This window comes from Vulpes lagopus, chromosome 8 (assembly GCF_018345385.1).
Source record: "Vulpes lagopus strain Blue_001 chromosome 8, ASM1834538v1, whole genome shotgun sequence".
Taxonomy (NCBI): domain Eukaryota; kingdom Metazoa; phylum Chordata; class Mammalia; order Carnivora; family Canidae; genus Vulpes; species Vulpes lagopus.
The window spans coordinates 108,319,954-108,441,830 of NC_054831.1; the positions used below are offsets into that span (position 1 = coordinate 108,319,954).

A 121,877-nucleotide genomic window follows, 5' to 3' on the forward strand; every position below is an offset into this window, starting at 1 on the left:
GTGGCTCTGGGTTTGAATCCCAGCCCCTCTAGTTATTGCCTGGGTGAGATCAGTCATTCCTCTGGTGAGATCACTCAATCCTCTGGGCCTCAGTAAAATGGAAGGATAGATTTAGTATCTGCTTCTTGAATGCATGTGGGAATTCAGTGAGACTGTCATGTGGTTAGAACAGTACCCAGTGTGCCTAGACACCACGACTATTTTTAAGTTCTAGAGTTGTGGTCACTGTAATGTAGGGATGCACCATTGTAGGGTGAGGACACCCAGGCACCCCCTGCCTTTCCAGTCAGCCCCAGACACCTCTATCAGCCCCAATCTTGCACTGAAATACTTGTGTCAGGGTTGGGACCACAGGCCCAGCCCAGGAAACTGGATGCTTCTGTCCTAGGCACTCAACCTGGGGACCCTGGTTGGCCTTTGTTCTCTAGTGAAAGCTCCTTTTCTGTCACCTCCTCAGGGCAAAGGTCACTTTCTGGGCAGCCAGGGCAGGGCTGGAGTTTGTGTGGGATGAGCAACGAGGTATAGCTTCCAAGGGCCAAGGCCAGGGAGGACTCCAGTTCTGGAGGCTGGGAGACACATGGGGGTAGGAGTGATGTACTTCACCAGGGTGACTGCTGGGGCAGGAGGAAGACCAGCTGTTTCCAGAACTTCCTGAAACCAGCCTTCAGAGGATCCTTGCAAAACAGCCACTGCAAGGTCTTTTCCGGGAAGCTCGAGATGTGTCCAGAGGGTGTGTCCAGCTCTGGCTAGGGCCACCACCCTCTGGCCTGGCCTTGGTCATGTAGGGGGGTTGGGGGCAGAAGCAGGTCTAGTTAGAATGCACAGCCCTACAGACTTGATTGGGGGAGGGGGTGTCTTTCTATGAGGAACACACAGACCTGCAGCCCAGGACCACCTCAACTTCCTTCTTGCTCCACAATTGGAACTGAAGCTCCACTGACTACTTGCTGTGTGACCTTGGCAAGTCTTATTCCTCTCGGGGCCCCTGTTTTCTCCTTTGTAAAACAGAGTAGATTGTTGCTGAGATTATAGCTATGGGTCTACAGGAGGTCATGGATAGTGCAAGCCCTCCAGAACAATAACCAGGCAAGGCAGGTGACAGAGGATTCAGAACCCTCCCTGGAGGGAGAATTAACCAGAAGGTCACTTTTGCAGCGCTGGTGAAAGTGAATTCTTGTACCTTGTCTCACTTTGCTCATCCCCTCACTATACAGATGAGAAAACTGGGTCTTCTCCTAGGGGACTGAGTCACAAAATTTGAAAGTGGTTAGGAGAGTAGATCCTAAGAGCTTTCATCTCAAAGAAAAACACATTTTTTTCTTTCTGTTTTTTTTTTTTTTTGTAACTCTAGGAGATCCTGGCTGTTAACATATTGTGGGCATCATTTCATGATATATGCTAGTCAACTCCTTAGCCTGTATGCTTGAACTCATACAGTGCCTATGTCAGTTATATCTCACCGAAACTGGAGAAAAAAATGAGCGAAAATATAAAGTCATGAAACACAGGCTTGATTCCTGGTACTACGCCTTATTAGCTATGTGCCTTTGGACAAGTCAGGAAAAATCTCTGGATTTCATTGTCCTCCTCTGGAAAGAGACAGTCATTAGGATCCAGGGGGCAAAAGAAGGTGTATGGGGCAGAGCCTTGGCTGGGCTTTCCCAGAGCCTTCATGCTGCACACCCTTGAGTCTCCACTGGTGGCTACATATTTGCATTGCCTGGGGAGCTTTCTAAATACTGTTTTTAAAAAAAGGCATTTTAAAAAGCTCCCCCAGGTGATTCTAATTGCAGTCAGGGGGAGCCCTATTTATTGGTGGACAGCCTCGGTTAGCTAAGTGTGGTCCAACAGGATAGACATCACTTGGGGGCAGGGAGGGCAGATGCTTCTTAGAAATGCAGAATCCTAGGCCCTGCCCAACACCTGCTGAACCAGATCTGCATGTTAACAAGATGCCCAGATGATTCAGTGCATATGCCAGTTTCCATAACTGTGATTTTATAGTTGGAGAACAAAGTATTGCCCTGCAGTGGATTTCAGATATGTGTTTGGAGACAAGACAGAAGGGGCAATTTGGGAGGATCTGAGGGCTGTGGGGACAGGAAGGAAGACGGTGACTGCCATCAGAAAAGTGGAGATATTCAATCTGTAAAACCATAGGACAGAGGCCAAGTGACAAAGTAGCTAAATGAGCTTCTGGCAGCCTTGCAGGCACTTCCTGGCCCGAGGAGGAATGTGATCAGGTCAGTCAGGCTGTGGCCAAGTAAGCGGTGTAATGAGAATGGCGCTCCCAGGTGCAGAACACCGCTTACTTGGCCACAGCCTGACTTTCTCTGAACTGTGTTTGTTTTATGTATATATTTAAACAGCTTGCTTTTCAGAGGAAGGGGGCGGGGAGACTGGACCTCCTCAGTGTGGGTGGAAACATAGTCCAGGCCTCCAAGCACACCGCAGGTGGCAGAAGAGGATGATTAATAAATTGAACGAGGTAAGCGTACCCCAGCCTGTAGTGGACCCAGCCTGCTCGGCGGTGCTGAAGCCACAGTTCATCTCAGGGCAGCTGCTGAAAGTTTCTGGGGTTTAGAACTCGGGCAGGGCTCAAGGGGAAAGAAGAAGAAGGAAAATGAATAAACAGCAATGAAGAATGTCCCTGAGCTCTGGGCTCTGCCGGTGTGCATTTCACCCGACCTACAGCTTCTGGGTGGTGCTCTGTTCCTGCCTCCTCCATGACTTCCCTGGGCAAGTCATCTTCAGGCTTTGGGGGACTCTGACTCCAGTTTTGCGTAAAGACAGAGACAGCACAAGGCCCCCTTGGTATGAAGGTGGACCCTGAGGGTCCACAGTCACCGCAGCATCATTTCCTGGGAACGTGAGATAGAATCCAGGATTCCGGTTTTCCGGGCAAACCTGCTGCAACCTCTGCCTGCCCAGCCCCTCCCCCATGACCAGGCTGATGGCACCACTCGGTGCCAGGTGTGCCCTGACCCTGGGCAGGGTACACCTGCCATAAGAGTGTCCTCCTGCGGGGTGTGGGTGCTTGGCACTTGGCCGGAGGACTTTCTCCTTACGCTCGGCAGACGACCAGGGACAACACGGAGGGCGCCAAAGGTCAGGGTTGAGCCATCCAGGTGAGCCTCCGGCAGGCAGAACATCCCAGGCTCCTAGGCCAGGTGGGAGCAGCTCCCAGCATCACCTCTTAACCCATTCTGGGTGGAATGGCAAAGGAAGTAATCTCAGGAATCCCCAGTGGGCCAACCTGCCCTCCAGTGGCGCTAGGCCGCAACTGCACCCTGCCTGCCGCCTTCTCACAGTGGGGTGCGGTTCTGGAGGAAAGCTCTCCAGCCATCAACTTGTTCAGCCCACAGGCAGGTGACAGAGTGGGTGCTATTCTCCTGTCATTTCAAGTATCTCTGCACCTCATATGATATTCAACTCTAAAGGGGGAAGGGAAGTAGCATGTCACCAGTACCTGCTGCCTACTAGGGACTTTGTATACCATGCTTCCTGGACGCCCCCAAAGGTCCTGGAGGCCAGGGGGTGTTACTAACTCAAGTCCAGAAATAGTTTCTGTCTCCGAAGACCAGCAACAAGCAGTCAAGTCACAGTCCATTCCACACCCATCTGACTTCCAAAGCCATGTTTTTTTATGTCCCACCCACCAGGGAACCCTTCCAGGACAGGAGATTCTAGGCCTTCACAAGGACCAGGCAAACAGCGAAAGGGAGGGGCAATATTGGGGAGTGGTGGGGACTGTGGCAAAGAGAGATGTGTGCTATATGTAAAGGGCATGGTCAAAAGACTCCACTGATTACTCTTGAGTGGGGACGTGGGGCCAAACACCCTAATGAAAGCTGAAGATCTGGATTTTCATGTAAAAGTTCTCAATTTTAAATACTGATGATTGATTCAGAAACGAGTTTAAATTTAATGCAAGTCAAACAAAGAATGTTTCTAACACCTTGAGCTTGTATAATACCCTCTTGATGCCGCTGACTTGAGTCTGGAGTGGGGAGGCAACTTGCCCACAAGCCCATGACCATACGGAGACAGGGTCTGCACTTGGCCCCACGTCTCCTGACTCCTAAGCCTGTGCTCCTGTCTGTTCACCTCTCTGTGGTCTGTCCTTCTCTCCAGTCCCTGGGGCAGGGGGTAAACCACTCCTGACCTTGGGTATTAGCAGGACACATCAGACTCAGGGTAGAGGCTAAGACACCATCCACATTTATTGGTCTAATTTGGCTTAAAGTGTGGAAGGGCCATCCTTGGGCCTTCTTGAAAGTAACAAATACATCACATAGCACGTGCAGCCCCTGGGAGCTCACCCGGATCCTGCTGAGGTAGTGGCTGGACCCAGTGGCCTTGCCTGATCATCTTGGTAGTTCCTGCCCCCACACCCTTAGACTTGGCCTTTTCCATTACACAGGTCAGACCTGGCCTGTCCATTCCCAAGCCCTGTATCTAGATCTGGGCTCAAAGTCTTTGGAATCCAGCATTTAAGAGGAGAGTCATCCCATTTAAAAGTGGGGACACAGAGGCTTGAGGCAAGAGGGGACTCATCCAAAAGCCTCATGGCCAAGTCCCTGGCTTGGCCCTCAGGCCACTGGGCTAGTCAGTGCTTGGACACTCTCCTCATCCCATTTCTGGGTGGAGAACATTCCCTGGCTTAGCTAGCTACTCTGAAAATGCAATGTATAAATATATACTTGTCTTTTAAAAAGTCATAAATTAGATTTTATACCTGGCCAGCCATGTAATATGATGTGAACATTCGTCACATGTCATATATGAACCACAGACCACATGTCCTGCCATGTATGGTGCCAGGACCAATGCCACTGGCCCACGGGCCATACTGCAAGTCCCAGGTAACCTTGCATAGGATTCGGCCTCATGTGGTCTTCTGTGTCACATACCACATCGTGACACTTTCACGTAGTGTGACTGTTCCTGACTGGTCATGTGTGTTCCATGCAATACAGGGTAGTTTCCTGGTCATACTAGGCCCCTGGTCCCTTGCTGAAGATTCTAGCCTGACAAATATTGCCCTCCCTCCCGGGACAGCACACAGAGGCACCCAGCTGAGGCTCTTTTCCTGAGCCCTCTGTCCTGGTGAGTGGAAGTTGGCTTCACTTGGCTGGACTTGAAGGATCTTGAGGAGGCCATCAAGTACCCCGAAGGGCTTGTGGCTGCTTGTCGAAGAAAGCGAAGTCCAGCCTGGGCTCCTGGCTCTGTAGATGCTGGGCCATGGTGGGGGAGATGGGATTGTTCCAGAGGCTGTAGGGCACAAGGGCAGGCACTCAGCTATAGGAGCTGTTGGCTCCTCCTTCGTCTCCATCTGCTGTCCTATCTACAGATGGGAAAGCCCAAGAGGACGAAGAGCCATGCCCCGACAGAGGTGGGTTAGACCAGCATGGCTACTCTAGGGAAACGGTGTCCTCCACACCCACCTCCTGGCTTTTCCCACTCAGTCTTTATCCCTAGGAGCTCGTGATCCCAGGCAGGATCATGCTCATATGATACATATGTGCAAAGAAGGAAAAAGCTCCCATTTCTTCAAGACTATACTTCCATCATTTGACATTGTCATGAGATACCGATTTCTATAGGACAAGACACTTCACTCCCATTTACTAGAAATCCAGCATATCAACTATATGAATGGTATCCCTTAGAGGCAGTGCCCGTGTACAGTACACAGCCTATACAGCTGTATGTCGTGGCTGTGATGATACCATTTTCAGTGCTTACTATGTGCTAGGCATTGTGCTCAGTGCTTTATATAATTGTTTGGTCCTCACAGCAACTGTCAGAGGTAGATATTATCATTGAGCCCATTTTACAGATGAGGAAATTGAGGTCAAGAGAGGTTGAGTCACTGACACAAAGTTACATAATTGGCATGGCAGAGCTGGGATTTGATCTAGGTCTGCTCGCTGCCGAATTCTTGGTGGAGAGATCCAAGTCTCCTCTGATAATCCCCAACCTGGGTTTTGCCTCCTTCTACAGGGAGTTCCCCTTACATTGTAGAGGTTGGCGAGGCCTCCCACCCACCATCTCTGCCCCTGTGAGCCCTTTTTACCGAATGACTTGGATGCCAGACCCTTGTGCCAGCCCTTCAGCCAGGAGCCAGGCTCCACAAGCTGTGATCCGATTCTTCTCCAGGCTTCGCAACAGAGAGCAGAGAAAGGGGAAAGGGAGAAACTGGCATGGGTGTGGGGGATGGGTTCCCCTATGCCCCCCTGACCCCAGGCCAAGATGCTTATGGAACCCAACAACAGTGCAGCAGGAAGGCTGAAGGCTGCGACCCAGGGAGAGCTAAGGTCGGCAGGGACTTGGACTAGAACATGTAACTCAGGGAGGGCTTCCTGGCAGGCAGGGGCCTGACCCAGCAGCCTCTTGGCTTTCCCCAGGATGGAGGTTCCCCTTCGCATCCTCCCCCAGTTCCGGTTTCCCAGGATGTGCCCCTCATACTCCATTCTCTTCAGCCGGCCCATCTGCGGCAGGACCCGGGCCAACTCGGCAGCCGCCTCGTCCCCGAGCAGATTCCAGGACAGCCTGCATGGGAGGGGTCCTGAGGTCAGTGCAGGAGATCCTTGAGGCCCAGGGGTAGAGACAAGGAGGCAGGTGGGGAGGGCTGGGGGCCAGCAGTGGAGGCTGCCATGCAGGTGCAAGAAAGGCCACTTGATGGTGTGCTTGTGGGCTCTCCCCGAAGACTTTTCAGGGCATAGGTGGTCCCTTCCTCCCCCCCATTCCCATTTTGAGCTGGTCATCATTCCTCAGGAACCCAGACGGCCTGGGATCTGGCTGTTGAGAGAATTCAGAGCACATGGTCTGCAGCAACCATGTCCTGATGCAAACTTCCACCCTAATATTCCGTCATAATATTTGCCCTATTCATGCACCCCATTTTTCTTTAAAGTAGTCTTCCCCACCCTGCTTTTTTTTTTTCACTTTAAGAAATTAATCTCAGGGAACACTTATCACTACTATCAATGGGAAACCTTCACTGACAACCCTAAACAGAAGGTAGTTATAAGGATAAATACGGTGCAGACAACATTATTGACTTCTAGCGGGATCCTGTGTCCTTCCTCAGGTGCTGAGCCTGTGGCCTGCCCCCTGCTGGTTACAAAGGGACACCCATGAAGAAAAACTGAAGCAGAACAAATTCAAGCATTGAGACGCTTAACTCTCTGGCATGGTGGTATTTCAGGACCATGGCAATTAGGTTGCACTGGCTAATCTCGAATTTATCTTTGATATAAAGTAATGATCTGCTCTATGGTACACAATATTTTTTGGCTGATCAAAATAAATAAGGAAAATCACCAGCATTAGGTGTTAAAGATACCTTAGCATGGATGTGAGACTTTGTCTTCGGTGTCATGTAATGAATGAGAAGGATGAGAACCTTTAAGATGCAAACCTAGTAGCCTCTTAGAATCCCCTGTGTCCTGTACCTTAGGAAACAGCATTTTCTTCCATCGTGCAGTCAGGGTCCCAGCCCAGTCCTGGTAGTGCATCTCCCCCTGTGGCAGAGCTGCCCAAGGTCAGAGTGCCTCTGATTGCCAAGAGGGAGGTGGGCATGGCCAGCAGGCAGGGCGGGGTCATGCTGGTTTCAAGCATTCTTCACTACCAACGGGTGGTTTGTAAATTGAAGCTCCGTAAGCCAGGAGACGTGATCTATCCAGCCGCCTCCCAAAGGAAGGTCAGGGGCAAAGTGCTTTTGGACACCAGCTAGCCTACCTCCCTCGGCTACTCCACAGTGAAGAAAAAAGCAGCAGAGCCTGAACGGACTTGCCCAACATTACTCACAGCCAAAATGTTAAAACTTCCTAGAGAGGGAGTTTAAGTAGGAATGACCCTCCCCGTTTACAGATGGGGCACCGGTCAGGGAGGGAGGGGACCAGCTATAGGCAGACCATGGCTGGCAGGCAGGCCGGGACCCCAGGTGCCCCGCTTCTCCCAGCACTCACAGGATTTCTTCCAGGGCCGGGCAGAGCACCAGGCTGGCAGCCAGGGGCTTGGCGGTGTGGTTGTCAATCTCACACGAAACCAGGCTGGAGACAAAGAAGAGGGCGGGAAGGAGGGTGTCTTGAGTCAGGGGCATCTCCAGCCAGCCTGCCCTCTGCTAACGGTGCAATCAGAGCAGGAAGGAGAGGAGTGGCCAGGGTTGGGGGGCAGGAGGAAGCCTTAGGAAGCTCCCCTATACCTGAGGCCTCTGTCACTTCACAGGCCTTCCCAGGTGCCAGAGACAAGGGCTGCCCCTACCGACCCCAGCTCCCCAGGTAGTCTCAAGAGGCTACTTACTCTATCTGCCTCAGCAGGGGGAGCCCCTGACAGAAATGCAGGACCCCTGTGGCCAGACTGTTCTCTGCCAAGCTGTAGGGCAGTGAGACACCTGTGAGAGGAGCCCCCAGACCCTCCCTGGCTGCCCCTGTGCCCATGCTCCAGGCCCCTGCTCACCTGATCTCTTCCACATATGGGCATCCATCCAGGGCTTGGCTCAGGCTCAGCGCCCCCTTTGGGCCCAGACGGCTAGATGGCAGGCTGGGGGAAGGGGAGTGGGTGAGGGGAGCCTGGGGGACCAGGTGTGGGGGTTGGGAGCCTTCCCAGAACCCCCACACTCAGCGGTTTCAGGCCACACCATCAGACCATCCAGATAACTGCCACCCCAAGCCCCCTCCCCATCCACACAGGACCCAGTGGGTATTAAGCACCCTGGCTTTTGGGTGTGAAATCCTAAGTTCAAGGCCTGGCTGTTTCATGAGTAAGTAAAGTAAGCTCTCCATGCGTCTCCTGGCTTTAGTCTCCTTGCCTGGAAAATAGAGGGAATAGAAACCCGGGCCTGGGGCTGCTGGGGGGGGCTCCAGTGAGATCCTGGCATAAACCAGTGTTTTTTCTCCTGCCCACCCTTTGCTGACACTGCCTTACTCGCCCTCAGCCCTCAGACTGGCTCAGGGACACGCCGAGCCGAGCAGAGACCATTGTGCTTCTTTTGTAGACAAGGAAACAGACTCAGAAGGGGTAGTGGCTTGGCCGACAGCCCAGAAGGGGCTGGTGGCAACCCAGGACAAGGCCGGGTCTCCCGCCTGCCCTGCCCCAGCCTTCAGAGGCAGGGGAGGAATGGGCAGGGTGGGGGCAGCTGGCCCCGGTACATCCCCCGCTCTGACCTAAGGCAGGGCCACTCAGCCAGGGGGGCCTTGATCCCCCAGTGGCCCCAGGGCACACCTGCCTGGGGGGGTGGGGAGGACACTCACTGCAGGACCCTCAGGCGGCAGGGCAGTCCCTGAGCCAGCCCCAGGGCTGTGGTATCCCCCAGGACGTTGTAGCCAAGCCTGGAAGAGGAGAGGGATGAGGTGAGCACCGGGCTGGCTGGCTCCCCACCCCTGCACTGCCCTGTGCCCACCAGGGGACACGAGGGCCAGGAGGAGTGGGGGACACTCAGGGCGGAGGGCAGCCAGCAGGCACACTCACATCAGCTCCTCCAAGTGCCTGCAGAGCGTGAGGGACTCTGCCAGCCGCGTCCCTCCAGCTGGACCAATGCCATTCCCTGAGAGGCTGAGGGGGATGGACGTTAGACCCTGGGACCCTCACGTCCACCCCCACGCACCACATCTGCTAGGGCCCCAAGAGACCACACCCCCGCCACACACCTTCTCAGCCTGATGGGGCAGAAAGGGCCAGAGAGGAGCCCGGCCTGGGCTGGCTGAAGGTCCTGAAGTCGGTGGGGCCAGGAGCCAGCCCAGCCCCACCATTTGGACCGTGACGTTGGGGGAAGGAATGTCACCGTGAGCTGGGGCCAGTGTGTCCCCAGATCACGACGTGGCTACTGAGGGCCCCTATCAGTAGGACTGACCACTCACTCTATCTTCCTGAGCTCCGGCAGTCCTGGTAGGACGGCAGCTAAGTGCTGGGCACCGGTGTCTCTGATCTGGTTGTGGCTCAAGCTTGGGGAGAGAACAGTAGAGAATTGGCGCTATCCGCCTGCCACACAGGTCATATTGTCCACGTCTCCCCTCCCAGAACAGAAGAGGAGGCTGCTGTCTGGAGGGAGTCCCCTCCTGCTGTGTCAGCTGAGCCCTTCACCCTCTTGTCTTCTGTTTAGGATGTTCTCCCCAGTGTCTGACCTGAGTCCCTCTTGCTGCCATCCACACTCTCACATCCTATCCTGGGGTCTCTTGACGATCTAGGCCTGAGGTCAGGCAGTGGGAAGTGGCTGAAAGCAATGGGACTAAGCCGGGCAGGGCGTACTCAATCAAGGAGCCCTTTGCGGGATCCCTGGGTGGCGCAGCGGTTTGGCGCCTGCCTTTGGCCCAGGGCGCGATCCTGGAGACCCGGGATCGAATCCCACATCGGGCTCCCGGTGCATGGAGCCTGCTTCTCCCTCCGCCTATGTCTCTGCCTCTCTCTCTCTCTCTGTGACTATCATAAATAAAAAAAAAAAAAAAAAAAAAAAAAAAAAAGGAGCCCTTTGCTTTCATCATCTGACCCTGCCAAAATTGTCTTTGGTTGGGGGAGGGATGAGGAACTCACCCCAGCTCCTTCAAGCTCATGGCAGCTCTGAGGGCCTTGGAAAGTTGGTGGCAGCCGACATCACAAATACCGTTCCTGCTCAGCCTGGAGAAGCAGAGGCTGTGGTCAGGACCAGAGGCCTTTGCAGGTGCTTTGCAAAGCTTTTACACAACTGGGAACCCAGATGCCAATCGATCAGCTTCAAGGGTTGGAGAGGGGGACAGGCAAGGTGGCTGTAGCCAAAGTCCAGATGAAAAAACTGAGCCCAGGAAGGAGCCATGACTGGCCAAGGACCGCTCATGACTCCCAGGCAAAGTAGACATGAAAGCCCAGAGCTCCCCACTCCCCCGCCCCGAGGGCAAGTGGACACATTATTTTGGTCTGGCCAGGCTTTGCCTCAGCCTCTGTGGCAGGAGCTCCAGGCCACCCCAGCTCAATGCCAATTACACACGGCCTCCGCAATTCAGGCAATTCATGTCTCCACGGCATAGGTGTCCCAATCTGGGCAAATGCTGGGCTTCTCCAGAAAGCCAGTTTATTGTCTTTTCTGCACCCTGACCTTGCTCTGCCTCCACGAGTGTGGAAAAAAACAGAACAAATCAAACCAGTGGAGGTAAACTCGGCCCCATGTCGAGTGTTTAAAGATTGCTTTGTGTTCTTTCACTTCACAAACTGAACTTCAGCGAAGTGCCTTTCTAACACTTAATTTGGGATGAAATGACCTCGTCCCAGAACTCTCTGACCTCGTTGGCCGCGCATTCCTCTGGCCAGCCTGGGGCGGGGACTGGGGGAGAAGCAAAGCCACGCTTTGTGTTGTTGCTTGGGTTTCTTCTTAGTTGCCACATTTTGTTTTGAAAAATCCCAAGAAAAGAACGTGTTTTATCTATTCATCAGGGTGGCCAGGGGCCCAAGTGGAGAATGTCGAGGTCACCAAATCGGAGTCTAGACCCTCATTGCCTGGAGTGTGGTTGGTTCCTCCAGAATTGGTATCATGTGGGAGCTTGTTGGAAATGCAGAATCTAGGCAACCCAGGCGTGTGGCATCAGAAATGTGAGCAAGAACACAGGGTGAATTTGTGCATGTCAAGGGCTGTTCCAGGACTGGGCTCCAAACCCATCAGGTCCCTTCTGTCATCAGGAGGGAGTTGGTGGCATTGAAAGGCAAGAGCGGTGGGCATCAGCCCAGGATGGCAGAACGTCCCTGGGGTAGGAGTCACGGGGGGCCTTATGGAAGGGCCCCTAGTGTTTCCCTGGGCTGATGGTCCCAAAAGAGCTGGGGAACATGTCCCCCCCCCCCACTCATTCCTATGGGGTTACTTGGCCACTTACCGGAGGCTCTGTAGGAGGGTCATGTGGCTTAGTCCTTGAGTGAACACGGCCAGGGTGGAGCTGCCTAGTGGGAGATGGCTGAGGCTGCAAAAGAGGAGGTCAGAGGAGGACTTGGTATCGCTGGGGCTGGGTCCCAGGTACAGAGACCAAGACCCCATCCAGTCTGGAGGCTCTGGCATTTAGCAATACCCAAGGACCTCCAAGATAGCCACTTACATTCACACAGAGCAGACTCATTCTCATTGTATAAAACAAAACCGCATGAGACATCCAAAGGCCATTTCTCTGCACAAATTAAGACTCCCCGGGCAGCAGTTTTATGTTCCGAATCACACCAGACCCAGACTGCTGACCAGGAATCCTAGCAACCACACAGTGAACATAAACTATAGGCCCAGCACTGAGCTCAGGGCCGTTCTGAGGAGTGGAACTCTCTTGTCCCCATTTTACAGATGAGGCACACTGAGGCTCAGAGCATTATGGAAAGGAGAAGCATTGGGAACAGGACCCAAGTCCATAGACTCCCATTCCTGGACCCCACCTATGCATCACTCATGGGATCACACTCCTGTAGGCCCCAGGCTGGGCAGGAAAGATTAATAATAATAATAATAATAATAATAATAATAACAACAACAACAATAAATAGCAGCCAGTACTTGCAGAGTGTGAACTCTGTGCCAGGCTCTGTTCTGAGGTCCTAATATATATTATCTCATTTAATCCTTGCCACAAGCCTAGGAGGTAAGTAGATATTGCTATCATCTCCAAAGTTAAGATGGGAAGAAAAGCACAGAGAAGCTAAGTAACTCGCCCAAGCTCACACATTCATAGGTGCCCTGGTCTGCCTAGAATTGAGGGGGGCTCCAGGATGCAGGACTCTCAGCCTCGGGGAAACTGGGACAGATGGACACCCTACCAAGAATTAAACCTGGGTGGTGTGGCCCCTAACCATGGTCCTTGCCTCTATTTGGCCACAGATGGACAGGTGGAAGAAGTCAGCCAGAGGTTCAAGGAAAGCTGCCTGGCAGGGAGGAGACATTCAGAAATGACAGCTCTGAAACCAGAGGAGGTGTCTGGGCAGTGCAGATCCATCCCCTTCCTTCATTATGCCCATTTTATAGTTGAGGCGGCTGAGGAGGTGAGAGGCAAGGAGGAGCACTGGGTGCCTGGGACACCAGAGAAGGGTCCCACATCTGTCCTGTTCTCTGCAGTACCTCCAGCTCCGAGTCCTGGGCCCCTGGGTAAATACCTGTCAAATGCGTGCATGAGCCAATCAATGACCTCATTGGGCCTCCAACAACCCCCTTCCTCTGCCAGAACAAAAGCTTCCAGAAGGAAGGGAGGCTGAGCAGAGGTGAAGGCACATGGGGGGAGGTCAAAGAAACAGCTCAGGAGAAAGACATGTGGGGTCCTCTGGTTAAAGGTCTCTTCAATACCATCCATGCCCTGGTCCCCAGCAAAAAGGGACAAAAGTGGGAGAATTTTATTGTTAATGAGCAAAAAGTCAGAAGGCTACTTTTCAATTATATTCAAAACACATGTTGAAACAAATCCAGAGGGAAATTCACAAACTGCTCATTCACAGCAGTTTTCCCAGGAGGATGTCGCCACTGGAGGATGTCATGTCCTTTGTTACTTATTTCTGTAACTATGAAACTTTTTATAACCAGTGTATATTTTTGGTCACCAGGTGAACTTTGAGATTAAAAGTAGATGCCCCATAAAAGGGTCTCTCTAGATGCTGTTATGTCTGGGCATGGTGGCGGGGAGACACTCACTGACCCTTCATACTGAGACTGTTTCTTGTCTTTCTGGAACTTGGTGACTCCAAATTATAGTTGAGAGTAAAGAAGTTGCCAGTTACTAAGGAAATTATTGTAAGCAAGTAGCAGTGGACGTCTATGGGTCTAATTTGCCCACAGTTTGTGTTCCCTTCTTCTGACATTAGCACCCTGAAACACCACCAGCCCCTCAAGACCAGATAGTTGGGTGAGTGTGTGACCCAGATCTGGCCACTCAAAATACCGTGTGATTGGCTTAGCGGTGAGCTTGTGACCTGAGCTAGACCAGTGAGAATCATCTAGAGCCTTGTGTTATAACTACACAGAGAAAGGTGCTCCCTTTCTGCAAAGTTGGTAGGAAGTGAACCTGCAACTGCAGGGATGTCCTGCCTGGCAATGAAGTCAAGATGGGGGTAAGGAGGGAGCAGAGAGAGAGAACAAATACAGAACCCCTGGATATAGCTATGCCTGAAGTTAGATTCCTTGTAATTTTCTGTGACACGAGCCACTACATTTCTGACTTGGGTCAGTTTGAGTATCTGTTTCCAGTGATCAAGCATTTTCATGGCACTCAGAGCCCAGGTAAGGGAGTAAAAGGGAGGGCTTTTGGCTCACCTCTATCCATTCAGGGATGTCATGGTTTGTTTTCACAAGAGCTGCAAAAGTTCCTAGCCTTACTTCCAGCTCATCCCCCCCTTCCCTCCTTCCCCCCCATCACTTACTCGAGCTTCTTCAGCCAGCACTTGCCCTCAAGGACCGTCATCAGCACTTCAGTGTCCTCCTCACCAAACTGATTGTTGGACAAGCTGGAGGGGACCAAGTACGAGGTGAGTGTTAGACAAGCCTGTTCGGCTCCAGCTCCGGAGATGAGCTCTCTCACTAGAAGAGGGACTAGCTAGGCTTCACAAGGATGCCCACTCCCACCCACCACCCCCCTGCCCCAGTCTCTTAGTGCCTTCAGGAGGGCAGCTCGGGGTCTGCAGATCCTGGACCATCAGGGCACTGCTAGCTCCAAGGGCCAGGTTTTGGGGTCCCTGAGGAGGGGGGCATGGCCATCACAAGCTGACCCAGCTGAGAAAGGATGCCCTGGATGAGGGTTGCAAAATGAAGAAGCCAGGGACAAGGGACACACACACACACACACACACACACACACAGACACACACGCAGTGATTCCTTCGGCCCCTTAACCCTCTCTGTACTCTGACACCTATAGCCACCCCCGGCAGAGAAGGGTGATGATCCTCATTTTACATTTTATGTGAGATAGCCCAAGACCAGACAGGCACAGTTATTCTTATGACTGATAAGTTGAGACCAAGAAGATGGTGCTTAGCTTTCCCAGGCTACACCCAGGGTTGCAGGATTGCTGGGCTTCATCAGGGAGCAAAGTGATAGGCTGAAGTCCCACCACCCACCTTGCCAAAGGCCCAACTGTCCTCTCCACCCCTGCCCTCAGCTGGGCCGTCCCTTCCTGGATCCCCCCACTGTGACTTACTCCAGCTCCTCCAGGTGGTGGCAGTTTCTCAGGCCAAATGTCAGGTGGGCCAGGCCCTTGGAACTCATACAGCTGGAGGTCAGTCTGGTGGGGGTCAAAGGGCAATGGGTCAGGCAGGGGCTCTTGGTCTTGAGAGCCCTGGATGGGGTAGTAGAGGGCAAGGAAGAGGGGAGGGATAGGAGGAAAGGGCCTCTTTCCCCTCATAAATCTCCCCCACTGTGGAATGATTAAACTTAGCTTGGACTAGTTGAATATTTCCCTAACCCATTTATAGGCAGCAACTTTACCACGTGTGCCATAGTTGGGCATCCCTGTGAGGTCTAGCTAGCTATGATCTTTTACCACAAGCTCTGCATCTTCATTTAAATGACAAAAAAGTGAGCAGCAAGTATTAGAGAAGTGTTAAAGATACACTGGCACCAAAAAGACACCTTCTCCTTGATGCATTCCATTGGATTAAAACAGAATTAAACGTTAGGAAAGCTCCATGTTGCAACCATCATACTGACATTTGGTTCAGGCAAGAATTATCAATGGAGGTTGAAATCAGTAAATGATAGTATGAGCAAGGACAGGGTATCTACATAGTCTTAAAGTATCTTCCTACAAGATATGGAATAATTAGAAAGGGAAAACAGTAGCTTTGCAGGGGAAGAAACCTGGCTGACACCACCTTCACCAGGTGATCACAGTTACCATCACCAGTCAGGGCACAAAGAGACAACATGTGCCTCCCAAGAAGAGCACATTGCCTCTGGGAGATTTCTGCCCCATGTGCAGAACCTAAATCTAAACCTGAAGAAACATGGAAGCCAAACTGAAGGACTTTTTACAAAATCCCTGACATGTAAATGTCATGACAATATCATGTAAGATAAAGAGGGGCTAAGGACCATTCCAAGCTGGAGACCAAAGGCAAATGACAACTAAGTGCAGCCTGTGATCCTAGGTGGAATCCAGGACTGGAAAAAAAAAATGCAACAAACAACTTGACAAAAGCATTTGGTAAAATTGGAATATGAACAGTAGGTTTTTTGTTTGTTTTTAAAAGATTTTATGTACTTATTTGACAGAGAGAGAGATTGAGAGCACAAGCAGGGGCAGCATCAGAGGGAAAGGGAGAAGCAGCTCTTTGCTGAGCAGGGAGCCTGATGCAGGGCTTGATCCCAGGACCCAGGGATCATGACCTGAGCCAAAGGCAGATGCTTAACTGACTGAGCCACCGAGGCACTCCATGAATGGTAATTTTGATAATGACAGTGTACCAATGTTAAATTTCCTGCATTTTATACTTTTACTGGATTATGGGAAAGAATGTCCTAGTTCTTAGGAGGAAATTCACAGAAATTGTAAGGGGTGAAGGGGCATGTTCATGCAACTACTTTCAGATGGCTCTGAGGGAAAGAGGAGAACAGAAGGGAGGGGTGAGGAAGGAGGGAGGACAGGAGAAAGAGGATGTAAAAAAATACTGACAAGGGGGTGAATTTGGGAAAATGGTATATGGAACCGCTTCTAGGCCTTCTGTTTGTTTACAGTTATTTCAAATGTTAAAAAAAGAGAGAGAGAAAGATAAAGCATTGAAAAGGAAACCACCCTTGCCATGTGGCCATGTGATTGACCACATGCCCTGATATCATTTCCAGGGCTGCAGGAGTCCCAGCCCCTGGGGTGGGGACACAGAATATCTCTGAGCCCAGGGCAGGAAGAAGGGGGCAGGGCCAGGGGACTGAGTGAGCATCTCAGCTGCATACCTGAATGTCTTCAGCTCAGAGAGAGACAGCAGGAGGTTTTTTAGCAGCAGGGAGCTGGAGTCGCAGAGGTTCACCTGGGACAAGCTGAAAAGGTCCGAGCATATTCCAGAGGATTTCAGGTTGGATGCACCTCAGGATCATCCATCACACAGAGATGGGGAGCCCAAGAGAGGGGAAAGAACCACCCAAAAGCTCCTGGTGGGGGCATCTATACCACCCTGGGGCCCTCCCCCACTGGCCAAGAGTAATTTTCTCCTGCTAAGGGAAGCAAGAAGGCCAGAGAAACTAATGCTGCCCTAGGTTCTGCTTGTTCCCATTCTGGACTGGCCAGCCTCTCCCACGTGGCCTGTAGTGGGCACTGGGGGTGACCAGAGGAGCCAGGGCCCTAGATGGTGTTTCGGGCTTCTGACCTGAGCTGCTGCAGCCTGGCACATGTCTCCATCAGCTGCCCAGCAAGAAGGCTGTGGTGGGTCTCAAGGTCACAGTGAGCCAACCTGGAGGTAGACAGGTTGGCAGGAGTTACTGAACATCTAGGTCACTACTGGGGACTCAGTCTCTTCTTACAAGGAGCTTACCTTTTAGGGGCAAATAAATACTAATGAGATAAAGTCCCACAATTTTCTATTCAATTATAGAAAGTGCTATGAAAGAGAGATCTAGATGGGGCAGCTGGTATGGCTGCCCAGGCTGTTCACTGCACAAGGGGACCCAGCCAAGGAGGTGAGTTGGGGCTGAGATCCACTATGGTCTGTTCCCAACATGTACATGTGCAGGGCTGCATTCACTCAAAAGGGGTGACATTTTAATTTCCAAAATGTGCTGTATGGATTAGGGGTGCTGTGAACCCAGGCATGAGTGGATCATGGGAGAACTTGACTATATCTGGAGGCTCAGAGAGGGTCTTCCTCAGGTGGTAGCGTTAATGCTAAGATCTGAAGGACAGGGGGAGTTAGCCAGGGAAAGGAGGACAAGGGTAGTAGGAGAGAACATTCTGGTCCAGGAGTAGCCTGTGCAAAAACTCTGAGGTCAAAGACCTCTGAGGTGGTGTTGGAGGACTGAAAGGTGGTGGGGATGACTGGAGCCGAGACGGGGGTTTGGGATGGGGACGGACAACATGGAGAGGCAGGTTGGGCCAGACCTCATTGGCCATGCAGACACTTTGGACGTCGGAGGGCTCTGAGCAAGGCACGAGAACTACTGATCAGAAGCAGCAATACCTCTACCCCCACACCATCACCAGCTACTCCCTTGGGGGCCCAGGTACTAGGTCCCACCTGAGCACCACGGCTTCTGGGTTCTCCTGAGGGGGGAACTCCAGCTGGAGACAGAGCTGCTGCTGGGTCTCCGAAATGCTGAGGAGAGAAGGGGTAGCCAGTGTGAGGTCTGAAGCAGCCTTGCCATGGAGGTTGAGCTCCGCCTGGGGCTGCTGGTCCACTGACTCTGAACTCCCAGACCCAGTAGGGATCGGGACATACGTCAGTAGGACTCCAAAGCCTTTGTGCTTAGCTACTCCATTTCACTACTCTAGTCATAGAGCCATAATGTGTGTTTACGATAATCCAGGGGCCACTTCCAGGCAACCAGGCAATCCAGGGTGGACTCCCAGCTGGGATCCATCAGTTGTCTTTTTTTTTTTTTAATTTTATTTATTTATTCATGAGAGACACAGAGAGATGCAGAGACACCTGAGAAAAGAAGCAGCTTTCCTGAGGGGACCCTGATGTGGGACTCGATCCCAGGACCTGGGATCACACCCTGAGCCAAAGGCAGACGCTCAACCCCTGAGCCACCCAGGTGCCCCCATCAGTTTTGCCTTAATTCTGTGGCTGCCTTCCTCTCTCTGGTATTGTGGCTTGATTACTGCACAAGTCCCAACACGTATGTGTAGCCTCTGCCATCTTAGCAATCCAGAGAATTTGCTAGTGACACAGCTATTACCCTACAGGGCAAGAGACTGATGTCTAGCTAAGGGATGGTCCCAAAAGTCATGAAAAGATGAAGAATTCTGAGGGGCCTCCTCCCTCCACTCACCTTATTTCAGTGATGTTGCCTGAGGTCTGGGTGCAGACTCTTAGCAGGGCGAGCACCCCGGCTTTGCCTACCCACGGCTCCTCCACCCTGTCACAGAAGCAGAACTGGATGAAGCTCCCCAGGGTAGGCCGGGAGGGGATGGGGGTGCCAAGTGGGTCTCAGATGCTTTTTGGTTTTGCTTATTTAAAAACTATAAAATTAGGCAACTAGGCACCAGCATAAAACAGGAAATTAACCTCTTCCTTGTTCCGACGGTCACTGCAACAACCCAACAGAACATATTCTTTTTTTAAGCAATAGTTTTAGATTTAAGGAAAGGTATGTATAGCATTGCATGGCAAGGATAAGGAAATAAAACCATATACAAAACATCCCCATTTGCATTAAAAAAAGGAAAAATACGTATGGAGAGGGGAAGAAAACAATATTAAAAGTTAACGATGGCTGTTTAGATGATAGAATTCTCACAAACGGTTTCTTCCTTTCTTCCTTCGTTTCCAATATTTTTCCGGACTTTCTACAATGTGCTTGCAATTAATTTAGAAGCAGGAAAAAAGAGAGTTGTTTAAGATATTTCTGCTTCTGAAGTTATGTTGAGGTCTTTTTTTTCCCCCTCCAAAGTACTATTTTCTTATGTTCATCTGGATTTTTCACAAATCTCTACAACGAGTATGCATTATTTTTAGAGTTAGGAAAAGTTTTATTTCAAAGCGTTATTTCGGGTGATCCAGCAATTCTGGGTATATACCCAAAAGAACTGAAAGCAGAGATGATACAAAGAGGTACGTGGACACATGTGTTTGCAGGCAGGCACTTTAGCCAAAAGGCTGGATAACCCAAGTGTTCACGGACGGATGGATGCATACACGAAACGGGATATCCACCTACAAGGCACCATCAGTCAGTCTTAAAAGGAAGGAAACTCTGACAGGTGCTACACCATGCATGAACCCTGAGGACATGATGCTCAGTGAAACAAGCCAGTCACAAAAAAGATAAATCCTGAACAATCCCACTTCCATGAGGTCCCTAGAGCAGTCAAACCCCCAGATTCAGAAGGTAGGATGGTGGCTGCCAGGGGCTGGGGAAGGGGCGACTGCGGATCTGTGTAATGGGGACGAAGTGTCAGTTTCCCATGAAAAGAGTTGCAGCTGTAGACCAACATGAATGTACTTAACGTACCTGAGCCAGACCCGTAAAGATGGGTAAGATGGGAACTTTTAATTATGTGCATTGCAGCACAAGTAAGCAAGACTGTGGCATTTTGGAGAATGACCAGACCTCGTGGGCCTCATCATTGGCTGTGTGGAGAAGTGCATAGCACTGGCCGTGAGGTCAGTTTTCTGGGCACAAATATGTAACTGAATCTCATTTATGATCTAATTTCCATTCCGGAAAAGTCAGGGGTTTAGAGGAACAAATGCAATTTGACATCAGAAGGAAGCAACTAGACAGAGCCGGCAAGTGTAGAGACACCACAGTCAGTGACATAAAAGAGGAAAGTGAGGAGTTGGTGGGGGGTGACACATGGATTGAGAATCCTAAGAGCCATTGCTACCCCCATGCCAATGTGGATCTTGACTGGATCACAGGTCCGACCAGCCAGCTGTCCCACTTGGGGACAGTGGGACCTTTGAGATCTGACTGGGTCATCACAACACTCAGAATTGCTTCCGATTCTCCTGGGTGTCCTCATCCAACTGTGGTTGTATAGAAAATGTGCTTATTTTTAAAAAATTGTGGTGAAATGTTTAGGAGGAATGTTCTACGAGATCTATAACTTGAGAACAATGTAGCAAAAAAAAAAAAAAATTAAAAGATGAAGCAAATACAGTGAACCCTGAACAGCTCTTAAGCCCAGCTGATAAGAACATGAGTCTTAAACATTAGTTTCTCTACGTGTTGATAATTTTTCTGCTTTTCTGAAAGGTTTAAAATGATCTTCGTAAAAAAATAAAAATAAAAATAAATCAAATGATCTTCGTGAACATACACACATGGTATCTGTTATATGTCACTGCTGACCTCAGCTGGGTGTCCTTTGGGGTTTCCTTTTTTTTTTTTTCTTAAGTGCCCAAGCAGAGGTCCTACGGCAAGGAGGGCAGCTTCTCTGTGTACCTGAGGGGAGTTTCTGGGGCTACAGGCAGGATCTTAGTGGCAGGGTTTGGGTGTAAGATTTGGCTGGGGCCACGGTCCTGGGGAGACCTATTCTCCAGTGCTCACCCCCAGCCCCTCCTAGGGGCACCAAGGAAGACAGTACCTGAGAGTGAACAGGCCCACTGGACACCTCAGCAGACTCAGGAGAACTATCAGCTGCTCCAGGCCCAGGCCGCACTGGGTCAGCCTGGGGACAGAGGTCGGTTACCGGGTAGCTCTCCTGGGAGCCCCTGCCCCTCCCTTGCGCCTGTGGGTGGACCCCATCACTCACGTGAGCGCTGTCAGCTTCAGGGCCTGGTTCAGGTCGGTGGCCAGTCTGGGCACATGCTCTGGCATGAGGTTGCACTGGCTCAGCCTGAGGGCAGAGGGGAAGGGGCAGAGTTGGGATGAAGCCTGTTAGAGTCCCGTCTCCCCCCAGGGCCTATGGGGTACCCCACACTGAGCCAACAGCCTGGAATCAGGGCCTGGGCACAAACCAAAGATGAAGCTCATGTTTTGGGAGCTTCCTATCTCCTGAGAGAGATCCCCCTGCCCCCTGCCAGGAAAGGGTTGAGAGTATCACTCATCAAGCCCTGACTATTAGCCAGGCCCTGTGCCAGCATCCAGGTAGGGTTGCCTGACACACAGCATCTTGTGGGATTCCAGGCACATCATTTATAGGCAGAGAAGCTGACTAACCCAAGGACACACAGCAGGTGAGAAGTAAGGGTGGAATTGAGTTTCTATCCAAGTCAGTCTGACTCCAGACTCTAAACCCACTCCCTACTCCCCAGTAAAGCTTTATTCCTGCTCTCTTGGAGGCAGGAGGCCTACGGGTCTTGCTGGGACCCCACCCTCCTGGCACTTTGGCCCTGGATGGCCAGCAGACAGGCCCCACATGGCAGTTGACTCTCATTGGACAGGGATCCCTGGAGACGTCCATGAGAGGCTGACATTGCAGCTGGGTATTAAAGGCTTAGGAGAATTTTATCTTGGAAAACATGGGGAAGAGAGTGTCAGACTGAGTGCCCGGTGGGAAGGAAGCTTTAACTGGGCAGTGGGTGTTCAGTGAGCAAGAAGTGAAAGCCATTTGGGCTGAATATGGGTGTGCATGTGTGTTATGGGCATGTTTGTGTGGTATGTGTGCATCTGTGTGTGTGTTCTGTAGGTGTATACGGGTGATGTGTATGAGTGTGCTTGTGTGGTATGTGTGCATCTGGATGTGTGTTATATATATGGATGCATATGTATGTAGACTATGCACATCTGTGTGTGGTGTGAGCATGGTGTGGTGTGTGGTATGGTGTGTGTACGTATGTGTGGTTTGAGTGTGGTGTGGTGTATTTGTGTACAGTGAGGGGGAGCACGATGGGAAGTGGCAGCTAGATCAGAAGAGGGAGAAGAAGCTAAGGAATTGAACCTTATCCTGGGGGCAATGGGGAGCCACGAACAGGCTTAGTGCAGTGGGGAGCACAGTCTGATGTGTGCCGAGAGGATCCCTCTGGGGGTTGTGAAGTGAATGGACTGGAGGAGGCCTGGCCAGAGGTGGCGGCCCAGTTCAGAGGCCATGATCACAGCTGAAGAAACGACATACGGAGGAAGTGACCCTCTTCCTTGGTGGTGAGGCTGAGAGAGAGCGTCCCAGGCTACCAGCCGGTAATAATAACAGCAATGATAGAGCACTCAAGTGAGCCAGGTCCTTGCCAGGCACTTTATACATGTCAACTCCTTTAATCCTCATAATAACCCTAAAGGGTAGTTCTTACTATTATTCCCATCTTACAGATGAGGAACTGAAACACAGAGAGGTTAAATCACTTGTTTGAGGTCATGCAACTGGTAAACGGTAGAGCTGGGATTTACCCTCAGGTGGCTCCAGAGTCTGAGCCTCTTAACCATGGTACTCAGAAGCCTCCAGACTTATAGTTAAGGCCGGGCCTAAGGACTGGAGGTGTGTGTGTGGGGGTCGGGGGCAGATCTGGGGGAGGCAAACCCAGACAGTGGGTAGGAAGCAGGGTAGCTAAAGGGAGAAAGGGCCCAGTGAAGATAAAGAAGGCGTGGAGGCTGCCACAGGACCAGGCTCCGCTTCCCCAATCCCACCCTAGACCAGACATTACCTTAGTGTCTTCCCAGCCTCCTCCTGTCGAGAGAAGTAGATCCAGAAGCTCTGCTCAGAGCCCAGGCTGCAGAGACAAGGGTGTGGGGAGGTTGGAGGCCCAGCTTCCTGAGCCCTAGACACCAGGGGTGCAGGAGGCAAGGGCGCTGGGCCCGTAGGGACAGGGAAAGGGAGATGCCACACAAGGAGAGACCACACGAGACCCCCAACTCATCCTGCGAGGACACGGAACCCTGGCCTTCCCCACCCCGTGACCTCCCTGGTCCCCAGGTCACACAGGCCTCAAGAGGATGGAAACCGGGTCGTCCGTTCAGGGAATCCTGAGACTCAGAGAGGGGTGCACATTGCCTCAGGTCACAGAGGGTTGCTGAGGGTGGGAACTTTGCTTCTCCCCACCGTCAGCAAGTGGCACCCATGGCTTACTTCACAGAAGCCTCCCGGATGTGCGGGCAGGAGGGGAGTGTCTTCACCAGGCCCAGGGCACTCTCTAGGGAGATGCTGTTGTGACTCAGGCTGGAGGAGAAACAAGGCTCAGGATGGGGAGTGAGGGCAGGACCTCGGTGCAGCCCTGCCCAGCCCCCACCACTTGTGTCCTCTCCTCTAGCTGTCATCTCCAGGAGGACAGTCTTCAATGTCCAAGGGTCCATTCTCCAGGTCAGACACTGAGGGCCAGGGAGAAGCCAGAGGGGCACTCTCCCTCCATGGGCAGGACAGGCACCTGGCCCTGCGTCGTCCTGCAGGAGCTGCAGCTACTGGGGCTGAGACAGAGTCGAGGAGGCCAGGCTGGCAACTCCAGCCCCAGGGGCTCAGGACACCCAGAGCCCAAAGCTCAGTTACCCAGCAACCCACTGTATCTGGGCTCTGGTCACCAGTCTCCCAGATCCCTGGGGAGATTGGCTGAGAGCGTGACTTCCTAGGGACACTCCCTGCTGAGGGGACATCTCTAAATCTGTGTCCTGTAGATTTAGTAAGAGGGACAGGATGGACTAGGAGCTGGGACAGCTGAGGTCCTGTGTCCACTGGTTAGGGATAAACTGTCACCTCCTTGTCCCAAAGTCAGCTTGGGTCACCATGCTTTAGTCCCAGCCTCTCCTGGATGTCTGGTGGGACCTCTGCCTAGGTGTGCATGTGGGGGGGGGGCTTCCTCCTCCCTGCTGTCCCCCAGGCTGCTCACCACTTACTCAAGCGAACCAGATATGGGCAATTGAGGCAGACATTCCAGGAGGCATCTGAGCCCGTCATCACCCAGCATGTTTGCTGAGAGGCTGCAAGAGGTAGGAAGAGTTGGTTGTTGGTGGTCAGACATGCCCCTCAGCCGGAGCCCGCTCTCCACAGTCACCATCACTGCTGCTTGACACGCACAGGACTACTTCTGTGCCAATATCACCACCACTGTCCCTGTGACTGGACAGCACATGCCCACCCCCATCCCTGCACTGTCATCTCCGGCACCCCCAGGGTGATCGCCCGGCACACAACAGCTCCTGCACTGGCCCCCGTGCCTCCAGCAGGCTTCCTGGAGTCAGAAAAATCCATTTACTTTTTTACTATGCCCTATGGCTCACGTCAGGTGAGAACCACAACTTCCGAACGAGAGTACATGCAGGAAAAAAGGAAGATGTTTGGAGGCTGCATTTACGCCGGAGATTTCTTCTTTTAATTTGGGAACATAATCTCAGACGGAAATTGTACTTGAATACTTTATTTCGCTTCCTTGTCGCTTCTTTGGGTGTTTATGCTTTTGGGAATAGTATAACCAGTGTGCCCTGTAACATCTGATTTTTGTCCTGCATCTTCGAACTCTGTTTGTCCTTGATGATGACACTTTTGAGGCTATTTTGTCTTTTCAGGAGAGGCTTTAAAAATTAAAAATTGGTCTCCTAAAGCCACTTGATAAAGTGATCTTTACAATTAGAAAAATTTCCCTCTATAATTGAAAACAGAAAAATCCAAAGACGTACTGCTTATTTATCTTTCTAATATGTGATTTCCACCGGCCCCATTTCTCTTCTTGGCCACGTAACAGCAGGAATTTAAATTTCGTGGGTGCACATGCACTTGTGTGTGTGTGTGTGTGTGTGTTGTGGACTGCTGTCTTTATGTCCCACTGGTCCTAAGCTGGACACCTAGCAGTTGTGAGCACAGACTGCATCATCCTAGCTGTGTGACCTTGGGCAAGTTCCTAAATCCTCTCTGTACCTCAGTAGTCTCATCTATAAAATGGCAACAACAGGGAGCCTGGGTGGCTCAGTCAGTTAAGCATCTGCTTTTGGCTCAGGTTGTGATCTCAGGGCCCTGGGATCGAGTCTCCCATTGGGCTCCCTGCTCAGTGGGGAACCTGCTTCTCCCTCTGTCTTGGCCTCTCTGTGTGTCTCTCATGAATAAGTAAATAAAATCTTAAAAAAATAATAAAACGGGGACAGCAGTACCTAGAGTTTTGGAAGGATAAAAAGAGTATGTAAAGCACTTAGCACAGCAGTGAAGGTGCTCAGAAGGTGTCACCTATTTTTATTTTTCTACCTATGAGGGGGTGGCACTATTTGGGGACCCAAGACAGGCCACGCAGATACCACCTCTCCACAACACAAGAGCCCATGAGGCCCCACCCCAGCTGGCTCCATGACTCTCCTCAGGCTGAGCTACTGGGTGCTTTTAACCACCTGCCAGGCAGACTGAGGGATTCATTTTGGTTCTTATCTGCTGACAGAGCTCCAATATCTTGATCTTCATGAAGCCCAGGGGCTCCTGTAGCCTCTTCTTGAAGGGCTTCCCAAATTAGATCAAGGGGTACCCCCTAAACTATCAGCTCCATCACAGCAAGAGTGGGGAGTGGAAGGGATGAAATGCGTACAGAGAAATCTAATGGATATGACCCTCCATGTGTCCCAGGCATCCCTGTTAGCTGGCCTGAGAGGTGTTCAGTGGATGTACATGCACGTGGCACACACATGCACACATGCCCACCCCTCCAGTGCCACCCAGGCACAGCTCCTGTGCTCCTCCCCCTCTTCTCTCGCCCCCAACTTACTCCAACTGGTTGAGGTCTTCGCATTTGCTCAGCAACCAGCAGAGCGGCTCCACATGCTCCTGACTAAGGCCACAGCCCGTGAACCTGCTGGAGGAGGGGAAACAATCCCAAGGATGGGGTGCTGAGCCACGCTGATGTGCGCTGCCCTGGCTTGTCCTGGGTGTGGCCTCCAGTTCCCATGGGCCTCACCCAAGGTTGGATTCTCTGGAACTACCCATCATCCACCCCTTCCACCTCCCGCACAGCAGATCCCACCTGGCACTCCCAGACTCCTTCTGGGAAGGTGGTTCCCAGGGTATGATCTCTGACCAGCCACACCTGCATCACTTGGGAACATGTTCACATGCAATTTCTCAGAACTCAGCCCAGACCCACTGAATCAGAGACCATAGGGGCAAAGGTTTCTAGGCGGCTCTCATTCAAGCTCGAGTTGGAAACTTGAGACCCCAACCTCTTGGGGTCACACTGCTGACGAGATATGCAGGGTGGGGAGGGAGAGAAGGGTGATGCCTGTTCTTGCCTTTGATACTGGAATTGAGGTGAAGGTGATTCAGAGGTACAACCTCCCAGCTATAAAATAAGCCAAGGGGATGAAAAGTACAGCATAGGGATTAGAGTCAATAATATTGTAATAACATTGTACGGTGACAGATGGAGACTGTACTTCTCACGGTGAGTGCAGCCTAATGTACGGAGTTGTCCAATCACTAGGTTGCACACCTGCAACTAATACAACACTGTAGGTCAACTGTACTTTAATCAAAATGAATAAATAAGTAAATAGCCACACACAAAGTAACAGTAAGCCTGCCTTTGAAAGGTCTAAATTAATACTACCCAATAAAGTAAATGAGGGACCTATAACCAGCCAACAACTAAAAAGAAAAAAAAGGGAAGAAGAAGAATCTTAAAATCAGAAAGTACCTAAAATCAATAGCTCAGATTTTTATCACTGGTCCTCTCCTTCCTGATTTTTTTCCCTGTTCCTAAGTTCTTTATTATACTATTGTTTACTTCCTATTTTTAAATCAGCTCATTCTTTTCACTAGATGCATTTATTGTAAAAGGAAACCTTGTATTAGTCACTCAAATGGAAAAGTGGCACACATGCCACAAACAGACCATAAGCAGAAGGACACATGAAACGAGAGCCAAATATCATCATTAAATTCCAGCCAGAGTTTCCTTGCTGAAGGCTCTCTCCCTTTACTAAAAAGGGGGGGCTCAGTAAATATTACAGCTGTGCTAAAATCATGCCAACACCCAACCCTGACTTCCTCTTGGCCTTAATCAGACGGAGAATCGAAAAGGGAATAATGATCTCACTATGGGACTCAGTGACATTGAACTACTGTACTTGTGCCTTAAAAATCATCTAATCCTGGTCTCGGTCCTACAGTTTGGAAACCTCTGAAATTAAAAACAATTGAGGCATTCTAGAAGTCAGGGGTAGCATTGAGCTAGGACAGGAGGTGGGAAACTCCTGCCCAGGACCCCCTGGTTTTTGCAAACTAAGAATAATTTCTTCACTTTCAAATGGTGGAGAAAAAAAAATCAAAAGAAGAATGCTTTGCGACACGTACACAATATTTGAAATGCAAGTCTCAGAGTCCATAAATGAGAGAGTTCTGCTGGCCCGCGGGCATGCGCATTTGCTATAAAGCAAATATCATCCCTCCTGCATTCAAGCTACATTGGGGGGTTGGGTGGCTGTCATAGAGATCGTGTGGCCTGCAAAACCCTAATTCCTTCCAATCTAACCTTTCCAGGCAAAGTCTGTTGGCCCTGGGACAGGGAAAACTGGAGAACTGCCTGGCTGCCCCCAGTTACTGCCACGTGACCACAGCTGTGAGGCTTATAGGACGTGGTGCGCAGAGAAGGCTCTATAATGATGCCCTGCAGATATTCAACATATTTTGATACTATTTATTGTTACTTCACAGTGGAGGAGGCTGATGCAGACAGGAGAAGGGTCTGGTCCAAGGTCTCTTGGTGAGCCAGTGGCATCAGACAGTTACCAGAAACATCATCTTTGCATTTGAAGGTTGTCCTCCACCCCATTATCCTGCCTCTGATGCAGCACCTCCTCCCCCTCACCGAGGCAGCCATGGAGCACCAGTCCAGGAGCCAGCAGGGTCAGGACACTTGCATCTGTGTGTGCCTCACGCTTTACACATTGCCTCCATTAATCCTGGCAAACATCCTGCAACATGGTGGCTCCCTTTTCAGCTGTGGAAGCTGAGGGTCACAGGGGTTAAGGAGCTTGTGCAAGGCACCAAGCCCTGTGGAGCTGGCATTTAAAGCCTGGTGGGCAGGTTAAGAAGTCCTTTTCCTTGGATCAGGCCCCAGAGCTCTGGTCTAGTCTGACAGGTACTCTTTATGTGCCTGTGCCAAAGCCTGGCCCTCTCTGGACCTTGCTTCTTGATGTTGGAGGAAACAAGTCTCCTTGCTGGGTCCTTTCAAGGAAATGCCCTGCATTGGTGGCACTCTGCTCTAGGCATTCGAGAGGCAGGTCTACTTGTCCCCAATACCTATCAGCAGCCAGGGCGCAGTTTCAGGGACTTACCCACAGCACTCGCCTTCATGCTCCTCACCAGACCTGAAGTGCAGTGTCATGTGATACAGGGACCTGGGGAAGACAGCACCTGAGTTAGCCACCCTTGGCCACAGCCTCAGGATGATCCTGGGGGCAGGCACCCCTTCCTCCAGAAGCCAAGCCCCTGACTGGGGTCCTACTGCCTCCATCCCACCCCCTTACACCACCAGGACCTAGGCACAACCCTCTAGGACTAGACCCAGTTGTCCAAGGGTAATGCTCACCTGATATCCACCTTCTGAACCCGGGGGCATAAGCTGAAGAGGTCGGCCAGCAGGAGGAGGCTCTTTGGGGAAAGCCTCGTCTGGCTTAGCCTGAGAAGGAAAGGAGCGGGGCCTTATGTAGGCAAGTTGGAGCCAAGCAAGAGTGGGCAAGTAGCCTGGATGGTCTGGAGGCAAAGGAGAAAGAGGAGAAGGAGGGCTGGCAGGTCAGCAAGGTAATCAAAGGGGAAGGCAGGGACCCAGGATGGACAAATAATGACTTCGAGTCAAGCAGACTTGGGTTTGAGCCCCACATCTGCTTATTGGCAGACCGTGTCCTTGGACCGGTCACTTAATTTCTGGAAAACTAGGCCTGCTCATAGTATACCTTCCTCGCACGTGTAGTGAGGACCTCATTATATCAAGCTGGTGCACTGCCTGGTGAGATGCCCATGCCTGTTTTATTATTATATTGTTTCTGTCCTCAAGCACAGACTTAACAGGTGAGTCCTGCTGAAAGGGAGTGGGAAGCTTTAGGCCCTTGGAGTTGTATCTCAGTGATTTGGGACTAGATCACTCGTTGTTGTTGGGGGCTGTCCAGTCGGATGTTTAGCATCATGCCATACCTCTACCCACTAAACACCATTTGTAGCCTCCCTCTCTCCATCTACTGCCCTCTGCCATGACAATGGAAAGTATCTCCATTGCCACATGTCCCCGAGGGGCAAAATCCCCTGGTGGCTGTGAACCACTGCCTTAGAGAAAGTGAGATGGCTCCATCTTGCCTTTGGAGGCATCCTTGGCACCTCCACATCCCTCGCCCCATAACCCCTCCATCAGCTTGTCTTGCCTGTTCCACTCTCAAGATCCACCCAGAATCCACCTGCTTCTGCTCCAGCCCCACAAGTTTCTGGCCCATACCATCTCTGACCCCACACAGCCTCTTCCCTGCTCTCATTTCCACTCTTGTCCCTCAACCCTTTTTCTTCCCAGCAGCCAGACTGAGCTTTTGAAAACACGTATCACAGGGGTGCCTGGGTGGCTCAGTCTGCCTTCAGCTCAGCAGGGAGCCTGCTTCTCCCTCTTGCTCTGCCTGCCACTCCCCCTGCTTATGCTCGGTCTCTCTCAAATAGATAAAATCTTAAAAAAGAAAAAAAAAGAAAGAAAACAAGCCTAATGCCTCTGCCTTTCAAGTCCCCTTGAACAAAACCCTCAGGCCCCTCCCCATGGCTCCCAGGTCCCTCTCTCCACCTCCCCTCCTGCCAGTGAGCTGGCCACATCACCCTTCTGACTGTTCCTTGCCTCAGAACCTCATACATGCTCTTCCCTCTGTTTGGAATGCAGTTCCCTGTTCTTCACAAGGCTGGGTCCCTTTGGTCCTTCAGGTTGAACTTTAGTATCTGTCCTCAGAGGCATCCCCTGACTACCCTCACCTTTGCAGGCACTCTATCACATTATCTAGAAAAATACCTTCTCACTGTCTGAATTCGTCTTCCTTGCTCATTGTCCGGCTCCCTCTACTACAAGGTTAGCTCTAAGAAGACAAGGACCTCGTCTCTTTTCCTCCTCCCTCTCTGCTGTGTCTCCAGCCCTCCAAAGTGTATGGACTGAGTAGTACAAAGTGTGAGCCCTGGCGAGGGGCAGGCTGGCTGCCTCATTCCAAAGACAGAGGAGAGCTGGGGGCTGGTGCTGTGTGACGTGGGCACAGAGAAGTCCCCTGGTCCAGGGTTTCCCACCTGCTCATCTTAGCCTTCCACTTTATGTGTCCAAAGGCGCATCTGCCCACCTCTGGAGTGGCCCACAGCTCCTGCTTTCCTTTCTGGTGGGACTCGGGGAGAGGCAAGATCCGGCTGTGAAGTGAGCTGCCTCGGGCGTCCCAGAGAGCCTTAGCATTAGGACTTATGTTGCTGTTATTAATGGTATGATTTAATTTCCCGTTGTATCTTTCCATCCCAGCTGCAGCTGCTTTCTCCCCTGCTGGAAGGGTATTTAAAGAAAATCCTTTTTAAATTCTAACCAGTCTGAGCTGAAATTAGAAAGTAGAGTTTTTAAATACTTTTGAGGACGCTGCTTAAGTTCCCCTTTTGCGGAGTGAGACGGTGACCTTTAAAAACTGGTGTGTGACATATACACCACCTATATCTGTGAAGTCCCTTTCTAGGAGCTGGTGACCTTTCCACAGGTGAGGAGAAGTATAGCAGCCCATTTACCATAGACCTTCCAGTCTTCAAGGTGTCTGGAGAGCCACTATCTTGCTTGAATCCCTACCCTGGGGGAGTGGTTGGGGAATAGGAGTCCCATTTTTCAGATGAGGAAACTGATCACATAGCACCCCCCAACCCCCCGAGGTTAGTGAGGTATTAGGGAAGAGCTCTCAGCAATGCCAGATACAATGAATGATATAACAGCCCAAGAGAAAGGAGTGGCGGGGAAGGAGGGACGGCTTTGCCAAGCTGAGAGCCTCAGCCCAGCCCAGCCCAGGGAAATGGGAAAACTTGATCTTACTGCAGCAGGCTTAGCTGGGGCAGCCGGGGTAAGTGCTGCAGCAGGGTCTCCAGGCTCTGGTCGCTCAGGACCTCAAAGGACAATCTGTGAAACAGAGCATCTGAATGAGGTGAGGGAGCCTTGGGGAAAGCCAGGAGTGCACCCTCCCAGCCAGGGCCCTCAACACATTCCCTCCAAACTCTGGGCCCTTGAATTATCATTGAGGCTGGAGGGAAGGAAAGGTCATATAAGTTTGGAAAGTGCTGGTTAAGCCAAATCAAATAGTTGGGTTTGCAGCAGGACTTCTCAGGCGTTGAGTACACTGCTGTGCACTGTGACTGCTGGTTGAGAGGGACAGTGGGAAGGGCCACATGATTCCAGAGCTGGAAGCCTCCTGGAGGAACCTCTGCACCCTCTGTCCCAGGACTGGGCCTGGGTCTCCGAGCACTGGCAGCACAGGGGGCCTTCACTGAGGGGTGGTCCGCCCACAACACCTCCCCACACAGTTTCCCACCAGGCTCTAGATGATACATCATGCTACGGCCTCTGGTTGGGTCACTGTGGGATTTACACACTTTTTTTAGGCAATAGAAACTTTGCCCATGACAACATCTCACATGGAATGCCAAGATGTACCCAGGCAAAGTAGATAGATCTGCAGTGATAAAATTTGGGGACCAGAACCCCATCACTTTCCCTGGCATCCAATTACTGGAGTTCAGCATTAAGTACATTGATAACAATATTCCCGTATGTGGTCCCAACACTCTACAGTTGGCCAAGTGCTTTCATGCGACTATCTCACTTTTTTCAGCCACAACTGAGCGAGGGGGGCCCTCAGATCCCCATGTGCACAGACCACCCAGCACTGCCTGAGGCACTCTATGCTGCAGAAGGTGAGTCATGGTAGGTAGTGATGTCCAGCTATCCTTGTGCCCCCTCCAGGGCCTGGCCCAGGACCTGGTGTACAGGTGGTGCTTAGCAATTTCATGATGGAAGAGGGCTTTTTCGCAGCACTTTTTGCAGCCATGCTACCAGAAGCAGCCTGAGTGTCCATCTAGACTCTAGAGAGGGGTGGTTGAAGAGCCTGTGGCACATCTAAACTGCAGAGGGTTAAAGCTAAAAGGCACAAATATAAAAAAATTAAAAATAAAAGGCACAAATATACACATGTTGTGTAAAAACACATTAGAGACAGTCAGGGACAATTAATAATTCATAGGCTCCTTGATGACTTTTGTATGTCTCCTAAAAACATTAATATTTTAGGTCTGATAATGGTTTTGAGGTTATACTAAAAAAATAAATAGAGACTCCTGGGTGGCTCAGTCAGTTAAGTGGCCAACTCTCAGTTTCAGTTCAGATCATGATCTCAGGGTTGTGAGATTGTGCCCTGCATCTTAGTTCTGCGCTGGCCACAAAGTCTGCTTCAGATTCTCTCTCCCTCTCCTCTATCTCGCTCCCTCTCAAATAAATAAATAAATAAAATCTTTTTAAAGAAAGGGTACTTACCTTTTAGCTACATATACTTAAAATAACTACAATGAAGTTGTGAGGTGACTGGGATTGCTTTAAAATAATGTGTGTGCATGTGTGTGTGTTGGGGCCAGGGCATGATAATTATTGAGGAAAGTAGACAGGAACTGAGAGCCTATACCACTACTCACTCTGCTTTTATATATGCTCAAAAGTCTCTATAATAGAAGTATTTTTTTTTTTAATTAAAAAGTAACTTCACAGTGGGGGAAATCTGACAAACACTAGCTTGGCCAGGCGGTCAAGGTCAGGATCAACATGAGCCTGTGAGATGGGATGAGAAGGGTACTTCACCTCTGTGGTCATCTTCCCCCAAACCCTGGATCCCAGCTGCTCCATGAGAGAAACATCAGACACCCTCACACTGAGGGACATTTCACAAAATGTCTATCGAGTACTCCTCAAACTGTCCAAGTCATGACAAAAAACACTAAGAAACTGTCACAGACCCGAAAGGCTGAGAGCATGATGCCTAAATGCAATGTGGGATCCTGGATGGGATTCTGGGTCAGAGAAAGGGTCCCAGGTGAAGAACTGGGGACATTTGAATAAAGCCTGGAGTGTGGTTAACAGAGCAAGGTTGCTGTCTCTGTTGCGACAAATGTACCATGACAGGTGATACTAACAACTGAGTAGGGGCAGGGGCAATGGGTGGAGGAAATCTCTGGACTAGGTTGGAAACTCTTCCATAAGTCAGGCCTTAAAACTATTCTAAAATAAACATTTTATGGAAAAAGTTCATTGACTCCATGTTTCAGGAAAGCCACGATGTACTGTCATGAGACAAAAGCTCGCCGCAAAGATCTCACACGGTCAAGTCCCATGTCTGTTAACAATGTCAAAAACCCCTTGGTCTGTGTCCACGTGTGTGTGCACATGGAGGAGGGTGTGGAAGGACACCAGGTGGCTGTGGATGAGGTGTCTCAAGGGTCATGGGGCATCAGAGATGGGAGCAGGAAAGCAAGAACAAAGGCTGTAGTTGGGAAAACCGTGTCAAGTGAAGCTGTAGAATGCAGCGGGTCTGTGCCTGTGAACAGGTCAAACCTGAGTATGCACAAGGATAAGGAGTAGGGGGTCACAGGGACAAATGCCACCATGGACTGCATGAGAAGTATATATTTAGGTGAGGCAGGCTGCTCTTGGATTTCTTTATGTTAAGGTAATTTTTTAAAGAGATTTATTTATTTATTTATTCATGAGAGACACAAAGAGAGAGAGAGAGGCAGAGACACAGGCAGAGGGAGAAGCAGGCTCCCTGCGGGGAGCCTGATGCAGGACTTGATCCCCAGACCTCAGGATCACGACCTGATCTGAAGGCAGACACTCAACTTAAGCCATCCAGGCGCCCCTGTTAAGGTAATTATTGTAATAAAATTTTAACAGTGAGGACGAAGGCTGCCCATCTGTGGAGATGAAAAAGCTGAGGCATAAAGTATTAGAGCTATTTGCCCAAAGTCACCCAGCCTGCAGGAGACTGAGCCAGGACTCCTGGTTCCAGCTCCTGGCTCTGGTCACAGACCCCGGGGTTCTGGGGCTGAGTCAGCGGGTAACCAGGAGAGGGAGGCTCTGAGGAGGGGCCTTCAGAAATGATATGCTCTGGCCATGGAGGCAGGCACAAGGGGTGACAGGGTGGGGCTCCAGGGGCCAAGAGAACACACTGGGGCTCCCTGGTGCCTCGAGTTGAGTGGATGAGGAAGGGGAAGCCTGGGGCCCAGAGCAGCCTCTCCTAGTAGGGGGGTAAGTTGCCCTCTGGGGATGCAAGGAGACTTCTACCAATAGGTGAGGCTTGGGGTAAGTCTGCAGGGTGTGAGGGGAAGGGACCAGGAAAGACACCTGGCTTCTAACCAGGATACCCCCACCCCTACCCCAGGGCACCCGGCTGATGTCCACATTGTGCCTTCTAGGGCTGGGCCCTCCTTACTTACTCGACTTCCAGAGGCCCGGGGCACTTCTCCAGAGTCTCGCAGAGGCGGGTGAGGTTCAGGGGCTCCAGCTGACATTGCCTGAGGCTGAGAGGGGGCCATGGGCCAAGCAGGGGGTCCAAGAGGGCCCAGGGTCCTTGTGCAGCCCCATGGGCTCTCCCCTTCTCCCTGTACCTCTCCTCCTCAACCTCCAGGTAGGAGTCTCCCCTTGCAGGACACCCTCTGCACCCTAAGTTTCCCCTACAGCCCAATCCCCACCACTCAGTGATAGTAAAACCTACCCCCCACCAGTGCCTAGCTGCCCTCACTCAGTTCCAAGACTTCTCCACTACCACTACCCCCGCCTTGAGTCCGGACCACCGTTGTACTGGCCTGGGCCACTTTAACACCCTCCAACTCCCCTCCTGCCTCCCTGCCATCCGTTTCCACTTGCCAGTGTCTGATCTTTTAACAGATCTAACCTGACCAGGCCTCTCAGGTGATGACGCCCCCTGTAGCTCCCTATTACTCTCAGCCTAAAAGTGAAAAGCTTTTTCTATGGCCTCACTCGCCTCCGCTGGCCCTGTATCGGCCCTTGCCACACTGACATGCTTCTCAAGAGCTAAGCCTTCCTCCCCCACGGCCTTTGCCCAAGCTGACCCAGGTGCCCAGGACACTCTTCCTCCTCCTCCTCCTCCTCTGGATAACCCTATTTGGGCCCCAGCTCAGGTGTCTCTCTTCAGAGGTGAGGAGGTCAAGGCCCAGAGAGGGCAGGGGCCCAGCCAAGGTCACACAGTCAAGGCAGAAGTAGAAATCTTCTGAGAAAACACCATGAAATCTTCTCCCCAGGGAGAACGCTGGGCCCCCAGCCCCTCACCAGCCCTCACACTGGCCCTCCTTCTTTTCCTTCTCTCAAACTCCTTTTCCCCCAGCCCAAGCCCCAGGCTCTCCTCCCTCCTGGACCTTTCACTCCTCTGGTGTTGACCCCCCAAAAGAAGTGGGTGAGAGTACCAGAAGCTCTTGGGGACGCAGCACTGATCAAAGGCCAAGAATGGGACTCCAGCTAGGAACTCTGGCGGACATCCACCAGCCAATCGATCCCTTGGAGTGAGGAGACCATTTTGAGAAGAAAGTTCACATCACGTACGTGCAAAGACAAGACTCAGAGGTCAGGGCTGCGGGGGCCTAGGGACAATCAAGTCCCTCCCCGACGGGTCCATAGAAGGGCAGCCAGAGTGAAAAAAGCCAGCAGCTTACACCTGTCCAGGTGGCAGCCCCTGGCTAGGTCAGGGGGAGCCAGGGCGGAGCCCCTCCTCTCTCTGATCACCAGTGAGGCAGGCGCGGACTTGGCCTTCCTGGGCCTCCACTCTCTAGGTTTCGAGAACCCAGAAAGGTCCCAGAAACGGAGACCCTGTCCCAGGAGGCAAGACCACCCTGGCCTCGGGCCCCTCCAGCTTCAGACAGCTCAGCTGGTCTGGCAATGCCCCTCTGTCCAGCTGCCCAGCTCCACAGGAGGCCGCCCCCCTGAGAGGCTTGCCAATCTCCTGTGAGAGACCAGCATGCCCAGCCCCACTAGGGGGCAGCTGGGAACATCCGTGCACAACCAACCACTACTAACTACTCATTGTTGACTGCAAAGGTGTGGAAACTTTTGCAGAGCACCAACGGTTCTTGGTTTCTCAAACACCATCCCCAGAGTGGAAAAGGCGGTGACTCATTGAAGTCGGAGGAAGCTGCAGAGGTCTGCAAAAGTCCCGAGGGGCAGAAGGCCAGCTGCTCTCCCTCCCCGCAGCAGCAGGCAGTGGCCCCGTTCTGCTGGGGCCCAGCATGGTCTCCCCCGCAAGGGCACTGCCTCCGTTCAAGAGTGAGCTCAGCGGGCTCACTACTGCAAACCGACCGACACGGGCCACGTGCGCAAGGGGTGCCAGGCCTGGGTGGTTACTGGAGGAAATGGAGACCAGGGCGAGAGGGGAGCCCAGCCCATCCCCCTCAGAGCTCTCCCTCCTCACCTGCCTCTTCTGTCACCTCTCAGGACGACGCGCTGGCTCTCGAAGCTGCAGAGGCAGAGGAGAGAGACCAGACAGCCCGGTCAAGGAAGGTCTGGAGGGCAGCTCACCCTCTCAGCAAATGCCACGATATACACACAAGCCTAACTACGCTGACTGAGGTACATACAAAGCACACCACCGACGGGCCGTCCTTTTATGCTCACAACAGCCCCGCGAGGTAAGGAAGTATTCTTACCCCTCCTCGACAGATGAGGAAATGGGTACAGAGAGGCTCAGTGACCTGCCCAAAGTTGCACAGCAGATTCGTGGTGAGCCTGGATTTGAACTGGGTCTGTCTGTGCTCACACCTCCCAGTCTTGAAAGGGGAGGGATGGGGAGACCTTATGGAAACCGTGGCTCATCTGCATGGCCTGGCTCCAGGCTGCCTGGCCTGGTGACTTCCCTTTTATAAGTCTCATAGGCTCCAGAGACCCCATGACTGAGACCTGTCCTGAGCACTTAATGGCCACCAGGGAGCTTCCAGTTTCTGTAAAAGTCTCCCAGGACAGTCCAGAGGGTGAGCAAGGGAGAGTTTCTGGATTGTGTCCCGTGGCAAATTTGGAGAGATGGGAGTGTCCTGGGGCTACTTTCATTCATCTGTCCATTCAATCATTCAGCAGACACCTATGACATGCTCATTGGACCTGGTGCTATGCAGGGCCCCGAGGAGGTGACACTGTGAACGGGACAGACAAGGAGGTATGGTGGGAGCCGATGGCCTGTGCAGTCAGGGGGCAGGGCGGGGGTCCAGAGGCACACTCACCTGATATCCAAGTGAAGAAGCCACTGCAGAGTCGAGAAGCACTGGATCAAAATAAACACTGTATCCAGGGACAATCCATTCTCACTGAGGCTGGAGAATCACAGGGGTGACGTTGGCGGAACCCAGGGCTCTTTGTGGTCAGAGCCCAGGGTGGGGGAGGGCTGTCCCTCAGTCTGAATGACAGAGCTCATGGAACCCCATATGGCCAGAGGGCACCTCTGTACAGATGGGGAAACCGAGGCCCAGAAAGCAGCAAGGTCTTGCCCAAGGTTATGAGACATGTTGGTGACAGAGCTGAGATTAGAATTCTGGCTCTCTGGGTCTACCATGAATCTGGGGAGGGCTTTCAGGCCGGAATTGTGCCTCAGTTTCCCCACCTGATAAAAGAAGGGCAGTGCCCAGTGCAAAATGAAAATGCAAGGGCTCCCATTCAAAAGTCAGGAACAAAGCTTTCCCTTGCTTTCGGGTCTGTCAATCTGTCATGGTGTTTTGTATTTGCCATTTAATGTTGCACTCCTCTGGCATGGGCACTGGTGGGTGAGCTCAGATCTCACAGGCCAGGGGGGTCACAGTACTGAGAAGGTCATGTGGGGATTTGCCCCCCAAACTACATATAATTTGCCTGCAATGGTGAGGCCTTCCTCCCCACTCACAAGCAGGCCCAGAATAGGAGAAGTAACAGCTTCTTCCCAGATCCCACAGAAAGACTGAGCAGGAAGGGCCCTCAGGCCACAGCACTCATTCTAAAGTTGTAGACAAAACCAAAGCCACCCCCTCTACACTTCACCTGTTAACTGGGAATCAGGGAACCAGAGAGGTGATACAACTTGCCTGGGCTTGCCTGGGGTCACACAGAGAAGCTAACAGTTGTGAGCTCTCTCCAGGGCTCCTCTCATGTTAGCCCTGAAGAGCTCAGGAGGAAGAGAGGGATACATACAAGCCCAAAGCACAGGGCCTTCTAGCATCCCGAAGCTCTGGTCTGTTGCAGGCAGGTCTGGGGTTGCTGGCCTCCTTCCTGGGCCTCCCTCCCACACTCAACATCTTGCCTCACTCTGGTCTCCAGCTGCCCTGGGCATCCTGCTCACGTGTTCCATCTGGTACACATCCTCCCTGTCTATCCTGCACCCTGGCAACAGCCCCTCCCTGCAACCCAGGGCCAGAGGGCTGCCAGTCATTAGGATAACTAGCCATTAGCTAACACTTCCCACCCAGGCTTGCACTGCCCTACGTGGCCTGGGCCTCCCAGAGAGCCTGTGTGGAGCCACAAGTCGGGTTCAAGAAGTAAAACCTTAAGTCAGGGGCTAGACCACTGAGTCTGAGGCCAGTCTCTCTTAATGAGACTCACAGCAACGAACTACCCTTTTGGAGCACTTACCATTTGCCAGGGACTGGACCAGGCGATTAACATGCATTTTCTGATTTAAGTCTTTATAATAACCCCAGGAGGGAATGAGAGGACAGAGAACACCCCCTATACACACACACACACACACACACACACACACACACACACACACCCCTCCTCCCAATGAGGACAAGCCTCAGAGGCCTTACTCACTTCAAGGACTGCAGAGCACCCAGCCCTGGGAGCAGCTGAGCCAGCTGGGCCATGCCTTCGTCCCCCAGAGCATTGCCTGAGAGGCTGGGAGGGGCAAGGGGGCCAATAGGTTAGTGGAGGACAGGGATGGGGCCCATGGGAGCTCTCTCTCCACCCCTGGGCTCAGTCACTCAGCTTCTTCTAAAACTGGGACATGGCCCTGGGCTGCCAGGCCAGATCTCAGCAGATCTCACATGGATTGGCTGGTGTTTCCCCCATGGTTTCCATCCTGAGATTTGTGACCCTTGTGAGTCAACGGTAGGCTTTAGAGGGGGTCATATGTGGGGGACCTGCATTTTAGGGGGAAGGGACACACCCCTTGCCAGACTCTCTAAGGGGTTCCTGACTGCTTGTGCAGGGAAGGACCGCTGACCTCAATCTCAAAAAATCAAAAGAAACCCCCCCCCCCACTAACATCCACTGGCTGATGGGCGCCACCCACCCACCCTCCAACAGCCAGCACTCACTCCAGGTGACTGTGGTGGCAGCTTCCTCCCAGGGCCCTGCAGAGCTGCTCTAGGTGCTTGGCTTGCAAGCCACAGTGTGTCAGCCTACGGAGGAGGAAACACAGCTCCTCAGAACAGAGGTAAGAGTGGCCACCACACCCAGGCACACAGGCAGACAGTCTTGCAGAAGAGGGACAGGAATGTGTCTTTCACCCAGACAGAGACTGCGAGCATCAGCACACAACACACACATAGGACCTCCCACACAGGTAATCAAGAGCCAGAGATAGAGACACAGGGAGGCAAGGAGACAGAGATGGAGCGACACGGAGATGAGACACAGAAGAGACAGATGCAGAGACACACGTGCATATGTAGGCATACACACACACCTACACACACATGCACGAACACAGCTATGCACACACACATACATGCATATGTGCACATATACCTACACACAAATGCACTTGCAGGGCATTCACACACAGGCATGCATGCACGCTTACACATATGCTTGCATGCACATGCACCTATGCACACACATGCACACACACCCCTATGCACACACACATGCATGCATGCACGTGCACCTACACACACATGCACTTGCAGGGGTGTGCACACACAAAGGCATGTGTGCACACCTAGGCACACATACCTATGCACACACACATACATAAACATACACATGCACTTGCAGGGGTGTACACACATGCACAGGCATGCTTGTGCACCTATACACACACACAGACACATGCACACTCACCTATGCACACACACAAACACATGCATGTGCACATACACACAGTGCCTGAGGAGGACAATAACAAAGGGTAGCAAAACCCAAGAAACAGAAAATACGAGAGAAACAAGATAGAGACAGACAGGGAGATTCAGACAGACACAGAATAAAAGAGAAAGCCAGAAGAATACGGATGGGCGCCCTGTGAGGGCTGAGCTAAGCTCCAGGATGAGGAAAGAAGGGGCCACATGTCCCCATTCTCCCTATCCAGAGTCCCCACAGCCTGTCAGCTGCTGGAGGTCAGGTGAGTTGTGAGGAGTGGGGGCCCCTCAGGTGTGGAAGGTCACTTAGGGGGCTGCCCTGTGAGCCCCATCTGCTGCAGGCTGAACAGGGGAGGAGGGAGGCAGGGAAGCCATGCCACACTCCTGAATAGAGCAGGCCGTGTCCTCCAGGGAGCACCTGGGGGTAGTCTTTGAGCAGAAGGGAAGAGGGGGGAGCCACCAGGGCCTGTAGGCCATTACCGTACCTGATCCTCGTGGAGCGCAGGGGCAGCTCAAAGGGCACCTGGTGCGTGAGGCTGTCCCGAAGCGCAGTCCTGGAGGGACACACACCAGGCCAGGCTGAGCAAACTCCTCAGCCACTAAGTCCACCCTCAGCCTCACCTCCTACTGTTCAGTCTCCGCACAAGGCCTGGAGATGGCCAGACTGTGGTTCCACTTGGGCCCCTTGGCTTCCTGGCTGTGTGACCTGGGACCAATCACGTAGCCTCTCACCGGGACAATGTATGTGAATCGCTTCAGGACAGGGCATGCCAAAGGGAGCCAGAAGGGTCTAACCCCAATCAGAACTACAGGCCAAGCGATCCACAGATCCTTGCGATTTAAGCCAAAGGACATAAATTTATGCGTGGCTCTCTGGCTACCCCATCCCAATCCCAGGATGCCATTCTGCCTCACGAGGAAATGGGGAGGCAGTCTGTCCTCTGACACTCGCCCTCCCGGCTGCATTCCCTGCCAAGCCTGTTGTCTGCCTGCTTCTTTCTGAATTTGTCAAGGTCCCGAGAGTTGAGTGATACTGTCCAGCTGGGGAGGTCATGGAGGGTCTGGCCCAGGCTCATGACAGGGCCAGGATGATGCTGTGTCCTACCTCTTCCAGATCCCCTCTTGCTCCTCCTGCTCTGGGGCAAATGTGAAGACCACAGTTTTATGCAGCAGGCTGCAGAGAGAGAAGAGAAGAAGAAGGAGACAAGAGGCTTATGGGGGTCCCTGTGTCATTTTCTAACCTCGCCTGGAAGGACCTCAAATAAGTCATCCTCTGCCTCGAGCTGCAGCCACTTCTGACTTTGCTATGACTTCCTGTGTGTCTGGGCACCTGAAAACCTTCTACCACAGAGATTTTGCAAACTTACCAACTTTAGTTTCCTGTCAAGTCTTTGAAAGAAAACTTCAGTTCTGCTTTATGTCTGCCTCCGGCTGAGACCCTCCTCCCTCTGTTCTGTGCTCACCCAGGGCATCCCCAGCTGAGGGCACTCATCCCAGCACAGCGAGGTCCTTGCCAGGTCTGGGACGGGTCCTGACAGCCCACACGAAGCTGTAACTTAGAGCAGGAGCATCCCTAACCTCACCTGTGTAAACTGAATGTAAAATACACATTTCTTTTTTTTAAAAAAAAAGATTGTTTAAAAAGATAATTTATTTGACAGAGAGAGAGTGAGAGAGAGAGAGAAAGCACGAGCAGAGGAGGGGCAGAGGGAGAAGCAGACTTCCTGCTGAGCAGGGTGTCCTACTGGGGGCTCCATCTCAGGACCCTGAGATCATGACCTGAGCAGAAGGCAGATACTTAACCCACTGAGCCACCCAGGTGCCCCTAAATACACATTTCTCATTGCAGAGGTCATATTTCTTCCATGTGGAGAACTTATAGTAAAGTAAGAAGAAAATAAAGAAAAATCACCCACCACCTCTTCCACCTGTCAGTAACTGCTGATAACATTTGGGAGTGGGTTTTTCAAGTCTTTTGTTTTTAAAATGCAATTAATGTTCTTTTTTAATTTTCTTAAAAAATGGGATTAAAGGACAGATTCTCATTGAAAAATTAGTTTTTCAAGGGATAGGTGAAACAAGGGGGACAAAATGTTGAAAAATTATTGGTGGGAACTGGGGTGTTTACCACACCATTCTCCCTACCTTTTGAGCGTGTTTGAAAAGCTTTATTATAAAAATGGTGGATTAAAATTTGTATGTTTATTTACTATATCACAGCCATCCCTCTATACTAAAATTGTACCTATATCATCATTTTTCACTGAGTTTTTCTCTCTGAAAGTAACTTAGTTTACTCACCCAATACTCAACTGTTGCATATTTAAGGTAAGTTCACTTTTTCTTGTTATAACCAATACTGAGGTGAACATTCCTGCATCTAAATGTGTTTACACCTTCAGGCTGATTTCTTTAGTGTAAATTCCTAGAAATGAATGGCATGTCATTTGGAACGAGCTAAGGATCCTTTATTGGATCATTACATACAGTGAACAAAGGCTCCCTAATCTCTCTTCTGGGTTATTCAGTGTCTCTCTCTTCCTTTGAGGGGTGTTTAAAGCAGGAATCACCCTCCCCAGTTAAGAGCCCCTCGGGGTGGGGATTGTGTTGACATTAATTAGCATCTGTCTTCAGATCCCCAGACTGAATACTGAGACTTACAGAAACAAGGTTGGGCCCTGTCTTGGGTCAGGTTCCCTAGAGGCAGAGCCTGAGCCTCTGAATGGGGCAGAGGGTCAAGTGTCACTGATCACTTGTGTATGTGATATACTGAAGGCCTGCTCTCAGGAAAAAACAGTAGGGGACCATGGGAAGCAGAGAAGAGCAGGTCCTTGGCCTGATCCTACAGGGAACTCTGGAGTGTGAATGGCACCAAAAGTTTGTCCCACTTAAGGCAAGGAGGCTGGAGACTGATACCTCTACCTCTGACATTGGCCACCCCTGGTTGGGGGAATTGGGAGGGTAACCACCCAGGCATCCTATCAGCTCACTCAGGGTAGTTTCCTGGAGAAGGTATAAAGGGTGGGTAGCCAACACCCATAGCACCTGGGAAAAGAGGATTTGGGCAGGGCCTCAGCAGCATCTTCTCCAGGTCCCAAAGGCCTGGGCCCAGAAGGAATTCTAAGGTCTTTCAGAGAATGATGGGAGAGCCCCAGAGCTCCAGGCTGGAGGTAGCAGTGGGTTACAGTGGCCCACTGGGGGGGTCCTACCTGATGTGAAGCTCTGCCAAGTTCTGGCACGTGTTCACCGCACTCAGCATACAGTGTACCCTGTCCACGGATAGCCCGTTGTTGCTGAGGCTGTGGAGAAGAGGGAGGGGGTGGCAGTCAGCAGGCAGCTGAAGTCCCCAGCCTGAGACAGCTCCAGTCCCCTCCTCCTGGCACAGTAGCTTGCTGGCTGTCACTCCTGGGATGTCCTGGGTCCTTAAGCAGAAGCTCAAAGGATTCTGGCCCATGTGGTTGAGCCAAGAGCTGCATGACTCCGCTGCCCTACTCAGAGAATAACGTTCTACAGCTTGAGTGAGAAGAACTGACTCACTGTTTCCACCTCTCTCAGCCTGTTTCCTGGTCTGTAAAATAACCACCATTTTAATCCCATTTTACAAATGGAGAAACTGAGGCCCAGAGACATTATGTTAAAGCTAATAAGTGACAAGAGTTAGGATTGAATGCCAAAGGCAAGGCCCCAGAGGTCTGTTGCTCAACCTCAACATTATGCCATCCAATCCATTCTTGATGCTTAGACCTCAACACATCCAATCCAAACACCACCCCACCCAATACCATGTAACCCCACAGCACATCCAACAGCCTACTACCCTATCTTTCCATCCCACCACCTCAACAACCCACCCCTTTACCTCAGCATGGTACCCACACCCTAACAAACCTCTTCCTACTCCAACGCCCCAAAACCCATCCACCCAAGACCTAATGCAACACCCACGGCAACACCCCACCCCACCCCAGGGCTGTCACAAGGAACAGAAGCCATCGTAGCACAAGGGACACGGTTTACAAATGCAAGTGATTTCAGTAACTGGAACTAAGTAAGGCAGTGGCTCATGACAGAGGCAAAGTAAGTCATGCTCAAACCACTCCAACGTTGCTGTTGTAGGGAGAAAGCAGGCATGGAGCCTACTGGAGCAGCACTCTTTCTGGTGGGGGAGGGGCATGAAGAGTGGGGTGGCAGGCCCAGCTGGGGCTCTCCAGGGCTCCCCCCTGTCACCCAATGGTGACACGGGCAACTCACTCTAGATTCCTGGTGATGTGCAGCTGGGATGCAGCTTCTGCCATCAGTCGACAGCCTTCATCATCCAGCTGGTTTCCTGAAAGGCTGAGACAGAGGGGCCTGATGTCCTGTGCTGCCAGGGTGGGGTCACCCCTCAGCCTCTGCACCCACAGAGTCCCTCCTTGACTTTACCCAAAGGAATGCTCCAGTAAATGAGCCCTAATAACGATGGTGCTGCAAGGCTGTATACGATGTGTCCGGCACTGTTCCAGGTGTTTCTACTATTACCAGCTATTTAATCCTCATAAAGAACCCTATGGGGCAGATGATATTATTATCCTCATCTTACTGATGAGCAAACTGAGGTACAGAGCAGTTAAAGCATCTCCTGAAAGGTGGACCTGGGATTTGAACCTAGTCAGTTGGATTTCAAGGCTCTACCCTAAGCTGCTCCTTTATGCTTCAACCTCCATAACTGCTTTTTATGATAAACTCCATGATTAGAGGGGCATCAGATCTACCATGGGGATCAGGGAAGGTTTCCCTGATGTTTGAATTACCCGTTTGAAAAGCTAGGAGCTCAATAGGTAAGTGGTGGGAGGGAGATGGGGGAGGGGTGTTCCTGGTACTGGGAACAACTCATTCAAAGGTCCTGTGGCATAGCACACTGGAGGAGCTGAAAGGGAGACAGTGTGTCAGGATTGAAGATTTCAGTGACAGGACAGGGTCAGGTGGGGCTTGGTGGGTTGGAGGCAGCATTTTGGATTACACAGGATTTTAGGATTTGGGCTTCATCATGAGCCATGGGAAGGATTAAAGGGGTCAGGTAGCAGTGAAACGCAGTTCACTCTCTGCCAGCTGGAAGTGGCCAGCATGGAAGCAGGAAACCCTATGAGGAGGCTGATGGGGTCATCCAGGTGAGGAACGAGAGTGGTTTGGACTGGGGCAGTGGGTGAAAAGAGGGTGGTGTTGAGAGCTATGTAAGGGGTAGGCAGATTTGGGATGGGCTGGCTATAGGAAGAGGGTAAGGTTGCCGAGAGATGTCTGGCCTGTGTAGCCAGGTGGCTGATGGCGGGTGAGAGCGCCAGCAGCAGGTGGCGGTGTGTGTGTGTGTGTGTGTGTGTGTGTGTGTGGCTCAGTGATGGCCAGGTGGATGGAAGCATGTGTTTTGTAAAAACACCTTCTAATCCTGTCTTGGTTCTCCCAGTGGGACAATGTCAAGGTTCAAGCTTTGGTCACCAGGGCCCTCACACATTCATCTTTATCTTTCTCTAGGGTGGGGCCACTCACCTCAGAACACATTACGGCATTCCATCACTCCACCCTCACGCTCATTTGATTTCTGGGGATGGTCCTTACAGGGATTCCCCTCCTGGTGACATGACAGGACCTCTACCAATAGCCAAGCCCTACTCTCACAGGAGCTGGGCATTAATGGAATCTCTCCAACCCAAAAAGAAAAGGCAGTCTCATTCTACTCTGGGAGGAAGATAGGGGGAGGGGACCCTGAGGGCTGTGGTTTGGAAGACAGGTGTGATGAGGTTTTTGCTCTGCAGGTCTCAATAACACTGGTTACAGGGGTGAGGCCACTGGGAATCGAACCGTCTGAGCTGGAACCCTGGCGTGGACTCATCCTACCTGTGTGACCTTGAGCAAACTTACCTCTGTGTAACTTAATTCCCTCCTCTAAAGAGCTTGCATAGTAATATTACATCACAGAGTGGGAAGATTACATGAGAGGATATGTGTAAAAATGCCTAATCTAGGGCAAGTGCTGAATAGTGGGAGCTGTCATGATGGTCTGAATGCCTCAAATTCTTTTTTTTTTTAAGGTTTTATTTATTTATTCACAGAGACACAGAGGGGGTGGCAGAAACATCAGAAACATAGGCAGAGGGAGAAGCAGGCTCCCCGTGGGGAGCCCGATGTGGGACTTGATCCCAGGACCCTGGGATCATGACCTGAGCAGAAGGCAGATGCTCAACCACTGAGCCACCCAGGCATCCCTTCCTCAAATTCTTAATAAGGCAGCATGCCCTTCCTGACACCACCCTTCCCTGCCCCCGCCCCAGTGGATGCCCTTCAGATGCCACCCTGCCCCCGACCCATCTCCCACTCCAGCACTTCCCATGACACTCACTTTACTTCCTCCAGGCGGGGACCTTCCCGGAGCTGGGCAATGAGCTCCTGCACATCATGAATTCCGAGCTGGCACTGCAGGAGCCTGGAGTGAGAGTGGAGGCAGAGGGGCTCAGGACAAGAAGCCACACCACACCTCCTCCAGCCCCAAGGGCCTCTGCCAGGTGTGGGAGCCGGGGGAGTCAGGAGGCAGGAGACCTGGGGTCTCACCCTGGCTCTGCCTCTCAGCAGATGTACAGTCATGGACAAGGCCCTTGAACCTCAGTTTCTTCCTCTATCAAATGGGAATAATACTGTGTACTTAGCAGGATTTTCAAAAGAATTGCAATGAAGTAATAGACATAAGATACTACAGTGCTCAGTATGTAGCAAGAGCCCATTAAATTATAGTGGTCATTGTTGTTGTTAGGACAGATGCCAGGATGGGTTATTCATGTCCTGTCTCTGCTCCATGCCTGTTTTTCCTTTTATTCTCCTTGCCCCTGTGGTACCTCTCCTGGGAAGGCACCCTTCCCTCATATCACATCCCTCCCCTTAATGCAATGGATCCCACAGAGGTACCTGAGTGCCAGGCTTCTGCTCTGAGCCTCTTTCCTCTGGTTGGCATTTCCCTGTAGATCTGGTGCTCTGGCAAGAACAAATCCAACATTGGCCTTGTCTTAGAGCCCAGAGCCTGATGGGTCTTACCTTGGGTTCTAGGGGCCAAAGACCCACAGTGAATGAATAACAAAGATGGTTGTTTGGAGGTGCTAAATGTTCTATTCCCCAAAACAGCAAGAGCAAAAGGTTTGAGGGCAAATAGGCTTTATTCAAATTCTGACTCTGTCATGTATAGCTGTGTGGCCTTGGGCAAGTCACTTCACCTATCTGAGCTCCCATTGTCTCTTTTCCAAAACAGGATGACAATATCTAACACAGGGTAGTTGGAGGATTGAATGAGACAATGTATGGGTCAAGCACCCAGCATAGGCACAAGATTGAAGATAAATAAAAAGAAGCTGCTATTTCTATGATGTGAAGCTCTCCACTTGCATATGTGCCACCTATGGTTCAGAAGGCTGGGAGCATGGACTGTGTATGGGTCCAGGCTGTGGGAGTCATGGCACCTCTAGGCTGTCTCCCACTGAGCCAGGGGAGGGTCAGGGGCTGCAGAGAAGCTGGAATGTTATTAGCCAGGTTTTCACAAACCTCTAGATTGCTGTGTCAAACAGAACTTTCTGCAATGATAAGAATGTTTATATCTTTGCCATCCACTGTGGGAGACACTAGTCCCCCATGGCCATTAAGTACCTGAAATGCAGCTGATGTGACTGATAAATGTTAATTTTACTTAATTTTAATTAATATACATTTACTTCATTTTAATTAATATACATTTACTTAATTTTAGTTAGTATACAGTATAGCCATCTGTGGCTGGTGGCTACCATATAGAGCATCATAGCTCTATACAACTGGAGTGGGTCCTACTAGATCATCGTATGGGTGAGGAAACTGAAGCTTAGAGCAGGGAAAGGATTCTCCACGGACATACAACATCATCTGTCTATGAGTCTCAGCCAGGGAGAGGTGTGAGGACGTCCAGATGGAATGTTCTTTCATGGAAAGGCTGCTCCCCTTTTTTTGCCCAGGCAGGACTAGCCAAGCTGGAATCCGTGCATAGCTGGAGTACCCAGCATCTGAGTGCCACCTGGATGTCAGCAGTGTATTAAGCACTTTCAGTGTATTAATTCATTTAATCCTCAGAGTAACTCTAAGATGTGGGTATTATCATTGCCTTCTCTCTCTCTTTTTTTTTTTTTAGATGGAAGACTTTTCTGAAGCTTTCTCCACTTACTAACACCAGTCTAACACTATATTCATGCCTTCCCTAAGGGCCTGACTTGGTTTGAGACTTCTGGAGATGCTCTCTCATCACAAAGGCCAAATGTGGTCCAGATATGCTAGATGAAGTTAACGTCCTTTGCCAACTCTGAGAAGTAGATAATTTCTCAGCTCAGCCATAGCAAGAAGAATCCCTACATTCCAACCCTTCACAGGCTCTCTTGGTCACCTTACTCTGCCACTTCTTGAGCTCAGACTGCCCCTCAGAATGGACCCAGGCCCACCCCCTCCCTAGGTTCTTACGCTCCAAGCTCTGCAGCAGTCTCTGCGGGCGGGGAAAGAAGAAAGATGAGGTCCGTCTCCCTGCAAGAGTCAGACACTGAGCTGTGAAACCGGTAGACTAGAAACCAGCACATCACCTGCTGCCTGCATCCCCCCCTTGCTGCCCAAACAGCCAAAGAAAGCTGATTTTGTAACTTACAGAGAAACAACTGACAGAAATGCCCCAAATCAGACATATAAAATTATGACTATGTCATTGCTCGATGCATCCTGAATTTTAAAATTCAGGAAAACAATGTTTACAGGAAAGACTTTTAAAAATTAGGAACGTAAAGAGTTTTTTGTGAGAGTTACAGTATTGTAGGACTAAGAGGCATGGCACTTAAACTGCTCAATTATCCAAACAGGGAACCCCAGTTCAGCACCATGGAGAGCGACACGCGCCACTTCTTCCTCGGACTAAGCCTGCGCTTCCAGATGCAGTTGACTCATTCCTTCAACCATCTGCCCATCTATCCATCCATCCAGTCTATTCATTCACTATATAAAGAGTATATATAACTTCATTCTACTCATTCACGAATACCAAGTGCCAGGCCCAAGATAGGCTCTGGAGATACCGATGTGAATAAAGCAAATTCAGGCACACATACGTAGCTACTGCAGACAAGGTGCTCCATTTTCTACCCCTTACCTTCCTCTCCCCTTTTCTCAAGCCTCTGAAGGCCCAGATTCCACTCCTTCTGCTCACCTGACCTGTAGCATCTTGACAGTAGGGCATGTGACCGCCACCTTTGTCAAGCAGAGTAAGGTTGACACGGAGACATTGCTGCGGCTCAGGCTGCAAGATTGTGGCAAGGATATCAGGACTGAATCCTATATCCCATGGGCACCAGACTTTCTTTGCTCCTCAAGGAAGAAGGGAGATCCAGGCAGGGGTTGGGGGGTGGAAAACTTGCTTACTCAAGCTTCTGGAGCCGTGGCAAAGAAGGAAGTACTTCCACGATATTCAGCACGGCCCTATCCTTCAGCTGGTTGTCCTGGAAGCTGCAGAGAGATCAAGGCCCAGTCCCTTGGGAGCCCCAGTTGGCAGGTGACACAGCAGCCCTCATGGAGTAGACACAACTCATAGGCCTACAATGTGTTGGTGACTTGCTCCACAGTATCCAATAGGCCCAGCTAGGAGGAGAGGCCTTCTGTTGGCCTCACTTCTGTACCTATTTAGCTCCAATGGGGAGTTCCTGCCTAGTGGCCCAAGAGATCCAGAGGATGGGGTATGAAGGCCTCATGAAATAGAATGATTACATACAACACACTGCTCTCAGGGTTATGTGTGGGATGTGCCTGAGGCTGGAGTTATCACACTGGGATATAGGAGATGCTGCTTCCAGCCCCAGCTCTGGCCTCAGCTCACCCAGAAACCCAGGCTAAGCACATTCTTTCTGACCTCACATACCTCATCTGTCAAATGGTGTCACAACCCAGCCTTGCCTGAGTTCCTAGCTGGAGGGACAGAAGAAGGGCGAGGATACCTTTGTGTATGATTTCTCTGGCTAGTGCAAAGGTTTGGAAGTATGAATTTGTTGACACTCCCCCACCCCGATTATCGAGAGTGACATTAGTCTTTTCTCCTATCACCCAGTGATCCCACAGAAAGGCACCCAGCTGAAGAAAATAGGAGCTGTGGTCCAGCTAACACTCCACTCAACAAGCGGGATGACCTAGTGCCAGGCTGCATCTCTCTGGACAAAGAGTGCTTTTTCTAAATCTCATAAAGATGCCATATAAGCTAGTGGTGGTTCTGCCAATAAGCTGTGGAGAAGGTTCCTTGGCCCCACCCCTCCTAGGCTACTCATCACAAACACCAGCAGGAGTATATTTGTGCACATGTGCTTAGTTCGTATGTACTTGCATCTAAATGTGTATGTGGATCTAAGTATGCAAGCATGTGCACACACCTACAAATGTGCATATGAGGGGAGCATATGCTCAAGTGAGGGGTGAGTGCAAGTGTGTACACATACATGCATGAATATGAAGGTATGTGTGTGTTTCATGTATGTATGTGTACACATAATGGCTTACACCTGCCTACACTGTCATCCCTTCTCTCAGGGTCACAGAAAGAGGGGAGGGTCCCTCAAAACTCAAGGTCATTCAAGACAGCCCAAAATATTAGATGAAGGAAGCAGTGCTAGGGTCTTTGTGAGCCTGGTATTTAGATCCAGCCCCACGCAGTTCTTGGACCAATGCCTCCCCTCTCTGGGTCTGACTGAAAAATAACTTGTCAGATTCGATAGAATATGTAGAACTCATTATAGGCTCTGGGTCAGAGTGGGGGTCCCAGAGACCTGGGAAGTGACTTGTCCCGCTAACCAGCAGGTCTTCCTGGAGATCACTCACCTGATCTCTTCCAGCTGTGGACAGAGGCGCAAAGCCTGCATCAGGTGGCTGATGCCTCGGGCAGTGATCTTACATCCTGCTAACCTGCAGGGTAAGCAAGGAGGGTGGGAAAGAACAGGGATGGGAAAGGAGGTAAGGGCAGGAATCTGTCCTGTGCAGGGTCAAAGGGAAAGGGGAGAATTCTCGGCGTTCCTGGTTGAGGATCCCTCTTAGATCCAAGCCCTGGCTCACCCGAGCTTCTTCAGGCTCTCCATTGTTGGCAGGCTCTTGGAGAGGGCTTCTGCAAAGGCATCCCCACATTTCCTGCTCTTAAAGCTGCCACAGGAAGAGGCAAGGTAGCAGAGGTTCAATGCTGAGCAGGGCTTAAAAGCCACCACGCACCCCTTTCTCTGACAGATGGAACTGAATAGTTATGTTAACAGCAGTGGTAGCTGTCGTTTATAGTACTAACAAATCCATATTATGGCAGAGACTGTAAATGTCCATTGAAACCCATTTTCCACTGATAGAGCTCTAACTGGGAACACAGTTTCCCAGTCACAGATGGCACTTTCAGCCTCCCTTGCAGCTCAGAGTGGCTACACAGCTACTTTCTCACCACTGGAATGTGAGTGGAAGGTATGTGCCCTATCTCCATGGCTGTGTGAGCTTTAATACATTGGGTGAGTCTAATGCACGCTCCCCTTCCCTTCCCTTCAAGCAGAGCATGGATATGCCCATGACCCAGCTTTGACCATGCAGATCCAAAAGCTGAAGGAGATGATGGAGCACCAGTGGAAGGGACCTGGGTCCCTAAATGACCACATGAAGCTGAGTCATCTCAGAGACCCGGACCACTTACTTCTGAGTGCTCCATGACAGTGAAACAAAATTCAACATTATTTAATCCACTGTATTTGCAAGGGTGTTCTCTGTTACTGAGCCTCACCTTTGCTCTAGCTAGTACTACACATACTGAGCCATCACTGTGTGCCAGGCATTTGCTACAGAGGGTTTTCCCTGTATTCTCTTATTTGGTTCTCACAACAAGCTCATGCCATCAGTATTATTACTGATTCATTTTCGGGATGAAGAAACTCAGGCTGAGAAGTAACCTGCCCAAAGTCAAACGACTTCCAATGTCAGAGGCTCCGTCCCATGGCTGAGAGGGAGAAGGAGACTTGAAAGGCCCAGCAACCACAATAATAAAGTCCAGTTGAGAGCCAGCTGGATCCTAAGGTCTTGGGAGGCATGGAGCTTCCCAACTGGGTCTCAGGCTGAGGGGCAGTTCCGACCGTTTGCTCTGATGTCCGAGATTCTCACCCAGCCTCCCTCAGCAAGGGTCTGACTGACTCCACTCTTTCAAAGCCCACTTCCTTCCCAGATCCTCCCCAGTTCTTCCCTGACCCTACTCTCACCTGAGATTCTCTATCTGCTTACAGCCTGCCAAGGCCTCGGGGCAGTGGGGCTCCAGGGGGCAGCCCTCAAAATCCAGGTGGATGGAGGCATTCCTGTGCCTCAAGATGTTGGTCAGGGCAGACAGGTCTGTATAGGTCAGTGGGAAATTGTGGAAGGACAGATGACTGGGGAGACTTTGGGCCATGAGGCTGGCCAGCTCAGGCTCCTGGGTCTCACCCACGCAGTGACAGAGTGCTACAACCTTGGGTCCTGTGAGCCTGCGAATGGCCAACTTCCTCAAAGCCAGCATCACTGCAGCCTGCTTGTCACTCACCCACATCTCATCCTGCTGGGCCACATGGCTAAGGAAGGGTCGGCAGGCACAGGATGCCAGCCCTGCCAGGAAGGTGGGGAGGTGGTCTAAGAGGCCTAGTCTAGCTTTGGTCCGTAGCACCCAGCGAGAATTGAGGGTGACATGGCGGGCAAGTGCATTTTTGTCCACCTTGGGGCTGGCCATCAGGTACAAGGCGGCAAAAAACTCTTGAAGGCTGAGGTGGGTGAAGGCATAGCCTATACCCTGGTGCCCAGGGCCTGTGCAGATGCAGAAGGAGGTCAACAAGCCGAGGGCTGCCCCAAAAGCCACCATGGGTGGAGAGATGTCACCTACAGAGAAGATAACCTTCCCAGTCTCCAGGCCCCTCAGAGCCATCTCACTGAGGCCCAGCAGAGACTCAGGAGGCAGGTGCCCACGGGGGCTGAGAGTGGACACCATCTGTACATAGTTCTGAGTCACGGTGGGCAGGAGGGCTGCAGACTGGCCTGGAGAGCTGCCTGGGAGCAGATGGTGGAGGCAGAGGCAGGTGACTTGGCACAGTGCAGGCACCGCACACATGCTCTGGAGATGCCTGTTTTCTCGCAGCTCTGCTAGGGCTGCCTCCTGCCACTCTTGGTCACTGAAGAAGCGGCCCACATACTCCTCCACCCGTGGCCTGTCAAAGCCCCACATGTGGACCGTGGCTGCCTCTGTGGGCAGGCAGTCGGGCAGCTTCCCTGGACGGGAGGTGGCCAAAACCCAGCAGCCAGGCAGGATGGTCCCCCGGCAGAGCCCGGAGAAGAGGGCAAGGGCTGGACTTGGGGCCTCGGGGCCTTCAGCCTCCGTGCTGGAATGCGAGTGGAGGGCCTGGTCCAGCCCATCAAAGATCAGCAGGACTCCTCCAGCATGCTCCTCCAGGTACTGGAAGACCGAGTCGGAGCCCGCCTCGGGGCTCAGGTACAGGTCAAACAGCAGCTGGGGCAGCGTCACGGAACTGGTGATCAGATTGAGTTGACGGAATTCAAACAGGAACAGAGCCTGGAAGCGGTCAAGCTGGCCAGCGGCCCACCTCTGGCAGAGCCGGTGGGCCAGCGTGGTCTTGCCCATGCCTGCCTTCCCCAGGAGCACCGTCACCCTCGGGCCCTTGTCGGCCCTGGTGCTGAAGAGGTCCCGGATGCTCACGTCCGCGTCATCTTCTGCCTTGGGGTCCCCCACTACAGCCCCGTCCTGAGCACTGAAGGGGGCCGTGGTCCGGCTCCACTGCAGGATTGGGGGGATGTAGGCCTGGTGGAAGGCAAGGGGTTGCCCTGGCCCGGGAATCCTACTGCCGTAGCGCTGCTGGGCAGAAGTCCTCAGCAACTTCAGGTACCTCCTGGCCAACTCTGCAGGGGGCAGGGAGAGGCATGAGGGCAGAGGCCTCCCACTCCCAGGTCCCCTCACCCCAGGATTGGTTGTTGGGAGCCTGTGGCCTCAGCCATATGTGTAAGGGGTGGTGGGGACTGGCAAGAACACACAGGGACTCTTGCGCCAACCAGATTCTTAGGGGCCATTGAAATGGGGGAAGTCTGGCTAGGGGAGTGTAGATTATGGCTCTGTTTGTTTTGCAACAATATAGGTGGTATAAAGTTGTCGGTGAGATGGGTGGCTGCAGAGGGGAAGTGGGGTGCTTCCTTTGCAACATCCTAGAACAAACTCTTACTGTGTATCTGAGTAGCCTGTTTGCCTGTCCAATATTTCAGGTTTGCAGCACCCAGGGGTGAGTGCTAACAACCTGTAGGCCTAGGCACTGACCAGTCAGAACCAGAGCTGGGCCCTTACGGTGCCAGGTGACTTTTTTTTTTCTTTTTTAAGATTTTATTTATTTACTCATGAGGGAGAGAGAGAGAGAGAGAGAGAGAGAAAGAGAGAGGCAGAGACACAGGCAGAGGGAGAAGCAGGCTCCATGCAGGGAGCCTGACGCGGGACTCGATCCCGGGACCCCAGGATCAGGCCCCGGGCTGAAGGTGGCGCTAAACCACTGAGCCACCTGGGCTACCCCAGGCATTGACTTTTTAATTGCTGGATCACTTGGGTGGTCCAGGGGAAGAACCAGGGCTTCTGTCAGGGGATGCTGGGGACAACTGGTAGGGAATGGGAGAAGTTCTATCTTTTTGACTCCCTCTGGCCTGCAGCCCTCAGCAGCCCCCATGCCTTGTGGTGAGCACGGTTCTTCCTGGTATCTTGCCCATCTCCCACCCAGTCAATGAGGGCCCAAGTCTGAGGTCATATTGATCACCTCCTTCAGGCTCTCAGTCCTGCAGGCATGGAGTAGGGGAGTGTCCTGGTAAAGCCCAGATGATGAAGCTGCAATCTGCTGGGATGCCTCAAGCTCCCTCAGCTGTGCCACCTCTGGAGAAGGCCCTGCGGCCTCTTAGTGGGGAGGCCCTTCTTGCCAGACTCAGCCCTATCTTCTGCCCACCCAGGACCTCCAGTCATCTCTGCTGCACCTAAGACAAGAGGTGCTAGGTTCATGGAGGCTTGTTAGCAGGGCACAGAGTCCAGGATCTGGGTCCTGGCTCCAATGCAATCTAGAGGTCTGGGTCCTTCCCTACCTTAGTACCTACCGAGCTGATGATTCCTGCACTGCTTCAGGCGGGGTGAGGACCCACAGCTCTGATGAGGCCGCTTCAGACCTGGAAAGAATGAAAGAAGAGTAAGGGGTGAAGTTTGGGGACTTGGGTTGAGGGGGTATCAAGCACCTTTGGGGAGCTCCAGTCCACAAGTAGGCAGTAGACAGACAAGTGTCTCTGCACCCAGGGACTGAATGAGGGCAGGTAGTGGGCAAAGGTTGCATCAACACCAGCTTCTGTTTGCAGAAGTGGGTCCTACCCTGGGTGAGAAGCCTGCAGCTTCTGGGATGGGGATCTCCCAGTCTAGGATGTAGGAAGCTGGGCCCACAGCCAGCAGCCTAAGAAACACTCAGGCCTGAGCACTGAATGGTGTGGGAAAGAGCCAGGTCTGTCAAGGCCACTGCTGGTTAGAAAAGCAGAGTTTCCAATGGGCTTGGTCAGGCCTTGCCTCCCTGTTGTGCCAGTGTGTTTTAGTTCCTATCTCCCACATTTCCTACTTTCTTTATTGGTTTCTTGAATTCTTGTCTGGTTGTGTATTGTCAAGAGTCACTTTAATGCCTTTCTGAAGAGGTTGGGAAAGGAAGACAGAAAGAAGGGAAACAAGAAGGAAGGGGAGAGAGGACAGTGGGGGGAGGAAAGGCAAGAGGATTTAGGGAGGAATTTGAAGAAGTAAAATGGGATATTCCTAAAGCTAGGCATCAGCGACCAATCAGAGCAGCCCTGAGCAGGCCCCTTGCACTGCCGCATTGGCTTCTTAGGTGCTGGGTTGCAGGGAGACTCGGAGATCCCAGAGAGGGACTGGAACCAGTTTAGGAGTATTTTAACATTCTGTCAAGTCTATTAATAAGGGACTCACTGTCCAAATATCAATTAGGCCTGGTCACAGCCATGTGATAATTATGCCAGCTCAATGATATGGACCAGAGGGACAGGGACCAAGATTAAGTAGTTTTGATCTCCTGAGGATCTGAGATTGTGGGGTGGATGTTTCCTGTCAAAGGAAACAGGATGTTTCCTGTTGATGTTATTACCATAAAAAGCCCATACTTCTACAGGAATAAAGGTTCTGAATGTACAACGAATGTCAGATGCAATGGTGAAAGACAGAAAGCTTTCTCTTTAAGATCAAGGATGGCTGCTTTCACCATTTCTATTCAACATAGCACTGGAAGTCCTAGCCAGAGCAATTGAGCAAGAAAAAGGAATAAAAGGCATCCACATTGGAAAGGAAGAAGAAAAATCTTTTTGCAGATGACAGGGTCATCTGTTATATGTAGAAAACCTTAAAAATTCCACAAAAAAGTTTTTCAGAACTAATAAATGAATTCAGCAAAGTAGCATAATACAAAGTCAACCTGCAAAAATGAGCTGCATTTCTACACACAATGAATACCTAAAAGGGAAATTAAGAAAACCATTCCATTTATGAAAGCATTGAAAGAATGAAATGCTTAAACATTAACCAAGAAGGTAGAAAACATGTATGATGAAAGCTACAACACATTGTTGAAAGAAATTAAAGAAGGTGCAAATAAATGGAAATGCATCCCAGGCACAAGGCCTGGAAGCCTTTATATTGTTAAGATGGCAGTCTTACCCCAAATGATCTACAGATTCAACACAATTCCCACCAAATCCCAATGACCTGTTCTGCAGAAATGGGAAAACCAATCCTAAAATTCATATGGAATCCCCCGGGACCCCAAAGAGCCAAAATACTCTTGAAAAAAAGGGGGGGCAAAGTTGGAGGACTTGCACTTCCTAATTTCAAAGCTTACTACAAAACTGCAGTAATCAAAAACAGTGTGGCACTGGCATGAAGACAGACATATAGACCAATAGGAATAGAATAGAGAGCCCAGAAAGAAACCTTTACATATAGGGTCAAACAATTTTTAATAAGGGTGCCAAGTCCATTTAATGGGGAATGGACAATCTTCTCAAAAAATGGTACTGGGAAAACTGGATGTCCCCACACAAGAGAATGAAGTTGCACTCTTATCTAATATCACATAAAAAAAACTAATTCAAAATGGATCAAGGACTTAGATATAAGACCCCAACCTATAAAACTTTTAGAAGAAAACATGGCAAAAGCTTCAGTACATTGGATTTGGTAATTATTTCTTGGATATGGCACCAAGGCACAGGTACACAAGAAAAAACAGACAAAATGGGCTTCATGAAAGTGAAAAACATTTTATGCATCAAAAGACACTATCTAGGAGTAAAAAAGAAAACCTAAAGAATGAGAGATATCTGCAAAACATATATCTGAAAAGGGGTTAATATCTAGAATATGTAGAGAACCCCTAAACTTAACAACAGCAAAACAAACAAGATGATTTGAAAAATGGACAAAGAACTTAAAGAGACATATCTCCAAAGAAGGCATAAGAATATCCAATGAGTACATGAAATGTGCTCAGCACCACCAATCATTGGGGAAACACAAATCAAAATTAGAGTGAGACCAATATCACCACACACCCATCACGATAGCTACTATTAAAAAAAGCAAACAGAAAACAAGTGTTGGTGAAGATGTGGAGAGTTTGCAACCCTCATGTGCTGTTGGTGGGAATGTAAAATGGCATTGCAGATGTGAAAACAGTATGGAAGTGCCTCAAGAAATTAAAGATCAAATTACCAAATGACCCTGAATTCCAAAGATATACTCAAAAGGAACTGAAAGCAGGATTTTGAAGAAATATTTGTTCACTGATGGTCACGGCAGCATTATTCATGATAGCTACACTGTGGAAGCAATCCAAGTATTTATCCGTGGGTGGATGGATAAGCCAAGGGTGGTGTACACAGATAATGAATGCTCATCAGCCTTCAAAAGGAAGGAAATTCTGGAGGTACCTGAAGGACATGATGCTGAGTGAAATGAGCCAGTCACAAAATGATTCCACTTATAGATGGTACTGAAATTAGTCAGAATCATAAAGAAAGAAAGAAAGTAAAATGCTGGTTCCCAGGAGCTCAGGGAGAGGAGACTGGGGAGTTACTGTTTAATCGGGACAGAGTTTCAGTTTTCTTTTTTTTTTTTTTTTAATTTTTTTTTAAATTTTTTATTTATTTATGATAGTCACAGAGAGAGAGAGAGAGGCAGAGACACAGGCGGAGGGAGAAGCAGGCTCCATACACCGGGAGCCTGATGTGGGATTCGATCCCAGGTCTCCAGGATCGCACCCTGGGCCAAAGGCAGGCGCCAAACCGCTGCGCCACCCAGGGATCCCGAGTTTTAGTTTTCCAAGACAAAAAGGGTTCTGGAGACGGATAGTGGTGACGGCCACACAAAAAGAGTGGATTTAATACCACTGAACCGTATACTTAAAAACAGTGAAGACAGAAGTTCCATGGTATGTGTATTTTGCCACAAGAAAAAGAAAAAGAAACAGAGATTCGGAGAATAGAGTGTGGCCTGTGAATCAAGAAGGTGGTCACCATTTGATCACTGACCTCTCGTTGTTCCTTCAGAAAAATCAGTAAGAGGTGGCCAGGGTGTGGATGGCAGTTTGTGGGTCAGTATTGGACCCCAGAGCACCTGAATGATGAGGGGTTTGAGTCGGTGGGTTTGGGGGATGAGGCCTGGGGCCTGGGGACAGGGTGAGAACCCGCTTCCCCTAGTGCAAGAAGACAGGATCCTGGCATTGCCCAAGGGCTGACAACTTCCCACTCTCTCAGGAAGCTCCAGCTCTGACCTCTGGGAACAGGTATGGGGCAGGCCAAAGCCTTTAGGTGTTCAGAGGGGGAGGAGGTGTGGCTAGGAGTCATGGGGTGGGAGGCAGGGAAATGTGCAGATGTGCTTGGGGATGAGGAGGCTGGTTGAAGGGGGATGACTGTGCCTAGCCACCATCAGCCTCCTCCCAGCTCAACGCGGGGACTGAGTGTGCCCACCTCCCACACCTCCTCATTCACAACCCCGGGCCTCACCGTGGTGGAGCTGAGAGGCAGGTTGGCTTTCTTCACCAGCCCCCAGCTGGCTGGGGAACCCTGAAAGAGAGGGGGGAATGTAGCATGCTATGGGGATGTGGCAGGCTGCCCTGGGACCAGCTCTGGCCCGGTGTCTGGCTCAGGCCTCATCCAACAGGGTGGGTCCTCAGCAGGGAGAGAAATAAGGTTGACATTCAGCAGTCTGTGGAAGGCACAACGGGGGAAAGCAGTCGTGGGCAGAAATGTGCACGTATATGCAGGTCTGTGTGTGCATATGTCTGCATGGGCATGTGTGTTTATGCACATGCATGTGTGATTATACACACAAACGTGCACTGTGAACACCCTGCACTTCCTATACTCAGCCTTGTGCTAGAGCTTTTGAGTGGGTTCTCACTTCCTCTCCAAGAACACCATTGCCCCTCACTGTTCTGCTTCCCCACGATGCTGTGTAAGCAGAAGGTGCCAAGAAACATCTGTGGAACTGAACAGAGTTCAAGGCACGTGCCCATCCCCAGAGGCTGGAGGGCTCTCCCCATGGCTGCTCCTGATCTTGCTGCAAAAAGAAACTTCTTAAGCATTGTGGGCTATTTGGAATTTCTTGGCAGAAAGGAGTCACTGGTCCTTTTTCTCCTTGTACCCAGCTTTTCCAGGCAACTAGAGTGAGGCAAGGTGGAAGAAGGGGTCTTCTGGGTCCCCAGACATTTTGGTGACAGAATTTATTGTGAAAAGGGCTCAGAAACAAAGAATTTGTTTGGCTTGACCATGTCATCTTTGTGTGACTCAGGTGGGTCCCAGCCTGGGCCTCCCTGGCCCCCCATGATGGGGGGTGGCCGGCAGCTCTGTGCCTCTCCTGCCTGCTCTTACCATCTCCATGGCCCCAAGTGCTCAGCAGTGGCACCTCCAGGTCCAGTGGCACATCGAGCTCCATGCACACACAGTGGATGAACGCCTGCCAAGTGGCCCGACCTTGGGTGTGCAATCTTCTGAGCTGTAGGATGACCCTCTGTGTGGTGTCCTGGGCCTCGTCCCCAGAGCTCAGGTCCATCTTGGGGAGGAAGAACTTCACCTTGGCATTCAGCCATTCTGGGTCTTTGCTGAGCAGCCTCACGAGCCAGCTCCACAGGTTAGTGGTACCCAGCTGGAAGCTAACGTGGTCCATGAGGAGCTGGCCCTGCAGGGACAGAGTCGGCAAGTGAGCTGGGGAGCAGGCAAATTGGGTGACAAGTTAGGTGGATGGACAGGTGAGCAGGGGGACAACTCAACTGGGATGGAAGGTTCTTGGATAGCCAAGAACCATCTCCCACATCTGGTGGGGGCAGGAGCTAGGCAGACAGGTGGCTTTTTCATGGAGTCTCAATGCCTGTGCCCAAGGATGGGTTCCAGAGAACAGCCTGCTCCTTTTATACTCCTTACTGCCCGCTTAGTTGTGCCTGAGTCCTGGCTCTGAAATGGTCCAGTTCATCCCCTGTGGATGGTCCCCTAAGGATGCTTTATTTTTTTCTCATTTCCATGGACCTATTTGTGCTGCTCTCTGTCTAAGCTAAGCTCATGGCAGAGACAACTGGTTGTCGCTCCTACTTTGTTCTCCACTTCCGCTTTAGTATGAGAACCCCTGAATATTTCCTGGTCATCTGGAATAAAGTCTATTTCCCAGACTCCCTTGCAGTTAGAATAGGCCATCTTACTAAGTATTGGCCAATGGGATACAGACAGAAGTGCTGTATACCCTTTTTTGCTTCCTCCTGTTGGTTGGAATGTCAAGGTGATGGCTAAGCCTTGGGTAGCCTACTGGATCATGAGGTGGAAGCCAGTGCCAAAGAAGGCAGAGGGTAAGGCTTCCCACCTGTCCTGAACTTCTCTTACATAATAAGGAAATACATTTCTATTTAAAGCACTATTGTCAGAGCACCTGGGTGGCTCAGTCGGTTAGGTATCTGCCTTTGGGGTCCTGAGATCAAGCCCTGAGCAGGGAGCCTGCTTCTCACTCTCCTTCTGCCTGTCGCTTCCCCTGCTTTGTGCTCTCTCTGTGTCAAATGAATAGATAAAATATTCTAAAAAGATATTGAATTTATAAAACAAATAAACCACTTTTTTTTAAGGGCTTTTTGCTACTCATAGTGAAATCAAATCCTAACTAATACAAAACATCTCTCTCTCTCTGCAAATTCTCCCCTTCTAAACTGGCACTCTCAAACAACCTGCCGGTAGGAGTACCAATATAAGGCAAGGGACACTTACACAGCAAAGCTTTAAATCTTTTTTTAAAAAAAGATTTTATTTATTTATTCATAGAGACAGAGAGAGAGAGAGAGAGAGAGAGAGAGGCAGAGACACAGGCAGAGGGAGAAGCAGGCTCCATGCAGGGAGCCCGACGTGGGACTCAATCCCGGGTCTCCAGGATCACACCCCAGGCTGCAGGCGGCGCTAAACTGCTGCGCCACAGGGGCTGCCCCACAGCAAAGCTTTAAAAAAATTAAAAATTGATTCAGCAATTCAATTTCTAGCACTCTAGCCTTCAGAAATAATTATGTACATAAAGATTTTACTTACAAAGCTGTTCACTGCAAGATTATTTGTAATAGATAAAAGTTGGAAGCAACCTAAATGTCCAAAAATTGAGTATTTGTTAACTAATTGGTGGTCCATTACGTGGTGGAACATATGTAACATTTCCAAATATACTTTTGGTATTATTTCCTTACCAAGAGTAGCAAACACTTAGAAAGCACATACTATGGGCGAGACACTGTTCTAAGTGCTTTATGTATCTCATATAATCCTCACAACTGCAGAGACCCGGCTTCCAACTCTGAAAAGAGTGGGAGGCTTACCCAGGAGAGCAGCCTTACCAACTCTCAGAAGCTGGGGACAGAACTCTGTGTCCTGCAGTTCAGACTGTAGCTGCTCCCCTTGACTCCTGGCAAAGGCCTATTGGGCATGTGTCCTAGCCCCCTCTGGACATACTTTGGCAACTGGACTAATAGCCAAAGAGCTGTAGAATTCGTGAAACATGCTCACATGCATGGGGTAGGCAAGGATCACCATCCCACATGGATGGATGGGAAGACAGACGAAAGCCAAGGGTATACCCAAGGTCATATTAGAAGTCCATGGCAGAGCCAGGCTCAGAACTGAGATTTCTTGCCTGTTGGGGAGATAAATTTCCTAGACCTTGGAGCCCTGGATGGCACCAGACAAGGACTAAGTCTCTGGACTCTGTGTAATCTTGGTAAGAGAATGTGGTTACGGCCGAGGGCACAGCTTCTCTTCTGGGCTACAGTGTTCAAAGTCCATGATGTGGCCATAAAGAAATAAGCCAGAATGGCAAGCTGCCAGGTAGAAGCAAGGAGTGTCTAGGTGTATAATTCTAGGGGAATGGGGAAGTCCCTCGCCCTCAAACCTGTCCTCCTGCTAGTTAGACACAATGCCTTGGTTTCTACTATTAGTGCTTAGTCCCCTTGGGGAAAGGCATCACGCTTTTTAAGGATAACCATCCGTGGGAGAAAAAGCACATTTACAGTATTCTTGGTCATTGAGGCTCCTACAGAAAGTAGCCTTGGAGACAGAGGATTATAGTAGAAAGATTCTCAGCCCCAAGTGCTGGATGGTCCCCTAAGGATGCAGCCCCAAAGTTAGGAGACTAGCATTCCTGATCAGCTCTGTACCTAATTCTCTGCATTAGGCATTAGAGCTGTTCACAGATATTCTTTCTCCTTTTTCTAGGCCCTTGGTAGAAGAGCACTTCCTTACCCCCTTGAAGTCAGGTATGGCCATGAAACTTGCTTTGGTCAATGAAATACGCTAAAGATTGACTCATGTCATGTCTGTGAAGAAGTATTAAGAGCCAATGTATGATTCACAGTGCTTTCTTTTTCCTCTACCACAGGGATCAGCAGTATTGTGGAACTTGGCCGCAAGAGGATAATGTGGAACAGAGGTCCTAGTTGATTGACAGTAGACAAGAAGTAGGAGCAGAAGTAAGCTTTTGCTGTCCTAAGCCACTAGGACATTGGTGGTTGTTACTAAAGCATAAACTAGCTTATCCTAGCTGATATACTCATGCTCTGGCCTTGAGTAAGTCTACTGTCTAGCAGGGCTTCAGTTACACCATCTATAAAATGGGTAGACTGGATTCTGTCTCAAGGCCCCCCCTGATTTTCTGTGTCTGATGATTTTCACTCTCAAGCTGAATGGTGGCTAAAGGTAGACTTGTCATAGGAAGGGCAGCCCAGTGAGGTAAATCTGGATGGGAAGCAGTCTGGATATGGAGAGGTAGGGGAGTGAGGGAATGGATTGGAGGGGAAGAGAGGAGGTAAAGGGTAGAGGACACCTACTTGGCCTCCTGGTTCATCATAGGTATTCTAGGGTGTCAGCAGAGATGGTCTCATGAGTACCTGAGCCATGTCCTGCGCTCTGAGCTGGATTTGCAGGTTGTTTCCATAGCACAGGCTCCTAAAGAGAGGAGACAGGGCACTCTTCTCAATATTCCAAGTCCCAAGAGGAACGCTGTTGGCAGGCACCAGCCCTTACCCCTCCTCTGGAGACACCTCTGAGGCATTCGACCCAGAACAGTCCCCTTGCCCTCATGCACAGCTCTTGTTCTTCCCCAACCACATCTCCTTTTGTCCCCAAACTGTGCACAGCCCAACCTTTTCTGATGTCACCTCCTGCCATATGTGGCCCAGAGGAAGCCCTTCTTCTTCCTCCAACTCAGACATTCACCTTCCAGTGATTTGTGGCATCAGAGTATGCCCATCGAATCCAGCAGACTTTTGACAATTCATTCAGATGATAATGGAATAATCCTCATCACTGATGCTAACTTCCTTTCCCAGTAAAACTCTCAAAAGGATAAGATTTGCTATCTTCTATTACATTTGAAGAATTTTTGAGGCAGTCAAGAATAAACATTTTTTAAAGGATTTTATTTATTTGAGAGAGACAGCATGAGAGAGAGAGAAAGAGAGAGAGCAAGAGCACACAAGCAGTGGGGGGGGGGGGCGGATGAAGAGGGAGAAGCAAATTCCCCACTGAGCAGGGAGACTGACACAGGACTCAATCCCAGGATCCTGAGATCATGACTTGAGCCAAGGGCAGATGCTTAACTGACTGAGCACCTAGGCACCCCAAGAATTAACATTCTCCTTAATGAGAAATCCCAGAGGCATTAATCACTGCTTCGTCAAGAACACAATGAAATGACACCCTGGCACACATGCCTAACAGAGATGTTGTCCAACAATACAGAATGGACCAGAAGAAAAGTGGCTGGAAAGTACGTGGAAGAAAGGAAGAAAGGAAGAATGGCAAAAGATCAGCATGTGCACTGACTGTGTATCTATGAAGGGAGAGCTTTAACTGTGAAGTTCCAGGGATTTCAATAAATCTATGTGAATAGGGCACCTTCAACACAGCAGAGGCTAAGTACTGTCATTAGAAAGAGGAAAAGACAGGTTTGTGACCCCCCCCCCCCCGCCCGCCACCTCCGTCTATACGTGGACGCGTACAGTCTTAAATGTGACTGTATTTGGAGATGGGACCTTTGGTGTCTGAGTCATGAGGATGGAGCCCTCATGAGGGTTCAGGAATCTTACAAGAAGAGGCAGGGAGAGAGCCTGCTTCCTCTCTGCTCCCTACCTCATGAGGATACAAGGAGACGCTGGCCATTTCCAAAGGTAGGGTGTGCTCGCCAGCCTGGATCTGCTGGCATTTTGGTCTGGGGACTTCCTGTCTCTGGAACTGTGAGAAGTAAATGCATATTGTGTAAGCCACAAGGACAGACAGTACAAGTGTCTTATAGGCCTTAAATATTTCATAATAAACATTTTAAGTTAGAATGAGATCAAAACGAGGAAGTGAAGACAATTATATCACGGACTATTTGTTGGGAGAGGCAGGCAGTAATGGAGAGGCTTCCAAACATCATAAGGCATCTTATTAAAGTGCCTAACATAAAACTTTATGGAACAGTATTAAAAATAGAAAAAAAATCAGCCAAAGGAATGGAATTGCTTTAAGCTACTTTAGCTTCACACTCATTTAAAACACACCAGTTAATCAATGGTATTAAAAGAAGACATATGGGGATCCCTGGGTGGCGCAGTGGTTTGGCGCCTGCCTTTGGCCCAGGGCGCGATCCTGGAGACCCGGGATCGAATCCCACGTCGGGCTCCTGGTGCATGGAGCCTGCTTCTCCCTCTGCCTGTGTCTCTGGCTCTGTCTCTGCCTGTGTCTCTGGCTCTGTCTCTCCTTCTATCTCTCAAGAATAAATAAATAAAATCTTTAAAAAAAATAAAAAAATAAAAGAAGACATATGGGGATCCCTGGGTGGCGCAGCGGTTTAGCGCCTGCCTGCCTTTGGCCCGGGGCACGATCCTGGAGACCCGGGATCGAATCCCACGTCGGGCTCCCGGTGCATGGAGCCTGCTTCTCCCTCTGCCTGTGTCTCTGCCTCTCTCTCTCTCTCTCTCTCTCTCTCTATCATAAATAAATAAAAATTAAAAAAAATAAAAATAAAAGAAGACATATGGAAAAATACGTAGTATTAACACACATGGTAATACAAGTGTTTTAAATTTAAGAAATTATTTCTCAATTAAGTAACTGAATGAAAATGTTCTGTATGGAAACTAGGTGCCATCTCACACCCCCACCAAATGGCCATAATGAAGGAAAAAGCAGTCCAAATGTCGATGAGGACGAGGAGAAATGGGAACTTTATATACTGCTGGTGCAGATGTGAAATAGAGTGGTCCCTTTGGAAAACAGGGTGGCAGGTCTTTAAAACGTTAACCACAGAGTTACCACATAACCCAGCAATTCTACTCCCAGACCTCTCTCCAAGTGAAATAAAAATAGACATCACACAAAAACACGTACACAAATGTTTGTTTATCCACAATAGCCCAACAGTGAAAGCAATGCAAATATCCAAAAGCTTGTGAATGGAGAAGCAAACTATACTATGTTTATACAGTGTGATATTATTCAGCAATAAAAAGGAGCAAAGTACAGATACACACACTGCAGCAAGGATGAATCATAAAAATGTTATACCAAGCATAAAAGCTCCCAAGTTTATCATTAAGTAAATTCTTTGTGTGTGTGTGTGTGTGTGTGTGTGTGTATTTGCATACACAGAGACCAGCTCTAGGGCTATAAAACAGTGACAGGATTTTGTCCAGGGAGGGGGTACGGAGGACTCAGGCAAAGAAGAACCCTCTTTTGGGCCAGTTTTACATTTAAACTTTTTAATAGGCACATTTTTATCTAAAAAAAAAAAAAACGTAAAGACATCTGCATTAAAAATTAGATGGGGCACCTGGGTGGCTCAGTTAAGCATCCGACTCTTGATTTCAGCTCAGGTCATGATCTCAGGGTTGTGGAATTGAGCCCCACACTGGACTCCGTGCTCAGCAGAGTCTGCCTGAGATTCTCTCTCTCCTTCTGCCTCCCCACAGTGTGTGCTCTTGTTCTTTCTCCCTCTCTCTCAAAAGAAAAATAAAAAGAATGCTCAAACATTAGTAGAGCACACAGTTGCAGATGATATTTTCCTGAACTTGGAAATCTGGTATCTTCACATTTAATTTAGTTTAGTTTGCTTTGTCTTTTTCTCCTTATTAGATTGGCCAGCAGCTGCTGTCTCTTATGTTTAAAAAGACAAAATGAGGGCACCTGGGTGGCTCAGCGGTTGAGCATCTGCCTTTGGCTTAGGTCATGATCCTGGGGTCTTAGGATCAAATCCCGCATCAGGATCCCCACAGGGAGCCTGCTTCTCCCCCTGCCTATGTCTCTGTGTCTCTCATGAATAATAAATAAAAATCATTTTTTTAAAAAAAGACAAAATGAAATTTTAATTTCTCTTTATTCTGTGGATTTTCTCTTTTTTAAGTTATATATATATATATACACACACATATATATAAATATTATATATATATAATATATATATATCCTGACTTCTCTTCCCTGATTTACTGAGACTGTTACTCATTAAGCTTATAAGTTAGTCGATTGCTTAAGTCATTTCTAGTCTTTCCATTCTAAAAAATAATAAGAGAAGCCACTTTGGCCAATTTCCATAAGTTTATGTCAAGTTTATGTCAAATTTACATTACATTGTTAGTAGATTATAATGTTGAACCGAGTCATTTAATGGAGGGGTAAGTTATTCTTTAAATCCTTGCCATTAATTTTTTTGTTTTACTCTATTACACAAAGAAATAGTCCCATGCAGTTTCTGCTTTGGGGAAATATGTTGAAATTTTCCTTTTTTGCTTGACATATGACAAATTTTAAAATATTCCATGACATTTGTAAAGTTCTTTTCCAATAAATACGGATTTCGATCCCCCAAATTATGTCAAAATAAAGTCTAGATGGGGCCAATATTTAAATGCAGAAAGTTAAACTGTAGAAGTACTAGAAGACTAAGTGTTCAACTTACAATTCAGGAAGCTGTATGTTGAATTTTCTGCATTTTTCTATGTTATAATTTCACAACAAAGCAGTTAAAATTTTTTAAGTGTTGGAAGAAAACATGGGAAAAAGTTTTAAAAATAATTTCAGAGTGGAGAGGGTATAGCTGAGCATGACACAAAACTCAGAAATCATAAAAGAAAAAGGGAATGAAATTGATCAGCTATAAATTAGAACTTTGATACTGCCAAAGAGTACGACGAATAAAGTGAAAAGAGAAATGGCAAACTGGAAAGAATATCTGCCTTTTCTGTGATACAAAAGGACACGAATGTTTTTAATATACCAAGAATTACTACAAATCAATAAGAAAAGTAGACAAAAGAACAGTTGACAAAGAACAGAACTGTTTACAGACAAGGAAATAAGAATGGTTCTGAAGTGTACATGAAAAGATGCTCAACTTCACAGGAAGTGAAAGAAATACACATTAAAATTAAAAGATGGGGTCATTAAGCCCGTTCACGTTCAGAGTTACTATTGAAAGATACGAGTTTAGTGTCATCATGATATCTATTCAGTCCTTGTTTTTGTGGATTGTTCCACTGGACTTCTTCTTAAAGGGGAATTGTAAGAGTCCCCCTTAAAATTTCTTGCAGAGCTGGTTTGGAGGTCACATATTCTTTCAGTTCCTGCCTGTCTTGGAAGCTCTTTATCTCTCCTTCCATTTTGAATGAGAGCCTTGCTGGATAGAGTATTCTTGGTTGCATGTTCTTCTCATTTAGGACCCTGAATATATCCTGCCAGCCCTTTCTGCCAGGTCTCTGTGGAGAGGTCTGCCGTTACCCTAATACTCCTCCCCATAAAAGTCAGGGATTTCTTGTCTCTTGCTGCTTTATAAGGATCTTCTCTTTATCTTTGGAATTTGCAAGCTTAACTATTAGATGTCGAGGTGTTGAGCGGTTTTTATTGATTTTAGGGGGGGATCTCTCTATTTCCTGGATCTGAATGCCTGTTTCCCTTCCCAGATTAGGAAAGTTTTCAACTATGATTTGTTCAAATACATATTCTGGCCCTTTGTCCCTTTCGGCGCCCTCGGGAACCCCAATTAAACATAGGTTTTTCTTCCTCAGGCTGTCGTTTATTTCCCTTAATCTATCCTCATGGTCTTTTAATTGTTTGTCTCTTTTTTCCTCAGTTTCCCTCTTTGCCATCAACTTGTCTTCTATGTCACTCACTCGTTCTTCCACCTCGTTAACCCTCGTTGTTAGGACTTCTAGTTTGGATTGCATCTCATTCAACCCCAAAGATTCAGATGCAATGAAACACCGGGACACCTGCACCCCGATGTTTATAGCAGCAATGTCCACAATAGCCAAACTGTGGAAGGAGCCTCAGTGTCCATCAAAAGATGAATGGATAAAGAAGATGTGGTTTATGTATACAATGGAATATTACTTAGCCATTAGAAACGACAAATACCCATCATTTGCTTCAACGTGGATGGCACTGGAGGGTATTATGCTGAGTGAAGTAAGTCAATCAGAGAAGGACAAACAGTGTATGTTCTCATTCATTTGGGGAATATAAATAATAGTGAAAGGGAATATAAGGGAAGGGAGAAGAAATGTGTGGGAAATATCAGAAAGGGAGACAGAACATAAAGACTCCTAACTCTGGGAAACGAACTAGGGGTGGTGGAAGGGGAGGAGGGCGGGGGGTGGGGGTGAATGGGTGACGGGCACTGAGGGGGGCACTTGACGGGATGAGCCCGGGGTGTTATTCTGTATGTTGGTAAATTGAACACCAATAAAAAATAAATTTATTATTAAAAAAATAAAATTAAAAGAGATTATATGGTTTTTCAGCTCTTAGATTGTCAAGGAAATGATATAGCTGGCAAAGTTATGCATTAACAGGCATTTCGATGCATCACTAGTGAGAGTATATGGCAATAAAACTTTATCTATAAAAACTGCAAATGCCACATAACCACACCTTGCAATTCTATGCTCATGTATTTATTAATAATGTGCAAAATAACATACATTCAGGAATACTTAATGTGGCCTTGTTTATGGCAGTAAAAGACGGAAGAAACTAAATGACCACTGAAAAGGAACTGGTTAAATTATGGCATAGCCATACAACAGAATTCCCCTCAGCCATTAAAAAGGAAGAGGCTGAGCGATGTGGGTTGATACAGTATGGCACTCATACCACATGTGTACATTCCCCTGGCCAGAGTTATTTCTAACACTCAGCCCTGGTCTGGCCTGGCCTGATTTCTGTGTAAACCTCCTATCAGCTTCCCACTGCCTCTCAGATAAAGTCAAACCATGTTAATACACCTGCCACAAAGAGATACACGTTCAGTGGCCAGGAAATGTTCCAAGGATGAATAAACAAATTGCCTTTCATCACCTGGTTGCTGGCCACCTCTCGGCCCTCTCATGCACCTGCCGCCCGGCCCTGGGACGCACACCTAGACCACAGTGGATGAGGGATGGGTGTACTGGCTGACTGGGGGGGGGGGGGGCGGGGAGCATGTGAGTGACAGCGAGCAACATCGGTGTCTCTATGTGTGTACTCAAATCTACCAGGCAAGGTCGTTGGGAGATGAAGCAGGTAAAATCCCCGACATGGCATCTGGGCCACAAGAAAGGCTCTGAACATGTTAACTATTATTATAAATGGTGCTGCTGTTTGCTCTGTAACCTCAGCCCCCACCACAGGGTACAAGGAAGGAAGGGAGGGATGGTGGAGAGGACATGGTTTGAATCACAGACTTCTGATTGCTGTTCCTTTGGCTTCTTCCCTCTCCCTGACTTTCCCAGGCTTGGATTATGGGGGGAACCCCCCAGGAGGCTTGGTGAACCTGTCTTGTTGTCCATTGGCTCGCTGGGGCTTGTCTCCTCATCTCTACTGGAGGGGCCCCACCTGCCTTTCCTGTGCTCGGGGGCTGGAGGGGAGAGGGGAGGGGAGGGTCAGGCTGATGGAAGCCCCATCCCTATGGCACTGGCAGGTCTGGGTTCTGCCCCTGGCTCTTGGGCCGGGCTGGGAGAAAAGGGGACAAGAAGGGAGCAGCTGAGGATGGCCAATGGGGAGAGAGGGGCAGAGGTAGAAAGGGCTCGAGTCTAACCTCAGAACCAGAAAGGCTGGTTGGTGGGGCCAAACAGAAATGTCCCACAGGGGACACCTGGGTGGCTCAGTGGTTGAGCATCTGCCTTCGGCTCAGGGAGTGATCCTGGGGTCCTGGGATGAGTCCTGCATCAGGCTCCCCGCAGGGATCCTGCCTCTCCCTCTGCCTATGTGTCTCTCTCTCTCTGTGTATCTCTCATGAATAAATAAATAAAATCTTACAAAAAAAGAAATATCCCATAAAACAGAAAGTGCCACTAAAGTTGGCTTCTCGGGACTGAGTGGACAGTCAGGCTTGTGGACTCTGGGGAAAAGCAGATCCACAGAAGCCATAAGTCCTCTCAGAATGCCCCATGCCAAGCCCTACCGGGGGTGATGACAGCGACCTGGGGTCTGTGCCCTCCCCCAGGGCTGGCCAGCTTCCATCCAAGGCTTCAGGGGAATGCGGTTCTGGAAAAGACCTGGCTGCACGGTCCATGCTAGGCCCATTTTATAGATGGGGGGCGGTGGGCAAGAGGCCCTGAGAGGGCTAAGACCCTGCTGGCACATACAACAAATAAGAAGCAAAGGCAGGGCCAGACTGACTGGGTGGGCTCTTTCTGGAAGATGCAGCCCCACCCCAGGGATGGCCCTCCTTTCAAGCACACCACTTCAGAAAGATGTTAGCAGCCACTTCCTCCCTCACCCACAAAAGCTGGTGGAACAGGTGAGAGGGGTCCTTAACACAGCCCATTTCCGCAGGTTGGGGGGTAGGGGGGTGACGATGTGGGTTGCCTGTTCCTTGGGAAGCCATCATCTTCATTGTCATCACAATGGCAGGGTCCTCCAGGACTTATACTTCATCAGGGCTTTACTAATGCTGAAACTGAGGCTCCCAGCAGTGAGGGGATTTGCCTGGTCACTGCTAGAGAGCCCCAGAACTGGGAGTTGAACAAGCATCTCTAGGCCCTGCGGCCCTCTGAGGGATAGGGTGCATAGTGAGGGGTGGAGAGGGATCCAGAGAGGGAGGCGCAGCCCAAGTCTGGGGCTCAGGTCCAAGCAGTCCTATCCCACATCAAAGAGGTCTCCCTCTTTCTCATTGCAAACTGCGGGATCTGGGTCCCAGCCTACATCACTGGTTTTAAGTCACCTCTTTCACCCCCACCCCCACCTTCTTGCTCAAAAGGCTTGGTCTTTCCACCAAAGGACCCCCCAGGGTTTCCAGATGCACCCTATGGGACCAGGGTGCTCTAGAGCCAGCAGGTGACCAGGTAGTGGCCTTGCCTCTCCTGCTCAGCCCTGGTGGTTTGGGCCCAGCTCCCACACGAAGTGGCTGGTGAGGCCTCCATGAGAAGGCTTTCACCTGACACATTCCTGGGTCTCCAGAGCATTCTCCCAGGATCTTCCAGGCCGGGTCTGGGGTTCCCAAACTTGTTTGCACATTGGAATGATCTGGTGGGGGGGGGGGGTGGCTTTCAAAAATTCCAACGAGCTGCATCCTGAACCAATCATAGCAAGATCTCTAGGGGTGGAACGCAGCCTCTGGAAGTTCCTCAGGTGATTCTCCCATGCTGACAAGCTTGGGAACTAATGTTCTAGGCATAACAACACCCAGCTCCCCATTCCCAGCTGGAGGAGACTGGTTCTGTGTTCCCTCACCCTTGGCACCCTACTTCTCTAGCAAACCAGAGGTAAGTGATTCTTGCCCTCTGAAAGGCTGGGGGACAGGAAAGGCACCAAGATGGCCTTATTTAGATGAAGCCCTGTGGGTGTCTCCCAATGACTAACACTTCCGCCTCTGGCCTGTTCCTTGGCACCTTGCACCCCAGCTCTGTGGCTCTACAGGATGCTCTCATACAGGCCCAGGCTCAGCACAGCTACACCCAACTGGAAACAAAGCCAAGTCTGGAAATCCCCTCTTTATCACCAACCATGCAGTTGGTGAGGATCCCGGAGGAATATGGTTTTGGAGTCCTAGGGGACAAAGTTAGGCAGAGGAGGGAAAACACCATATAATCTCACTTCCATGTGGAATCTAAAAAACCAAACCAAACCAACCAACCAACCAACCACCCTAACAAACAAAAAATACAGGGAACAGATTAGTGGTTGCCAAGGCATGCTAAGTGGAGGGTGAGAGAGATGTGTGAAATGGGTCAAAAGATATAAATTTCCAGTTATAAAATAAATATATCATGGAGATGTAATACACAGCTGGGTGACCATAGTTAATAATACTCTATTGCAGGGGCACCTGGCTGGCTCGGTCGGTAGAGCGTGCAATTCTTGATCTCCGGGTTGTAAGTTCAAGCCCCATGCTAGGTGTAGAGATTACTTAAAAAATTTTTTTATATCTTTAAAAAATAATATTCTCTTGCACATTTGAAGATTGTTAAAAAATAGATCTTAAAAGTCCTCAACACTAGAAAAAAAAATTTATAACTATGTATGGTGACAGATGTTAACTAGATTTATTGTGGAGATCACTTTGCAATGCATATAAAGATTAAACTGTTATGTCATACACCTGAAAACTAATATAATGTCACATGTTAATTATGTCTCAGTGAAAAATGGAATTTTCTTTTTTTTAAAGAGAGAGAGAGTGGGCATGGGGCAGGGGGCAGAAGGAGAAAGAGAGAGAGAGAGAGAGAATCTTAAGCAGGCTTCATACCCAGAACAGAGCCCGACATGGGGCTCGATCTCACAACCCTGAGATCATGACGTGAGCTGAAATCAAGAATTGGACATCTAATCAACTGAGCCACCCAGGCTCCCCCAAAATGAAAAACTTTTTAAATAAATAAATAAGACCTGTGCTGAATTCAGAGACTTTTTCCTAATTGAAGCACAATACTACCTTCAACAAATAATTTTCTTTCCAAAGGAAATTACCATCTCCACAGAGCTTTATTATTTTTCTGCTTACAAAATATATAATCAGTCATTTGAAAAGTTCTAAACATAGCAGAAATATAGAACTTGAAGTTTATATCTCATGATTTTATCCTTTAGGGAAAGGTACACAATTTCTAAGATGTTTTATCCACACTTGAGGACATTTTTGCCTGATCTGAGAATCAGAGTACCAATTCCTTGAAATTTTTCTAAAAGACATCTCGCATTTAACTTTGTTTTCTAAAGTAGTGCTCACCATGAACAGAAGATAACCCTCCAAAAAAAAGAAAAAACCAAACAAAGTAAACAAAATAACACTGTTGAAACAGAACCCAGTGTCACTGCCTGCCCACAGCTCTGACCCGGGGCCTGGCCTCCAGTTGCTGAAAAGGAGACCAAAAAGTGTGTGAAGCATTAATTAAGCACCAACTGACACTTTCTCCTTGACTAATGTGGAAGGATTAAAGAGAAAGAAAAGAAGATAACGTTCTCACTTTATGATTCAATTTACATGAAGGCCCTAACTGTACATCTCCTACAACCATCTTGTTGACTTCTATTGGATAAATCTCTGTTTGGGAGAACATTAGCCCATTCATTTCAAGAAGGGGATTCTGAGACCCAGAAATGCACAGGACACCTTCAAGAACTCAGGGAAAAGTCTACCATGAAGACACATAAGTCAGCAAGCTATTTCTCTCTACAACCAGATGCCACAACAAGATCTGAATGCCTCAGAATCCCAGCTCCCCACGGTTTGAATGGTCCCTCCACTTTGCCATGAGGGGCAGAAAGAACCACCAAGGCAAGAGGCTGATGGGGGTTTGGAGTTTGGTGATGGTATAGGCTCCATCCATCTACCATGGAGATGGTTGCTGGGGGCATGATGCAACTTCCCAGATGCCTGCAGCCTCTGCATCTGCACAGTATTGTAGGAGAGAAATTTAGAAATGTGGTCTCAAATACTTTAAAAAAATAAAACTTGAGGAGAGGATTCTGGGAAGATGGCAGAGTAGGAAGCAGTACTTTGTCTCTTCCACTGAGACGACTGCATAGGTACAATCTGTCTAATAGAACCGTTCTGGAACTCTGGAGCCTTTGAATGCTTGCTACTTCCAACAGAATGCCTGGGTGGTAAATTGTGGTTATTTTTGGTCATTTCCAGCTCTAAGCCCAGTAGTAGCTATCCATACCCCAGACCTAGCCACATGGGAGACCGCTGTGCACATGTTCCTGGGGGGGCATGCACACAGCTTACAAGAATTGGGGTGAGTAAAAAGGACCTTGTTTTCCAAATATTGGAGATTTGTGCTCTATTTGCTGATTATTGCTTCTGATCACAGAGGTGCAGAAAGAAAAGGCAAGCAGTTGTTGTTGCTGTATTTCCCCTCATTGCTGCAAGACCCTCTCCAGTTAAACAGTCAGGAGATTAAAAGGGCCAGACCCCATGGTTCCCACCATTATTCTTCCCTTTTCCCCCTTTCTGGAGCTAGACATTAAAGACTAGGACATTCAAAAACAACTATATATAAGGAGAAAGTTAGAAAGTGACCACATATGCCCAAGGAAAACTCAGAAAAGATACAGAAAGGCATTAAGTTTACACCTCAGACTGATCCTTGGCACAGACAGTCCACAGCAATGGAAAAACCAAAGCAATAACAAAAACCCAGCAAACTGTGGGGAAAGGGAGAGTCTTATTTCCAGAGTTATCACATTATTATATTCAAATGTCCAATGTTCAACAACAATAACAACAAAACCACAAAGCATATGAAGAACAGGAAAGTATGACTCATTCAATATGTTCACTCATTCAAAAACCAACAGAATTGCCCTGAGACTTAGTGGCAGACCTTTCAGACAATGACTTTAAAACAACTGTCTTAAAGAGGCACCAGCCTGGCTCAGTCAATACAGCATGCAAGTCTTGATCTCAGGGCTGTGGGTTTTATCCTCACACTGGGTGCAGAGACTGCTTAAAAAATAATTTTTAAAAAAACTGTCTTAAATGCTCAACGAACTAAAGAAAGAGAAGGTGAGGGGCACCTGGGTGGCTCAGTGGTTGAGCATCTGGCTTTGGCTCAGAGCGTGATCCAAAGGGGTCCTGGGATTAAGTCCTGAATCGGGCTCCCTGCAGGGAGCCCGCTTCTCCCTCTGCCTATGTCTCTGCCTCTCTCTGGGTCTCTCATGAATAAATAAATAAAATCTTTAAAAAAAATTTTTGTAGCTAAATTTTTACATTTTTAAAAAATTTCCTTTTGTGTATATTCTATAGCTCTGTTCTTTGTGGTTACCATGGGGATTACATTTAACATCCTAAAGGTAAGAAAAAGAAATATAATGCATTTAAATCAGAAAGAAGTAAAATTATCTGTCTGCAGATGGTATATATACAATACTCTTATACGCAGAAGATCCTAAACTCTACAGAAAAACTGTTAGAACTAATACATCAATTTGGCAAAGTCACAATATACAAAGCTGACACACAAAAATCAGTTGCATTTCTATACACAAACAATGTCAAATCTAAAAGGGAAATTACAAAAAGAATTCCATGCACAATAGCATCAAAAAGAATAAAATACTTAACAATTAACCACAGAGGTGAAAAATGTGTACACTGAAAACTACAAAACATTGCCACAAGAAATCAAAGGCATAAATAAATGGAAACACATTATAGGTTCATTGACTGGAAGACTTAATACTGTTCAAATGTCAATATTATACAAAGTAATATACAGATTCAACACAATCCCTACGAAAATTCCAATGATGGGATTTTTTTGCAGAAACAGAAAATCCCACCCTAAAATTCATATGGAATCTCCAGAGACCCCAAATAGCCAAAATCCTGAAAAAGAACAAAACTGGAGAACCAATAGTTCCTGATTTCAAAACTTAAGATAAACTAAATCAAAACAGTGGTATTGGCAAAAAAACATAAAGCCAGTCGACTCTTGAACAAGATGGGTTTGAATTGTGAGTCCATTTTTAAATGAAAAATTTTCAAGAAATACAGTAAGCACTATAAATGTATTTTCTCTTCTTTATGATTTTCTTAACAAAATTTTCCCCTCTAACTTCCTTTATTGTAATGATACAGTATATAATACACATAACATGCAAAATATGTGTTAATCAATTTTTATTATTGGTAAGGCTTCTGGTCAATGGTCTGCTATCAGTAGGTAAGTATTAGGAGAGTCAAAAGTTATATATGGATTTTTGACAGTCTGAGGGTTAGCACTCCTAACCACCATGTTGTTCAAGGCTCAACCACATAGACCAATTAAAATAGAATAGAAAGCCCAGAAATAAATCCTTGCATATATGGCCAAATGATTTTTGACAAAGTTGCCAAGACCATTCAATGGGGAAAGGACAGTCTTTTCAATAAATGGTGCTGGGGAAACTGGCTGTCCACATGCAAAAGAATGAAGTTGGAACCTTCCGTTACACTACATACGAAATTTACTCAAAATGGATTGAGGACCTAAATATAAGACCCAAAATAGTAAGACTCTTAGGAGAAAACATAGGACAAAAGCTGAACCACAATGATTTGGCAATCAACACCTTACTCTTAGGAGAAAACATAGGACAAAAGCTGAACCACAATGATTTGGCAATCAACACCAATATATATACACACACAGAAATTGGACTCATGAAAATTCAAAAAAAATTTTGCATAAAAAGATGCTATCCACAGGGTAAAAAGGCAAGCCACAGAATGGGAGAAAATATTTGAAAAACATGTATTTGACAAGGAATTTATAATCAAAATATACAGAGAATGCTCACAGTTCAGTAACAAAACTAAATGCCTGCAACTGAATAACAAAAAGACTAACAACTCAATTCACAAATAGGCAAAGGACCTGAAGAGATATTTCTCCAAAGAAGATATACAAACGGCCAATCAGCACATGAAAGATGGTCAGCATCATCAATCCTTAGGGAAATGCAAATCAAAACTATAGTGAGAGGCGCCTGGGTGGCTCACTCCATTAAGCATCTGACTTCAGTTCAGGTAAGGATCTCAGGGTCTTGGGATCAAGCCATGTTAGGTTCCCTGCTTATGGGGGAGTCTGCTCTTCCTTCTCCCTTTGCCTCTGCCCCTCCTCCCACACGTGTGTGCATGCTCTCTCTCTCTTAAATAAATAAATGAAATCTAAAAAAAAAAAAAAAAACTCTACAGGGGCACCTGTGTGGCTCAGTGGTTGGGCATCTGCTTTCGACAAAGGGCACAATCCTGGGGTCCTGGGATCAAGTCCCGCATGGGATTCCCTGCAGGGAGCCTGCTTCTCCCTCTGCCTATGTCTCTGTCTCTGTGTGTGTGTCTCTCATGAATAAATAAATAAATAACTACAATTGAGATTGATACCACCTCACACTCATTAGGATGGCTACTATCAAAAAAACAAAAAAACAGGAAACAACATATACTAGGGAAGATGTAGAGAAATTGGAACCGCTGCGCACTCTCGATGGGCATGTAAAATGGTACAGCTGCTGTGGAAAACAAGATGGTGATTTCTCAAAAAAATTAAAAATAGAATTACCATATGACTCGGCAATTTCACTTCTGAGCATATACCCAAAAGAACTGAAAGCAGAGGCTCAAAGAGATATTCGTATATCCATGTTCATAGCAGCACTATTTGCAATAACTAAAACATGGAAGCAGCCCAAGTGACCATCAATGGAGGAATGGAGAAGCAAAATGTGGTCTCTTCATACGATGGAATATTATTCAGCCTTAAACAGGAAGGAAACCGTGTAATATACAACATGGCTAAATCTTGAGAATATTATGCTAGATGACATAAGACTGTCACAAAAAGACAAATCCTGTGTGACTGCACTAATATGAGGTACATCGAGTAACAAATCCACAGAGACAAGAAGGTAGAATGGTCATGGCCAGGGGCTGGGGGGAGAGGGAATGGGGAATTATGGATAATGGGCATAGAGTTTTGGTTGTACAAAATGAGAAGAGTCCTGGGGATGGGCAGTGGCGATGGCTGCACAACAATGTGAACGTACACAATACTATTGGATATTTTAGGTGGTTACAATAGTAAATTTTATGTTATGTGCACCTTAACTCCATAAAAATAAAGTCTATGTACTCCTGTAGAAGTCCATGTTGAGAACCCAGCCTAAGGAAACAATCCAGAATGTGAGCAAAGCTCTAGCTACCAGCAGGTTCATCACAGCACTGCTGTCAGCAGGGGCAGCCCTACCTTTCCTGATACAAACTGGCTCATCTGAAATGCCATGGCCTCTGGAAGGTTAGCCGTGCCCCCCGCCCCAGGCTCTGCCCAGGGCAGGGATGGGAGGCTGTAGTGACCAGGTCCCCTCTGGTGGAGGGGCTCCTGCTGCAGGTCCGGCCTTTTGTTAAATTACATGCAAAAAATTCACTCGCAATAAGGGTTCAAGCACAGAACAGCTCTTCCTCTCTCACTTGCTCCTTCCTTTTTTTCTCCCCTGCTCCTTCTCTCTCTCTCTCTCTTTTTTTTTTTTTTTTTTTGCCATTGCCTCTGCCCTGTTCCCTCTTCCTCCAGACATCATCATGGTACATGGCCCCCCACCTCACACCTCTCAATTGTCCCTGTATCCCTTATGGGAAGGCCATGCCTGGCCTCTCCAAACACAACCATTTCTGCACCCTGGGTGTGCCTACCGCCCCCCCCCCAACAGTACCTTATCTTTCTTCACTGCAGTCATATCTCTGTGTACCTGTTTATTCTCTGTTCCTGTTGGCACATCAGTGAGGCTTTCTCATGTTCTCAGCTATAACCCAGTGCCCAGCGCAGGACCTGACATGTTCTAGAAACTCAGCACATGTGTGCTGAGTGGGTTAACGATTACTGGGTGGAGCCAGGTGGGAAACTGTGCTATCAGTACCTACCTTGTGGAGTAAGGGGCATCATTCCCCCAAAAATGCCCTTTGGTCATTCTACCTCCAAGAAGTTTCTGGGGGCGTGGTCTCCTCCCTGGGATGTCTAGCCTCTCTCCACCTTCTCTCTCTCCTCCTCCTCTTGGGACCCAATACAGCATCCTACCTCTAGCACCCCGACCCCACTCACATGCTCCACTCAAAGAGTCTGCTCTGCCCATCATATCCCCGTCCCTGCTGACCACTTTGCATGTGGGCCCCACCCATCCCAATCCTATCAAGATATTTTCCCAAAAGTAGTTCCCTTCCTGAGAGGAATCTAGAGGGAAATATGGAAAGAATTAAAATGTCACATTTTGGTTTTTATATAAAACAGAAGAGGGGTGCCTGGGCAGCTCAGTGGTTGAGCAACTGCCTTTGGCTTGGGTCGTGATTCCAGGGTCCTGGGATCAAGTCCCATGTCAGGCTCCCTGCTGAGAGTCTTCTTCTCCCTCTGCCTGTGTCTCTGCCTCTCTCTGTGTCTCTCATGAATAAGTAAATAAATAAATCTTAAAAAAAAAAAACCACAACAGAATTAAACAGTCTATGTGCAGTAGAAGAGAACAAGACTCAATCTAGATGCTTAAAAATGTGGATATGGTTTCATCATTCTATGGACAACACTGAAGCCACTTAAAATGCCAGTATACTCATTACAAAGAGTGAATTTCCTTAATATGTACAGTGCTTTTACAGCTAAATAGGAAAAAGACCAACAACCCAATGGAAAAATGGAAAAAGAATATGAATAGACAGTCTATGAAAAATTAACTACAGGGATCCCTGGGTGGCACAGCTGTTTGGCGCCTGCCTTTGGCCCAGGGTGCGATCCTGGAGACCTGGGATTGAATCCCACGTCGGGCTCCCGGTGCCTGGAGCCTGCTTCTCCCTCTGCCTATGTCTCTGCCTCTCTCTCTCTCTCTCTGTGTGTGTGTGACTATCATAAATAAATAAAAATTTAAGTTTAAAAAAAAAAGAAAAATTAACTACAAATGACCCTTAAATATTTGAAATGATAAGAGAAGTGGGAGGGAAATAGACCATTATTCATCTCCCAGATGTGCAAATATGGAAAAGTTTGATAACATGCATGTTGAGGTGGGTGTGGGAAGCAGGTCCCCTCACACGTAGCTGTTAGGAGTGAAAATTAGCCCAACATTTAAGGAAAGTAATTTGCCATATTTACCAAAGTTCAAACTGCATATTCGCTTTGCAAATTCAACTCTTGGGTGGTTTGTTGTTGTTTCTGATGTTGTTGTTTTTTAAGATATTATTTATTTATTTATTTGAGAGACAGAGAGAGAGAGAGAGAGAGCGCAAGCTCACATGTGTAAGCAGTAGGGAAGGGCAGAGGGAGAAACAGACTCCCCGCTGAGCAGGGAGCCCAACACTGAGATCACGACCTAAGCCAAAGGCAGGCGCTTAACCTGACTGGGCCACCGAGGTGCCCCTCCTGGTTACTTTTCTTAAAGTCTTATTTTTACATAGGCAAACATGATGCTTAAACAAAGATATTCACTACAACACTGTTTGGTATAGCAAGAGACTGGAAACAACCTAAATGCCCCAAAATAGTTAAATTAATTATGAAACAACCATAGGGTGAAATGCTCTAGAGCTGTTAAAAAAGAGAAAAGCAGATTTTGTTTTTGTTTTGATGTAGAAAGATTTCCAAATTACATTAAATTTTTTAAAAGATTAAAAAACACTATATAGAGTATATCACCATTTGTGAGAAAGGGGATAGATTATAGATATAGATATAGATATAGATAGATATAGATAGATATAGATATATCCATGTTTCTAAAGGCCCACCTGAACTCTCTTTGGAAGGAGACATAAGAACCTGATAACACTGGTGCTTTCAGGGAGGGTAAGAGGGTAATCAGGTGGCTGGGAGATAGGGGAAGGAGGGAAATTTACTTTTCATTATATATCTTTTTATATGTTTTATTTTATTAAATGAATGTATTAGCTACTAAAAATGAAATAATTTCAAAAATAATATAGGCTATACTTTTTCTTTAATACATAATATCATTTTATTTAGTTTAAAAAGTATAATTTCATTTTTTGTTTTTATGTATGAGTCCATTTAAAAATACGAATATACACAAATAGAAAAAAGACTGGAAGTAAACCAAAGTGAAAACAGATCATCTGAGGCTAAGTGAACATTCCCTCAGGCTCTCTGAAGTTCTCCTTTGCTGAATGTCAGAGGCACCTCAGCGAGAAGGGCTGCTAAAAACCTTCCTGGGGAAGACTCTTGTATCTAAGAACTTATTGGGAGACTTTGGAGTGACCCACAGGATGAAGTAGGAATCCCATTGCAGAGTCAGTCTTGAAACAAGCAGGATAAACAAGTGAACTCACGGTTCCCCAGGACTCTCATCTTTCCATCCCAGGAAAATGACTGGTTTCAGGCAGTCGTCAACTAGGGAGAGAAAGGGTGACCGCAGAGCAGAAGAGTCTGGGACCAAAGATGGCCAGAGGAACTAAGTTCACACCCAACTTCACCCAGATTCACAGAGAACTAAGGAACACTTAGGGCTTCCCAGAGGAACAGAATGGGGGTTCATGCCAACTTTACCCAGCTCTCATGGACCCACAAACCCCCAGATAGCATATGGGTCACACAACCATGCCCATTTTATAGGTACCAAGTCCCACACATAACCAAGTGCTTGCCTGTCCCATCATTTCTGTAATGGTTTTAAATACAGTGCATTGAAGAAGCATGTTCTCCAGGGTGGCCAGAAGGGATCAAAAATCTTCCCTGCCCCAGACAGCCTACACCAACAGCCAGACTCGTCAATTTTTCTTCGCAAATCCTCTAGGTGTTTTCCTTGCAGGCTGAGTTTCAGCCGAGGTAGACTTGGGGCTACCAGCCAATACTCAAAAAATAGATCTGGCAAAGGGCACCAATAGTTTATATCCTCAGAATACCTACAAAAAGTTTTTACAAAGTATTGGCACGCGTATTAATTTGCTTGATCCTTAGTCCAACTCTGGAAAGCAGAAGAGTGGTTCTGGGCTGGCAAATTAGTTTCCTAGCTTGGTTACAGTTGTAACAAAGTACCCTCAGGAGAGGATCCTTCTTTGCCTTTTCCGGTTTCTGTGGGGTGCTGGCAATTCTTGGGAGCTCCTGGCCTTAGAGATGCATCATTCTGATCTCTGTCTCTGTTGTCACACAGCTGTCATCTCATGGTGTGTCTCAATCTTCATAAGCTGACCTCTCTCTTGCAGGGACACCAGTCATACTGAATTAAGGACCCACTTAGTCTGGTATGATCTCTTCTCAATTAATTACATCAGCTATGACTCTATTTCCAAATAAAGTCACAATTCAGAGATAAAGAGGGTGAGAACTTCAACATATCTTTTTTTTTTCTAAAGATTTTATTTATTTATTCATGAGAGACACAGAGAGAGAGAGGCAGAGACACAGGCAGAGGGAGAAGCAGGTTCCCTTTGGGGAATCTGATGTAGGACTCAGTCCCAGGACCCCAGGATCACGACATGAACCAAAGGCACACACTCAACCGCTGAGCCACTCAGGCGTCCCAACATATCCTTCTCGGAGTCACAATTAAATTCATAACAGACGGGAGATATATACTAAAAAGGTCTGTGGGATTTTCCTCAGCGGGGAGGAGGTAAGTGCCTTGGGAGAGACTGAGACGTTCTGAGAGAGGAGACAGTCCACGGTCACCCAGCAAACACAAGGCTGCAACAGGCCCTGGTCCACCTGCCTCCCATAACTGGGTGCCAGTCAAGCTATGGGCGGTGCTTTGGAAACAAGGCAGGTGGACCCGATCAACGGCCGGTCCGCACTACAGCTCAGCAAGCTTGGAGCAAAGCACGACGGAGGGAAGTCCGCATGCACCTTGAAATAATCAGCTTTCCCTCCCGTTCTGTTTTCCAGTGGGACACCAAGCCGAAGGCTTTTCTCGACTTAGTGCTTCTCGGAGAGAAGGAAAAGCAGTCTGGAGGGAGGAAGCTCTAGGTACTGGTCTAGGTACCTTTGGTACCCCACCTCCCGACCCCCGGGTTTGGGAAGCTAGGAAGTGCTCATTTTCAAATTTTAAGTCTGCAAACCCCTAATCTTTTAAAAAGGAAATGGAAGAACCCTCAACTTATAAAACGGATGCAAGCCATGCTGAGACCATGAGAGGACCTCTCCCATACCTCCCTAAGTGGTTAGCTCAGCAAACTCCAGGTCCTGGCCTCCTGAGTGAGAAAAATGGTTGAAAATCACAAGAAATGCAAAGAGCAAGTACCAAAATAGCGCCCATGCCTTCACTCTATTAGGAGGTTAAAATGCTCACCGGACATAGTCTGTGGAGATCTGACATTAAGAAATTATTGTTAGGGAGCCCTGGGTGGCTCAGCAGTCGAGCACCTGCCTTCAGCTCAGGGCGTGATCCTGGAGTCCCGGGATCCAGTCCTACATCAGGCTCCCTGCATGGAGCCTGCTTCTCCCTCTGCCTGTGTCTCTGCCTCTCTTTCTCTCTGTATCTCCATGAATAAATAAATAAAGTCTTTAAAAATAATAAGAATAATACTGAGGTAGAGTCATGTTATATTAGTTTCAGGTGGACCCAGGGGATTCCACAATTGTACAGACATGTCGCTACCCTCTGCCACCATACAGCACCTATTATAATACCTTAACATGACGCCTAGAGTTCTTCTGCTGTACCTTCCTCTCTCTGACTTATTTATTTCGGAACTGAAAGTTTGCACCTCTTTGGAGGTCGGATTGACATACAGAGTGGTGGTTGTTTAGTGTACACAGCCTGAGGAGCCTAGAGGTAAGCGTACTCTGTGAAATGGTCACCACGATCTGTGGTGACCGTGAGCCTCTCCCTCGGCTCCCCGATTTCCTCCTGCCCTCCACGACCATGACCATGCGTGCGGGTAAGGCTGGGCTCCGCGCTGCACAGCGGATCTCCAGGGCTGCCCCATCCTGTGTATCCCACAAACTTTGTGCCTCTCGATCCCCTTTATCTAGCTCACCCCTCCCCGCCCCCACTCCCGCTGCTATAATTCTTCCAAAAGCGATGCAAAGTTAAAGTTCCAGGAGCGTGGGGAGGGAGGGGGCACGGGGAGCGCCCCGCGCCCAGCGTCCCTCGGCCCAGGTGACCCCGACCTGCCCCCCCGCTGCGGCTCGCACCCCCGCCCCAAACCCCGCCGTGCAGCGGGCGCCCCATCCGTCCGCGGGTCCGTTAGTCCCTGCACCCTGCACCCTGCGCCCAGCCCGCGGCCCCGGGCCCCGCGCCCAGCGCCCTCCGGCACCCGGTCCCCCGCACGGCTCGCCCGACCCGGCCCGCAGCCCCGGGGCCGCCGCCACTCACCCGCCGCGCTCCGGCCCCGGGCGCTCCCGCCCCGCCGCTCGGCTCTCGAAACTGAAAGCGGGCGGGGAGCAGCGGGCCCGGAGCCGGGACCGGCGGCCGCTGCCGGGAAATCACGTGGATTCGAGACGCCGCTGCCGGCGGGGGCGGGGGCGGGGGCGCGGGCGCTGGCCGGGCGGGGCGGGGCGGGGCGGGGAGCCCAGACCCCGGTCCCCCACGCGCGGCCCCGGGCGGCCAAGCTGAGGCGGAGGCGCGCGGCCAGACGCGCCCGGAGCGCAACCGTCCTGGCCTCCCGGGCCGCGGGGCAGGAGCGCGGGGCAGGGCGCGGGGCAGGAGCGCGGGGCAGGGGCGCGGGGCAGGAGCGCGGGGCAGGGGCGCGGGGCAGGGCGCGGGGCAGGGCGCGGGGCAGGAGCGCGGGGCAGGGCGCGGGGCAGGAGCGCGGGGCAGGGCGCGGGGCAGGGCTCGGGGCAGGAGCGCGGGCAGGAGCGCGGGGCAGGGCGCGGGGCAGGGCGCGGGGCAGGGCTCGGGGCAGGAGCGCGGGCAGAGCGCGGGGCAGGGCGCGGGGCAGGGCGCGGGGCAGGGCGCGGGGCAGGGCGCGGGGCAGGAGCGCGGGGCAGGAGCGCGGGGCAGGGCGCGGGGCAGGAGCGCGGGGCAGGTGCGCGGGGCAGGGAGCGCGGGGCAGGAGCGCGGGGCAGGAGCGCGGGGCACAGGGCTGGGGCAGGAGCGCGGGGCAGGAGCGCGGGGCAGGGCGCGGGGCAGGGCGCAGGGGCAGGGCGCGGGGCAGGAGCGCGGGGCAGGAGCGCGGGGCAGGGCGCGGGGCAGGAGCGCGGGGCAGGAGCGCGGGGCAGGGCGCGGGGCAGGGCGCGGGCACAGAGCGCGGGGCAGGAGCGCGGGCAGGGCGCGGGGCAGGGCGCGGGGCAGGGCTCGGGGCAGGAGCGCGGGGCAGGAGCGCGGGGCAGGGCGCGGGGCAGGAGCGCGGGGCAGGAGCGCGGGGCAGGAGCGCGGCAGGGGCGCGGGGCAGGAGCGCGGGGCAGGAGCGCGGGGCAGGGCGCGGGGCAGGGCGCGGGGCAGGAGCGCGCCCCAGGCCCCCGCGCTCTCCGCAGGACAGGAGGGGAGAAGGGAGGAGCGGCAATAACTGGTCTCATTAACTGAGCCTGCCGCTCTCTGACAGTCCAGGGATTTACCTCATCCCAAAAATAACCCTAAAATGTACAGCAAGCATGACCCCATTTTACAGGTGAGCAAACTAAGGTCAGAGAGGGGAATGAATTCGCCTCAGTCGCACAGGCAAAGGAACCAAGTCCACAGATGAGGCACCAAGAACTCCGGACAGCCTGAAAGAAGATGAGCTGGCTTCCGCAGGAGGGGCTATGCCTCGGGACCCTCCCAAAGATCCTTACACCCTCCTGGCTCTTTTGCACCCCTCCTGGGACAGGGAGCCCCCCTCCTCCTGCAGAGGACAGACACATCCATCCTGTGGTCAAGCCAGCCTGCTGGGAAGGTCTTCCACCCCGCCTCCCTCCCGGTGACAGCTTTCACCCCCAGATCACTTCCGCCCCCTGCCTCTCAGGCCACACACGTGTGTGAGGGTGTGAGTATGAGGCTGTGGTCACATGGGCGTCAGACACGCCTGGATTTAAGTCCTACTTTCCAACCATTGGCCAAATACCTTGACTCAGGACTTTGGAACTGGTCCCACCTGGACCCTGCTAGAGGCCCTGCCCCGCCAGTCTCCACCAGGGCTCCTGGTCAGCTTAGACAGCCACACCTCACACTGAGCCCCGAGAGATAAAAACAAGCCCAAGAGGGAGATGTGTGTGTGGGGGGGTGCTCAGTGGGTTAAGCTCTGCCTGCGCCTCCAGTCCTTATCTGAGTCCTGGGATAGAGCCCCCAGTGGGACTCCCTGCTCAGTGGGGAGCCTGCTTCTTCTCCCTATCCCTCTCTCTCTGTCAAAATAAATAAATAAAATCTTTTAAGAAAAGAAAAACAAGCCCAAGAGGGCACTTGGAGGGGCCAGAGCAGGGATTGGAAGGAATCTGACTGAGAAGACGGTGGCCTTCCGTCAAATCTTCCAAAACGTGAAGGAGTATCCCCTTGCCAAGCTCCACATCAGCCTTCGCCTCCTAGCCATCAAAACACAGGCCAGGCCCTTTTACTTGGCACCTTTATGATGTGGTCCCTGACCTCATCTGTCTCCCTCTCCTCTTTGTTCTCTGTGCCACCTTGGCCTCCATTAAGTTTCTTTTTCTTTGTGTGTGTGTGTGTGTGTGTGTGTGTGTGTGTGTGTTTAGAGTGGGGGAGGGGCAGAGGGAAAGAAAATCAAGCAGGTCCCACGCCCAGGGCAGAGCCTGATGCAGGGGTTCATCCCTAAATCATGACCCAAGAGTCGGATGCTCAACCCACTGACACACCCACGTGCCCCTCCATTAAGTTTCTTGAATCTGTCATGATTCCTTCTGCCCCAGAGACTTTCCACATGCTAGTATCTTCCTTTTTCCCCCATCCCATTTGGCCAATGTGGCAGGAGGGATTTTCTTCACCTACCCTTCCCAAAGCCTAGTGCCTCCCAAGGCTGAGATTAAGAAAATCTTTTGTATTATGGCCTGAGGGTGGGAAGAAGATCTGCTTTGAGCCTAAAGTGATCTGGCTGAAAATATGCTTATGAGAGATGTCTCTTCCATGCTAAAGCCTGATTTGCTTTTTAGAGGCTCCATCTTCCTCTTCTACCAGAAAGCAGACCTCTGTGAGGGCCCCTTGCCCTCCCTACCATCCTCAGGATCTGCAGCCCCCAGTGCCCCCAAATTCCAGTCCAACCCCGAACCACGTGGAATGGAGGATGAGTGACAACTCATGCAGGAAGCTGGCCAAAAAGAGGAGATGGCACCTTTGATATCCAACTTTGGGTGGGCAGAGGGGCTGAAAGAAGCCAGTGCTGTGAGAGAGGGGAGAGAGGGTCTGGGAGATGCCCTCTGATGACCAAGGGGAAGACGAGGACACCCAGCCAGGCCTTGCACCAGGTCCCAGCCTTCTAGCCCATGGCTCTTTCTGCTACATCAGGTGGCCAATAGGAGACCTGTGCCCTTAGAGTGGGTTGAGGCATCCTGTGTGGTGGCAGAGATAATATTCTCTGGGTCAACCCAGAAACAGGGATCCATGCTCTGGAAGGGTCATCAGAGTGCAATGCTGTCCTTAGGGAGAGCTGCCTGGAAGGAAGGGGACCCAGGATTCCCAGTGGCTGGAGGGTCAGAGGCATTTGCAGCTCTGCCTGTGTCTAAAAGGTGAATGAGTGCCTCCCCATAAGGATCATGCCCCCCAATACTCCTCCAGCCCACACCTGACCTCAAGGACGATGATCACTGGGTGATCATTGACCACAGGAAGCTCTGGACAGACTTGGAGCTGCTGTGCCCATCAGAAGGCCAGTGTGAGCGCTCCCTGGGCACACAAGTCACCCACAGGGCAGATGGCCCTATAGCCCAGGTGGGCTCTCATCTATATGAGGGTGATAAAGTACATTCCAGCCCACACCTCTCATCCTACTCCCCATATCACGTGGTACCTCTCCGGAGTGGTCCCTCCTAGGCCTTAGGATGGGCTCTGACTGTCATCCCATTCCACAGAGGGGAACCAAGACCCAAGGAGCAGCCAGTTGGCCTTTGCTCTCTTACACCTGTCAATACCCTTCATCCATACCATCAGGATCCCATTTCTACAACCTCGGGGCCTTCTCAACAGACACTCAGGGAGAAGGGAGGGTCACGGGAAGAGACAGGGAAGGATCGTATGCTCTTATTTCCTTCGGTTCTGTCACCTGATTTCCTTGGAGGGCCTCCTGTCTGCTAAGACATAAGGTACTACAGGATCGTTTCTCCCTGTCTACCCAAGACCGTCTCTGTCTCTCAAGTTGGAGACAGTTTTCAGTTTAATTCTGAAATCAAAAAGAAATGGGAATGTGGCCCTCTGTTGTCCTCATCCCCTGGAAAAGAAACTCGAGGAATAATTCTAAGTGCCTCTGCCTAATACGTGAGACTCTTCTTCAGAGAGTCCTTTTGAGTGCTCTCTTGAGATCTGCATTCCCGCCGCCAATCCTTTGCTCAGTCCCTTCCTTCTGCCAACCCCTCCCTCTGGTCTTCGTGCCAATTCTTCCTCCTAATTAAAAGTCTCAGTAGGAAGGGTTGCCTAGCTGGCTCAATGGGGAGAGCATGTGACTTGGGGTTGTGAGTTCAAGCCCCATGTTGGGTGTAGAGCTTACTTAAAAGGAAAAAAAAACTCTGGGTAGGGGTCTTGTCTCCCCAGCAGTCAGCTGATTAGTCTTGGAAGGAAGGAGTCATACTTCCCCCCAGTATCTGTGTCTGACAACAGAGGGACCAGGGAGAGTTTTGTGAAGTCGACCACCCCCTCCTCTCTCTGCAGCACATACTGGGAATCCCAGAGGCTGAGGAAGAGCTTTCTTTTGGAATAGAAGGCCTGGACAGTAGTGGTGGGATCCTGGGGACAATAACCAGATTCACTGTGAGCCAGGCCCCTCCTGGCAACAGAACCACCCCTCCCAGACCCTGGACTCTCCACACTGAGTGGCTGGAGAGTGTGGGCAGCCGCAGACTTCAGGGATCTTGGGGTCAGGCCTAACTCTTGATCCTCAGCAAGATCAAGTTCATGGTTTCTCAGTATCTGTGGCTTCCACATTCCTAGCAACTTTTTCCGTGATCAGAAAATGATACGCAGCAGGAAGTTCCCATATAGCTCGTTGCCTCTGCCTCTGCCTCCAAAATGAAACCATTGCCAGAGCAAGGCAGGACTTCATCTGCCAGCGTTTGGATTTATCTGCATTTTTACTCTCTAGAGACCAAATACATTAGATTGGCACTACTCTAAGTGTGGACCCTCGACTGGCAGCTCAGCACAGAGAGGGAACTTGTTAGAAATGCAGATCCTCAAGACTCGCCCCCACCAAATCCAAAATTCTGAAGGTGGACCCAAGAATCTGGTTCGGCAATCCCTGCAGGTGATTTTGATATATGCCCAAGTGTGACCCACGGATAACTTGCAAATAGTCTCTTGATTGCGAGTCAGGAGCTCTGTAAGCACCTTTCTTGACCACTTTTTTTTTTTCTTAATAAATTTTGGTAGTTAGTGGTTGGATAGTCTTTTGTTTGGCCGATTATTTTTTGGGATCTCTACCCATTAGACTGTAAGTTTCATAAGGTCAGGAATCATACTGGCCTGGCTCAGAGTAAGAATTCAATAGATATTGTTGAAAATACTTGCTGATGTACATACATACATGAAAGTACTTGGGACGCAGAAACTTTTGACTCTGCTATGAATGTGACATCTGACTTTGAACAAGTGTTCTTCTGGTTCCAGCTTCTGGAGCTCCCTCTGTGTGGTGAAGGGGTGGGCCCAGCTGATTCTTGAGGGCTGGTCCTCCTCTCTCCCATGTTAGGAGGGGCTCTGTTTCATGCCTCCTCCATCCAAACATCTCACAGCAGCCCTACCATGTCATCTCTTCCCTTCTAACCCCAAAGCTTTCTGTAGGTTCTGCTGTTCTGCTGTCTGCTGTTCTGCTGGCCTTTATGACTCTACCTTTATCTCAACCTACCTTCCAGCCTGACCACAACTCCTTCAACCCAAACCAATCTTTCCCCTCAACCACACTGGGGGTTACCCCCTCAGCTCCAGCCCCCAGCCCCCAGCCAAGACACTTTCCCATAGCTCTCTTTCTACTCCTTGAAATGCTGTTAAGTCTGCCTTCTGGAAGCATTCCTGCCCATATAAGTGTTGGTTAGCAGATTCCTAAAAAGTTTCTATGTCACAGCCAGACTCAGAAGCAAGAAGGAAAGTCTTTGGGAGCCAGGAACAAGAGAGGACTCCTAGAAAATTTGAGGCAGGGGAGAGGGGGATAGTTTAAACAGGATGTTCTGGGATAGAGAGTTGACAGGTGTTGTTAGAGTACTCTGAACTTTCTGGATTCCTAAACAACAAAAAGAAGTAAATAAAATAATACAAAAATTTAAGAGCTTTTTGAAAGGCTACATGCAATGTGCTAGCCTGGCTTGGATCCTGGGACAGAAAGGGGAAACCAGTGGGGAAAAGTCTGGAGTTTGGTTCATAAGGATGTACCAGCATTAATGTCTCAGTTATGACAAAGGCACAATGGTTAGCAATGACTATAGGGTCTTTTTCTTTATACTTTTCTCTATTTTCCATGATGTGCCTGCATTCCCTTTGTCTTTAGCTTTGTGCATTAAGAAATATTGAAGATACACATAGTCCTTACCCCCGATTCCTTATCTACAATGACAGAAGCAAATGAGCTCTGAAAACTGCAAGTTTTTTCCTTAAGTTCACCAGTAAACCCAGTCATTTGGATGGGGGGGGGGCATTTATAGTATTTATCTCTCTTCTTGTGAATATTCACATGCGGAGAAATATCAATGTGTTTGATTGTGGGGGTGCCACCCCACATCCCATGGGGGTGTCCTACAATAGATCTAGTGTACACACACACTGTACTACTCAGAAATCCACAAAATCCTGAATGTGGAAATTCACATGGCCCTAATGGATAGGGACAGGGGATTGTGGATCTGTGTAACAAACCCCCATGTCCTAGCTCCCAGTCTAAAAATGAAATATTACTAAAACTGTCAAAACCCCCATGAGTAGCCCTCCATAACTTGTGTCACATGATTTTGATTATCAGGAAGACAGCCATGTTTTAGAAACAGCCAATCACCAAAAGAGGCGGTGAGGAGAATTTGGGAGAAGAATTTGGAGGTTTCAGAGGCCGTTTTGGAACTAGGTTCCCTATTTCCCCACGGCCTCCCATTCCCCCCTTACCTCTTCAAAAGTAAGCCACCAAGAGTCACCTGCTTGGGTGTGGAAGGGAAATTATACCATCATGAAAGAATTGCCCATGACGTGGTTCCAACAAGCAACCTTGGGTGTCCTACAGCAGTGGACAGATACTTGGGGCTAGTTGGTGGAGAAACCAGGGAAAAGCTGTGGGAGATATAAAGGGTCCCATGGCCAGGACAGAGATCCATGAGAACAGCTAGACTCACTTTCCCTGGAGATGGGAAGAATGAAGCTGACAGTTGTGGTCACTTGCCCAAGGTTGGGAAAAGGGGAAGCAGACTGGGACAGGGGCTGGAGCTCTGTGGCTTGGGTCCAAGGCCCCACTCCATCACTAAATTTGTGATGACTTTTGCCCTCTCTGGCCTGTGGTTTTCCTGTCTGTGTGACAGTGAAGCAATCCCTTGCCCTGCCCACATCTCAGGGCATGATAAGGATGCCTTCTGTGCCTCATCTGCCTCTGCAAAATGAGATAATAATAGGGGGGAAAGGAGATGATCTGCATAAAGAGCCTAGAACAGGACCTGCTGCATGGGGACCTTCCAAGAGATGCTGTTGCTTTTATTCAATAATATTCTTGGAATACGGACTATACTTCAGCCTTGGGTGAGAAGGTGGGCTATAATGGAGAACCAAATAAACATGGTTTCTACCTTCAGAAAGCCCACCATTCATCAGATAACCTCAGAACTAAATGTAAAATCACACCTGAGCAGTATTTTAAAGGAGAAATGCACCAGGCTGTGGTTTGAGTCCCTCAAGAGGGGATCTGACCGTGTGTGTGTATGTTTGTTGGGGGGGGGGGTGCTTTCCCTGAGGATGAGAGGAATCAGAAGGGGAAAGGTAGAAAGAAAGCATTCAGGGCAGAGGCAAGAGCATGTGCAAAGGCCCTGTGGGAAGAGCATGGCTAATGCAGGGGCTGAGGCTGGGATATGTGGCCTGAGGTGGCCCAGGCAGGTAAGCAGGACCTCCAATTTGTAGACTGTTGGGCTGGGCTTAGGGAGACCTTGCCTCCAAACACAATCGAACCAATGGCTACATTACAACAAAAGATTTTATTTAATACATAGCTGAACTCAAAAGAAACAAAGGTAAAGTCTCAGGTATTGGAGATATAGGAAATGGAGAACTAAAACCGTAAGCAAAGTATCCCAGAGAGACAAGGATGAGGATGAGGGTTCAAATCATAGTGGCTCCAGGGTTTTAACCCTGTGAGGTAAAGAAGATGAAAAGGTAGGATGGTGGGATGAAGACATCTCCCTGCAGTAAAAAGAAGAGTGAACAAGGAAGCGACAAGAGAGCCAGGATGGGGCTGGGTGTGGATATAAATGGAAAACTTGAGCTCATGCACATGCAGTGATAAAGTATGTATTTATACTGCCAGCATGCTGTCGGACTTCCTGAGCTGAGGAAGTAACCTAGAAAAACCATCCAGACTAATGAATAATGGAAACTTCAGAGTCCCTGGCAGGAATAAGTGCAAAACCACCCTCTAAGGAAATGTAGGTGATCCAGAGAGCAGTTTGTCCACCGGTCAACCAAATTTCACTAAGTATGAACTCCCGAGGAAATGCAAATTACAAGCCATACAAGGAAATCATCTACCACAAGGGAGAGCTACCAAAACACGACCGATTAGGGGAGAAGCACCCCAAGGATCTGATGTAACAGAACCACCTGGAAGAAACTACGAAAGGAACTAATTTTTTACTGATTAAGGAAATAGAGCCCAAATGAAACCCATGGGACTCCAGGGGTTTAAAAAAAAAAAGAAAGAAAGAAAGAAAGAAAGAAAGAAAGAAAGAAAAATTAGCTTGGAAAATGAGCTCAACAGAATTTCCAGAAGTAAAAATTATTGATATTTAAAAATGAAAAACTCGAGGCACTTGGGTGGCTCAGTAGGTTAAGTGTCTGCCTTCGGCTCAGGTCATGATCCCAGGGTTCTGGGATGGAGCCTCGCATCGGACTCCCCGCTCATCAGAGAGCCTGCTTCTCTCTCGGCCTCTCTCCCCTGCCTGTGCTCTCCCTTGCTATCTCACACATAAATAGAAGAAATCTTGCGGCACCTGGGTGGCTCAGTGGATTAAGCATCTGCCCTCGGCTCAGGTTATCATCTCAGGGTCCTGGGATTAAGCCCTCATATCAGGCTCTCTGCACAGCAGAGGGCCTGCTTCTCACTCTCCTTCTGCCTGCCACTCTGTCTACTTGTGTGCTCTCACCTTCTCTCTCTCTTTCTCTCAGTCTCTGTCAAATAAATAAATAAAATCTCAAAAATAAATCTTTAAAAAATAAAGTGAAAAAAAAAGTGAAATGAAAAACTCAGTCAACAACTAAAAGGATTAGACACAGGTATAAAAAGAATGAAAGAATTGAAAGAGGTATCTACAGAAATGATCCAGAATTTAGCATAGAGCTGATAAAGATATAGAAAACGACTAAGATAATGCAGAGCAGCTAAGAACATGTGGGATGAGAGAGTCCAACACAAGTCTAATGTAGATTCAAGAAGCTAAGAACGGCTAAAACAGGGGAGAGGCAGTAACTGGAGAGACAGTGAGTGAGAATTTTTCAGAGCTGATGGAAGATGTTGACCCGGAACTAAACAATTGTGTTAGGTCCAAAACAACTAGGTTGAGAGGTAGATGGGGGCCAGCCAGATAATGCAGGACCCTGGAGCCCATGTCAGAGGATCTTGCCTGTATCCGAAGACTCTTTATCCTTGATGAGTTTTCGGTAGGCAAGTGAATGGTCAGTTTTGCTTCTTGAGGCTGCTGTGGGCAAGAGATTATAGGGGATTTCAGGATGCAGGAAGGCATCAGGCCGTAGGAAGCTATAGATCAGACCCCATAAGAGATCATGGTAGCCTGGCCCAGGGTGGAGATGGGGACAGATGGACAGGACTCAGTCATGGGGATGAGAGAGAAGAGCAGGTCGAGGGCAAGCCTAGGATTCTAAGCTGCCTACCTGGAAGGAAAGAGACGCTTCTGAGCAGAATTCCTAGGCTGGAAGGAGTCAGTCTGCAGTTCAGAAGGGAAAAGCCATCCTCTGTTAGAACAGGAGAAGAACAACAGGAAGGTAAGTTGGTGTGATGAGGAGCAGGAAGATGAGGAAGAGGTTCTGTTGGCCACACTGCCCAGCGATCTGGGAAGCAGGGGACAAGGGTCTTTGGGAGAGAGCTGGGAGATAGATAGGAGGGGGCAGGTGGAAATTTCAGGAAGGCAGAGAAGGACCAAAGACATCATTCTTGTGGGGACGGAAGTGGGTTGGCCAGAAAGCTGAGGGAGGGTTTATGCAGAAAGGGCAATGGTGTGTTGAAGGGGAGGGGTCATGGATTCTTCGTGGAAACTTGCACTGGGGAATGCGTTACGGACACCACTGCCACTGGGCAAAGCAGGCAGAGCCCGTGACGTTCAAGGAGCCTATGACCTTCAAGGAGCCCACCTGGGGTCAACTTTGGAATTAGGAGTAACCAAAAGTCACATCCTTTTGCTGGGGCCCTCTGATCCTGGGGTTGGTCATGGAGTTTCAGCTCCCCACAAGGCCCGAAGGCCTGGTCAGAGCCCATCCAGCAGGGGCACGGAGCACATTTTGAGGGCATCATGACTGGGCTCAAACCCAGCTCTGCCAATCACTAACAGTTTCCCAGTGTGCAAGTGATGAACATGAAAATGCTTTGTCAATAGGATTGTCATGAGCAGCGAATGAAGCAATACAGAAAGCCTCTAGCTCAGTGCCTCACACCTAGAAGGAGCTTAGAGGTACCTGTTATAATGGTTGGGCTCTCAAAAAAAAAAAAAAAAAAAAAAAAGGCAGGATTGGGTGTGCGTGAGTTTAAGTCCAAGCAGGTGAGGAGTCAGGCCTTGGGTCTCCACAGTGGGCACGAGGAGCATGATCAAAGGTGCGTCTCAGCGAGGTAACCCAGGGAAGCAAAGACCAGAGGGCAGAGACGGGAGGCAGGAGGCCATTGGGACACACTCAGACTCTCGTATCTCTTGACCCACTCAAGCCCTCACCATGGGCCTGACTTCAGCCTGCAGAACACAACACAAGGAAATAGCTATAGTGTAACAAGCATCTACTGGGTGCCAGGCACTGCGCTGAGGGTCTGTGTCCATTGCTCACTTTGATCCTCACAACCCCCCCATGAGGTGCTTACTACTGTTGCACCCACTGAATACAGGTGGAAATGGCTCAGAGAGCTTATGTGGCCTCCGCAGAGTCGGGATTTAATCCGGAGTCGGTCCCAGCCTACATCCTGTGTTTTAAGCCAGTATGATACATTGTGCCCAGAAGCGAGAATCCAGACATACATGGTGTTCTTCTCTCTCTCTCCTGTTCTATTCTATTTCTTTTCTGGGAGAGTGATACAAAGAACTCTCGTTGTACCCATTTTCTGGGTCCACCTAATGCCAATCATGGCCAATGATCTATTAACTCTACTCCATCCATGATTTTTTTTAAAGATTTTATTTATGTATTCATGAGAGACACAGATAGAGAGGCAGAGACTTAAGCAGAGGGAGAAGCAGGCTCTTTGCAGGAAGCCCAATGCGGGACTTGATCCTAGGACCCCGGGATCACACCCTGAGCCAAAGGCAGACACTCAACCACTGAGCCACCCAGGCATCACCCTCCATGTCTGTTTGGGATAACAGTTATATATGAATGAAATTTATTCCATGGCAACGTGGTCTTATTTAATTTTTGATGATTTAATAAGGATAATATTTCTTTTAACTTCTATAGGCACGTTTGCCTTCTCTAATCTCTTGTGACATTGGTCTAGGATGGCTTTATCCTCATTTTGCTGAAGGGGAAACCGAAGACCAGGGTCCTACAGGGAATGAGGGGCAGGGTCTGCGACGCCCTCCCTCCAAACCCCAGTGGGCTGGTGTTTTCGAGAAAGGTAAGCCGCATTCCAACATCACCAGGACCCCTAGTGGCTGTGAGACATTAGCATCGACTCCAGCACCAGGTTATCTGGGTAAAGCAGGGGCCACTTGCGGTGAGCTTATTTGGGATGGAGGTTGAGGAGGAGGAGGTGGGTTTTAGAACAGATAAGGTTTCCGAACAGTGTCTTCCTGACCCCTTGGGCCTCAGACAGACACACAGACATGGATCCAGCCTAAGCCTGCTGCCTGTCTGTTTCTGCGTGATCTTCAAGCTACTTGACCTCTTTGAATTCTTCTTTTCTTGTTTAGTGAGCAGGGCTATTAGTGGGATGCAATGAAGATAAACTGAGACATTATTTGTAAAGGTGCCTGGCCCATAGCATGCCTCAACTCTTGGAGGGTCCAGGAGGCCCATTTTGCCAAGAGATCTCATTACCCTGCCTCCCTTTACCAAAAATAAGACCCTCCTCTGCCTAAGGCAGTAGAAAAGGGCCCTTTCAAGCTCTGAATCTTACTGGGGCTGTTGGAGAGGTTGGTATGCTCCAATGTGCCCCCAACGGGCATGTCAGGTTAGGGTAGATTGAAGAAGCATGGCTGGGGGATGACCTAGGGCAAGGGTATCAGGCATCTACCCCTGGAACCTCAGGTGGGAAGGCCTGAGTTCTCTTTGTGGGCTGGGAGCAAGTATCAGGCTACTCCCCATTATCCCGAGTCCAGCTTGTTCATACCCCAGGCCTGACTTTCTGGAACAGACCACTTTTGACTTGGCTAAGGATCCTTGTGGCCTCTCACCCTTGATATCTGGGTAAGCCGGTTCACTAGAAGACTGTCTGGGCTACCTTGGTGGTCTCCTGGTTCACTAGGAGGGAGTGCAGTGGTGAGGGGCTTCAGGCCTAAGGCCCAGCTCCCTGCAACCACCCCCAGCCTTGGCCCTGGCTCAGCCCTTTCAGGGTGTGGGGTGGGACTGGGCTGTACTCTAGTGTAAGCTAGGTGGCTATGCGCAGGGGACACAGAGAGAGCCCTGACCCCTACCCTGGCTAGAGATCCCGGTCATATGCTAGCTTCCCGATCCTGACACACAGGAGCCTCGTGATCCCAGTCAAATGGTGGTTCCTGAACCAGGCCATGCTAAGCCCAGCCTTACCCACACCCTGTTGGGATACCTCCTCCCTCAAATACAAACCGAGTCTATAGTCCTGCTTCTCAAATATTGGTATCCTCAATTAGAGATCATTGCATTTAACTCTTTCTCCACACCCCACCCCTTCCATGCTTTTATTGCATTGAGCAAGAGGCTGAGGCACAGAGAGGGAAGAGGAGCTGGCTGAAAAGGCAGCACAGCAGTTAGTGAGAGGGCTTCCCCACCTTGGGCTTGCTCTTCATCCCCAATCGGGGTGAAGGGAAGTGGGTTGACCAGGTTTTGGGACACTGACCTGCCCTCTCCCCAGTACTCTGCCCTCTTTGGAGGTTCCCAAAACCTTTCCATCACCCACAGCTTGTCTTTGGGGACAAGATGAAGCAAGGCACTCTCCTGGAGCACCTACCTCCAGGTCCCTGGCTGGCACCCTTCAAGTTTTCCTTCTTGCTGCAGCTGCCCAGAATCAGAATTTTCTGGATGTCTGGATGATTCCTGCACCTGGGCTCCCATGTCCTTGGCTTCTGGATGAGGGGGTGAGAGGAGCAGGTCTGAGTGAGTACCTGCCAAGCCCAGGCCCACGGGACCCACAGACTGTCACAGGGTCCCCCAGGAGCCCTACAGACCGACAGTAAATGCAGGGTAGAAGCAGCCAGCACTCACCTGGCACCTCACTGCTGCAGGTTGGGAGGACTGGGGAACCTGAGTCCAGGAGGCAGGAGGCCTAGGGACACACAGAGAGTAGGGACACACAGACCTGCCTATGATCCTAAGCTAGTACCAGGAACCAGGCTGATAATGATCCCAGGTCCAAGCACCAAAGTCTTGGTCTTTATGGTGGGTTGCCACCCTACCCACTATAGGACTCCTTCCTTGACCACCTATCCTTGCCCTTCCCTCCCTGATGAATTGTCTAGACACATGGCACCATTCACTCGGCAGATATTTCCTCAGCATCCCAGGCAGGGATGCAGAGGTAGGAGAACAGGACGGCCACCTCCCTTCCTCTCACAGTTCCACATTCTAGTGGGAGATATAGATGCGGTCTTAGGCTCCTATTATGCGATCTCACTCCACTGCCGGTGCCAGATAGTCATGTGACTATTTACTGAGAAATAACATCCACTGTTTGCTGAGCTCTTTTATGGGCCTGCTAGACCATGAGCTCCTTGGGCCAGGATCACGGCTGCACTGGACCCTCACATAGTAGGTGCCTGGCACACAGTAGGCCCACAGTAGCCTTACTGAGTGAAGTGTGAAACAGCAGGTGCTGTGTTGAGCTTTTCACACGCCTCATTCCATCCTTACAATCACTCTGTAAGCAGCCACCATCTGGTGTCTCTAATTCCTAGGTGGGGGTCTGAGCCCAGGGCAGTGCAGTGAGCTTTTCTAGATGATGCATGCAGCTGGTGGCCTTTAGAGTCAGAACTCACATGGCAAGGCTGTACTCTGTGCACGGAGCTTTTCCAAGGCCCCAAACCCAAGTGACAATGTGGGGTGAGGGTACTGGGAGGTCAGGGATAGGATCTAGCCAGCCCTGACTCACTCACTCACTGTTTCACCATGGATTGGTCACTGGCTTTCTCTGAGCCTATTTTCTCATCTGTAAAATGGGAAAATATTGATTGCTGCCCTTTGAATTCAAGGAGTTAAAGGGAGTGGACTCCATAAAGAGTCCTAGATACAGGGTTTTGCTTGATTTGCACACAGTACCTCTGGGATAGGAGATGCTGAAAGCATGGGCCACCTCTGGGAGAAGTCAGGTGTCTGGAAGAAAGGGTAGGGGACTTTTGGGCCTTTTGATGCTTGAGTCATATTAACGTCTTATTTTAAAAACATTATAACATACGGTATTTTACCCACAGCTGGAGCCAAGAATTCCCCTTGGTAAAAGACCAATTGATCAGTTTCTCTTCCTCAGAAGTCTTGGGCAGGAGTCCAGGCTACAAGGATGTCCCCAGAGGGAGGCCCGGGTTCCTCCCCAGCCCCATGTCATGCTCCTGCTCACAGAGTGGGGTGAGCCTCACTGATTCTCAAGGCCCAGCCTGCTAGGCCTATGCCCCACCCCAGGGCACCCAGCCCTCGGGGGTTCACCCCACAGTCATTGCTGAGGCTCACCTCGGCTGAGCTGGTGTGTGCCCACGGGCCTCACCAAGGCAGGAGTGGGAGTGTATTGGTTTTGCCAGGCTTCTGAACACCCCATCTGACTGGGGGAGCCTTATTAATGGGTTCTACTACCTAAGAAGCAGCGAGGGTGCTTCCTGGCAGGCTGCTGTCTCCCTGGCTGCTGTTTATGTTCAGCTCCTGGGGCTGTGGAGGACAGTGACTGTGGATGCCCCTGGCTGTGGTACTGGTGGTTAGCAGCTGTGCCTGCTAAGAAGAGGGCAGCGTGCCCCTCTGCCAGTGCAGCAGGTCCGGGGGACCTGGCACAGGAGTGGGAGAGATCATGGGATCAAGATTACAAAGCAAAACAAACCAAATAAAACCCAGAAATGTGTATTCCTGCAGCATAGCCTTTTAAAATGTCATTGTCACCATCATTACCATCACTGGCATCACATCAGCTATGTTTTTGAGTGATATGCTTTTTGTATTATCTCATTTGATCCTTTTTCTTCCTTTTTTTGTTTCTTGTTTCCAGTAGATACTTTTTTTTTTAAGATTTTATTTATTTATTTATTCATGAGAAGAACACACAGAGAGGGAGAGAGGCAAAGACACAGGCAGAGGGAGAAGCAGGCTCAATGCAGGGAGCCCAACGTGGGACTGGATCCCGGGTCTCCAGGATCATACCCTGGGCTGAAGGCATGCTAAACCGCTGATCCACCCAGGCTGTCCCCAGTGGATACTTTATTGATTTAATGGATCACCAACTTTCTCTCCCTACCTACCTACAATTGGAATTTCATCTTATTTCCATGCTGAGTGGTGAAACAATGACACAGCTATAATCAGAATAAGCTACTTCAAGAAGAGAAGCCAACACAGCTCGTTTTGTTTTAACAGGCAAAATATAAATATATGCACTCTAGAATGCACAATGGTTTAGTCACTAAGAAATTCAAATGGGTTCCTGAAGAATATAGGCAAATCCAGGGTGCAGTCAAGAGGAGCTGAGATGCTGTGCACCTGTTTAAGGGTTCCTGGTGCTGCATCTCTTGGCCACTAGCTGAATGTTGACATAGGGGAAGATTTTAGCTAATGCCAAGGAGAGATACAGCAAGTGCTAAGTTGACTTAGGGGCTGTGCACAGGAACCAAAAGGCAGGAAAGTACTAAGCACTGCTGAGAGCATCTATCCCAGGAAGGACTTTACCTTCCAAGAGCTCTAAACTCGCACGACCCCCCGTGCTCACATGGCTGACTTTATCCTCTGTATTCCATTTGACGCAGCAAATGGCAATGTCTCCACCACCTATGATGGTGATGCAGTCCCAGGCAGTGGCTTTCACCACCTCATCCATGAGGGCTTTGGTTCCTCGGGCAAGAGCTTCCCATTCAAATACGCCCACGGGTCCATTCCACACGATCTGCTTAGCCCGAGCAACTGCCTCAGCATACTTCTTGCTGCTCTCAGGACCACAGTCCAAGCCCATCCAGCCAGCAGGTATGCCAGAGGCCACAGTGGCTTGGCCAGTCCTGGCATGCTCATCAAACTTTTCAGCAGTGACAAAGTCAACTGGCAAGATAATTTCACACCATTCCTCTCAGCTTTGGACATCAGGTCTTTGATGATCTTGGCTCCCTCTTCATCAAACAGAGAAGTGCCAATCTCCATGTTGTTGAGCACCTTCAGGAAGGTAAAAGCCATTACATCACCAATAATCATCTCGTTGACTTTGTCCAGCATATTATTGATCAGCTGGATCTTGTCTACAACTTAAGCCCCACCCACGATGGGCAGGAAGGGTCACTCTGGGCATTCCAAGGCCTTGGCAAAGTAGTTCAGCTCCTTCTTCATCAAGAAACCTCTGGCCTTCTGTGGCAGATTGACTCCCACCATGTGGGCTCACTGAGCAGTGCCAAAAGCATCATTGACATAGACATCTAGCTCAGAAGGCTTCTATTTTGGCTGACTCAGCTTTAACCTTGAATACCTTGAATACTTGTCAGGCATGGGGACACCATTAGGCCGGCCCAGATGGCTCATAAGAACAACCGACTTGGCTCCATTGTCCAAGCAGAATTTGATACTTGGGATGGCAGCCTTGATTCTCTATTTGTTATCTGGTTGTTCTTCATAGGAACATTGAAGTCCACTCTCATGACGACCCGCTGGCCCTTCACGTCGAGCTTGTCCAGAGTCAGCTTGTTAGAAAGCGACAACTTGGCAATACAAGGCCTGCGAGGCTGAGAGCTCAAACAGTGGAGAAGAAAGCAGCCTGCATGTGCTTCAGCTGCATGCGGAATCTTCCCTTTTTTGTTGTGGTAAAATACACATACCTTAAAAGTTATTATTTTAAAGTGTTCAGTTCACCAATATTCAGTACATTTGCAATGTCCTGCAATCATCAAATTCCAGGACATTGGCATCATACCCATGGAGCACACCTCCTTCACTCTCCCACCCCCTCCATCCCCGCCCCCTCCATCCCCGCAACCAGAGATCTGCTTTCTGTTGTTGGTTGTTTTGAGAAAAGATTTTATTTATTCATTCACGAGAGACACAGAGACACAGGCAGAAGCATAGGCAGAGGGAGAAGCAGGCTCCCTGCAGGGAGCCCGATGCGGAACTCGATCCTGGGACCCCAGGATCATGTCCTGAGTTGAAAGCAGATGCTCAACCACTGAGCCACCCAGGTGCCCCTCCTTTCTGTTTCTACAGATTGCCTCTTCTGGACATTTTATGCAAATGGGAGTCCTGCAATATGATGATTGTATAGGTGCCAAAGCCAGCTTTTGTGCCTGGCTTTCTGCACGTAGCATAAGGCTTTCTTGATCCCTATGGTAGCAGGCATTGATGCTCATGTTCCGTTATGTGGCTGGATGGTATCCCACCCGACGGCTAGACCATGTTTTGTTCGGCCCTCACCCTTCACAGCCTCTTGGCTTGTTTCCTATCTCATTCAACCCACACCCACTCCCCAAAGGGCCTCAATCCATCCTGCTTCACATGTTACAAAATGAAGCAGAGAAGTTAACATGCTCCTGGTCACATGGGGAAGTAAAGTCAGGATTTGAACTCAGAGTTAGACTCCAGGGTGGGTAGGTCAGCCAATGGGATGCGCTCTCTTTGTTCCTTGATGCCCAGAATCTGAGCAAAAGGGAATCAGATGACAAGGACATTCAGAGCATGGCAGCTCCCACACCTCTCACCCTGGAGGTGTGGCTCCTGGGAGAGGGGCTCCCCAGGGCCGGGAGGTGTGCAGGGTCACCTGGCCTGTCCTTTCTGCTTTGTCCTGCTAACCTGCAGAGCCACATCATGGAGAAGGATGTAAACCTCATGTCAAATTTTTAAAAATAGACTTGTTAGAACAGTTTCGATTTACTGGGAAATTGAGTAATAGTACAGAGAGTTCCTGAATGGCACCCACTTTCCCCTCATACTTCGTTACAATTAATGACACAATGAATTTATCAGCTCAAGTCCAGACCTAGCCAGATAACCTTAGCTTTCACCTCGTATCCTTTTCCTGTTCCAGGATCCCATCAAGAACATCACATTGTGGGGCACCTGGGTGGCTCAGCGGTTGAGCGTCTGCCTTCAGCTCAGGTCATGATCCGGCGGTCCTGGGATCGAGTCCCACACCTACTCCCTGCAGGGAGCCTGCTTTTCCCTCTGCCTGTGTCTCTGCTCCTCTCTGTGTCTCTCGTGAATGAATAAATAAAATATTTTTAAAAAACCAAAACATCACATTGCATTTGCTTGTCATGTCTCGTTAGGCTCCTGTTGGCTGTGACAGTTTCTCAGACACCCCTTTTGAAGCTCTCGGCAGCTTCAAGGAGCTCCGGTCAGGGATATTGGAGGGTGCTCCTGTGCTGGGATCTCCCTGAACATTTCCTCATGAGTAAATTACGGAGCAATGCGTTGTCGGGAGGTCACGGAGGTAGAGTGCCCTTTCATTGCTTCGCAAGGGTGCGTGCGGCGGACGGGACTCGTGCCTGTGGCTGCTGACCCTCAGGCTGACCCTGACCCTCTCCGGCTGGGGTGGTACTCGCCAGGCTTCTCCACCCTAAAGTGACTCTCTCCTCCTTTCTGTGCCGTACACTGTGATTGGAGTCACGAAGGCAGCCCAGACTGATGCTCTCCCTTCCTTCAGGGCAGAGCATCTGCCTCATTTATTTGGAATTCTGCGTGGGAGTTCTCTCTTCTGCCTCATTCACTAATTTATTCCATCATTTGTTTATACCTGTGTGGACTCATGGATACTTATTTCCTACTTTGGGTAATAATCCAATACTACTTTATTTTTTGTTCTTTTTTTTTTAAAAGATTTTATTTATTTATTCATGAGACACAGGCAGAGGGAGAAGCAGACTCCCTGTGGGGAGCCCGATGTGGGGCTTGATCCCAGGACCCCGGGATCACACCTTGAGCCGAGGGCGGATGCTCAACCGCTGAGCCACCCAGGCGTCCCTATTTTTTGTTTCTTGTTGCTAAAATTGCTCCATCTTTGGCCACTGGGATCTCTTTTAGTTGGCACCTGGGCCCCTTGGACAGACAGCCATCAACATGGTGGGTTTTTAAAATAGTAATTAACTTTTATACAGTGTTATATTCGTTTCAGATGTACAATATAATGATTCAACGATTCTATACGTGAGTCAGTGCTCATCAAGGTATGTGTGCTCTTAATTCCTTTCACCTATTTCACCCTCCCCTCGCTGCCATAACCGTCAGTGTGCTCTCTATTGTTACGAGTCTGTTTCTTGGTTTGTCTCTTTTTTTGTTGTTCATTTGTTTTATTTCTTCAATTCCACATATGAGTGAAATCATATGCTATTTGACTTTCTCTGACTGACTTATTTCACTTAGCATTATACTCTCAAGATCCACGCATGTTGTTGCCAATGGCAAGATTTCATTCTTCATTATGGCCAAGTAATAGTCTATTATATACACACATATAATAGAATATTACTATATATATATATCACATCTTCTCTATCCATTCATCTATTGATGGACACTTGGGCTGCTTCTATATTTTGGCTATTGTAAATAATGCTGCAATATACATAGTCTTTTCAAATATGTCTTTTCATACATAGTCTTTTCATACATATGTCTTTTCAAATTAGTGTTTTTGTATTCTTTGGGTAAATACCCAGCAGTGGAATTATTGGATCATACGGTAATTCTATTTTTAATTTTTTTTATAGTCTCCAGACTAACATTGTGGGGTTTTTTGAGTCCCACACGATTTTTTTTAGGACAAAATGAGCTTTCCAATTTGCTGTGCTAGATTCAGGTCACTCAAACCAAGGCTGGGACTAAGGTGAGGCTAGGGATACATTCATCTTGGGCACAAAATCTAAGAAGTCAGAAAAATTGGGTTGTCGAGATAAATACTTTAATGAAATAGTTTTAGAAGTCAGAATTAGGGGACACCTGGGTGGCTCAGTGGTTAAGTGTCTGCCTTTGGCTCAGGGCTTGATTCCAGAGTCCTGGAATCACATTGGAGTCCCACACTGGGCTCCCTGCAGGGAGCCTGCTTCTCCCTTTGCCTGTGTCTCTGCCTCTCTCTCTGTATCTCTCATGAATAAATAAACAAAATCTTTTAAAATTAGAAAAAGAAAAGGAAGCACTTCCCAATGAGAACAAGCTACATGTGGGTCCAAGCGTGGGCTGCTCACTGGCGGGGTGACTTGGGTAAGTCACATAACCCCTCAGAGCCTCCGTTTCCTCCAAGGGTTGTCCTGAGAATTCAGGAGGTACTGCTTAGTGTGGGCCTGGCCCACAGTGGGCTCCAGGAGAGAAGAAAGCTGCTGCCCACCTATGCGCCCTGCTCCAGCCAGGCCTCGTCGAGGCGGGCAGCAGAGCGAGCCGCTCATCACTGGAAGGGGAGTGCCTGGCACACAGGAGGGCTTCAGTAAGTGTGGAGAGGAGGAATCTGAGAAGGATTGGGGATTTTTGTTAAATATTACTGCTGTCTCCCGGCTGGTTTTGGGGGGCTACAGGTGGTGGCCCTGGACATGGAGCCATCTGCACAGGAAGGCCGCAGGGTCCAGCAGCCCCTCTGATGCCTACCTTGGAGCCTCCCAGGGGCCCATTCCCCACAAGCCCAGGGGTTCAGCAGTATTCTGACCAGACTTAGTACTGAGAAGAGGGGAGACAGATAGCTCCAGAGCACCCCTAAAAGAGACCCAGAGACAGAGACAGCCCAGGCTGTGGAAGAGCCAGAGTGGCCAGGCCTGCTGTGTTCCCGGAGGCCCAGGTGCCAGAATGCCAGGGGTCCAGGCCGGTTGGGTCCCTTCTCCCAGGACCCCATGAGACCACCTGAAGTTGCAGCGGGTGCCACCCTACAACAAACATTCCACTTACTGAGTCCTAGGCCTTCCAGAAACCCTCAACCAGGAGCAACCGGCAGAGACTTGGGGGAGCTCAGGGTGGGTGGAGGGGGCAGGGAGAACCTGGAGATGGCCTCGGCGACCAGGCTCAGAGCCCACCACCTGGGGTGCAGAGGCGGGAAGATCTGGAGGCTGTGGGCAGAGCCGCCCCGAGAAGGCCCCTGCCCGGCCATCTGCTGCCCCCTGGTGGCTGGTGACCACCGCGCCGCAGGCTTCCTGCCGCCCCAGTCCCAAGGGCAGAGCTGAGGGCCTGGCGGGGGAGGCGACTCCACACACGTTCTGGTGTCACTGGTAACAGCACACACCTGCCCTGATAGAGCAACGCATGTGCAGATAACCTTGTGTTCATGTGTGCACAGACATGTCCTCCTCGCAGGCACACAGCAGCCCCCCCCACGGCAACCCCGGCTACCAATGGGCCTCTGAGACCCCCTGCCCCCACCTGTCCACATACACCCACAGGAGCAGCCCAAAACAGACACGTGTCTTTTCTAAAAGATATTTGCATGGGCCATATGTTCACAAAATTTTGGGTATTGAGTGATCCCTGAACTCGATCATTCAAGAACTACTGTCATAATTTCTGTCTTCTCTGCGTGTGCTTTTGTTTTTTTACACCATGAGGAAAATTTTTTAAGAGTTATTTATTTATTTGAGGGAGAGCGAGAGACAGAGCATGAGTGGAGGGGAGGGGGGCAGAGAGAGAGGAAGAAGCAGACTCCCCTGCTGAGCAGAGAACCTGACCCAGACCCTGAGATCACTACCTGAACCTAAGTCAGATGCTTAAGCTACTGAGCCACGCAGACGCCCCAGGAAATTCTTTATTTGACTATTTTAAATGCATTAAAACTGCATGTGCTTTGTTTTGTCTATTATTTACCTAACCTTTTAAACTGACTTGCTTTTTATTTTAATGCATTTTTAAAGGGACCTCTATATTCCCACTTTAAGTGGAAAAATACATGTATCTAAACCATTTAAAAATAACATGTTTATTAAAACAAAGGGTCCCACCATGGACCCTCTAGATCGGTTCTGCACGCCCCTCCCAGGTCGCTCTTGCCACCTTTGGAAAACACTGCATTATTTTGAGCCTCATGTCCCCTCTGTGGTGGGCAGAGCAAGCTTTACATGTCCCAGGGGTCTGTGTTGTAGGGAGGAAGCAGGGGCTAAGAGCAGAGGTGCAACTTCCCCAGGGCCCCATGGCTGGGGCTCAAACCAGCTCTCCTGTCCCTAAAAACTCTGCCCTTCCCAGGGGCCAACTCCCCTGGCCTCACCACTATAAACAGCTCGCTGGCCAACCCCAGTAAGAACACCCCACTGCCTTCCCTCCTGTCACCCAGTCAGCTTTACCCTCGCTGACCCCACATCCCCTAATCTTGCCCTTTGTCATCAGCAATCTCCATGGTCCCCTTGCCCCCTGCTTTGCTCCATCTTTTTGCTCTGACTCTGGATTTACAATTCCCTGGCAGGCTCTCAGTGGAGTTCCTCCTATACCCTTGTACTGGACTCATTTTCCCTCCATCCTCTTCCATTAAACTCCAACTCCTTCAAGAAAGAGCCTCCTCCCCCCCACCCCTTCTTATGGCTCCTCCAATGACTCCCATCCCGCTTTGACTAAACCCACATTTTTTACAGTGGCCTATGAGGCCCTATGTGACCTCGCTCCACCCACTTCTGGATCTTATCACCCACCGTTACCCTTCAGTCACTTGCCACCCTCCAAGACATTGGTTATGCTGAGCTTCTTTCTACCTCAGGATCTTTGCACTTGGAGTTCTTTCTACTTGGAAGGCTCTTCCCCTAAATCTTTGCTTGGTTTGCTTCAGCTCCTCATTCAGGTGTCACCTCCTCAGAGGTGGTCTTCCCTGACCACTGTCTAGCCACTTGCCTTGCCCCAAGCCCACTGTTATCTAAAATGTCCCCTGTGTTTCTTCCCCCTAGTCCTTATCATTTTATGTCCACCTGTTCCCTTGCACAGTCTCTGTCATCCCACCAGGATGTAAGCTCCCTGAGGGCAGAGAACACCTGGCATTGGATGGGTCCTCAGTACAGAATTGTCAAGTGTTGATAGCAGGCTCATGTGCCTGCCTGTGTGCTCTTCAGCCAGCTGTGTTGTGTGGACAGGGAACCACAGGCAGCTTCAGGCTCGGGCATGGATGCATCCAATGGGCATCAGAGAATTTGCCCCTGTGGCTAGCCACTGGGACTGCTGTGATGAAGCTGCTCTTGGATGACAGCAAATTGGAGACAATCTCCCTCACCCCACTCCCCAGGACCCCACTATCTCACCACTTCCAGCCTGACACCTTCCTTCGTACAAGCCTACCCGGCCCCGTCTCTGGGATAGGAGACCTTAATGAGCAAAGCCTTCCCTGGAGGCTCCCCCACATGCATTTGGTCTGAAGCACAGCCAGAGGAGCACCCTCTTCCTGCCAGGAAGCAAGCTCCCATGGGCCAGCACAGCACACAGGGATAGGGAGCCAGACCTGTAATCTCCAACAAGCATCCTCTGTCACCAGGGTTCTAGCAGAGAAATAGAACAAGGAGATTTGTTAACGTCAGTTTATTTCAAGGACTGGACTTACGTGATGTGATCTTAGAGGCTGGCCAGGCAAGTCTGAGGTTCTAGGGCAGGATGGAAACTCTGGAGAAGCTCCACTGCCGGCTGTGGCCTGGGCTACTTCTTCTTCAGGGAAACCTCCGTTTTGCTCTTCAGACCTTTCAGTGAATTGGACGAGGCCCTCTCTGATTATAGAGGATAACTGCCTTTACTTAAGGCAGTTAATCTACATCTACTGATTGTAGATGTTAATCACCTCTGCAAAACACCTAGTTAATGATTGAATAATTTGGCCTATCCACATTGACACGTCAAACTAATCGTCATCATTAAGATCACCCTTTGTCAATGTGGTACCCGTGCATGTGTTCTTAGACCACAGGTCATCTTCGGATAAAGACAACAACAAAGTCACGCTTCCACTTAATGTGATGCCACTCTCCTGTGGTTTTAACAAAACAAAACAAAACAAACTGACCTTTTCCCCTGGAGAGGATGCTAAGTCCTTGGGTGATGGTTCTTGCTGTCCCGTAACTAAAATCCCATGATGTAAATAAAGTTAGATTTTATTAATTCATCTTATATTAGATGATAAGGAAGAGAAGAAAGCATATATAATATACATGTTTGCATGTGAATATACAAATATATGCATAACAAAGTGATGAATATTTGTGACAATTACAGCCTTCATTTCTACAACTGGTCACATGGTTGGAATTCAGTATTTATAATTTCCTTCCTCCACTACCCATTCTATGTCTTCAGTAAGCTCCTCTCAGATGTTATAGTTCTGTACCTGGTGGAGTGACCCCAACCTTCATTCCTGAAGAGTCACGGCCATAAGTAGTCCGACCTGAATTGGGTTATAACTTTCCATTGACTTTAATCACTGGGAATAATACAGACAGACACCCTAACAGATCCCCTGTATTCCAGAAATCTTATCTTCACTGTATAGTGCAGCTCAATTTCCTCTTGATAATCAGGATGGATCCACCCAGCCAACAGAACAACTCCCTTCTTTGCCTATTGATTCAGAAGCATGAGGACCCAGGCAACCCGGGTGACTCAGCGGTTTAGCACTGCCTTCCACCCAGGGCATGATCCTGGAGACCCGAGATGGAGTCCCAGGTCAGGCTCTCTGCATGGGGCCTGCTTCTCCCTCTGCCTATGTCTCTGCCTCTCTCTCTGTCTCTGTGTCTCTCATGAATAAATAAATAAAATCTTAAAAAAAAAAAAAAAAAGCATGAGGACCCCAAAGTGGCCAGGTGGCCGTCTTAGCTTCCAGTTCAACGGAATCATTGTGTCTCCTAGTGGAAGCATTACTCTCTCTTGTGGGTTGAACTGTGTCCCCCAAAATTCATGTCCATTTAGAACCTTGGAATGTAAAAAGAGGTCTTTGCAGATGCAAATCAATGACTGACATCCTTAGAATAAGGTCACAGAAAGACCCAGAGACACAGAAACAGAGGGAAGAAAGCCATATGAAGGAGGAGGCAGAAATTGAGATGACACAGCTATAACACAGGGGGCATCAGAATTGCTGGCAATTCTTCTCCAGAAGCTAGGAGAAAGGCATGGAAGGGATCCCAGAAGGAAGCCATCTGCCAACACCTTGATTGCAGACTTCTAGCCACTGGAACTGTGAGGGAATCAATTTCTGTTGTTTTAGGCTGCCCAGTTTATAGAATTTCTTATGGTAGTTCTAGGAAATGAATATACTCCCTTAGGAACTAAGGCCTCTAGAGCAGAGCATAAGATTGTGGAGAAGAGAAGCAAAAAAAATTTTGAAAGGATTAGTAGGGTAATAGTGAGTGGTACCACTGCCATTTCTACCCCTTGATCCCCAGACCTGTGAACCCTACCTATGGGAGAAATAGCGCCATAAGTCGGATTGATTAGAGCATATACAGCCTTCTGGAGAAACTTGGCCCAGCCCTGCAAAGTATTGCTACCTGAACATTCCGCATGGTTCAATCCTAGGCATGAGCCTTCCTAGGAAGAGGCTGCAGACCACATGCCCTCCCTTCAGGCCCATCAGCATTTTGAAGACCCCAGAAGTCCTGCAGTGGGGTCAACCTGTGGTTTTCAAATTTACTCGACCATGAGCTCTTTTTTGCAATGTTCTCCTATAGAACTAGGATTTAAGAACATGCAAATGTAAAAAGCTGCTGTGGTTTAAGCTGAAATAAGGAAAATTTTGTTTTGCTTTTAGGTATTGAATTGCTACTTAGTAATGGAGATCCAAACCAATAATTTTCTAAGTATGGATAGTGGGATGTAGTACATCATCATACTACATTTAGTAACTGTTGTGGAAGCATTGACATTCCTGCCGCGTCCCCCACCCGTCAGCTGTCTTAAGCCTTGTCTGTTGTCTAAAGATTCCCCCTGCTTTGTCCTGGTGCGGCTTGGGCCAATGTGAATCCTTGTCAGCTGTCATCGGGAGCATCTTACTGGAACTATTTTGGGCCCGTGGAATCTGGGGTTTCGTCATCACATGCTGACCTCACAGGGAGAGGGGCCTCCCTCCTTTAGAAACATGAGACAGGCACCGCCAGCTGTCTGGGGCTCCAGGCACCTTGTCAGATGGTGATTGTTCCCCCTCTGAAAATCAATAGGCTTTTCTACCCAAGACTTTATAAAGGCCTTAGTACGAACTTTTTTTTTTTTTTTTTTTTTAAGGCAGACTGCCACATATAGCGCCTCATTTGGATGTGTCTGGAGGCTTAGAAGCTTGACTACCCTATGTTCTCCTACAGTGGACCTTGAGAGCATTTTTGGAGGTTCTAACAGTCACTCATAAGCCCTTGACAAAGCACAGTCTTCCTTTATAGGGGAAGGCTGTCTTCTTCCACCTAGCACAGCGTGCAGCTTCAGGAGGGATGCGCATGGAGCTCTGAGGAAGGGGACACCTGCCAAGCCAGCCAATTCAGCAAATCAATCCTGGGGATCAGTGGGGTGATATGTTGCAGCCAGAGAGCCCTCACATCCTGAGCTCTTCATGATCCCTCTCATAAATCACCAAAACTAAATACCAAGCATGCCAAGAACCCAGCTTCATGGCAGGAGGGAGAAGTCTTACCTCTGAGACAGACTTCTTTCACTGTGACCCTTCTCTTCATCCCCTCAGACACCTCCCATCATTTCAGACCCACTTCCTTGCTTGTAAAACCCTCAAACTTTGTCTCAAGTCCTTTCTCCCATTAGGCAAATATTGCCTTCATAATTTGTTGATAATCGCTGCCTTCTGGTAGCTCCTGAGCTCTGGAGGCATGGCATTTTTTTTTTTAATTTTTTATTTATTTATGATAGTCACAGAGAGAGAGGGAGAGAGAGAGGCAGAGACACAGGCAGAGGGAGAAGCAGGCTCCATGCACCGGGAGCCCGATGTGGGATTCGATCCCGGGTCTCCAGGATCGCGCCCTGGGCGAAAGACAGGCGCCAAACCGCTGCGCCACCCAGGGATCCCTGGAGGCATGGCATTATTTGAAACTCCATGCCATTTAATCCTGGCACAATTATCTTTGTTGGCTTTTTTTTAATTATTTAATTTTTGAGAGAGACAGAGGGCGAGCAAGCACACACACGAGTAGGGGAGAGGCAGAGGGAGAGGGTGAGAATCTAAAGCAGACTCCACACCCAGCAGGCAGTGGATGTGGGGCTCAAATCCATGATTCTGAAATCATGACCTGAATGGAAATCAAGAGTCAGACTCTCAGCGGACTGAGCCACCCAGGTAGCCCCTCTTTGGTTGGCTTTTTGAAGCAGAACCATACATGAAATACCTTTGTATTTATCCAGCATCTTGCCATGAATTATTTAATGAGTTTATTGAATGTAAATCATGGGGATGCCTGGGTGGCTCAGTGATTGAGTATCTGCTTTTGGCTCAGGTCGTGATCCCGGGGTCCCTGGGATCAAGTCCCACATCGGGCTCCCAGCAGGGAACCTGCTTCTTCCTCTGCCTGTGTCTGCCTCTGTGTCTCTCATGAATAAATAAGATCTTTTTAAAAAATGTAAATGATGTTCTCAGTGATGATTAAATGATCACAACCATGATACGGTAAGTGTGATGTACTCTGCTAAAAACACCTGCCCAGGCCTTCAGCATTCTGCCTGTAACACTATTTGTGTGTGAAAAATACACAGAGCTGTGTTTTTAAGATTAGTCTCAAAATTAATACTGAGATTTAGGTCATCAAAGCAGGCTCAGCTTACAAAAGCCTGCTATATGAACAGGTATAATTAGTACAGAATTGGCAATGACACTAACTTTTTTTTAAAGTAGGTTCCACACCCAGCGGAGGGCTCAAACTCACAACTCTCAGATCGAGTCAACATGCTCTTCTGACTGAGCCGGCCAGGCCACCCCACTGTCCCTAACTTTAAATCCAGGGAATTCAAGTTTGATGGTCACTACATGAGCGGGTACCATTGGAATCAGGGGATGGGGGCAAACACAAGTACATTCTTAGTAAATTAAAACTTTCATGGCCTTACCATATCATTCTTCATGAGTACTAATAGTTCATTTGCAAAAGAAGCAAAATATTCACGTGACTCACAAGTCAGCAACCCAAATGTTGATCATTCAGTGACCACGGGCAAGGAGCAGACAGCTAAGACGACAGGAGTCTCTGCCAGGATCATTCATAGTAAAACTTTATTGAACAGAAAACCTAGCAAAGGCTTTCGCCTCTGCAAAGTTCCCCTTGGTTTGAAGTAAAGCACTGCATTTTAAAAAGCAATTATACATAAGTCTTTCCTAGAAAAGTCCTGCTAAAACATGTCTAGCAATTTCATTGATTATATAAAGTAGTACACTTAGTGTAATTTAAACATTCCAACAGGAATCAAATCGTACCAGCAGAACCATTTCTGCGTCTATGATACCTATGTACAAACACACATGCAGACACACACATCTGAAAAGTTCCTCAGGCATAAACATGCGACACTAATGCCTTCTACTTACAGTGCCTATGAAACTACATACAGTATATATTAAAGCTCTTCAGAGAATAAAGACATGAGAAGCCTCGGACATTTTTTGTTCAGCAATTTGTATCATGGCTTCACGTCTTAGTTTCTGCTTTTGTTTGATCAACAAAAGCATAACCTCCTCCTTGTTGATTTCTTGAATTCTATGCCATTGCCATGTCCAGGTGAGGAGATCTAGCTGGAGTCAGGTGATCCAGTCCATGCCTGTCAAAGCGTCCAGCAGCCAGAAAGCAAGCACCATCAGTTTGCTATGGCTGGGGGGCCTTCTGGAAGAAGAGAAGCAAAGAAAGTCTTGAAGACAAGCCAGGCTGTGCTCATAAATGAAGGGCTGGTCTGCTCGTCATCCAGTACATCCCTGTCTGGAGGGAGGTGGTTGGGGTCTTCGATTTCAGGATCAAGGCCTTCCTACAGTTAAGGAAACACAATGAGAAAACCATTAGGATCGTGACAAACACCAAATAACGTAATGTGAGTTAGGAAAGGGCAGAGTAAATCCCTGGCAGCCAGGCCTGCGGGAATGGAGCTCTCAGGCCTCACAGCACAACTGTGCTGGTGATCTTCTCACAGTTTTGAAAATTCCCAGCAATAAGTATTTAGAACAAACGAAGCAATTAGCTCTTTATTATTAATCTCATGAATTAAGCTAACCATTTCATTAAATGTGGATATCCTAATTTTGGCAGTGTTCTAAGAAACCAAAAATGGAAACTCTGGGTTCTAAGAACAGATACTAGGGTGACAATTTATATTACAGAAGAATATCCTTTAGGATTATGGATTAGGGGATCCCTGGGTGGCTCAGCAGTTTGGCGCCTGCCTTTGGCCCAGGGTGTGACCCTGGAGTCCTGGGATTGAGTCCCACGTTGGGCTCCTGGCATGGAGCCTGCTTCTCCCTCTGCCTGTGTGTCTCTGCCCGCCCCCCCCCATAAATAAACACATAAATCTTAAAAAAATTTATTAAAAAAAAAAGAAAAGAATTATTTAAAACAAAGGATTATGGATTAAACTGCTCTATAAACCTAGGGAAATTCTCCAGGAAATTTAGTCTGTGAGATGTGCTTCTCCATCCCTAATCCTTAATTAAAATAACTATTAGCAGTTTCCATGGTATAATACTTATATAATATAGTAATTATATAATTATACAATAATCATTAGAGACCACTGAATGCTCAAAATAGTGAGTTTAAAAAAACATTATTTACATATGTCAAAATGCAAATTGCCACATGACTAAAATACCTGATGGATTTTATGGCATATTCAATGTTTTTCAAAAATAGCTACTGCTCAGGGAGGCTGGGTGGCTCAGTTGCTTAAGTGTCTGACTCCTGGTTTCTGCTCAAGTCATAAGCTCAGGGTCATGGAATTAAGCCCTGTGTCAGGCTCCACACTTGGTGCATGGAGTCTGCTTGAGATTCTCTCTCTCCCTCTGCTTACACCTCTACATGCTCTTTCTCTCAAAATAAATATATCTTTAAAAAAAAGTAGCTACTGCTCTAAGAATAAATTTGAAAAAAATCTTGAAACTTCAGCCTAACGAAATGGCAGGGTAGCATGGGTGGCTCGGCAGTTTAGTGCTACCTTCAGCCCAGGGCCTGATCCTGGAGATCCAGGATCGAGTCCCATGTCGGGCATCCTGCATGGAGCCTGCTTCTTCCTTCCTCTGCCTGTGTCTCTGCCTCTCTCTGTGTCTCTCATGAATAAATAAATAGAATCTTTAAAAAAAGAAAAAGAAATGGCAAACCATGAGGTTAAATACCTAATGGTTAAGGATTTGAGAGCCTGGCATTTCACATGAAGCTTGCTGGGCCCCACTGGAAGCTCCTTACCTGTAAGTTATTGTTGGGGTCCTGATTAACAGCTTCATGAGGAGGACCATCATTTGGAAAGTTCTGAACCGGCCTCTGTCTAAATGGAAACCATCCAACGTGATGCCTTCAAAGGAAGCACATAAATTCTACCTCAGCTCATCATGGTGAACTTTGTTCAAGAACGGAAGGGTCTTCTTGATTAGATAAGGCCCCCGTTGCTCTCCTCCTCTCATCAAAGCAGGGCTCTGATTAGAAGCTCACAGCCAGGCCCGTCTGGAGACACCTTCTACCACCCCATCTCCTAGACCTCCTCACTGGCCTGTCAGCTTCTTTAAGCTCACTATGGGGGACTATGTTTTATTCAGCACCGTGTGCCCGACATTAACAGCACCTACACACAGTAAGTGCTCTATAAACACTTGCTCATCCAAACTAAACTTTATACCTGCAAATCTGAGCAGGGGGTGAGAGGGGGATAAATACACACATGCCCACAGAGTTGGGATTATAACATGTAATAATCTGGCTAATAATGACCTAAATTTGGCCACTTAAATATATGATTATAGAGACTATAAATCTTAAGGAATTGCCTAAAATTTTATTTGGAAAATCCAATTAAAGTCTTAAAGCAAATGTGACAAAATATTAACAATTAATAATTCTGGATATATAAGTATTTGTTATATTATTCATATATTTCTCTCTTAAGATTTTTAAAAATAAAATAAGAAGCCATTTTCCCTATAGAGGAAAAACTTATCAATTCTGACAATAAGGACGTAGTACTCCTCTAGGCCAGGGTTTCTTAACTTTGGTGCTACTGCCATGTTGGGCTGGAGATTTACTGTGGGGCTGTCCCGTGCTTTTCAGGATGCCTAGCGGCACCTCTGGCTTCCACCTACTAGATGCCAGTAGGACCACCTCTCTGGATGTGACAGTCACAAATGTCATCCTAGTTGAGAACCACTACTCTGAGCAATGGATAAAGCCAAATATCAGATCTGTAAGGTTCCCTGGCCTGTCAAAGCTATGCTGCAGTCAGTGCCTGACCTTTATCCTGGAAGGCAAGAGCTGTAGCTTGTTTTATTCAAAAGAAATATAATTTTCCCTTCCATGCCTTAGAAGGGCCATATTATTGTGATTCATGAGCCTGGCAGTTACCTTATCTAGAAGAAAACAGAATTTTCTTCTTGTATTAACACACCATTAATGTGTTCTCAGCAGTGTCCAATCAAGCTCTCAGCTCCTTGCATTGAAAGTACCAGAAATGTACCATTTATATACACTTTCACAGGAGTGGCTTAGTCAGTTAGGCATCCAATTCTTGATTTCGGCTCTGGTTTTGATCTCAGGGTTGTGAGACTGAGCTCCACATTGGGCTCGGTACTGGGTATGGAGTCCATTTAAGATTCTCTCTGCCCCTCCCCCCACTCACACACTCTAAATAAATACAATCTTTTTAAAAAACACAATAAAAAATACATTTCCATAAACAATGACTGCGACTGCCCAAAAAAAAAGAAAAATCTATATTTACTTTGAGCCACCATGTGGTGTTAACTCATAGTAAAGGGAAAAAAGGAAATCAAATCATGTGCTTACAGGTACATGACGACAGTGGCTCCCATGACCATGAGGAACCTGCTCAGGGAGGAGTAGAAGTAGAGGATACTGAGAAAAACGGAAAATGTGGCCGCTGAGTAGGTCCAATCCAACCAATCTCGATTTATTTCATCATCTTCTTCCACAATAGGGCCACCTTGTGCATTCATTCGCAAATTTTGATTGGCCCCAGGGTTAACCACCACTGGAGGAGCAGCGTTCTGATTGGCTGGCTGGTTCTCTGCTGGAAACTGGTTGTGAATAGGGGCTGGAGCAGGTGCAGAAACCACAGGGATCTCCTGTGCACTTGGTGAGGCGACAAACGCCCCTGATGCAGCAGTGGCCGCTAAACTAAAATGAAAATGACAGAGGCAGATACTGTTGAGAGCAAAGCACTGTGAAGACTGCTTCTCATAACCTTATTTACACAGGATGTTTTACTATCAAAAATTATAAATAGGTATATGAAAACTTGACTTTTCTTGAACTTAGTGAAGAATTTCTTTACTAACAATTCTATCTATAAATGCCTCTTCTCCTTAAGAGAAGCACATGGTAAATTTCACCTGGAGTTAGAAGCATAAAACTATAAAAGCATGGTATAGTAGCAAATTAAATTTTTCACAAAACTTTAAAGATATTGCATATTGAAAAGGAAGTAACTGATTCTCAATGAACTCCTGAAACTACAAACATACATAAGTCCCCCTGAATTAGGGAGCAGTTATTTCTACTCTCCTCCACCGGACCAGAAAGAGCAGGCCTCTACAGAAACTGATGAATACCCTCATCCCTCCATCCCTAACGCTGGCCGCCCCCCGCATGACAGGGAAGGACTTACTACTGCATGTAGTACTGCCGTGCATACATCTGCTGGAACCAGGAGAGCTGCAGCCAACCATAGGTGGTATAGCCCGAGAAGCCAGGCCCCAGGCCTTGGAACGCTGGCTGGGCAGCTTCAGGCCTATGAAAGATTTTTAAAAAACACTCATTTTGACCTGGTGTAGTATGAATAAATAAAAGGCCTAAATTATAATTAGGACTTCAAATCAAAGAGGTAGAGGCTTTATTTAGGACAGCTACATGGTAGATTACTGTGTGCTACACCTGTGTCATATAAGCACAGAAACTGTTGACAGAGCCCCCCTACCATGGTCCAGGTCCCACAGGGACACAAGAGCCCGTGCCCAGCACTGGGTTCTCACACCATGTCATTACTATGACATATAAACAATCTGAACCCTTTCAGGCTAGGTGGATCCTCACCCGTTCTCCATCTGCTGAGTCTCACTGCAGCTCTAAACCCACTCTTTATCCTACAAAGAGCTGCTCTAAAAACCCACATCTCTCTCAAAGCCCTTCCTGAAGAAAACTACGCTGTCCTCCTGATACTCATTTCTCCCCACCCTTAAATCTGAGCTACATGTGGGGCTGAGCTACGTGTGTATGTGGCATCACTCATACGTGCTTACTGACCACCCTGTACAGGCTGCTGGACTGTTATCTCACTGGATCCCCAACGACCTTGTGAGGAGGGAGGTTTCCCCTCTATTTCACAGAGGGGAGCCAAGATACAGCTCAGGGAAGACAAGGGATTTGCACAAAGTCATTGAGCTAGTTAAATAGCAGGGCTGGATTCGAGACATGTTTGACAACAAACTCCTGTTTCTTAAACAGCCAAGGGCAGGGGATATGGGTGTCATCTTTAGCTTTGTGTGCCTTAGACAGTAAACTTCTTTGGCAGCAGTTCACAAAACTGAAACTAAGAATTGTAGAAAAATCAGGAACTGGTTATGTGATCAGCACTGCTGGTTAACTCCCGTCCTTAAAGTTCTATGTATTGGCTACTCAATAAATATGTGTTGAATAAAATCAACAAGTTTTATCAAGGTGAAATTAACACGCATATAGGCCACAAATCTCATGTTGTATAGCTAGAATTAGAGAAACACTTTTAAGTGTTTCTATCCAATTATCCAATTTATATGCTGACAGTCTTTTTCTTCTTTTTAAGTAGGCTCCATGTTCAGCATGGAGGCCAATGCAGGGTTCGATCTCAGGACTCTGAGATCAAGACCTGAGCTGAGATCAAGAGTCAGACACTTAATCAACTGACGCACCCAGGTGCCCCTATGCTGACTGTCTTTTAACCAAATTCTCTAACCAGAGTGTTTCCAAAATGGTATTCCAATTCAAGTAAGTCTTGGTATAATGTTGTTTTTGATCATTTAAAAAAGTTACAGTGAAAGGAAGTGAGAGGGTAACAAAGTGCTTTTGTAGTTCTCATGAGGAGAGCATTGTAAATATGCAAGATAACTCAAGTATGTAGGGGTAAACTGACATGATGTCTGGGAATTACTTTTAAAGACTTCAGAAAGTAAAAAGCAAAGGAGGAATAGATGAAACAAGGATGGTCAAACTTTGATCATTACTGGGTTTGGGTGATGGCTGCGTGGAGATTCATTACACCGTTCCCTCTGCTTTTGTGTGTATTTGAAATTTCTGTTAAGGAAAAAACAACTCATCGTTCCTCAAATACCTGACTGTGTCAAAATTATTAAAAACCAATAGGAAAAGGGAAGCAGGAGTCAAGGGATTACAGAATTTCAACTTGTAGTTAATTATTTTACCCCATAACAACTTTCATAATAAGGTATTCCAAGAGGTATGAAATCCAAACATCAGAGCATTTAGTCATTCCTGGCTTTTGCTCTAAAGAAAAGACCTTTTTTTTCCCTAGCACTGCCAACTCAGCCCTTGGCAGAGCATTTCTTAATCTTTTCATCACCTTTTGTCACCCATTGTTATGACAGACAAAGCACAAAGCCACTCAGCAAAGCAGCTATGAGATGCTTACACCAGCTGTTTTCTCTGCAGCACTAAGTCCCTATCATGAGGTCAGCACAAGGCAAAGCACAACCACATGGGAAGGGAAATGCCTACATTCCCAACACATGCACCCCCATGTGTTTTAAGTTTGTAAAAGGCTGTGTATTAAGCTAAATGCATAAAAGATCTTTAGAGTGAAGCCCTTAAAAAGCAACATTTTTTACATTTTAAAGCTCTGTGACTATATACCATAAACATACTTTATTCCTAAAATTGATGCAATGACGCACATCCATGTTGTATAAACCTGGTGCTCTATTGTAACACTCACCTTGAGATATTCTCCCATCCAGACGGAGAAAGGTTCCGAAGAACATCCCTTTGTCTTAAACTATCTCCTGAGGAATCCCCAGGATACTGTCCCTGATGGAGACCAGCAGGCTGCTCTGTGGATTCAGCAACCTAAGAAAGTGTAAGATGAACATTAGAACAAAGGATCTGATGCAACAGTCTGCAACAAAACTAAAAGGATTCTTTTGCTGTGAATGGCTTATGTCCCTCACCCTGACCCTCTGAATGACAAAATTAAATAAATGCAATGTTATGTAAAAAATACTCTGAAATTTATTCAATCCAATTTCAATATGTAGATATTTTTTAAATTCTCTATTTTTTCCTAGAATAACTATGCTGTAATTTTATCAAAATCTTCCAAGGAAGTTAAAGTATCCTGATAATGTTCTATAGATTTTATGGTGTTCAATTTACTAAATTTACTAAATCAAGAAACTAAATCTGACCAATAAGATTTAGAAATACAACCCAACCAGCAACCTAAAGGAAAGAAATTTCCTATTCTATGTTCAGATGTTTCATGAAAGAGTCATGATCCTAATTTAGAGTGCATCACTACATTAGAATATTATTATTGTATATTTAAGTCAACACTGTGAAATGAAAAATAAACTACTTTGGCTCTCAAACATAAGTAAGTCTTTAGAGATCACTTGATAGAGACTGGGATCTTTTCCTATCCAATTAATAAGTCACAATGAAAATTTCCAAAGGAAATATATTCACTTCTTTTATTATTTATAAAAATTAGTGACTCCTTAGAAGCAGCTTATTATGCGCTAAATTTAGTAAAAACCCATTTTAAAGTGCCTTGCTGGTTCAGTGATCTGGATACACAGCTATTATAGGTCAAATCATGTCCCAGAAGATTGTGTAATGTAGAACACTACTTTCCCAC

General features: G+C 48.8%; 2 protein-coding genes and 1 pseudogene across 16 annotated transcripts in view; all 3 read right to left on the reverse strand.

Annotated features, from left to right (window-relative positions):
* Positions 1–4,198: 4,198 nt before the first annotated feature.
* On the reverse strand, positions 4,199–85,514 carry NLRC5 (NLR family CARD domain containing 5). Of its 13 annotated transcripts, none has more exons than XM_041766805.1 (49): positions 85,416–85,514; positions 64,061–64,118; positions 60,531–60,837; positions 59,664–59,723; positions 55,716–55,784; positions 52,820–54,494; positions 51,654–51,737; positions 51,423–51,506; positions 49,983–50,066; positions 49,771–49,860; positions 49,041–49,100; positions 47,475–47,540; positions 46,915–46,998; positions 44,796–44,879; positions 43,754–43,843; positions 41,650–41,718; positions 41,030–41,098; positions 39,780–39,863; positions 39,274–39,357; positions 37,716–37,805; positions 36,914–36,958; positions 35,916–36,005; positions 34,929–35,012; positions 31,489–31,572; positions 29,008–29,097; positions 28,754–28,816; positions 26,188–26,274; positions 24,341–24,424; positions 23,583–23,672; positions 23,161–23,226; positions 21,336–21,419; positions 21,168–21,251; positions 18,908–18,994; positions 18,151–18,228; positions 17,287–17,370; positions 16,877–16,960; positions 15,126–15,209; positions 14,350–14,433; positions 11,844–11,927; positions 10,537–10,620; positions 9,867–9,950; positions 9,478–9,561; positions 9,261–9,338; positions 8,467–8,550; positions 8,311–8,382; positions 7,977–8,060; positions 6,472–6,555; positions 6,080–6,163; positions 4,199–5,274 (listed from the first exon to the last, which is right to left on the reverse strand). In XM_041766805.1, the coding sequence occupies exons 2-49, from the start codon at positions 64,067–64,069 to the stop codon at positions 5,163–5,165; spliced, it is 5,628 nt and encodes a 1,875-aa protein (XP_041622739.1). In that variant the 5' UTR covers positions 64,070–64,118; positions 85,416–85,514; the 3' UTR covers positions 4,199–5,162. The 13 variants fall into 13 exon arrangements, 10 of the variants coding, with proteins under 10 accessions (XP_041622739.1, XP_041622743.1, XP_041622738.1 ...); XM_041766809.1 differs by having other exon boundaries at positions 64,001–64,118; positions 85,416–85,496; XM_041766804.1 differs by lacking the exon at positions 85,416–85,514 and adding an exon at positions 65,304–65,402.
* A 16,019-nt stretch (positions 85,515–101,533) lies between these two features.
* Positions 101,534–103,841, reverse strand: LOC121497795 (annotated as a pseudogene).
* Positions 103,842–114,017: 10,176 nt separating this feature from the next.
* HERPUD1 (homocysteine inducible ER protein with ubiquitin like domain 1) overlaps positions 114,018–121,877 on the reverse strand; it is an 11,329-nt gene continuing 3,469 nt past the window's right edge. For 2 of the 3 annotated variants that reach the window (XM_041767299.1, XM_041767298.1), the window contains exons 4-8: positions 120,957–121,087; positions 118,638–118,760; positions 117,797–118,147; positions 116,210–116,315; positions 114,018–114,782 (exon numbers count right to left, since the gene is read on the reverse strand). In XM_041767299.1, coding sequence (XP_041623233.1) covers positions 114,618–114,782; positions 116,210–116,315; positions 117,797–118,147; positions 118,638–118,760; positions 120,957–121,087 — 876 coding nt within the window. In that variant the 3' untranslated portion in view covers positions 114,018–114,617. The remainder of the gene's footprint in view (positions 114,783–116,209; positions 116,316–117,796; positions 118,148–118,637; positions 118,761–120,956; positions 121,088–121,877) is intronic. The other variant, XM_041767300.1, reaches the window with a different exon arrangement.

What these genes read in the sequence shown, in the direction of transcription:
- NLRC5 (XM_041766804.1), bottom strand. An exon ending in ATCCGGGAGGCTTCTGTGAA is followed by an intron (nt 23,227 to 23,582) that starts GTAAGCCATGGG and finishes TTGTCTCTGCAG; the next exon opens with CCTGGGCTCTGAGCAGAGCT. An exon ending in TCTGGCATCCAAGTCATTCG is followed by an intron (nt 5,275 to 6,079) that starts GTAAAAAGGGCT and finishes TGTGCCCTACAG; the next exon opens with CCTCTGGAACAATCCCATCT.